Genomic DNA, 144,179 nt, shown 5'->3' with positions numbered 1-144,179 from the left:
CTCCCTTCTGGCAACCTCTCGAACCACTTCAAGCCCAGCTCGCCTAAACTCGACGGGAAGATCAGGCACATAAGAGCGTCATTTCGCCTACGTCCGGCCATGACCTGTTGGAAGTGGCTTACATGCATATACGGATCGGTCTTTCCGTCATAAAGCGTGAACTTTGGCTGGTGGAAGCCCACGGGAAGCGGTGTTGTTTCTATCTCCAGGGAGAAAGGGGTGGCGCTCAGCCTCGTCAAGTTTGTATCTACAAGGAGTGGCTCCGCTAGGCGGGGTGGGGGCATTCCGGCCTCCTCGCTGGCATGAACCCTGTAGGATAGCCGCTGGAACGCCGGCACCCTTTGAGCCTCCCGCCGGCGAGCCTGTTCCTTCAAGACTGCCCGCAAGTCCTCTGAACGAGCGGAATAGGAATATCTCGACGTCGTCACCGGACGTGAGGGCTGGTAAGTGCTATCTTGCGCGCTGGACTTCTCTGAACGGCGGGATGGGATGCACTCTCTGTGGTCTACCACTCCATCTACACCCTTCCCCTTGACATGCCGCTTCAACTCCTCCATCTCCGCTGCCATTCGCCGGATGACAGCGTCTTGGTCCCTCAACTTGTGTTCCAGACGTCGGGCATGTGATTCTCTCCCCCGCCGATGACCGTCTGGACTTCGTGAATGACCATAACTTCTTTCGCGCTTATCCCGCGCGTCTCCTGATTGTCCTCCAGTGAACGTATCCAAGTTCGCCATTGGAAGGATGACAGGATGTCCTTCTCTCCGTCGGGTGAACTCCGGGGTAGCTCCATCGATGGCGGGCAACGGAATCTCGTCTTTGTTCACCATGGACGGCGATCAGATGAGCCTGGAAGACAAGGTTTTATCTGTCAAGCTTCCCACAGACGGCGCCAATTGTACGGGGAGCAAATATTCTGGCAAGCCCGTACTCCTTCCTTCCAAGCTCCGTTTCTGTCCGATCACCTGCGAGCACAATAGCGGTGAGCTACCCGGCGGTGTGTGGCCGGAAAACCCCTCCGACGATCAAGTTAGAACACACACAGGGGATAGATAGAGAGAAGTGAGAGTGTTTAGTGTTTAGTGTATGTCTCACCAAATGTTCATCTGTCCGCGTATGGGGGGCGCAGACGTGTTTATATACCTTCTGCGCCCCAAATCTACTCCCAGTGTCCTCTCAACACGTGGCACTACTATCCCATCTGTCAGCATAAACCTTGCTGAGCACCACCTAACCCAACTGCCTGCCCGTTCTCCTGGGAGCTCGGCAGCCGGGCAGTACCATCTCGGCCATCGTCTGCCATGCTGCGCTTCATGCCCAAGTACTCCAACAGCTAAGCTCAGATGAGGACTAGACTCGGCGGCATCTCAGCAAAGCCGAGCTCGGGACAACTCACGCTTGTCTGCGGTCGACCTTCCTGCCGAGCAAAAAGGTACCTCGGTCCAACCTTGCCTTTCCTAGCGCTGGACCTTTCACCTGACCGGCTTCGTAACCGCGGATCCTTGCAGCTCAGTCAATCCACGCGCTGCCTTAACCAAGCAGCTTCCTTCAAGGCTGGGCCACACAACTTGGCCCAACACCTGTTCGGCCCAAATCTGTGTGGCACAACTCTGTCCGGCCCAAATCTGTCCGGCCCAATTCCACGGCCCAATCCAGATCATAAATCTCCCTCTCATAAGTTATTTGTTTAATTTTTAAATTTTTTTTTTTAAAGATGTATTGAAATTTGAATTGGAGCTTAAACACACTCAATTTTTTTTTTTTTTTTGGGTTTTTTTTTTTTAGATTTGATGTTGTATTTGATGTATTTGATCTGTAAATTTAGTTATACACACTTAAACTTCTGTATTACTGGGTTTTTTTTTTTTTTTGTTTTTTTTGTTTTTGTTTGGATCGGGAAATTTTTGGGATTGGCAAAACCCGATCCCCGTTAGGGGTAGGGGGCGGAGGTGGGGGTGGGGACGGTGATAGGTTTCCCATCGGGGATCGGGGCTAAGAACGAGGGAATTTTCACCATCGGTGATCGGGGACGGAAAGTGTGATCCCTGATCCTGCCCCAACCCATTGCTATTCCTAGGGGTGGACGCGGGTCGGTTGCGGCCACGAAACCTCCAATCCGCCATCCGTCCGCCAGATTGACGAATTGGAGAAAATCAGTCCGCATCCGTCCGCCAATCCGGCAGATGTGGATTGAGCGGATTGGCGATTTGACGAATGGATGCGAATTGGTTTGGCGGTTTAAAATTTTATAAATTTTTAACATAATTCAACTTGTTCACTTCCTCAAAAAAAAAAAAAAAAAAAAAAAAAAGAAGAAAGTATTACAGTCAATGACTTAAAAAAATATTACAATCACTGCATGCCTCATCCAAAGTAAGAAAGTTTGAAACTTTAAAATATCACAATCACAGCATACCTCCTCCACATAAAGTGTTACAATCTGTGATTCTTAAAATATAAAAACAATTCAAATTGCAATCTGTGGTTCTTAAAATATAAAAACAATTCAAACCAGCAAAACCATAAACAGAGCAGTAGTAGAGATTATGTTACATCTATTTCTGTTTTTGAAAACAAAAACCAACCAGCATATATCATGTTTTCTATTTATTATTTTTAGAGATGAATTTAAAAACCAAAAAATATAGATAAATAATATGTTTATTTTTTTCAATTCAAAAAAGATATTCAAGTTGAAATTTTTTTTCAACAAAATATTTAAACTCTTTTTTAATTGAAAACACAAACAGAATATTTAAACAAATTGAAAACACAAAATTTTATAAATTACTAGGGGTGCTCGCGGTTTGACGGTTCGATTGCGGCCAAAGGAATCTCAAATCCACCATCCGTTCGCTAGATTGGCGGATTGGAGAAAATCATTCCGCAACCGTCCGCTCGTCATCACGCATCCGTTCAAAATGCGGCGGATTGGTTCGCTTCGATCGGTTTTGGCGGATCGATATATTCATTGCTCACCCCTAGCCATTCCTATGTGAGAGCGACATAAAAATACAAAATTATCACATGTACATAAATAGGGGGTGTTTGGAAGGGGATTATGCTAAAATAGTTTACTAAAAAATAAAATAAATTAAAATTGTTAATAAAATAAAATATCACATTTAATTTACAATTAGTTTATTTTTGTCTCATAATTATTAAATCAATTATAAAAAAATAATTAATGAACTTTCTAAATCCAACTATTTTAACTAAGTTAAAATAATTAGAAAGTGAAATAGTCAATTTCTCAAATAAGGCCGTACATTGATGAGAAATTTTCATAGACACCCCCTTTAAAAAGAGTGTATTATATGTCATTTTAATTATGTTATTTTTTTTAATTAATATTATTTTAATTATGATTCATAAATTTTGTAATTATGTCTCATTTTATGTTTAATTCGGATACTATTATTTTTTTAATTATTATCAATTTTTTTTAATTTTTAAGATATGAGGAATTGATGAGAGAGAGAGAGAGAGCTGGCGAGGCCTTCAAATTCTCCGAAATTTCAAAGCACAGAAGCAATCAATCTTCAAGTCGCAGGACATGCCCTGGTACACAATCACACAAATATATATATATATATATATATATATATTTTTGGGGGTTTCAATTTACCTGATAACATCTTGGTTCCTGATTGGAATAATCGAATTTGCTATTGTTATGAGGTGCCTAGGGTTTCGATTACAGTCCTGTCGTTACGCTGTAATTTTGAATTTCTTCTGTCCCACAGTCATCGTACACGCATTGTGAACTGATCGCACCATTTAGTTTCTTCGTTATTGAAATTTTGAGGGAGCAAACGAATGGGAAATATTATAGAAATTTTTAACTTCTCCTATAAATAGTACTATTAAATTTTTATGATTGGATCTTCATGTTTCTGTATCATTGTTGCTAAAAGTATCAGTGTGTTTGGTTTGAATTTTTTTAATTAAGTTTTTTGAAAATTGAATTTTTTATTTTTTATGTTTTTTTTTGTTCTTAGCGAATATTTTTAAAATTTTAAATATTTTTTTTATTTTTTTAAATGTACCTTACTTAGATATATCTAAAAAGTAAAAAATTTATGAAAAAATATTTTTAAAAATTAATAAATACTTAAAAATATAAAAAATGTACTGAATTTTCGTTTTTTTTTTTGCATTTTTGGTATTTAGTGAATTTTTAAAAGGATTTTTTCATTTTTTTTTTACTTTTAGATATATTTATGTTAGGTATATCTAAAAATTAAAAACATTGCTCAAAATATTAAAAAAATTCAGTAAAAACAAAAAAATATGAAAAATAAGAAAGTAAAATTTTCTTAAAAGTGTTTTTGAAAAGTGAAGCATAGTGAGTTTTTGGATGTTATCAGGCATTATAATGAACTCATGATGGTCCATTATATGGTTTCATCCACTCTGAATGGTTACATTATGAACTGCTTCATCATCTATTCGTCCTGACCAACTTACGAACAAATTAAACATGTATTGTATTTTGGGCTTAATGTCTTCTTGTTTTAGACTTCGCTTAGAATCATATTAGCTTTTTTGGCAGGTGTGACGATATCTTCTGCTGATAAATAATGCACTAGATTCTTCTGAGAGTTTTTGTGCTATCGTTTGATGGGTGCCCCTAAGCAAAAATGGACACCAGAAGAAGAAGCAGCGCTGAGAGCTGGTGTCGTTAAACATGGGGCAGGAAAGTGACGTACAATACTTAAAGGTCATGTTTGATTCACAAAATTAATAGTGAAGTATTAATAATCCTATTAAATTAGTGTAGTATTCACTATCCAATTAGATTAATATCCATTGGATTAATAATTCCACCCTTACCCATTACTAATAATCCTACAAACTTGTTTGATTAATTATCCATTAGATTAATAATCCTAAACCAAAATATTAAAACAAACATAGGATAATTGGACCCACGGATTAATAATCCTAATCCTATGCTCTAATCTACCCAATCAAACATGCCCAAAGATCCAGAAGTCAGTGGTGTTTTGTACCTACGTTCAAATGTTAATCTCAAGGTATATCTTAAATCATTATTTGTTTGTTTTTACTTTTTACGTGGTTTGTTTTTCTCTAAACAAATGATTTGTATGGTGAGCCGTGATGATAGCCATTTAGTTTTTTTTATGTGCTTTATATTTAGCTGTCTCCACTGTTGTGTATATAGTGTATCAATTTGGTCTTATGTGAATTAGGACAAATGGAGAAACATGAGCGTAATGGCTAATGGATGGGGCTCCAGAGAGAGGGCTAGATTAGCCCTAAAAAGGATGCGACCTGCCCCTAAAGAGGATGAGAATGCTATGGCTGTTTGTACAGTAGTTCAAAGTGATGAAGAAATTGTTGATGCTAAACTCTTGCAGTTTCTAGTGGTTCTCCACAGATTGGTTTTCCAAAAAGATCAATCGTAAGGTCAGGCATTATTCTTATTATTTGAGTTAGCATACTCTTATTTCCATAATTTTTTCTGGAGATAATAATGAACTTGTCACATGCTGACGTTTTTGCTCAAGCAATTCTGTAACAGTTGACAGCTGGGAAAAAAAAAAATTTGGTGGCCAAGAATGGAATTTTGTTGATCTTGATAAAAGAATCAAGTGTTGTTAATACTGAATCCTGAGAATATTTACCATATAAAAAGTAATAACAAGGCGTATCTTTCTTATACTAAATCATAACACAAAAAAGGTAGATATCTAACTGTTGCTATAGTTTTATGCATTAGACCTCTAAATCAAGCCGGTGAAATTATCAACTAAAGTAGAAGAAGAGATAAAAAAAAAAAAAAAAAAAAAATAGCAGCGTGTAAAGAAGAAACTAGGAACCTTTTTTTCACATGTTTGTAGGTAGTTAGGAAAATAATATCGAACATTTTCTTTTGGTTGAGTAGACGACTTGTGTTGTTAGGGCCCTCCCTCTTCTCTAGGAATCTCAACAGTGAACAAGAGTCTCATAAACATGATCCAAAAGAGTAACCGTCAAATCCAAATTCTCCATCCATTAATCCAGTTCCATTCATTAGATCATCCAAGGAGTCATAACCATTATCAACAAAGCCTCCAAGAAAATTAGAACTACCGAGCCCATCATTAAAAGGTTCTGAATTCAAAGAATTCACTTTCAAAGCGGATTGATTAGTAAATACTCCCCCACCTTGTGTTTGTTGTGGATTCCCATGTAGAAAAGGATTGCTCGAGGCACCAGGAAGAGAGTTTCTTGAGCTACCAACTGAAACTCTATTATCTGATAAGGTCCCGGCAGATGTAAAAAATGTTGCATCATCACCAGAATCGAACTCTATAATGTGGGAAGAAGTGCACTTGCTTTGTTGCAATTGGTCAAGTTCCAGTGGTGTCAAAATCCCTTGAAATAAACTGGAATTTTGATTAGCTGCTGAAACAACTGGTTGGAGCTTCCCAAGGTTAGCAATGGAGTTGCCCAAGTTTTGGGTATGACTCGGTTGGATTAGTGAGGAAGGAGAAAGGCTTCGGAGGTTCATACCAGAAGGGCTATTCAATCTACCAAGCATCCCACCTGTTTGATATGATGATAAGGCGGGATTTGAAAGCCTCTCTGATCCATACAATGTTCGTTAATCTCCGAGTCCATCTAGTAAACTCATGCGCATGTAAGAAGAATCTTTTCCCCCTAATGCAGCGACTATTTTGAAAAGATGGTTATAATCAGCTTTTTGGTGAAAAGCTGCTTATAAGCAGTTTTTTTGTGAGAGAGAAAGTGAGTTATAATCTGGGAAGTAAATTGTAACCCACTTCCCAAAATAGACTGGGTTGCCACAGAACTGATCCGTTTCAGGTAAAGCCTGTATTTCTGCAACACACAACTCGAGAGAGTAAGCTCATTGGTACCAATTATGAAAACATACTCTAAATGTTAATTTAAGGACCAAAATATTTTTTGACATTGCAATAAGAGCTTTTATGGTGTATGCTACTCAGCTCAACTAACTCATGCGCCATTAAAAATCAACAACTATTCAGGTTTGTATATGCTTACATGGCTTACAACTTTTGCATGCACTTCAACCTAAATCCCCGTGGCCTGAGATTTGTGTTTCAGGGAGGTCCAATTTGTAGACATTCCATATTTTCTTGTCAGACCAACTTGTTAAACCATTTTTTCTTCTTACTTGAGAAGTATCTTTTCGTATTCCACATTATAATGACATAATTAAAGAAAAAAATATACTTCTTTCATTTATTATTTATTTTTTTGAATTATTTTCGAAATCCTTGCCAAAATGTTCACATTAGCGATTTGCTAATATTCACCAAATTTACCGTCTATTTCCAGATTCCAAATTACTAGTCAGACCAATTAATCCCTAAATTCAAAGTTTCTCAGTAGGAAGACATGATCTATTAAAGGAACACTAAAAGAGAAGGAAAAAGGAAAGTTCTGTTCCTGGAGATGGCTCGCCACATTTTCCCTAGTAATCCCTTCAACATTCATCAAGTCAAGAATCCTTTTAGGAACAGCTCCTGCATTAGAAAGTGGAGATACAGGAATCAGTCATGACAATAGCTGTATATGAAATCCAAAGACAATCATTGCACTGTAAGGACTCACTTTCAATGCCCAATTGATTAACCACTGCAACAAACTTCCCTTGGAGCTCTATGGACCAAACAACCCGAGGCTTCTTCTGGGATGATGCGTCATCGTTGTCATTCTCATTTTCTTCACCTTCCTCTTCCTCATCCTTTCTCTTTCTATTGAGCTTCCCATTCTGATCTGAATTACCAGTAGTTGTGGGCCCTCCCTGTCCACCTTCTCCATTTCCTTGGTGAGCCTTGTCTTGAGTGGATGACTTGTTTTGGTTCTTGGATTCAAACTTCTTCCTCCTGATTACATGTTGCCATATGTTCCTGAGCTCCTCGATTCGAACAGGTTTCACCAAATAGTCACAAGCACCATGGGTAATCCCCTCCATCACAAGTTTGGGATCGTCATTTACCGACAACACTTTGGCATCAAACAAAGTTAAAAATCAATCACAGTATTATTTGTGAATTAATTGCTAAGAAATTTACGATTTCCAATAAAAGATCAAACACAAAGGATATGGTATCTGAAAGATCAGAGAAGGGATTCTTGCTTACTAATGACAGGCAGGTCCATTCAAGGCCAACAAGCTCCAGGAGCTTGAAACCATCCATATCCGGCATATGCACATCACTGATAACCAGATCAAATCCGTTTTTGTTTTCCCTCAACATTTCCAACGCCATTTTTGCCCGATTCGTTGTTGTAACTGTGAAACCCACAAATAATTTTCAGAATAAAGGTTAGTATCAATTGCCTGAGAACAAAACCCACAATCATAATGAAAGAAGATTGACTTGAGGTAGGAATGGCAACGGGCCGGGGCCGGGCCCGGGCCGGGGCCAGGCCGGGGATGACACTCCCCGTCCCCGATTCCCGAAGATAGAAAAATCCCCGTCCCCGATCCCCGACGGGGAACCCCTCACCTCCCCCGCCCCCGTCCCCTAACGGGGATCGGGTTTCCCCGACTCCGAAACATCCTCGGCAGATCTGTTCAACACACAACCAAAAAAAAAAAAAAAAAAAAAATTCTGTAGAATGGAGGGTTCAACACACAACAATCATCAACACACAAAAAAAAATTCTGTAAAATTCATGATCTGTTCTTCAACACACAACAATCATCAACAACAACAGCAAATATATATAACTTAAAAAACAAAATTTGTTCTTCAACAACAGATACATATATATATATATATAGAGAGAGAGAGAGAGAGAGAGAGAGAGAGAGAAAGAGGGCAACCGAGGCTTCATGGTTCATGATCTGTTTAGATCGGCGGCAACGGAGTGCTTTACGGACAGAGGGTTCTTCATTTCTTCAGAGCTGTTCAGATCGGTGGCGGTGGCAACTGTTCTGAGTCTGCGTAAATGAGTGAGTGAGTGAAGGAGATGGAGAAATCTGCGTGAGTGAGTGAGTGAGGGAGAGGGAGAAATCTGCGTAAGTGAAGGAGGGAGAGGGAGAGGGAGAGAGGGAGAAATCTGCGTGAGTGAGGGAGGGAGAGGGAGAGGGAGAGGGATGAGGGAGGGATCTGAGTTAGTGAGGGAGGGAGGGAGGGAGGGAGAAGTGAGAGACGCAGTGAGAGAGTGAGAGAAGTGAAACTGAGAGTGTCAATGAGGTTTGATGTCTATATATACAGAGGGCTAAAATAGTAATTTCAGTTCGGGGATAAACCGGGGACGGGGTCGGGGCCGGGGACGGGTCGGGTATGGGGCTGGGACACTTATCCCCGTCCTCAGCCCGAAACTGATCGGGGATTAATTTTTGAATACCATCCCCGTCCCATTGGGGATATTTTTTGGGGAAAAACTGCTTAAATCGGGGTCGGGTCCCCGTCAGGCCGAGTTCGAATTGCCATCTCTAACTTGAGGTAACCCTAGAAATCCAGAACCAAACACATGGCAATCTAAACAGGAACAGCAAAAAAGCAATGCACTACCCTAACATTTTAATGGGAAAAAAATTTAAAAAAACCAACATCTGATTGAGTTAACACGAGCTGGAAACAGAGATAGAGAGAATGGGTGAATAAAATAAAATCACAAAAAACTTGAGATTATTATTAAAAACACCTATCTTTTACTGTTTCTAAAAATAAATAAATACATAAGCTAGTGAATCAACAGGCTGAACTAGAATTTGAGACCATGCAAGGACAAAAAGTTAGAACACATATCTTAGATGAAGGTTAATCATTGAACACCCATTTCTCACACAATTTATCATAAGCTCAAAACCCACAAATACATACATCCAATATGACCGATTCAATCCAAACTGAAAACATGTATAAATAGAAATAAGTCACAAAACCCTTAAATAGGGGAATATAACAGACATTTGAACTGTGTGAACAAAATCCAATCACAGAATTCTGGAATTAAGACACACAATCAGACCCCAACTTTTCAAAACGTAAAAAATTTCAGAAAAAGTACAAAAATGCAAACACACTGAGTCAAAAGAAATTCGTTGACAAGATATTGTCCCATATAACTCAAATCAACAAAACCATTCCAAAATGATGAAACAGAGAACCAAATTTAAGAACCAATCAATAGAACTTCCATCAAACTTCAACCCCAAAAACAAAAACAAAAACAAATTGGGTCAAAATTTGAACAAAGCTCAATCACAAAAAAGAATCATTTATGATCAATGGAACAAAATCTCACAAGAAAATGAAGAAATAAGCATAAAAGATGAGAATCAAACCGTGGTACTGGCAGTTTCGAAGCAGACCATCCAATAGCATCAAACAAGTTGGGTCATCATCAACGGCAAGAAGACGCATACCCACATGAAATTTATCACTCTCGTCCTTTAAATATCCTCTAATTTCCTCTACAGTCATTTTGAAGAAATAATTTTCAAAACCCAGATGAGAACAGAGTGCAAAGAAACAGATCACAGAAAAAAAGATTGAGATTTGAGCATTGAATTGAAAATTGTGTCGTATTGGAACTTTTCCACCAAACCCAGAAGACAAAGGCGGTGTTTGGGGAAATTTTTTTTTGGGTTTTTTTGATTTTTTCACTAAAAAGACAAAGTTTTTGCAAAATTAAAAAAAATAAATCCAAACAAAATATCACATCCAATCTCATAATAATTTTATTTTTTCTCTCACAAATATTACATTCAATCACCAAAAAATTTAATTATCTTTTTAAATACAAATTTTTTTTTATCTAATAATATTCTACGACTAAAATTTTTTTTATATAAAACCTACTTTCCAAACACTCACAAAGTTGGCAGGAGGATTTGTGAGGGGTATCAATGAGAGAGAGTGGATACAGAGAGAGAAAGAGAGACTGGTTTAGTGAGTAAAGCTGGACATGTTGACAATGATGGTGATGGCCAGAACAGTGTGAATGGCTTTAAATATTCGGCAGTGATAGGTAGCTCGAAACCGAGCGGCTCGAAATGGCTTGAATTCAAAAACGGCCTCATTTTTTAGATGAAGGTGAAGCAGAACCAGAAGCAGGGGAGGGAGGAGGAGGAGGGGAGGAGGATGAAGGAGGAAGGAGGAGGGACTAGAGGGGGAGGAGAAGGAGGAGGGACTGGAGGGGGCCCAACATTTGGGGCTGGAAGCGGGGGCCGGGGGGCGGAGGCGAGGCAGAGCCGGCGATCGCTGGTGCTGCGACGATCGGCGGCAGCGAGGCGACGGCGGTGGCGGTGGCGGTGGCGAGGCGAGCAGCGACGATCCTCTCTCTCTCTTTCTCCTCTATTCTTCCTCCTCTCTTCTTCTTCTCTTCTCTCCCTCTTTCTCCTCTGCTTCTTCTTCCTCTCTTCTCTCCCTCTTTCGAGCCAATTCGAGCCATTGGATTCGAGCTACGGCCCATTTCCGTTAAATATTTTAGTAATAATGGATCTGGGAATTTTTTTTTTGATTTCAATTTAATTTCTTTGATTTCATGGATTTGGCAAATAAATATATACATAAATTAAATAATGGATTTGGGAAATGAATAATGGATCTGGGAAATGATTAAAATCTAATTTTGGCTTTTAATTTTTTTTTAAAGATTATATAACTTCTTTATATTTTTTTAATTTTGTTTTAAAAAATTAAAAAATTAACTTTAAGCCTATTTCTAAAAATATTCTTGCTAGTTTTTACTCCTCTCCCTCTCCCTCTCCCTCTCTATAGAGAGGTCATGCATATTTGGAAGTGGAAGACCTTTTAGATATGATAGTGTGTGTCTAGTGTCCACCATAACTTCAATAAACAACACTTTTTTATTCTTTTTTTCTATAAAAAAAAATCAAGTGAGCAATAATTTTTTAAAAATAATTACAAATCAATGATAAATTTTATAAATATTAATAATTAAATTCTTAAATTTTTTTTATAAATCTGAATTTTTTAAAAAATTTCACTGAATTGTATTCTTTTTTTTATATATCATAATAGGAAACTAAACTAACAAATAATAAAAGCAATCTTGACCTCAAAAGCACTCATCCAAGTTGTTGATCAAAAAGATCAATGATCCAACGGTTCTTAGAGGTGAAGTATATGCTGTGATGGCCCACAAGTTTTCAATCACGTGTTCATTGGGTTTCATGACCCTTACATAAATGAGCCTCTTCTTGGGTCACGATATGCCTTTGCGTTAAAAGGACAACATGGTTGAGAAGGATTTTTCTATAACACATAAGGTAGTTTTCATATATTATACTTAAATAAATTTGAATCATTAGATTTAAAAATAAAATAAATCTAATCATTAATGGATAATAATTAAAATTAAATTAAGAAATTTAGGTAATTTTGTAAAAAGTAAGATAATTTTTAATGATTTTGAAATCAAAAAGTAGTTTTCAACTTACCGCAATAACTAAGTACATACTTACTATTTTTAATAACTATACTTACCATTCAATTATTAATAAAATACACTTAACCTGCTATTCAGGTAACTGGTGAACTTAAAAAAATTAAGTTATAATAAATTTTCAAAACCTCTAAAATAAATATAAAATTTATAAAATAGAATTTAAGAAAAAAATATACAAAATAAATGTGAATTTTATACATGTTATTATAATCCATTACATTTTATGAAATATGATTTCTTTTAATTTATTTATGTATCTACTTAATGGCAATAAATGAAACCTAGTTTCCTTTTCATTTACCACACTTGAAAATAATAAATACAATTAATGAAGAAATATAATTAATAAAATATAGTAAAATTTAAAATTTATTTGAGGATTTCATGAACAAAATTTTATGTTTATTTTTAAAAAATTTCAATATTTGAAGATTTGAAGATAAGATTGTTATTGATTTGGAACTCCTTAGGTAAGAATCTATATCTCTATAGTCTCTATCTCTTTTTTTTTTCTTTTTTTTTTTTTTTACTTTAACTTTCCGTGATATTTTGAATTTATAAATTTTAATGTTTTGTTGGAACAACATTTCACCTAGTTAAAAAAAAAATTATGAAATTTAAGTGGTGAGAAAAAAAAAATCAAGTTTGATGATACAGTAAGTGCACTCTTAAGTTTAGCTTAAATGATTGATTAATCAAGTCTACTAAAATAGTAAGTAGAGTCCTATTGAGTAGTAAGTATTGTTTAAGTAATGAGTCAAGTTTCATAAAGTAGTAAGTATAGTCCAATTGAGTAGTAAGTTTTGCTTAAGTGATGAATCAAGTTTGATAAAGTAGTAAGTAGAGTCTCATTGTGTAGTAAGTGTTATTTAAATAAGTGGTAAGTCAAATCTGATAAAGTAATAAGTAGAGTCTCATTGAGTAGTAAGTGTGATTTAAATGAGTGGTAAATAAGTCTGATAAAATAGTAAGTATGATTTAAATGAGTGGTTTCCAACTTATTACAACAACTGAACACACTTACTACTTGATATGGTTGTATTTACTATTTCACATAACTACACTTACCCTTCAAACATTAATAAAATGCACATAACCTCTAAAATAAATATAAAATTTATAAAATAGAATGTAAAAAAAAAAATGTACAAAATAAATATGAAATTTATAAATTTTATTATAATTTTTTACATTTTATGGAATATGAATTTTTATTTATTTATCTACTTAATGGCAATGCATGGTAATAAATGAAACCTAGTATCTTTTTCATCTACCTCAATAAATGCAATTAACGAGAAATATGATTAACAAAATATAGGAAAATTTCAAATTCATTTGAGGATTCCATAAACAAAATTTGATGTTCATTTCTAAAACTTTTGAAGATTTTAAGCTAGAATGGTTATTGATTTGGTGCTCCTTAGGTAAGTCTCTCTTTTTTTACTTTCAAATGAGTGGTAAGTCAAGTCTAATAAAGTAATGAGTACAGTCTTATTGAGTAGTAAATGTGGTTTAAATGAGTGGCAAGTCAAGTCTGATGAAATAGTAAATACAGTCTCATTGACTAATAAGTGTGGTTTAAATGGCTAATAAGTAAAGTTTGATAAACTAGTAAATAGAGTCTCATTGAGTAGTAAGTGTAGTTTAAATGAGTGTTAAGTCAAGTCTGATAAAATAGTAAGTAGAGTCGTATTGAGTAGTAAATGTTGTTTAAATGACTAATAAGTCAAGTTTGATAAAAGTAGAGTCTCATTTAGTAGTAAGTGTAATTCAAATGAGTGGTAAGTCAAGTTTGATAAAGTAATAAGTACAGTTTTATTGAGTAGTAAATGTAGTTTAAATGAGTTTAATTACCATTAAAAAACACAACACTTACCATTCCTTCTCATTTTACTTAGCCTCCGTTTGGGAAGTGGGTTGACTTTTTGGCTTTTTGGCTATTTTAGCCTGGGCTATTTTAGCCTGGTTTGGGAAGGGCTTTTTGGCTTTTTTGGCTTTTTTTGTGAGAGAGGATTGTAATGATTATGGGTTGGATTTGATGTTTTGTTTTTTGTGGCTAAAATAGCCTATTTTGTTTTTTGTGGCTATTTTAGCCCCAAACCAAGTTCCCAAACAAAGGCTTACAACTCTTTGTGACTCAACTTACCACTTACCATCCATTTTACAACCTAGTAAGTAGAGTCTTATTGTGTAGTAAGTGTGATTCAAATGAGTGGTAAGTCAAGTCTGATAAAGTAGTAAGTACAGTCTTATTGAATAGTAAGTGTGGTTTAAATGAGTTTAATTATCATTAAAAAACACAACACTTACCATTCCGTCTTGTCACGCCCCAAAAAATAATACTCCCTCCGTCCCAAAATAATGGTCCCTTTTGGGGAATTCAACTTTTTTTAGTAGTACAATTATTGCATTTGAAAAAAATTGATTTTCCAAAATTATCCTTTTGATAGTACATTTTTTGAGAATATCAATGCATAATTGAACTTTTTATGTTGTTTATTAATTTAAAAGAAGGGTAAAATAGGAAATTTATATTATTTTTGTACTTGATTTTTGAAGAGGGACTAATATTTTTGGACAATGAAAAATGGAATAAGGGACTAATATTTTGGGACGGAGGAAGTACAAATAATCTATTCCATAAGATTAATGAACATAATAGAAAAGACATACTTTTATTCATCAGAATTTATATTACAAAAGGTGTTACATGCGTTATATGTAACAACTTAAATTTTTAATTATTCTGTAGAATTTATATTAATATTATTTAATCAGAGTTAAAAAAATATATAATTTATTATATATTATTAATAAAAGATTTAGGCCTAAACTTAGGCCTCGTTTGGGAACCCTCCCTTTTAGCCAAAAAGTTACTAAATTAGTTAAAAAGCCAATAATTCATACAAAAAAGTCAAAGATTCTCTTTTCTTTTTATTTTTTGCACATCTTTTCGTAAAAAGCTAAAAAATCATCCCAAACATACTAATTTTTTTTAGCTCATATTTTAGCTAAATAACTAAAAAATTATTAAATTAGTTTGTTTCCAAACGAGGCTTTTAAATTTATCCGTTGGTTGCGAAGATAAGCTCAAATCTTAAGTGTAATAATGGTTGGGATATAGGAAGCTACGTGGGTGTCACGTGTCACTCCAAAACGTGTTGAGCAAGTGTTGCCTGATTAGTATATAAGGAGGTGATTCACTTGGAGAAAGAAAGAAAAGAAAAGAAGAAAGAAAGGAAGGAAGGAAAGAAAGAAAAGAGAGAAGGAAGAAAAAATAATGGAAGTTAAAAAAATTTTTGATAGTAGAAAGAAAGAGTAAGGTATTAAAGTTAAGGTGAGTTATATTATAGCTTGAGTTATCAAAATGTATTTTACGTATGTTTTAACTTACCAAAATTTGTTTTATATAAGTTATGCTTTTAATAAAAGTTATGTCTTATAAAGGTTTCAGTTACGTGATTTATCTTCTAAACCCTATTTGTTTAAAAGGAAACACATGGATATGTTTGTTTATATTTTAAAGAATATTTGACTATAACCTTATAAACAATTATGTTTTGTAAATACCACCACGGGAGTCTCATGCCTTGGGGGACTTAAATAACTATTGGCCTCTGTTTGATCACTTTGTGGTCCTCTGTTTGTTATGGATCCATTGACCTCTGTTCTGTGCGGAGTTAAGTGCTACATTATTGTGGGAGCCACCTCTAGAATCCGTACGAGCCACCTCTTGAATCCGTACCTCTGTTTTGTGCGGATCAAAGTGCTGTGCGGAGCTAAGTGCTATACTATTGTGGGAGCCACCTCTAGAATCTGTACGAGCCACCTCTTGAATCGGTACCTCTATTCTGAATGTCACTTCAGTGACCTCTGTTCTGTTCTGTTCTGTACCATAGTTATGGTTATTTATTTACATAATTTCTGTATTTCAATTCTGCTACTTAAATGATTTGTTTATGTAAATGTTTTGGCCTAACTAATTATCCATGGTTATTTCGTGTCCCTTATACTCTTGGTATAATATTTCTCACTCTGCTACGTGCTTATAGTTGTTTACCAATTTTCAAGAAACAATGCAATTCAGAAATAGCTTTTGGAAGGTCTTAGACACGAGGCTGTAGAATAGACACACATAACACTTTTATGATATTTTTATATGTAAATATCGACCTTTTTGATCAATATATTTTGTAATAAAAATAGAAGCTCCAATGATTATTTTGATACCTTTATTTAAATATTACTTCCGCTCGCGTTATTTGATTTGTTTAAGAATTGGTTGTAGGTAACCTCAGTTACTGGCCATCACGATACTTAACCCTTGGGTACGGGGAGCGGGTCGTGACAAATGGTATCAGAGCAATAGTTTTTTTTAGAAAAAAAAAAAACATCATTGGAGCATAGGACACATGCAAATTTAAGAAATAGGATGGCGGGAAATTAGTACCAAATTATTATATTTTGTTCGTCGATTTAATTATATATATAATAAATTTTTTTTAGTGTGTCTAATTTGTGAAGGATATTAGATATAATTTATATTTGATATAGCAAAAAAAAAAAAGAAGGATAAGAAAAGAATGATGTCGGGCTCAAGCACCCACCAAAATTATAATATAATTAAATACATATAATTTTCAGTTCAATATTCAAAAAAAATTTTGTTTTGATGTTTTTAAAAGTGGGTTCAAATTATAAAGATATTAATTTTAAAACTATTTCCCATCAATGAAAAGTTCATCTCAAAATTTTTTTAATTCTTACATATAATTTTGTCATTGTGTTCTCATTTTTATTTATTTTTATCGTAAACAAAACGTGTGAAAAGTTTTTAAAGTCGCTCATTATTTCTTATTTTGGCTCAAAATAATTTTTGACAACTAGATAGTGCCTTATTTTTGGTAAAGCTTTTTTTTTTTTTTTAAGGTACTATTTTCTATTAGATTAATCATCTAATATATATTTATCACAGTGCGCAATGGATAGCTTACACATATGACAAATTTTGAGGACGAAATTTTAAAAAGAGGAAAGATTGTAACAACCTAAATTTTTAATTATTTTGTAGAATTTATACTAATATTATTTAATTATAATTAAAAAATATATATATAATTTATTATATATTATTAATTAAAGATTTAGGTTTAAATATAATTAAGTAACTATTTAAATTTATCCGTTGGTTGGGAGGATAAGCTCACATCTTAAGTGTAATAATGGTTGAGATATAGGAAGCTACGTGAGTGCCACGTGTCACTCCAAAACGTGTTGAGCAAGTGTTGCCTGATTAGTGTATAAGGAGGTGATTCACCTGGAGAAAGAAAGGAAGGAAAGAAAGAAAAGAGAGAAGGAAGAAAAAATAATGGAAGTTAAAAGGATTTTTGATAGTGGAAATAAAGAGTAAGGTATTAAAATTAATGTGAGTTATATTATAGTTTGAGTCATTAAAATGTATTTTACGTATGTTTTAACTTACTAAAATCTGTTTTATACAAGTTATGTTTTTAATAAAAGTTATATTTTATAAATGTTTCAGTTACGTGGTTTATCTTCTGAACCCTATTTGCTTAAAAGGAAATCTATGGACATATTTATTTATATTTTAAAGAATATTTGACTATGACCTTATAAACAATTATGTTTTGTAAGTACCACCACGGGAGTCTTATGCCTTAGGGGACTTAAATAACCATTGGCCTCTGTTTGACCATTTTGTGGTCCTCTGTTTGTCGTGGATCCATTGACCTCTGTTCTGTGCGGAGCTAAGTGCTACACTATTGTGGGAGCCACCTCTAGAATCCGTACGAGTCACCTTTTGAATCCGTACCTCTGTTCTGTGTGGACCAAAGTGCTGTGCAGAGCTAAGTGCGTTGTGGGAGCCACCTCTAGAATCTGTACGAGCCACCTCTTGAATCCATACCTCTGTTCTGACTGTCACTTCAGTGACCTCTGTTCTATTCTGTACCGTAGTTATGGTTATTTATTTACATAATTTCTGTATTTCAATTCTGCTACTTAAATGATTTGTTTATGTAAATGCTTTGGCTTAACTAATTATTCATGGTTATTTCGTGTCCCTTATACTCTTAGTATAATATTTCTCACTCTGCCACGTGCTTATAGTTGTTTACCAATTTTTAGGAAACAATGCAATTCAGAAATAGCTTTTGGAAGGTCTTAGACGCGGGACTGCAAAATAGACACACATAGCACTTTTATGATATTTTTATATGTAAATATCGGTCTTTTTGGTCAATATATTTTATAATAAAAATAGAAACTCCAATGATTATTTTGGTACCCTTATTTAAATATTACTTCCGCTCGCGTTATTTGATTTGTTTAAGAATTGGCCGTAGGTAACCTCAGTTACTGGCCATCACGATGTTTAATCATTGGGTACGGGGAGCGGGTCATGACATTATATATTCATAAATGTTCATTATGAATCTATAGTATGTAATACAAGTTGATGACAACAAAATAAATGCCCTTCGGGCTTACATCTTTCTAAGATATAACTTGGTTACAACAAAGAGAGTCACAAGCTCTTTACATTTAAAGCCCTAGGCTTGAATAAACAGTTAAACATTAAGATAACAAAAATAGAGCCTTCAGCTCCTAAAACCTCCTAAGTTACGTCCTCGGGGGAGGCATGTCACCAGCACTTGAAAATGGTTTCTCAAGCAGGGTGAGCCAAAGGTCAGTAGAGATATGCTAACACAATATATAAAGTTTAACTAAGATACATGTGTCAGATAAGTGTTCAACATTCATGACCAACTTGCATTCCTTTCATGACCAGCTTATTCTATTCATGACCAGCTTATTCCATTCATAACCATTCAATATTGATATTCACATCACAATCTATTTCCATTCATTCATTTCAGGTTAATCCATTAACCAAATTCATTGTTATCTAATCAACCAAAATGAGACTACAACTCAATGGTTCACAATTTAATACAATCATTACTCCAACACTTCTATTTTGTCGTTTTACGGAATTCTCATCCAAGGGAATCAACACCTATATATATACAAGATTTCGGGACTTTCACCCTGGACACTCCGACCAACTTAGTTTTAAATGAAGTCCATCCTCTATCTCCTCCTAAACAATGAAGTACATCCCCTTTTCTCCTCCTAAACAATTATACATATACAATGTATTACAAGTATCGTCATATACAATGACTAATCACAACACATATTCAATGTCTCAATCATACCGTCATATTCAATGACATAATTTAAATGATAGGTTTCAATTCACCCAATCCTAATGTAATTTCTACAACAATCATAGTTATCCTCCACCAATAGCCCAAAACAGATATTTCTAAACAGATATACAATCTTTATAACAGATAATTTATCAAATTTTTATAAGTGTGTGATTTAGCAAATCCAACTACACTACTCCTTCAGACATCTTTCCAATTTCACATTTCTCATATAAATTTCATTATTTATACAAAATAAATATTTAACACAAATTAGGGCAATATTTTCCCTTTTTAAAATATCAATCCCAAGGCCAAAGTTCATTATTTTAACACTAGAGGACCCTACACACAAGGTCCCATAGTCATTTTATAAACCAACATGGAAAACCCCTCTTTAAATTTTGAATTTTAAACCCTAACTTTACCCAAATCCTTCCAAATTTCACCATTTATACAAAATGACAAATACCTAGGTTAAAAACCATATCAAGGTGTAGAATATCCCTACTTCAAGTGTAAAAGCTCAAAGGAGAAGAATGAGATCTTCAAAAGTACACAAAACCAAGCTTTGTTCGAATGGAATGGAAGCCCGCAAGATGCTCCACCTTTTTCTCAAAGGAAGTAGGGTAGTGGTGCTTGGATCAAAGAGTATTTGTAGAGAGAAAGAGTGTTTTAAAGAGAGCGGGTGCCGAATTAGGGTTTTTTGCAAAAAGATGATCATAAAAATGATATGAATCTTCTTTACTGCGAACTGATATACGCGACCTTCGCTCGAGTGAAGAAGTTGTCGCTTGAGCAACCATACATAACAAGTGACCTCGCTCGAGCGCAAGAAGCGTCGCTTGAGCGCAGAATGCATAGTTTCAGAAGTTTTACAGACGCACATGCTCCCTCGAGCGCAAGAAGCCTCGCTCGAGCGAAGAACTTTACCTTCCCAGAAATTCTACGTCTGGGAAACAAACCTGAGGACTCTCAAAGCTCGCTCGAGTGAAAGAAACCTCGCTCGAGCGATGAAGCAAATTTCACAAGGTTCGCTTGAGCGTAAGAAGCCTCGCTCGAGCGCAAGAAACCTCGCTCGAGCGAAGAAGAAAATTTCACAAGGCTCGCTTAAGCGCAAGAAGCCTCGCTCGAGCGAAGAAGCCAAAATCTAGGCAACAGCAATCTAAACCAACTAACAACTAACCTGTCCCAAACACGCTCTACATATTCCAAAGCTCAAATTCAAAGAGTTAAAGGAGGAAAACAAGATATGGATACATTATTCAACCACGGAACTTGAGTCTGGAACATAACAAGGGTCAGGTCAAACCGGAATCGCTATACGTCTCATTTTACTTGCAACTCTTTGGGAGAGAGAATGAGAGACTTAGCTGTCTCAAGGAGATGACGGTGTTTACGCTCAGCTCGAACATTTTGGGTAGGTGTATTAGTACAAGAAGTTTGGTGAATGGTACCTAATTTGTCCAAATATTCACAGAATTCAGTTTTAAAGTATTTCCCGCCCAAGTCAGACCGCAATAATTTAATAGTAGACCCAAACTGTGTAGTGACCATAGACTGGAGAGTACGGTATATCTGGTAGAAGTCAAACTTATGAGTCATAAGATAAATCCAAGTGTAACGGGTGAAGACATCAACAAATAACACATAGTATGCAGAACCCCCTTTGGTGAGAGTAGGAGAAGGGCCCTAAACATCAATATGAACTAAAGAAAATAGTGTATCAGATATAGAAGTATTTTTACGAAATGGTTGGGGTATATTTATCATAAAATAAATATGATGGGTTTTGAACAGTTTCTGCATATAATGCAAAAGTATTTAATTGATCACATTAAACAGTTTTTGCTTTTGATTAAACAAAATGGGCTGGTGAATGCATGTGTGTATTGTTTTACATTGTGTGACTCAACTTACCACTTACCATCCATTTTACCACCTAGTATTGTACTTACCATTTTTTATTTGCTTTTCCTTAATTAATTTGTTTATGCTTATTGCAGATGGAAGACAACACCGAGCAAAACAAGAATAACATGATATATGAACTAGATGATGATGACGGTAATGATGGTGAGTATAATATTCATAATGAAGATGATATCATCAATTCTAATGAAATTCCAACTGAAAGAGATATTATGCGTCTAGATGAATTAACTGAAAATGATGTGTTTGAAATGACATTTGAATGGTCAACAGTCATATGTATTAGTGTCATGATCAATCATTTTTGGTAGTTACATGTGAATTATATGAGTCTCATTCAGCACTAAGTGGGGTTTAATTGAGTTGCAAATGAGATTTATTTAAATGGTAAGTGGAGGGTCATTAACTAGTAAGTATGGATTAATGAAATGGTAAGCAAAGAGTAATGAAGTAATAAGTGGAGTCTATTTGAATGGTAGTGAGTGAGGTTTATTTGAATGGTAAGTGAAGTGTAAAATAGTGGTAAGTGGAGTCTCATTGATTAGTAAGTATAATTGAATGAAATAGTAAGTCAAGAGTAATGAAGTATTATTTTAATCATTGTTCATAGTCACATGTGAATAGTCATATGTACAAGTGTCATGTTTAATCATTTGAATGGTTAATAGTCATATGTACTAATGTCATGATCAATCATTTTCAGTAGTCACATTTGAATTATATGAGTCTTATTCATCAGTAAGTAGGGTTAAGTCTAGTTGTAAGTGAGATTTATTTAAGTATAAGTGGAGTGTCATTAAGCCCAGTGCCAATCTGTCATTTACATAACTAATTAGAAGGAAAACATGCAATGCAAAATGCAAATAACAACATTGTATAAGGATGTATACCACTTTTTTCACTTGAGTTGGCCGAGTTCTACTTCTTCTTGATATATATGGATCAAGGATATATACCACTTGTTGTCGCATGTATACCACACACATACACTAATGTTCACCTGCATCATTAATTGGAATGTACACCTATATTTAATCAATAATCATCACTATCATACTCATTAACATATTAAACAAAAATAATGTGAGATAATAAAGTGGAGTCTCATTAAGTAGTAAGTGGGGTTTAATTTAGTAATAAGTAGAGTTTCATTGAGTAGTAAGTGAATTATAATGAAATAGTAAGTGGAAGCTCATTGAGTAATAAGTGAAACCAAAATTGAGTAGATAATGGAGTCTACTAAAGTAGTAAGTAGAAGCTCATTAAGTAGTAAGTGAAACCAAAATTAAGTAGTAAGTGAAGTGTAATGAAATAGTAAGTGGAAACTCATTGAATAATAAGTAAAGTCTAGTGAAATAGTAAGTGGAAGTTCGTTGAGTAGTAAGTAGAGTATAGTGAAATAGCAAGTGGAGTATAGGGAAATAGCAAGTGCAAACTTATTGAGTAGTAAGTAAAACCAAAATTGAGTAATAAGTAGAAATTTGAAAAATATGTAAGAAATGACTACATATTTAGTAGTAAGTGAAATTTGATGGAGTAATAAGTGAAATTTGATTGAGTAGCCAAAATGAAAAATATGTATATATATTTTTGGCAGATTTATTTTTTAAGTGAGGTTTATTTGAGTGGTAAATCAAATCTAAAGATGTAGTAAGTGAGGTTTATTTCAGTCATAGACAAGTCTAATGGTAGCAAGTGAGGTTTATTTGAATGGTAAGTGAAGCGTAAAAAAATGACAAATGGAGTCTCATATAATACAAACCAGCAAAATATATGAAAATACATGAAAATACATCAATAAAGGAGACATATGAAAATACATCAATAAAGGAGAGGATAGTGCAAACAACATCAAAATATAACTTCACAATCCCAATTAAATTGACACTGCAAAGCATCCCAATTATATGGTAGCACAAACCTCACAAGTTGGTGAGAAACCAACAAAGAAAATGAAAAACAAACAAACAAACCAAGGCTATACAATACAAACCAGCAAAGCCAACTCAAGTACTCAATCCACCTAGCTAAGCTAGAAAATCACCCACAAAAAAAAAAAAAAAAAGAGCAGCTAGTATCACCCCATAAAAATCCAACACTCGATCACTTCTAGTTGAATGGTTCCTTCAACACAACCAAATGCTCCTCACTAGATCATAGAGCAAGCAAAAGCAACCATAATTCCAGCCCATCTCAACTGCAAACATTAAGGCACTAATAATTCAGAGCAGAGCAAAAGATAATTTGCATAAGACAAACCAAAAAGCAGAGCAAAATCACAAAGGAGAGCAAAAAAAAATTTTGCAAAATTCATCTCCTCCTACTGAATCATTCAAAAATTAATCGTAAGGCACCTTAGTTGAGCACATCCATCCCAATTCACCGCAGCAAATCACAATAGCAGATAGCAAACCAAACTGATAGCAAACAGATAACAAGTGCCATTCTTCAAATCTAAGTGCCAAGTGCCAAGTGCCATTCTTCAAATGCCAAGTACCCCATAGCAATTACTTTGTTGTGGAAGCCATTCAAGTGTCTAATTGGAAAGTCGGTGATTTTAGTTGCATTTCGCATCTAGTGTACTATCCTTTTGCTTTAATGTAAATTGCAAGGCAGCTAAAGTGATTGAGGAAAAAAAAAAATCCCACCTCCAATCACATACCAAAAACCCAAAAAAATACCATACAAAAACACATTGAGGAATAAAAATATATTAATATAAATCCAATCAATATCAATATATTATTAGATCATAAGAACGACTGAAGTCTCCATACAAAAATATATACCTTTCAAACCCTTTATGTAGACTTGTTGCTCTCAGTTGAGGTTGATCTCTTCCTAGCTCAAACCCTCTTCACACGTCACCAAAATCAGATAAATTTGCAACAACTTAACAATAGGATGGAAGAAAAAAAAAATTAATGGATGCTAGAGTTCTTCAGAATGTGTAATATGAATTTACAGAATATGGGTTTGGGTTGGTTTTGGGTGATGCATCATTTTGTTCTTATTGTAGAAACATATTTGAGAGGGAAATGGGGAAATGTGAGGTTTATTAGAAATGCAGAGAAACCCAAAACTCAAAAGCCACAAAATTCATGAAATTTACCATATCAAAGATTTTCTAAAAATCAGAAGAAAAAAAATCAATATATATATATATATATATATTTATATATATGATTTTCTAAGATAACTATTTTAAAAAATAAAAATAAAAACCGTACATATATATATATATATATATATGTTCATTAGAAGTGAAGAGAAACCCAAAAAGATTTTTTTTTTTTAAAAAAAAAATGTTTAGAACTCTGAATCTATATATATATATATATATATATACATGAGAAAATCAAGGGGTAAAAAAACTGACCCAATGAGATTGACTCTGAGATTGGCTTTGAGCTGAACAAAGAGGACGTAAAGCTGGCCTAGATCAGCGGCATTGCCATGAAAGTAGAGAAGGGTGGGCGAGCGCAAGGGTTTTTGAGATAGAAATCAACGATTTTATTCCCAGATTTGCCCTAACCTTGTGGTTGATGAATTTGAGTTCAAAGAGCAGAATAGAACACAGTAGATAAATGGATGGGTCTACTGTAGAGAGAGAAATAGACAGAACACAATAGAGAGACAAAGAGTTGTGTGCTGAGAGCAAGGATCCCCCCTTTACTCCCTATTTGATGGGCGATTGAGTCTACTTTTTGACCCAATTTCGATGATTCGAACTGTTCAATCTTAGAATTTGTCATGTATATTATACCTGTAAAAAATCAAATTGATCGAATATTAGAAGAATTAAAAATCATTTATTAAAAAAATTTAATAAATAGTTTTATTGTTTAATAATTTTTTTAGTTCATGTGGTTTTTGATATCTGATCTACTTGATTTTTTACAGGTGTAATATATATGACAAATTCTAAAATGTGAATGGTTCGGATCATCGACATTGAGTCCAAAAGTAAACCCAATAACCTATCAAATAGGGAGTTAAGGAGGGGAGCTAGGGAGGGATCCTTGCTCGTGTGGTGACTAGCTCAACCAGTTTATTTTTTCTATTTTTTCAATAGTTCAGATTAAAGATTCCATCCAAAGGCTAAAATTCATTTTTATGTATGGTACCAAATACCACTTTTAGGTACTATAGTCGAACCCAGTTGAGAAAGGTAATTTAGCAAGGGTATTATGGTCTACATCCATAATAGGAATTTTTAATAAATCACAAACACACCTACCACGTTTGTTAAAAATACATTTTATATTTTGTTAATTTGATTTAATAATTGATTAATAAAAGAGTTAAGGTATAATTTTCAAATATAAAAGGAAAATTTGCACTTTTAATAAATATATTTATAACTTGTACAAAAACAACTCTATTAATGATTCTAGGTTTTAAATGTCAATGATATGATAGTTGTCCTTTTGTGGGAAGCCATTTATAACCTAACCAAGCCAAACAAAGACTTAAGTCCCATTAAATGGGGTCGGTTACATAAATTCTTCTTCTCTAAGCGGCCCTATCAAAGGCCATTTCGTTAGTCAAATTAAGTAGATTCATATCTTTATTTACAACGCTAATCAACGTTAATTTAGGCCTATCCCGTTCCCTAACACTTCCATCTACCGTTACTGCATCGTATCTTTTCACTACTGTCTCTGTTGGTCTCCGTTGAATATGACACAACCATCTCAATCGACTTTCTCTCAACTTATCTTCTATCGGTGCTACTCCTACTCATTCCTGAATACACTCATTTCTAATTCTGTCTTATCTAGTCTTGCCACACATCCATCTTAATATTCTCATCTCAGTCACACTCATCTTATCTACATGTTTCTTGGTTGCCTAACATTTCATCCTATATAACATCGCTAGTCTAATAGCCGTTTGAGATCTATTTATTAAGATGTAATTTTTAAATATAAGAGGAAAATCTGTACTTTTAATAAATATATTTATAACTTGCCCAAAAATAAATCTGTTAATGATTCTAGGCTTTAAATGTTAATGATATGAAAATTGTGCTTTTGTGGGTAGTCATTTACAGCCTTATTCATTTCTTTGTTTGAGGCCTATTTATTAAGATGTAATTTTTAAATATAAGAGGAAATCTATACTTTTAATAAATATATTTATAACTTGCCCAAAAATAAATCTATTAATGATTCTAGGCTTTAAATGTTAATGATATGAAAATTGTCCTTTTATGGAAGTCATTTACAGCCTCTATCAAACAATTCCTTTCTTTGTTTGAGGCCCATGTCGGAGATATTAACTAGAGGTGGTGAAAAGACAAACTTACCCTTTTATGTGGGACATTCATTTGGATTCGATCTTGTCTTTTTATTTTTGTAAATAAATGAAAATGTATACAAAAATATTGAACTTTTTAATGTATTTTCTTAGTTAAATTCGTAGTGACAAAGCTCCAACTTCTCTTCAGGAGAGAATATTTAACTGTTGAGTTTGATTCTTGTAAATTTACTGTAACATTGACTCATTTTGATGATTAAATAAATAAATATATTTTTTAAACCCTTATTTGTAAATCATTCATGATCTAATTAATAATAATCACATATCTTTATTACATTCGTCTTTTAGAAACAAAAAAAATTAGCCTTCTACTTTTGTAAAAATTATTCTTGTTATGTGATGAAATCATGAGTATGATTGTCAAATTAGTTTTGTGTGTGTGAGAAAGAGAGATCTCTTTCCACAAAAGTTTAAAACTAGACAAATTAAATTATCAATAGTAGTACACGTGACCTAATATTTTCCCCCACTAAAGGAAAAAATTAAGACTCAAATGAATTGGCTTTTCCTATAAGATTCGCAACTTCCTTAGAACTCTTGTTGCTACATTTGGATAAGCATAATTATATTTTTTCGTTTTTTTTTTCTCTTCTTGTGAGGATGAACATAATTATTTGAAGAAGTTTTTTAAGACCTCGTTTGAGAATATGTTATTTTAGTAATTTTTTGACTTTTTATCTAAAATATGAGGTTAAAAAAATTAGTATATTTAGAATGACTTTTTAATTTTTTACGAAAAGATGTGTAAAAAGTAGAAAGAAAATATAATCTTTGAATTTTTGGTATAAGTTGTTGGCTTTTTAATTTTTTTAGTGACTTTTTAACTTTTGGGTTAAACAATGATGTTGCCAAGCGAGGCTTAAGTCATGACGTTGACATGCTTTTGTATGCAATTTTAGTTACCACAATGTAAAATTTGATTTTCCATTATATACTCTATGTGTTAATATATTTTTGTTTTATTTCTTGTAAAATTTCCATTCATATTTCTAGGTTTTAAATTTGGTGTTGACGTGAAAAAAATATCTTTGTAACAATGCCCTTTATATTTATCCCAAATTTGTGAGTAGCTTACTATTTTGCTGGCGTTAAGATCCTCTAGAGTGTATTCTCTAGAGTGATCTCTAGCTTACTATTTGTGAGTAGCTTACTATTTATCCCAAATTTTTCACACAATTTGACTATAAATAAAATTTCTATATTATTTTGTCTTACTGTTATTTTATCTGACTGATTTATTCTTTGATAGCAACTGATTCCTTTTGGGTTATTATGAAAGTCTTCTGCTTGTTTTAAAATAATCTGGTAGTCCCTATTAGCATTTTTATCACTACTCATAAACTGAGATCTTATTAGTTGTTCTAAAATTTTTAATTTCTGTTTTAAATTATCTTGAATTTGGTTGATTTATTATATTTGTTTAGCTATTTGATTTATCTGACTATGAATTTTTTCAATTAATTGCTTAAATTCTAACTTTATTTGCTTTGAGCTGCTAGTATTTATAGCTGAAATTAGAGTTTCTATTTCTAACTTAGTGGGAAATTTTTATAAATTTAAATATATTCGTTTTTGTAGGATAGAACTACAATGATCTTGAATATAATCTAATTTTTTATTTTGATCCTTAATTATACTGCGAGTATTACGAAGATGGTCTATAGATGAAGTAAAGAGATTACTAATTTTATCTACGTCCTTTTTAATATTTTCTGCAAAATTAATCTGATAATCTATAATACTATTTAACTGAGGATTATGTTCACTATGGAACTGATGTGTAAAAGTACCTTCAAAATTACAACGGAATTTATTTTTATCTATATTAAGACGATGGTCATGATTGCTGAGTTCTAAATCTAAATATTCTACTCTTTTCATATACAAAATTAAATCCTACTTTAAAATTATTAAAATCTACTATAATATGAAATTTATAACTAAATTGTCCAAAAATAAAAAATACTCTATTTCTATAAGCAAAATGCATAAACTAACTTAAACTGTCCTAAAACTGAACACTGCTCTGATACCAATTTTGGGTTGGGGTCAGTTAGTGGTTTACTACTATTTTGAAATTGGGCTGAGAATTATCTACTTAATTCTACAGTTATGCTAATAAGTCTTTAAGCTGTTGTATAGCTAACTGTAAAGCTTCTTGTTTCACAGTTATCTGTCTATTTATTTGAGAAATTTTCAAACTAGAATTTTCTAGAGATCTGCCAAAAGTTAACGATAATAGAAATTGATATCTTAATTTTTGATCTTCTAATTCTTGTATAAGCTCAGTACTGGTTCTGATTTTAATCCGAAGTTCTTCTTCTAAAGTCATAAAATTTTGATTTTTAAATTTCTTTTGTGGACAATCTTTTCTTAATATTTCTACTCGGATTGCTCTCCTTGTATTCTAAAATTCTTTTTCTTTGGCAAAACTATTTTTAGGTAATGTTTGTTTTCATTACATGTACTTCCCACCTTAAAGTTAAGCCTCGTTCAATATAGTATATTTTTATTTTCTATTTTTTACATTTCCCTTTCTGCCTATAATTTGCCCTCAAACGCCTAACCACGGCTCACACGGACTCTTCAGCTAAGGTCACTCAATAATAAAATAGAAAATAACAGATACTACGAAGGTGCAAAGCATGTAATATTAATGAGCAAACAAGCATTCCATAGACTTAGTTTTTTCACCAAAAAAAAAAAAAAATTAAAATAGAAGAGTTACTTTTTTGAAATATTTAAGGAAAAAGAGAGACTACTCACACTTCATATTAATATGTAATATACTTACAAAGATTATGTTACTGACTTTGAGTTTCTGAAAGACTTGGAACACTTAGAATTTTTGAGAGGGGTTGGAATTTTTTGTGAAGTAGAGTGAAGGAAAATTTTTCATTGCTTCTTTCGTTGGCATAAATGTCAATTTAAACAATACAAAAGGAAGATAAAAACAAAAACTCAAAACCTAGACTTAATGCCTTACGTCCCAACTTTTCCTAAAAGTCTAAGACCTATTCAAGCCTAGACATAGGCTTTTTCAAAATCTATCTTTAAGTAATAAAGGCAAAGACTATGTGTACAATTATATGCTTATTTTGACAAACTTTCTACGTAGATAAAAACAAGTAGAATGTTTGGATAATGATGCCGGGTATTGCTTTGGGCCCCATCGTACATCATTCAATCCTCCATTTTTGATAAAATTTTGACAATATAATTTATTACAGGACACGCGTAAGAATTCTCATAGCTTTTCTTTAATGAAGCAGGGTAGGGGTCATCTGCTTTATTAAAGTAATGAGTGAAGGAGAAGCCTTATCACTGACAAACACAAATAATTACAGACATAAATATTTACAAGAGCTATTTGTCGTTTTTTGAATACTTTTCTCTGATCGTTGAAGAGAGGCTTTTTCTTCTGCAAATTTTTGTCATTTTCTTCTGAGATGCCAATAATTGATGTTGACACTTGGATGATCAATCTTCATGGTGGATCCTTTGTAGAAAATTTACAAAATTTTAAAGAGTCAAAAATCTACAAAAAACTCTAATATTATATGAGTATAATTATGTGGAGTGCCCCCTTTTTTTTTTTTAACTATACATTCTATCTGAAAGATCGTCAAGATCTGCTACTGAAAGTTTGTTGTAAAAATCATTCCCTATAGCTGGTTCATTCCCCCATTAGTTATCTTGGTCATCTTCTTCTACAAGGATGAGGATCACCTCTAGAGCTGTTTAGATCTGCGAAATTTATCACGGATTTCGTTTTGATAATTTGAAACGTTTATTTTTATTGGGTATTTCGTGTATTTTATTCATAAAAAAAATTAACTTGACATGATAATTATAATTTATTTAATTTATTACGTTTGTCACTAAAAAATATATAATTTATTTTTAAAAACACAATCCTTATTTATTTATTTTAATGATAAATTAACTAAATTACACTTAAATTTTTTTAAAAATAAAAAATATATAAAATATTTAACAAAATAAATGATTTAAATTAGCGAATTGTGCTAAGGTTATGAAGCATTTACAAAGCTGTGGAATCATTGGAGAAGATCCTATGAAGCAATGGTCAAAGAATCAGATAACATGCAAGCTGGATTTAAAGAACGCTGACTTTATCATTGATGACAAACCAATGAAGCATGTTACTCCAGCTATGAAGGAGAGCTTCAAAAGGCACATTGACCAGCTGCTGGAATTGAAGGTTTCTTAGGCGTAACAGGGAGAGGTACTAGTGGTTTTGGTCATTCAGGAATGGCTTCGGAGCCTAAGGATTCGGATTCTGATTCGAATTCCACCCTGAATATCATAGCCATGATGGAAGAAGGAGAAACTGAGTAGCACAAACACCGTCCTCTCATCCAATATCTGAACTGTTTCCTCCTCTCTTCAATATTTATTTACGAAACTGAATATAAAAAAAATCCTTTTTATTATATTTATTTCTGTACGAGATATGCTCTGACATTACAATAATAATTGTCAATTGGCGCTTTCTCAAACACTTCATTGAAAGCCATTTTTAACCCTTCTCAAATAAATTATTGACTTTCTATTAAAAAAAAATATATATTTTAGAACAGAAGAAAAAAATTTACATACGTAACTCCAATATCAAAATCGGAAGAAAAATGATTCTGGGTTCATGAAAATGATCATTATACATTGATCGTCCCTTCCAGATTTTCTTTTGCCTCTATTAGCTCATAAATTTTTTCACAGATGGTGCAAGTAGAAGCCATTGCTGCTTCTCAGAAGCAGCTTCTACAAAAGCCAACTTGCGCTTGGATCAGATGGGTACAAAACCATCTTCTTCTTCTACTAGTTCTCTTGGCACAACCAGTCCTTGGTGGTCAGATTGTCAAGTATTTACCTGGTTTTGATGGTGAACTTCCCTTCAAACTTGAAACAGGGCAAGTCTTTTTTTTTTTTGTTGGGTTTTTTCCCCAATTTTTTTTTTTTCCAGTTATTTGTGGGTACAAATTGGCAATTTGCTTGAGTTGAAATCTGATGATGGGTTTGTTGTTGATTTTGACAGATATATCAGCGTTGATGATTCGGAGTTGTTCTATTATTTCATTGAATCAGAAGGGAACCCTCAAGAAGACCCACTTTTTCTTTGGCTCACTGGTGGACCTGGCTGCACTTCTTTCAGTGGACTCCTTTATGAAGTTGGTATATGTCTATATCTATAGACATAGCTATATATTTATCTTTTATGTTCTTTATTTTTCAGTATCAGAATGAAAAAAATTGCTGCCTTGTTTAATCTTCAATATTTGGGTTGAGTTCACTCTCTTATCTTAGCTGAGATGGTCAGAGACTAAATTATTATTTTTCTGGGGATAATAATAATAATAATAATAATAATAATAATAAAAAAAAATAAAAACTAGGGTTTTACATAAATTTCAAATTAAAACTTGGGTTTTGAATTTTGCGAATTAAAGCCCAGTACTTTTCAAATTACATCAACAATAGAAGTTGGAAACCTTGTGTTGCATTTAATGGCATAACATACTACTATAATAAATTTGGTGCTCTATTTATTGGAAAAAAACCATTTTTTGTTGTAGAATGTTAAACGGACACCTGTGTATGCTAGGGGTTTAGGTTAGTTTGGCTGATTCTGATTGATCAATTTCTATATTTTAAATTTGAAATATGAACATAGTAGGCTGATTACAATTTAAAAATGAAAATTAGAATTGACCATGAATGCTAACAGTAATTGAGCATGAAAGCCAAATGAATTGAAAGATTCATGTTTGGTTTGCCAATATGGGCTCCAATGTTACATCAATATCAGCCATTGTTCGGTAGACCAGTTAAAATTCCTGGGAGTTCCTTGTAAGGCTTGTTGGGAACCTGCTTCAGACTTAATTAATTGCTGGCCTTTTGTTGTTCAAAATGGATGTTTCAGTTTTATTTTTTATTTTTTCAAATTTTTACCATTTTAATTATTTGCTTAGTTTTTTACCCCGTTTCATTCTCTTCTGAAATCAGTCAAAGCATTTCTCTTACACATTACTAAACTTCACTTGCAATCATGGTTGTATTGTATGAATCATACGATTCATGAGAGTGACCAAAAGAGCTGATTCAGCAGTGTCCAGAGCCATCAAAATAATGAAAATTGCAGCTTGCTTAATTTTTTAAATTAATTTTTATGTAAGCTTTTTGAGTGGTCTTGGCATTTTTAGATAGCTTATGCAAACATCCCTCAATATGACATTGTATTGTATAGCATCCTAGCTTGACCCAGCTTGACCTTGTGTAACATATTTGGAAGGCTCTTAACTAATGAACTGATTGTCTGGCGGCATATCTCTGATGATGCAAGTCGCTCCTTGTGTGGTTATCATAGTGAAACAGTGGTTCATGCTTTAAGAGATTGTTCCCTTCCACGAACCATTTGGCAGCGATTGGTGCCAATTAACCTACATGAAAGATTTTTTAGTCTCCCTTTAAAGAGTTGGATTGATGCTAATATGGGTGGGGAGCTGGGTGGTCTGGAAACTAAGGATCATTGGCAATCACTCTTTATGTGTGCTATAGCCTCTGTTTGGTTTTGGTGAAATAAACTGCGCCTCGATCCAGAGTTTGTTCCGCCTTCAAATCCAGTGATGGAAATCTATGGAAACATTGAGGAGGTTGAATTAGCACAACGGTTCTGTATTCAGAAACAGAGAAGGTGTGTTAGAGTGCAATGGCAGCCACCGATGGGCCATTCCATGAAGATAAATACCGAGGTCTTCAGTTGGCAATCCGGGTTGTGTGGACATTGGTGGGTTAATTCGAGACAGTCATGGGCTTTGGATTGGAGGATTCTCCAGAAGAATGGGATGGGCAAGTGCTATAGCTATGGAGCTGTGGGCCATAATGCAAGGCTGTTGTTAGCTTGGGAATGGGGTTTTCGATTGATTGTGTTGGAAACAGACTCTCTTGAGGCGGTGTCGCTGATACAACATCCAACTGAGGGACATGCAGAATACAACTTAGTGGCTCAAATCTGTCAAATTCTGGGGTGGAACTGGATGTGTCATATATTCCATGGGCCTCGTGAGGCAAATCAATGTGCAGTTTTTCTTGCTCATGAGACTCTTAAGGGATCCATGGAGCTTCAGATCTTTATGGAACCACCGATTTGAATTTGGCCGTTATTGGCTCTAGATGCTCCTGACTGGAGATTTCCTAGTTAGCTGTTGCTTTAATTTTTCCATTGCACCCAAAAAAAAAAAAAAAAAAAAAAAGTTTTACATTGCACTCTGAATTTTAGGAAACAAAGATTGGTTGCCAGTCATCCTGGGGTTGCACAAGTTTTTTGATAAATGAAGATATTTTACACTGTTAGGAATGGCTTAGCAGGACAGATCCATCCTAAGTTTGGCAAGGATGGTGCTGATCCTTGCACTAACCCCTTAAATGTCTATATCTTTTTAATCAACATTGGAAATTTTAAAGAACCAAACTAAACCAAATTAAACCTTGTGTCCCACTCAAGTGGGGTTAGCTTAAAGAATGCCCAATTTAGTCCTAGTTGATAGGATCTGGGGATGGGTAGATTGGGTACAGAAACTGTTGGGCATAATTTGGACAACCATTAAAATTAATAATCTTTTATGAATGATAGTATCTGAAGCCGTACAATTTATCCTAACATCCCTTTTTCACATGACGTAGATAAACTTATATGGCCTCATACAAGGTCAGGGCATACAATGTTAAATTGAAAGTGGGTACATGAGTTAGTTAAGCTTTTTTCTAAGTAGTCAAAATTCTCAGTGGTTGGAACCTATGCTAAACCCGCCCCAGATTTGCAATCATGGTTTTCTTGAACCATTTTAAGTTTGGGTTTCACTCTTCACATCAAATTCTTAATTGTATTGTTGTATGTGATCTCTCAATCTTTGAACCTAATCGTTAATACTTGTATGCTCTTGAAACTAATCTGTTGCCACTTTTGATGCTTAAATGCAGTTGGTGGTCCCTAAAGAGATAAAATGACTTCTCTTATAACTTGATGCTTTCATTTTCTTTGTGTAGGTCCAATGGAGTATGACATTGATAACTACACTGGAGGGTTACCAAAATTGAAATATTATCCATATGCAAGGACGAAGGTAAAAAAACCTTACATGCCTTGAATTGTTTTTATTATATGTATATTTTTTTGTTTCTGATTTCTTTTTTGGTAATTGTTATTTAAAATCGTGTTAAATTATGTAGACTGCTAGCATGATATTTCTTGATGCACCTGTTGGCACTGGTTTCTCTTATGCAAGAACCCCTGGAGGTTGGCCTACATCAGATACAAAATCAGCTGAACAGTCGTACCAGTTCCTCAGGAAGGTGAGTTAGAAAAAAAGAAAGAGCAATTTCATTACTATTACAGCAGACAAAACTTACAGAGGGATATAAACAATCAATTTGATCATGCAGACAACACTAGTCGTGAGAGATTGATTATGTATGGAGACGAGGGTTTTAATTTTTAAATATCAGCCGTTGTATCGGCCAATATGTATCGGAATTTTGTACTTCCAATATTGATATTTACCGATATATCAGCGATACTATTTGACTTGGGCTGATATATGATTGTATTTCTAGTACCTACATATCTTGATCGTTGTTGTCAAATCGGGATACGGATTGTGTATTGTTTTTTAATTTTTAATCGCATATCGTATCGTATTGTGTATCGTAAAATGTTTTAATACCTTTAGAAATAGGTAAAAAAATAAGTGTAGTTATAAAAAACAAATATCTTATGATAATAAAATACTAAACAATATATAATTCGGTCAATTGCAAAAGCAAAGTTCCTTAAATTAAATATATACATGCAGCAATACATATTATCTTTATAAGGCATAAATTAATAACGCAAGATTCTTAATACGATACAATAGATATGTCGAAAAGGTAAAAGTAGCTTTTTTTTTTTTTTTTAAAACAGGTTAATGAAAATTTTTGACAATATTAATTTACATAAAAATAATTTGAATTTTTTTTCTTCAAATTTGCTACAGAAATTTAAGTATTTATGTACCATACATATCGCATTATGTATGGCGTATTGTATATAACATCACATATTGCATACGTATCATAAGATGCATTTAATTTAAGATATGTATTGATGATAGTATCGATTTCCTTCTAAAAGGTATCGAATTGTAAGATACGTATCATGAATCGTAAGATATTGATCCTGATACCATTATTTAAAACCATTATGCAGATCTAGATCTGCATTATCTAATATCCTAAAAATCATCATGAACTACTGGGTTCCATTCTATCACAACTGTGTGGCTATGACCACTGCCACGGCCACTTTGGAAATTTTGTCAAAACTTTCTAGCCATGTCATGGAAGATTTGTTTGTTAATTAACTTTATTTTTCTGAACATGATGCAGTGGTTGGTCGAACACCCACAATTTCTCTCCGTTCAACTATTTGTTGGCGGTGATTCTTATGCAGGCCTTACTGTCCCATTGATCACTAAAAAGATAATAGATGGTATTTCAATTTCATGACTACTAATTCTACTTTGTTCAGTAAAAGCAATCTCTCTTCGAATTCTAGCTCACTCTTGGTGTTTGGTTTATGGACTTTCAGGTAACAAAGAAAAAGCCAAGCCATATATGAATATCAAAGTACATGACCTAATTAAAGACGTGGATTGCTTTCAGTTAGTCTTTTTGGCTATTGCAATTTATCATTGCATTATGTTTCTGAGTGATTTAAATCAATGGTCTTTGTAATGGTATCAGGGATACTTGGTTGGATGCCCAGGGACTGATTCAGTTATTGATGGGAACTCAAGAGTAGATTTTGCTCATAGAATGGCACTTATATCGGATGAGATCTATGAGGTAAATCAAAATCTTCCATTGTAATAAGTCACATTATATTTGTTACTTGATATGCATTGTTGGACCGATTTCCTATTAGCTTAAGCTTTTGGGACAATTGGTGACTTGACATGGTATTAGAGCTCTGGTTTTAGAAGATCCTGGGTTAAAGTCGTGTTGCCTCCATTATCTTTGTCATTGTGAACTCTGTTTTGTCTATCTTCGTGGATCTTGTTTGTCAATTTATTTGTCTATCCACGAGCAAGACGGGGTCACATGTGAGGTGGAGTGTTAGCTTGATACGCATTGTTGGGCCTATCGGCTTAATCTTTTGGGATAATTGGTAACTTAGTCTCGTTTGGGAACAGACTTTTTTAGTAACTTTTTGGCTTTTTGACTAAAATGTGATGTAAAAAAAACTAGTATGTTTGGGATGATTTTTTGGCTTTTTACGAAAAGATGTGCAAAAAGTAGAGAAAAAAGGGATAGATTCCCTTTTTGGTATGAGTTGTTGGCTTTTTGGTTTTTTTAGTAACTTTTTAGCTTTTTGGCTAAAAGGGACACTTGCCAAATGAAGCCTTAAGAATGTCCCCCTTTTTTCTTTCTTTCTTTCTTTCTTTCTTTCTTTTTTTTTTTTTTCTGCCCTTTTTTTCTGTTTTTTGTGCTGTGGGTCAGTGAACTGGGGAAGGGGGGAGGGGAAGTGGATCTTCTCTGTTAAAAGGTATAAAGTGAAAATAGGGACTTTTACGTATGGGACACTTTACAAGCACTAATTTGTGGCCATATGAGGCATAATTGTATATAATCTACTATAATGTGAGAAGCTTACTATCTTTGCCTGTATATGTTCAAGCTAGTTCACACATGTTTATGATTTTGTGTTGTTAATCCTTCTTTGCTTATTTTTCCTTTAATATCTGTAAGAATTTATGTATTATTGATTGATGTCTTGATTGATAGATTACAAGATGCATTAATTACAATTCCTATACAATCTATATATAGAAGAAAATGTGGTAGTAGGTGTAGTGGAGGTGATAGTGGGTTAGGTGAAGTGGAGTGTGTAGTGGAGTAGAGGTAGGTGAAGTGGAGTGTGTAGTGGAGTAGGTGAAGGTAATGTGGTAGTAGGTGTAGTGGAGGTGATAGTGGGTTAGGTGAAGTGGAGTGTGTAGTGGAGTAGAGGTAGGTGAAGTGGAGTGTGTAGTGGAGTAGGTGAAGGTAAAGATGGGAAATTCTAACAGCCCCCCGCAAACTCAAGGAGGAGAGAAACTAACCAACTTGAGTTTGGAGAGAGTAACAAAACAAGAAAATACATAAAAATAAAAGAGGATAAGAGACACTGTATGGTCGTGTCAGACCATTGGTGAAGACACTGGATGGTGGTGTCATAACGTTGTAGAGGACACTGTATGGGGGTGTCATAACCATGTAGAGGACACTGTATGGTGGTGTCATAACCATGTAGAGGACACTGTATGGTGGTGTCATAACGGTGTAGAGGACACTCGATGGCGGTGTCAGACCGATGTAGAAGACAGTTTTTGGGGTCATGTCGGACCGTTGTAGAAGACAATGTTGTGACAGTTTACGGAGTCTTGCTGGACCCTTGTAGAAACTAACCGGAATCAATGTCGGGACAGTTTACAGAGTCTTGTCGGACCCATAAAGGAGCTAACCGGAATCAATGTCGGGACAGTTTACAGAGTCTTGTCGGACCCATAAAGGAGCTAACCGGAATCAATGTCGGGACAGTTTACAGAGTCTTGTCGGACACTTGTAAAAACTAACCGGAATCAATGTCGGGACAGTTTACAGAGTCTTGTCGGACTCTTAAAAAGTTGCACCCTCAAAAGGTGTGCCCAATTTTGTCAAAAGGCGTGCCATCAAAAGGCGTGCCCAATTCATCAAAAGGCGTGCCATCAAAAGGCGTGCCATCAAAAGGCGTGTCCACTTTGTCAAAAGATGTGCCATGAAAAGGCGTGCCAGTTTGTCGGGCGGCAAGAGGCGCGCGATACGCGTGGCTGCCTCGGCTATTTAACCAAGACGAAGGCTGAGGCTGAGGCATACCATTCTGAAACCTCTGAAACCAACCCTTCGCTGAAAAAACTCTGCCTCTGCGGAGAGAGAAACTGTGGAACACTTTGTTGCCATTCTGTCACCAACCCTTCCGAACATTACCAGTCTGAAATTGCTATTTCGCTGAAACACTTAGCAACCCAAAAACATGGCCTCTTCTTCCCGTCCAGCTACCCAGAACCTGCTCACGCTCTTTCCAGAACTGAACGAGCCCACAAGAGAAATAACTGGTGCGGTGGCCAGTGAACCTCAACCAAACACCTCTGGTTTTGCTCCATTGAACTTTCCGATGCGGTCGGTGGAGCAAAAAATGGCGGTGCAAACTGATATTGAGGCTAATCAGTATACTCTGAAGTCATGCGTGGAAACCATGACGGCGGTCACAAATTTGTCGAACCGGCTGCAGAGTAGGACAAATGAGGTGCAGCATTTAAATTCCCAGCTGGCTCTGCTCCAACGCATGTATAAGGATGCGCGAGCAGAGATAAGTGTGCTGAAAGCAGAAAATAAGGAGCTGAAGCGGAAGGCCACTGTGATGTTCCGATTTGGAGGTCCGCCGTATGCTGCAGTGGAGGAGTATGGAGGAGTGAACGTGCTCGGCGGCGTAGGAAACACGGAGGCAGCACCGTCAAGGGCCGCCCAGGACGGAGGAAAGAAGAAGAGATCTGCAGCAGAGTAGAGAAGAAAAATCCCACTGTGGGTGTTGGGTGTGTTATGGTGGTTTTTTTTTTTTTTTTTTTTTTTTTTTTTTTTTTTTTTCTCGTGTAAAATTATGATCGGGGTTGATCCTGACATGAATAAAATAAGTGTGTTTGGCAAACTCGAATGGTAGGTGTGGTAAGGCAGAAAAATCAACTGGAATGAATTTTTTTTTTTTTTTTTTTTTTTTTTTTTGTGAAAATAATAATAATAATAATAATAATATTAATATGGAAATCATGGAGTGGGCGGTGGTACAAAAATATTGTGTAGAAAAAGAGGGAGATGGTGGAAAAGAGAGGCCACTCATGTTATTAAAATAAATTAAGGAATTAAAAAAAGTGATATTGGTTTTGTTTTCAAAAAAGATGGATTAAAATAAATATAAAAAAAGAAAAAGAAAGTGGAGACCATGATGAAAGGTGGGAACAAGTGTGCTGGTGCTGTGTTGTAATGGTCAGAAAGAGAGATAAGAAAATAAAATAAAATAAATTTCAAGGTGCTGTGTTGTAATGGCATTGAAATATCCACCATCATAAAGAGTATCAGTGGTGCTGCATATGTTTATGAGCATTATTTGAGGCCTTTCTTTCTTAACCCACAGCAGACTGTTAACGTCTAGTATGTCCCAAGGAAGAAGGACATCTTCAGTAAGCCAGATGACATTCTAACTGCTGCTGAGAAGTACATAGAAGAACATGGCCCGAAAGCATTTGAGAAGCTTGTTAGCAAGGATAGGGAAACCAAGTTCAGGAGTAGCAATTACACGTATTTTGATGAGGACCACAGCTATTGAGCCTTGTTTGGCTGAGGGAAACACCTTTTTTCCGCTGCTGTTAGGAGTATCTTTCCGGTGGAGAAGCTGCTATGGACTATTTGGGGAGAGTGATGTCGAAAGCCGGAGCCTTGGATCTCGCCACCGGCGTCGGCGGAAAGATCGAGAAAGACGATGTTCTCTCCGCTGTCCAGAAGTATGAGCAGTATCACGGCTACTATGATGCCGAGAGAGAATGAGATGTTATGAAGATATGATGAGGAGGTAGGTATGTAGTAGACAATTCTAGCGGACTAGGTTGAGGTCCGGCGGGCGGCCAAGGCGAGGTTGCCGCCCGCCGGTGAAGCGAAAAAATATTAAATTCTTAACCTTGCTCTGATACCATGTAAGAATTTATGTATTATTGATTGATGTCTTGATTGATAGATTACAAGATGCATTAATTACAATTCCTATACAATCTATATATAGAAGAAAATGTGGTAGTAGGTGTAGTGGAGGTGATAGTGGGTTAGGTGAAGTGGAGTGTGTAGTGGAGTAGAGGTAGGTGAAGTGGAGTGTGTAGTGGAGTAGGTGAAGGTAATGTGGTAGTAGGTGTAGTGGAGGTGATAGTGGGTTAGGTGAAGTGGAGTGTGTAGTGGAGTAGAGGTAGGTGAAGTGGAGTGTGTAGTGGAGTAGGTGAAGGTAAAGATGGGAAATTCTAACAATATCTGTTGCCTCGAGTGATGCTTTTGCATGCAAAACAATTGCCATCTTTATCACTGAAAGTCAAATTTTAGCAAATAGAAAGTAATTGTAATGGTTAATATTATTCCTTTTACGAGGTTTGTTGTTATTCTTACCCTTGTGTTAATTGTAATGGTTTATGCTTTTCCAGAATGCGAAAAGAAGTTGCAATGAGAACTATATAAATGTAGATCCAGCAAATACGGCATGCATAACCGCTATGGGTGCTATACAAAAGGTTAGAGGCATTAAAGTACTTCTGACTTCTGGTACATAATGTATGTCCATCAAGTTCTGCAGGCTTAGAAGTTGAGACCTATTTGAATTTGTAGTGTCTGAAAGATCTGTCTGACAAAGATATTTTGAAACCCAAGTGCGATTTATCATCCCAAGATCATCCAGAAGGCCCAGACCGAAGATTTCTAAAAGAAGGTTCTTCAGAGTTCCTACTCTCGCCATCAACGTTTCCAAAACCTTGGTGCACTGTAATCTCTCTCTCTCTTTCTGTGATAACAGCTTGTTTATGAGATGTAAAGAGAGATGGGTGGCTAATTTTAGTTCTGTAACAGACTTTGAAGCTTACACACAATAGCATTTGGGCAAACGATGATGGTGTTCAAGAAGCATTACATGTTCGGAAGGTATGTATTGTAATGCATACAATAATGTCATAATGAATGTAAGCAAAATCTCACTGAACAGTCTCAGATATTGTAATGATGGAAATCAGGGAACTGTACCACGTTGGGAGAGATGCAACAACAGCTTATCATACACCCAAGATGTCTTGAGTGTTATTGCTGTTCATAAAGAACTAAGTAGATCATCCTTGGAAGTACTTGTAGAGAGGTCAGTATATACATGTGGCTTGTACATACCCTTCACTAAATTGATTTTTTTATTACGAGGAACCCCCTGACCCTACCTTCAGTGAGACCTGGGATAAAACCCCGGATATGTGAGACCACCCTGTTAGCCTCACATATTGTGCAACGTAGGGACACGAACCTAAGACCCCTTCGTGGGTTACTGTTGGAATTAGGAAATAGTGATATTATAATTATGATAGTGTTGGAATTAGGAAATCATGATATTGTAATTATGGTAGTGTGTATAAAATCTGTGATTGTGTCAACCACAGGTTTAATATCTTTTTTTATCTTCGTTTCTTATTTTGTTCGTTTCCTATTTTGTAATATTGTTTCATTATAAATACAAGGCTCTACCTCATTCATAGGCAAGCCAAATAATTATTTTTATTCTTTTTGGTATCAGAGCCAAAACACAGAAACCCTAGACCACCCCCTTCTCCCTGTTGGCCCATATTCTTTACTGCCCAGCAGTTTCTTCATCTTCTTTCTTCTTCTTCCAGCAGCCAACAAACCTTCTCTCCCCTCTAGACCACCCGACAACCTAACTCACCACTCCTAGACCACCCAAAACCACTTACCCACTCTCCTATACCCCTCGACAAGACTGTATTACACCTGCCGAGGGTCTTGCTGCTGCCAACCAGGTCTTATCTTGGCCTAGAGTACTTCGACCAGCTCTTCCCCTAGCCTAGATTGGTTCGACACCCTCTTGAGGGTGGTCTGAACCCTTGTTTTTCTCTTTTATAGGGTGTAGTGCTAATGCTTTTAAGCATTTTTCTGGACCTCTATTTTTCTTTTTTTTCTTTGTGGGCTATTTTGTTTATTCGGTAGCATTTAGCCGTTGAGTTTTTTTCGGCTTTTCTGGTTGTTTACTCGGACTGTGTTGCTGTATTGCTATCTATTTCAACCCTCATCATCTCCCCATGGATAACTTATCTTCTACCATTCCTATTGAGGTATCTATTGCGGTCTCCACCAAACATGTGCCTGTTCTAAGTACTGATTTTTCTCTTTCCCATCACACTCCTATTCATCATATTACAAGTGTGGTGTTGAATGGGAAAAATTTTGCTGCTTGGAGCCATTTCCTTAAATTCTATCTTGGGGGAAAGGGAAAGGCCCATTGGCTTTTATGTACTATACACTAGCTGCGACAGACCTTACACGTGCTCAGTGGAATATCGATGACTGCACTATATTGGGATGGATGTTCAATTCCATGGAAGATCGGATTTATCATATGTTCCTTTATTGTGATACAGTTCCGAGTTGTGGCAGGCATTGTCACAGATGTACGCTCATGCTCACAATGATGCATGTATCTTCGAGCTTCACCAAGATATAGCCCGGGCCTCTCAGTCCTCTCTTGGCCTTTTTATAGCTGAATTTTCTGGATATCTTCAGGCTCTTTGGGAGGAACTTGCTCAATATGAGTCTTTGACTAACCTTCCACCAGAAACCGCGCCTCTTGTGTCCAAGAGGCTTGCCCGACAGCACACTTATCAGTTTCTCATGGGTTTAGACTCTGAATTTGAATCTCTTCGAATTCAAATTCTAAACATATCATTCATGCCATCTCTTTATGAAGCTTTTGCCACTATTGACAGTGATGAGCGTCGCCGGCGATTGGTTCAGCCTAGTGTTCCTTCAATACCTCCAGTTTTAGTAGATCAGATGGCTCTTGTTGCAAGTTTTGGTTCTTGGAGTTCCAGCAGTTCTATTACTTGTCATCATTGTGGTGCGCCTGGACATGTCAAAGCTCGTTGCTTCAAACTTCATCCTGAGTTGGGGCAACGCCATTCTCGTCCTCATGGTCCTACTACATGTGGTTTTGGCTCTGCTCGTACTACTGCTTTGATGGAAGTTACTCCTGCTTTTGAGCCTCCTAATGTCCCTAATCTACAGCAGTTATAGACTCAGATTGGTCAGCTTCAGGCCCAACTTGGGTCTCTCACCATTGGTTCTCTTGGTCTATCATCTTCTACTGCCACCCTTGTTACAGGTACTTCTACTGCTTTCCATGTTCGGTTTGCTAGTCCTTTATGGATTTTGGATTCTGGGGCTAATGATCATATGACTGGTGAGTTTTCTTTTCTTTCCTCTCCTGCACTCACCATTGCTGCCTAATCTGTGTGTCTTGCTGATGGTTCTTGCTTTTCTGTCCAACATAAGGGTGTTGTGTCTTTAACCCCTGATATCACTTTATCTTCTGTGTTGCATGTTCCCAAATTTGCTTATAATCTCTTATCTGTTAATCGTCTTGCCAAAACTTTTATTTGCGCCGTCATCTTTTTACCTTCTTTGTGTCTTTTACAGGACCTGAGTTCGAAGAGGATTTTTGGCAGGGAATATGAGCGCGATGGGCTATACTACTTTGGGGATCCACTGGACCAGCCTTCTTTGACTTTCGCTAGTTTTCAGGCTTCTATTTTGCCTACTTTTATATTTTGTGTTTTTTCTGCTCAAACTTTAGAGTTATGGCACGCTCGTATGAGACATGTTAACTTTCAATATTTATGTCAACTTTTCCCGTTATTAAATAAAGCTTGTAAAGATTCTAAATTTCATTGTGTTACTTGTGAGTTGTCTAAACATATCCGTACTAGTTATATATCACATATGACACGTGCCACTAGTGCTTTTGACCTTATTCATTCTGATGTTTAGGATCCCTCTTCGGTTCTTTCTTTTTCGGGTCATTGTTATTATGTGACTTTTATTGATTATCGCACTAGGTGCACTTGGGTCTATTTACTTCGTCACAAGTTTGATGTGTTTCCCATTTTTGTTCAGTTTGTGCAAATGGTTAAGACACAATTTTGTACCATTGTCAGGAACATTCGCTCTGACAATGGTGGGGAATACATCTTCAATGAGTTTCGTTCTCACCTTAATCGAATGGGTAATCTTTAACAACTTACATGTCCTTGGACCCCTGAACAAAATGGTGTGACTAAACGTAAAAATCGTTTTATTATGTCTGCCATGCGTTGTCTTCTTCGTGGTATGAGTGTGCCCAAGTCTTATTGGCACATGGTTGTTCTTACTGTTGTCTATCTCATTAATAGGACTCCTAGTTTTGTGTTACATGGCCTTACTCCATTCCATATTCTTATGCCTAATACTACATTTTTTCCTCTTTTGTCTCGTGTTTTTGGGTGTACATGTTTTATTCAAAACCGGCATCCCACTTGCACTAAGTAGATGACAAGTCTATTTGTTGTGTCTTTTTGGAGTATTCTTCCATGTCTAAAGGGTGTAGATGTTTTAATCCCGTGTCTCGTCACTTTCACTATACTCTGGATGTTACTTTTTGTGAGGATCTTCTTTTTTTTAGTCCTAACCCCCCGTTGCAGGTTTCCCCTTCAAATAAGTGTTTGCCCGGTCCCCATTTTGGATGAGGTTGCAGATAAGGTTGACCTTCCCTCTCATCCTCCACCTTCGCCTCCTTCCCCCCTTCCCTTGCAGGTATACTCTCGCCGCCTTTGTGCTTAGCCCCCTCCTGCCACCTCTTCGGATCTTAGGTTGGGTAATTCTTCTCCTTTGCATACGTCTCCTTTCATTTCTCATCATAATCCTCATCGGGATCGACATCTCCCTAACTGTTGGGGTTATCTGTTAGTACTAATCATCCCATTTCCTAGTATCTCTCATATGACAGGGTTTTCGACTCATATCATTCTTTCCTTGCAAGCTTGAATCCAAGTCTATTCCTCAGTTAGTGCCAAAGGCCATTTAGAATCCGAAATGGGTGGAGGCAATGCAGACTGAAATGGCAACTTTAGAATAGAATCATACTTGGGATCTAGTTCCTTTACCTTCTGGCGAGAGTACCGTGAGTTGTAAATGGGTCTTTGCTATTAAGTACTTACTTGATGGCTCCGTTGACCGTTACAAGACCCGCTTAGTGGCCAAGGGCTTCACTCAAGTTCCTGGCAAGGATTTTGGTGTTACCTTTGCACCAATTGCCAAGCTTACATCTGCTTGTCTTCTTATCTTTCTTATAACATCCCATTCTTAGCCCCTTTATCAATTTGATGTCAAGAATGCCTTTCTGCATGGAGATCTTCTTGAGATGATTTATATGGTACCTCCTCCTAGTGTTTGAGCTGATGGGGAGTATTCGGGGCAAGTATGTCGACTGCGCAAGTCTTTGTATGGCTTGAAGCAGTCTTCACGAGCTCAGTCTGGTCGTTTTAGCTCAGTTATCATCTCCATGGGCTTTTTTCAGTGCCATTTAGACCATACTTGCTTCATCCGTCATAATTCTGCAGGTCAATGTATAGTCTTGTTGGTGTACGTGGATGATATCATTCTCACCAGTGATGACTCTATAAGCATTGATAAAGTAAAATGGGATTTGGGACACACCTTTGATATTAAGGATTTAGGGAATCTCAAGTATTTTCTAGGGATTGAGGTGGCTTGCTCATAGCAGGAGATTTTCTTATCTCAAAGGAAGTACACTCTTGACTTACTTAAGGATACTGGTATGTTGGGGTGTAAACCTGTTTTTACTCCTATGGATGCCAATATCAAGCTCACATCAGGGTCTGGCGAATTATGTTGGGCGTCTCATCTATCTGACCAATACTAGACGTAACTTGACATTTGCGGTTAGTGTGGTTAGCCAATTTATGCATGCACCTCGTACAAAACATTTTGATGCAGTTCATCACATCTTGAGATATTTGAAGACCTCTCTTGGCTTAGGATTGTTCTTCACAGCTGATCCTCAATATGGACTCTCCTGTTTTATTGATATTGACTATGCAAGATTTAGAACGGATAGACATTCTACTTTTGCCGTCTGTATTTTTTATGGTGATCATCTTATATCATGGACAAGTAAGAAGCAAGCAGTTGTTTCTAGGTCTTCTGCAAAAGCTGAGTATAGGGTTATGGCACAAGGCACTTGTAAGATTATATGGCTGCTTTCTATTTTGGCAGAGTTAGGATTTGAGGATACTACTCCTGCTTCTTTGTTTTGTGACAAGTCTGCTATTATGTTGTCTTTTGATTATGTCCTACATGAGCGTACTAAGCATGTAGAGGTTGATATACATTTCATTCGAGAGAATGTTTGGATTGGTTTTGTGAGATCATCCTTTGTCTCTTCTTCTTAGCAGTTAGCAGATATGTTCACCAAGTCTGTAGGCCCAACATTACTCCAATTGTCTATCGGCAAGCTGCATTTATTGAATATCTTCACACCAGCTTGAGCGGGAGTGTTGGAATTAGGAAATAGTGATATTATAATTATGGTAGTGTTGGAATTAGGAAATAGTGATATTGTAATTATGGTAGTGTGTATAAAATCTATGATTGTGTTAATCACAAATTTAATACATTTTTTTTATCTTCGTTTCCTATTTTGTTATTTTCCTATTTTGTAATGTTGTTTCATTATAAATACAAGGTTCTACCTCATTCATAGGTAAGTCAAATAATTTTTTTCATTCTTTTTTTACTTGGGGACTTACCATTTGAGCCATCCCACAGAGATTCACTACATTGTTCTTGTGATAAATATTCATAATTCTGTTGACCAAATATACTATACAATTACATAAAAAATAAAGATATAATTGCAAGAAACAAGAGTATCAAATTTTTTTTTTTTGATAAATAACCACACTTTATTAGAAAAGTATCAAGATGATGCAAAGAATACAAAAATAGAAGTCACAAAGGCTTAACAAATTAACAAATCAAATCCTTCACAAAATCTACAAGGCCAAAACATCAGGATCAACTGAACTTGTCACCCAACTATACAAAATCGTAAGTAGCCGTCGTTCTAACCAAGGAACCGAATGAGACATTTCCTGGAAAACACGCTTATTACGCTCCAACCAAACCAACCATTCAAGACAATGAGAAGCAAGCATCCACGCTTCTGACGCCTTCTCCCAACTCGACCCCCAATCCAACTTTGCAAAACTATCTTAATTGAATTCGGCTGCACCCAAGCTAAGCCCAAAGTCGCAACAAGAAGCATCTAAAGTTGAGAAGTAACCGGATAATGAACCAGTAAATGATCCACTGACTCCGCATCACCACAAAATAAGCAGCACCAATTGACGAATATGTGGCCACGACGAATTAAATTATCCAAAGTCAAGATATGCCCCAACATGGCTGTCCATACAAAAAAGGCTACCTTGGATGGCATATCCGACACCCAAACACATTTCCAAGGGAAAACAACTGCTTCCTCATGAACAAGCACACCATAATACGAAGATATAGAAAACTTTCCCTTAGTCCCAGGACAATCCCACACAAGGTTCTAAAAAGCGGTTGCGGTCGCTGTAACGGTGGCGGTGACGCGGTTGCGGTTGCGGAGTGTAAAGGCCGTAGTGCAAAGGTTGCGGTAACCGGAAGCGTGAATTTTTTTTTATTTTTCGCACAATTTGAAAAAAACTTACCGATACGCATATTTTTTTTTTCCATGATCATATTTATTGGGTTGAAAATAAATATTGATCAATTTTTGTAAATTTTTAAGTATGATCCAATATATTTCATATTTTTGAATCACTATAAACTGAGTTTTTTTCATTTTATTTTAATAATTAATGACTTTATATTTTATAAAAAATTAATCACTAATTATTGTATATAAGATAAATAATGACAAAAGTAAGAAAAAATAAGAGCCTAAATATATATATATATATATATACATATTTTAACCAAGCCAAATAGATAATGACCACATTTATTATTATTATTATTTTTAAACAATATATAGATAGACACACACAAACAAAATGGTTTAGTGATAGCAGCTGAATAGAATAGCATAAGTCTTATAGTTTCAACAAATCAATAACATGTTCTTCATCTTACCTCTTCTTTCTCTCTCTCTATCTCTTGCTTCTCTATTTTCTCTGTTTATCTTCCCTCTTCTCTCTATCCCTCTTCCCCCATTTTCAGCGCTTTTTTGTGTTTTACAGTTTAGAACCGTTACGTAACGATGCGAAACAGGCTGTTACGGCTATTACGGCACCGTTACGACCACTACGGTAGCCGCTACGGCCGACACACCTGTGAATCTCAATCACACTGCAAAAGCGGCCGTAACGGGTGGCGGTAACTGCCAAAACTGTTACATAGCGACGTTACGTAATGGTTGCGACCGCTTTTTAAAACCTTGATCCCACACCAAAGAATCCTGCCCAGCCCCTTCAACTCGCAACTCATATAAAAAACCCAACAGCTCCACCAGTTGATCTTGCTCTCAATCCTGTACATCGCGGCACAAACGCACATTCCAAACAGTTGAGTCCCCTTGCCCAGACCAACTATTTAGCAACTACTAATTATTTAGCAACTAAAAACTAAAAATATTTAGCAACTATTAATATTCTAGACCAACTATGACTTCCAATTCTACTTTAATCATAATATAAAATTTTAATGACTTCTAATTCTACTTCAATATAAAAATAGAAAATTTGGACTTTTGACCACCTAGATTATTTTAGACATAGTGGGTGTTTGGAAATTTGCTATTTTAGTAGGCTATTTTAGTTTTTGACTATTTCAGTAGGCTAAAATTTGTGTGTTTAGGAAGATAGTTGAATTTTTTATAATTGGATGTGATGTTTGTGAGAGAAAAAATGAAATAATTATGAATTTGATGCGACATTTTGTCTTATTGACTATTTTAGCTTATTTTGTCTTTTTGTGAATTTTAACCTAAAAAACCAAAAAATAGCCTTTGTCAAACACTTCCATAATAAAACTCATATATAATGACCCATTTAATAACTTGACCCAAAATAATAAAACCCATGGGCGACTCCTACAACCCATATCCAATAATTATTGGATATTATATCCTTAATTACTAAAACCTACTATAATGCACTTCATGTGAAATTTTAGATTTGTTCTTTTTCTTCTTTCCATGATCTTCATCACTAGACTAGGCATGTAAATTGGCCCACCTGGGTTTTGGCATGAGCCTAGCCAGCTCAGACCTAATTTCCAGAACCCCCGGCCCATGCCCAGGCCAATCAATTACTTGTGAATTTTATAAGAATACCTATAACTTCCAAGTTTGAGGATTTTTTCTGGTCTAATAGTCTAAAATACTCTGCTACTATCAACATAATCAAGCTAAGCTGGCTTTTAGTCAGTATTATTCCTACTTTGCTCACTAATATTTTTCTCTCTTTCAATAGTGGTGATCATGACATCTCTGTTCCTTACATGGGTACCTTAAAATGGATAAAGTCTCTCAATTTGACCCTCGTTGACGATTGGAGGCCTTGGTTTGTTGATAATCAAGTTGCTGGGTGGGTGCTTTATTTTTTTCTCAAAAATTTGCAACATTGTTAAGTTGGTAAGCCATCGACGTTTCTATTCACAGTGCTTGTTAGTGCAGATACACGATGAAGTATTCAGAGGAGCATGGATATCACTTGACTTTTGCAACCATAAAGGCAAGAAATATCTTTTTGTTACTTTCTTTAATATATATATATATATATATATATGCTATGGAACTGAAAATTAAAGACAATTTGCAAAATCTAATATTTATGCTTTGTATATATGTAGGGCGCGGGTCACCCTGCTCCAGAGTACTATCGCAGGGAATGTTATTGTTTATTTGACAGGTGGATTAATTATAATCCTGTTTAGTTAAATACTTGCTAGCTGCTTCCAGTTTGATCTTGTTTTTGTACCACGATGTTGAAAACTTTGAACAACTGATAGTAATAGTTCAGAAGATGTATGTTGTTGTGTTTGTTTTTATAGATAATGTCTATTATACTATTACTCATTTACATCTATGCCAAACTTCCCAAAGCCTTTGATTTATTGTACTTGATGTAATTTTCTTGTTTTTGGAGAAATTTCATGTGTTTTTTTTCTTTTTCTTCTTCTTTCTCTCGTCCCCTTCAAATGCTAGTGGTTGGTTGTCCATCATTTGCTATTTGGTGGGTTAATTTTAAACTCCCGGAACACACACTATGTCAGTGAAAACACACACAATCGTAGATGTGCTTAACTACTATTCAAATCTCTCTCTCTCTCTCTCTCCCCCTTGTAGTCCTATGTCTATGAAGACTTCAACTTCTCAAATTTTACAAGTGAACCCACCATTTGAACAACACAACTTATTGAAGGAATGGTGGAACCAAACAAGAACTTTAGCTGGATCTAGACTGGATATATAATACTGGCCCACTTTTAGATTTTTCTTGCCTTTATTGTATAGTTTAATTATCTAATTTTGATGTCGTTCTTTTTGACAAAAATATATAAAAACAAGCTAAGTAGTGGTACACACAATATTTTCTAAGCCTAATACAATTAATTAGATGATAATTATCCTCTATTTTTAAGGCTAAGTAGTGGGGGGGGATAAATGTTTTTGAAAATACAAATTGCCCAAATTATTTTAAAATTTCACTTAAAAAAAATTCAAATTCAAAATTCAGGAACTATTTTTAAACTTTACAAAACCAAATAGAGTTGCAATTATGGTAATAAAAAAAAAATTGAGAAAATTATAAAAAAAATTCCAAGAGTTTAACCCTAATAACAAATCAAAACCTCAAATTTTAATTTTATCAATTTAAATTATATATTTTTGAAATAGTTTCAATCCTAGCCATCAGTCAAACAAATTATGAATTTTTATTTTATCAATATAAATTTTAATTTTATTTTATCAATTACAGTGTTAAAATTTGATTTTTTTTAAACCAAAATAAATTAAAATCTAAAATTTGTCATGTACCCATACCTAACAATAATAATAAGTAGATGGTTGTCACATCGTCTCTTTATTTTTTTATACATACTGAGGGCTCGTTTGAAAAGTTGACTATTTTAATTTGACTAAATTTTTGCATTGATGCTGATGAAATTGGTATTTTGTGAATTTTGTATTCGATTTGAGCTCACCTGATGTATGATTATTTTTTTTTTTTTTTTTTGGTTAGTCAATGTAACAGAGTTTGATGGATGGTTAGGATTGAAATGAATTTAAAAGTATAGGGCTTAAATTGACAAAATTAAAATTCTAAGGTTTGAATTATTATCAGGTCAAACGCTGATTATTTTATTTTATTTATTTAATTTTTGTAGTTTTCCCAAAAATATCTTATTTGAAGAGACTTCATCTAAAAAGCCACGTGTGTATACAGTGTGATGTTTTGAAAAGTTGGTAAAAAGTTGACTTCTTGACTTTTTAATTTTTTGGTTTTTTTTTGACTTTTTTGGCAAAAAAACTGATTTCTTTGACTAAAAAAAGCTAAAAAGTCAAAAAAATTTAACTTTTTTTAGCTTCTTCCCAAAATGCCCTAGTATCATATATAATATATATTCAAAATATTCCAAGAATTGACACATTATAAAATGTTAGGTTGGTGACATGACTTTCTGGTATGGTTCACTCTCCAAAACCGCCCACCAACCAACTGTACATTTTTGCAGTTAACAACACCTTTCAACCCCAATGTTAGAATTGTGGTTAAGACAATTTCAGTACTGAATAGGTATATGCATTTGTAAAGAGAAGATATCCTATAACTTGATCTGTATAGCCATCAAAGTAGCAACTTTTTTTGAGGGGCAAAACAATAATGTCTTCTTTTTCAAGCAAATGCTTGTGTTTGCATTTGTTGATTTTACTGGCTTTCACTGGAACTGCACTCTCCGGCTGGATTGTGAAGACTTTACCAGGCTTTTCCGGCGATTTACCCTTCAGTCTAGAAACAGGGCAAGTGTGTTTCTTATCTGTTTGAATTCAATATCGAGTAGAAATTATCACATTGGTCCAAAATGCTACGTGTTTGTCTGCGTGACCAATAAACACAACTCCTGTTATTAGACATGAACATAGTCAACATAGTTCCTGAAAAACTGCATAATTACTCTCATTCGTCACGGCATATAATTTCCATATAAAAACTTTGGCAAACTTTACTTTTTTTGTGATTTTCTCCTTATCATTTGAAAATGATCACATAACTCTTATGTCGTTTGTGGACTAAAGTGTATCGTCAAACATTTTATTTAAATTAGTAGCAAGTGTAAAACGGTAACAATAAGAGTGCTATGTGCTTATTTCCAAATGCTAGGGTAAATTGCATACAAGGGGTTAAATTCAATTTCACTTTCGATAAAATGACAAAAATATTTGTAATTTGCACAATGAGATTACTTATATATAAGGATATTTTAGTCTTTTCACTTAAACTTTCAATGAGACTAATACTTTAGTTCACTAATGGGTTAATGGGGGTTTTGTTTTGTAAAAATTAGATATGTAAGTGTTGATGAAATCGAGTTTTTCTACTACTTTGTTGAATCGTCATAGGGTCACTCGGGTGTCGACCCGCTCATACTGTATCTGAATGGAGGACCCGGTTGTTCCGGTTTGAATGGCCTTTTCTACCAATCTGGTATCTCCCTCTCTCCTTATGTTCTGTTTTGTTTTGTTTTGTTTTTGTTTTTGTTTTTTTTTTTTTTTCAATAGGCGAGAAATTTGCACTCTTAGGGTGCATGTATAGGTGTTGAACAAGCACAATTTTCCCAAAAAAGTACATAGAACAGATTGTTAGAAGCATTGCATTTATCGTGGGGGTGTGAGTCCATCTAAGATGAAAGTAATGATGCCAGGAGTGGGTGGCGTTGTGGTTAAGGTTTGGGATTTAAGCCCCAGGTCACAGGTTCAATTCTCTTTCCCCTGGATCAATCTCCTAGGCGAAGCACAGTTGGTTAGGAAGTTGGACCTCAAGTTGTCTAATCAGAATTTGGTGTGAGTTCAATACTCTCCCGCTGTGCGAGTCTTGACTTAAGCGGAGCTTGTCTTGGCAGGTCGGGACAAGTTCCCAGGTTATAGTTTCCTTGCTCAGAACGGCTAATAGGACACCCTGATAATTTCTGCAAGGGGCGTTGTTTTGGACCTACGGGAGGGTAGGGAGGATTTTTCAATAACCAAAAAAAAAAAAATGATGCCAACATTACATTACGTGGTGTGAGATGATTAATTCCTATTTTTACTATTTGTCGGTTCTGAACCCTCACCTCACCGCACCATGTACCAAAATAATTATTTAATTGTTGGCGCATCTTGTGGTGGGAAAAGGGGGGTGAATAGAAAAAATTGAAGACAAGTGATCCCATGTTACTTTTTAAAATAAGGTTTTCTTTTCTATTTAATTGTTTTGCATGAATGTACTTTGTGGTCATAATATTACATTAAGAGTGTATTTGTTTTGAGGGATTATTTTATAACATTGGACTACTACTCCATCCGGATTAATAGTCTATTATTTGGTTCAATTTTTTTGCTTCGGATTAATAGTCCCTTCGGATTATTAGTCCCTCATATGAGAGATTATTGTATCCTAAGAGGATGAGTGAGATTATTTCTATGGGATTGGTATCTTATGGGACTAATGTGTGAAATATTCATTTTACCATCATGCTATTACTTAATAAACAATTGAAAAAGGGTAAAATAGTCTTTTGAACATTTATAAATTATTTTTTTAGTGTTGTTAATTTAAAATTATATATTAAATAAAAAATATAAATTATAAATTTAATTTAATTAAAAATAATAAATTAAAAATTATGGCCTTATAATTTTTTTTAGTGTTGTTAAAAAATTAAATTTATATATTAAATAAAATTATTTTTTTAGTGTTGTTAAAAAATTAAATTTATATATTAAATAAAATTATTCTTTTAGTGTTGTTAATTTAAAATTATATATTAAATAAAAAATATAAATTATAAATTTAATTTAATTGAAAATAATAAATTAAAAATTATGGCCTCATAAATTAAATTTTTTTAGTGTTGTTAAATTATAGATTACAAATTTAAAATTATATATTAAATAAAAATTATAAATTATAAGGGTAAAATAGTCTTTTGAATATTTATCCTTACCTAGTCCGTCTAACTAAACATTGGATTCACTAAAAATAGTCTAATCCAGACATTTAATCCCATGATTAAACAAATATAGGATATAAATCCAGTCCAACTAAATTGGCCGGGAACAATGTATTTCAGGACTAACAGTCCGATGGATTATAATCCCTCCTTATCCAGTCTGTCCAACAAACACACCCTAAGAGAATCTTTTGGTGGATACCCATTTCATTTCACCTTCTTTCTTTTTTTTTATAATTTTTTTATTTTTATTTTCATGCATAGTTGAACTTATATTTGGGATTCTTGCAAAAAAAGAAAAAGAAAAAGAAAAAAAAAGAGCATGATATATGCATGTTTATTTTGTAGGTCCATTAGAATTCAATCTAAGTTACCCTGGCCATGGCATACCAGAACTGATACACTGCCTACACTCATGGACTAAGGTACACATTTGAAATACTGGTTTTGTTTCCAGTTTTTGAACTATGTTTTGGTCCACTAATCATGACATATATGTACATATATATTATTTTTCAGACTGCAAACATAATATTCATAGATGCACCCGTTGGCGCCAGTTTCACCTATGCAACAAATGCCGCTGCTTATGCTAGTTCAGACTCAGCAGAAACAGCTCATCTTCTAACTTTTATGAGAAAGGTGAGTAAGACTTTGAGGATCAAATACAAGTCCATTACTGTAAAAATCAACAAAATCTGTGTAGTTCTATCAGTAATAACTCTAATGAATATGATTAGTAATACATATTCAGGGGTGGAACCGGAATTTTATTGTAGAAATACAATGTTTGTGTATATATATAGTATTTAAATAAGAATGGGTTTTCTTGTTTTCTAAAGGGGAACTTACTGATAAGTCCCATGTACAAAGTTCAAGACCCAGCTAATCCTCAAACAAAACACTTGCACCAATTAGTCCTATACATTTTTAATTGTTCCCAAAAAATCTTATTTTTTTTTAAAAAAAAAATTTACAGACACTGTAACATCTTATTACCGTCGGACTTCTGTCAAACAGTCGCCGGAGACTCGTCGGAATGTTCAACATCACCGGGAAGTCGCCGGAGTTTCGCCGGAAGTTCACCGGAGTGTTAAGAACGTTAATAGAAGTCGCCGGAATGTTCAGAACGTTCACTGGACGTTAAGAACATCACTGGAGACTCACCGGAATGCCTAGAATATTGCCAGGAAAAAAAAGAATAAATGGAGAAATTAGAGCGAAAAAATATAGTAAAATGTGCTAAATATTGATAAACTACAAGGAAAAAAAATAAAACCACAAAAAATAGCAACAATGGGAAAAACATATGCTATTTTTTAATTTTTGTAAAGTTTAAGAAAATAATCTCCAATATTAATCAAACTGAAAAATAATTTTTGAAATTATAAAATGTTATAGTTTCAAAGCAAAAATTTATTAAGCATTTATCCTTATTAATCAAACTGAAAAACATGTTATGAAACTGTAAAATTTTACAGTTCTAAAGAATGTTATGAAACTGTAAAATTTTACAGTTTTATACCATGATTCATTCCAGCACCAAAAAAATTTGAGACTGCAAAATTTTACAGTTTTAAACCATGATTCATTCCAGCACCAAAAAAAATTTGAAACTGCAAAATTTTATAGTTTTCACTGCCTGTAACTAAAACTCAAAAACTACTTGTTCAGAATTTAAAAATTTTCTCCATTAGAACAGAAAAAGAGAAGTGTATAGTAGAGAAAATATAAAAAATAAGAGATCGAAGGAGAGAGGGAATATAAAGATATGATTGTCCTTCGGCAACTATTTTTTGTTTAGATCTAGTCGGATTTGATGTAGATCTACTCAGATCTGATATACTACTCCAAATTTAAGTAGATCTACTCATCTTCTTCATCTTCTTCGACGAAAACATATCTTCTTTACCGTCGGTGAGGTAAGGAGTCGGCGGTCGGTGGTTGCCGGTGAATCCCAATCGATGGTAGTCGTTGGTCGCCGATGACTATATATCAGAAAGAGAAAGAGAAAGAGAAAGAGAAGAAGCAAGATATGGTTACCCATCAACGATCGCTGGAAATCACAAAGAGAAAAAGAAGAAAGGTAGAGAAGAAGAAAGTCAGAGAAGAAGAATAACGTTATTGGATTTTTGGATACAAACAAAAAGTTTTGGGACTAAATAGATTACACGTTTTTCAAATGAGACTTCTTGGTAATTTTCCCTTTTCTAAATAGGAATCCATGAATTTCAATAGAAGAAATTGACACTGATTAAATTGTAGCCATAAAAAAATGCCCAAAAAATTTCCTATTTATTGTTTTTCCACATGCGTTCATCAAAGACTTCTTTCTAGTAAACAAGGATTTTCAGCGAAGCAGAGTCTATGCTTGGTTCCGTCCAGGTACATATATTTCAATGCATGACATTGAATTGTTTGTTGGAAATCAAGTTGAAGATTGGATGCACCAAAAATTCAAGAAATTTCGTGCTAATTAAAAATTATTAATTTGTTTTTGTGGAAGTAACTTAATTGACACGAAACTTAGACTAGGATGAAACGGGTAATCATTTTATGGATGGTGAACTATTTGGTGATTGAATTTAATTGTCAAATGGAGATATTTTTCTAAACCCTCCTGGGGATGGTGCTTTTGGACCCTTCTGGACAATCATGTCTGTTTCGTGAGATGAGATTTTCACGGGCATGACTTGCTAATCACATTATAAAGAAACATGAAAAACATGTGGTTTGTCAATATGTATATTACTTGTGTTATTACTTAGGTCAAGTTTGGCAAGTTGTCAAAAAGTCAAAAAATCAAAAAGTTACTCAAAAAGTTAAAAGTTATCATTATTCACCAAAAGTCAAAAATTACAGCTGCACAACTCTCAATCCTAATTTTTCCCTACACACTAATTTATACAATTTTTTAATACACATTTTTCGATAAAAAGGTAAAAAGTTAACCCAAACATGTGATTTGTCAATATGTATATTAATTTGTCCTTATGTTGTTAAATGGTTGGATCCCCTTTTGGTTGGGTTCGTTTATGGATGTGTGTCTTTGTAAAATAAATTACGTCCCTGTTAGGTACTGTGTGATGGCAACCACATCCATGTTGGTAAAATGGTTGATGTAGTGGTATGTTGATTGGGCGAATGGCATTTAGATATATACTGGAATAAAATAACACACCGTGATGTAATGCTATCGTTATTAACACCGCATCGACCGAAAATTAAACAACGCAACCTGCAACCACATTCATGTTGGTAAAATGTTCGATGTAGTGGTACGTCAATTAGGCGAATGACATTTAGATATATGTTGGAATTTGTGTTTTCATCACGTAATAGTGCACGATTGATTGCAAGAGGTGAGTAGCGTGATAGCCTGTAATGGTCTTTTTAGTTTTTTGTTTGTAAAATTTTGTATGCGTGATGGTGGTTTTTTTGTGAAGTGTTGTTGTGGTACAGTTCGATTAAAGAACGAGTGACGATTGAAACCCGAGACAATATGATCAAGCCCGAATGACTTTGCAAATCTTCGTCACAATCAACCTTGAACTTGTTAAGGAATGGCATTACTAACACCACATCGATCGAAAATTAAACAACATAACTCGTGACAACAGTCAAACAACACCCCCATAATGGCATCGTAACATTAACACATTAAACTCCATACTTCCCAACACACCGACCAACAATGAAACCACAACCTAACAGATTGAACCAATCACAAACAAAATATAAAACTAACTTGTAAATTGCTGCACAATTCGTCAGCAACATAGGCACCGAAGCAACATCGAAAAAAAAAAAAAATCACCTACACCGCTACTACAAAAACAAATAAAGATCACACTTTTTTGGTGTGATATATGTTATTTAATCACTTTTTAAGTTTTATTAAAGTGTGATCTTTAGGAGTGATTAAAAAGAGTCATTTTTAGTCACACCTTTTAAGTGTGATTAATAACATTTAAATCATACCTTTTAAGTATGAATAAAAATATTTAGATCACACATTTTAAGTGTGATTAATAACATTTAGATCACACATTTTAAGTGTGATTAAAAATATTTCGATCACACCTTCTAAGTGTGATTAATAACATTTATATCACACCATTAATAATATTTAGATCACACCTTTTAAGTGTGATTAATAACATTTAGATCATACCTTTTAAGTGTGATGTTAACATTTAGATCACATCTTTGAAATGTGATTAATAATTAATAAAACCTATGATAATATTATTTTTGTACACGCATTTGAAGAATGTAATACACACTATATACTATATTTTGAATCACAACCATATATTGAATGGAATAACGTCATATATTTCATAAATGAAAGTTAAATGTTCAAAAGTACATACAAAAGAATTAATAAAAAAATTTTAACTGTGATTACATATATTAAAAAATGAAAAAACTTGAAAAAGCTAATTTCTTGAATTCTTTGACCATATTTTGCATCGCTCTAAGAAATTTCTGACCTGAAAAACAAAAACAAAAATTAATTTAGAAACCGCTAGAAGTATATGAATAAACTTACTATTTTTGTAGAGACTGTTCTTGTCTTACAAAAGACAAAATCGGACATTTTCTCATTACACTAACTCTTCATCTCCTGCATCAATAGAAAATGAATAACTTTGATTGTTACTAGTATAAAATGTTTGGATTACCATAATAAAGATGACAGTATTTATATACACATCTAGCACTCATTTCCAATTTATTTAGCTTCACTCCAGACCACCATTGGAGCACACCCTCAAGTGAATCTGGAGTTGCTCACTAAAAACCCCACCAATTTAGTAGCTCAGACTTAGAGCACAATAACAAAACATGGTTGCTAGATTCAACTTCACTTTTACAAAAAGGGCAGACATTAACATTACTACCTAGAGCACAATTTTTTTGCAAATAGTCAGCTGTTATCACCCTCCCTTACTATTAAACCATAATAGATTAAGATAAATCAATCACTACAAGAAACAACCTTTGAAATGAATGTCACAAAGCCATTACTTACACATCAATGGCACATCTAAAAAAGCAAACTAGTGACAGAAAATAAACCAAAGAGAGTATTTTATAAACAAGTTAAAAGTTCCAAGTACCCAAAAATAAACAAATGGCTAAACATAACAAACAACAATAGAAATGGCCAGAGAATCAGATTTAGCACTAAAATTGATAGTTTAACCAATACATCTACTACAACAACAAGCTAATTCTCACTCAATACACTTCATATTACCCAGAAATACATACTGAGAAATAAATAAATATATATACTCAATTTTTGATGAAAAAAGAAACTTGAATTCTTGAGGGGTGAAGTGTCCGTTGACTAAAATAGAAACCAAATACGCCCAAGAATTTAGAAATTCAAGTGATCAAAGGAAAGAAAGAACCAAGCTATTACTGAAGGATTCCATCTATAAAACAAGGCTAAATGGTTATGCAAAGAGCACTAGTTGATCTAGATGAGTACTCTGACACCAACTTAAGAAACATGGAAGACTTGTCATCTAATAACCTTGCTGGACTATCAAACTCTGTCACTTGACCTGGAAAACGAAGTTTCATGAGCTTTCTGTTGGTGTGTACAACAGAAACACAACATAGACTAAAATTTCACTGGGAATTAAATGATAAAAAACTGAGAAATTGTTCTAAAACAAATTCCAAAATATTAGACTCAAGTTTTGATGTTCTATAAGAAAGATTACCAGCTAAAACTTGGCATCAATGGATTCCAAATCTAATAAATTCTGGGTATTTCAAATGCATAAATTCATAGAAGTGAAAAGCGAAAAGAAAAATGAAAACAGAACTGTAATGGAATGACCTATAAGTGACTTTGATACTTAGATACTTCAGAGAGAGATGAAAATAAAAATAAAGATCGACTGTACAAACAACCTTGGAGTTGTAGAAACATTATGTTAATAAATTTGATGGGACAAGTCACAAGAGGATCAAGAAGCAACAGCCTTCATTCAACTTCCAGCAATTACCGTGAGCCAAAGAGAGAGAATCATTTTTAGATAATACTTGCCATACCATCATAGTAAAGTTGAGAAATGAGAAGCAAAACTCTCTAATATTTTTACAGTGTAAAATATCAAACCTAAGACGACTTCGAAGACCAACAACTCTCTCAAACCCATATTTACATTCTAAAAGTTAACTCTTAGTCAAGATACATATTCACCTGCATATCCTGAGGATCAAGATTAGATATATACTCTTGTATACCATAATCTCCTTGAGTTTCCATCATTTCAAGAACATCAAAAAAATTTGATGAATCTTGGAAAATTTTATTCAAAGCAAACACATTGTGGTTACTCGGGATTACTAGTCAAAAAGAAGATGCAGAGTCAGGGAATTATTCATCGTAAGATATCTACAAAGTTGTGGGTGTTGACATTGTTCCTACAGATCTACAAGGGCGGCTTCCTCTTCTAGAGCCTTTTACTAATAGTGCTTTGAGATGCCATGAAAATCTGACGTGAATTGTGGTGTTTCCCTGATTCATAATTTGGACTGCAATTTCGATTGTCAAGCATACTTCTATTCCTTCTATGAGAATTCAACTTCTTTTAACATATGTTCAATGCTGATTCTAAATGCTCTTTCACAAATTTAAATTTACCAACTCCAATTGAAAGAAATCCTTTGTTACTTAAATCACTAATTTTGACAACTTCATCAAGAGGTAGGTAGAGATGGCATAGACCCATCTTTGTAATTGCACCTTACCTTCGCAATTCAGGCCAAAATGTTCTTCTCAAATTTTTTCCCACTCAGACTTTATTTTTCAACCCAAAGCCTAGGCAACTCTCAAATGAACTCCATCTCTGCCACAAGCAGGATCAGGTGGAAGCTCACTTTAAACAGTCTCTCTCTCACACAATACACACATAAGCACATGTGCCGGCACACATACAAATATTAATCCTAGCAATATACCAACTTTTATGTCTTGCTTTAAGTTTTCCATCTTGGTTCATATTGTCTATTCTTTAAACATGCCTATAACAAAGATTAACTGGTCTAGTAGACCTAGAATCTTTATTTTGGTTCCTTTTTCCCTTCATTTTGGCATTATCCTTCCAATACTGTAAGCATCCTTGGCTTTGACATTTATACATTATCTTGCAAAAGCTAAATCGTTATTGACAGAAGTATAGTACAGAATTCATAAAATAAAAAAAATAATTTAATTATGTTCCATTTTTTTACTTGTTTATAAAAATAAGCATTCTAACCCTCCGGTAACACTGTTTAACAACCACTGCAGTACGGGAGGTCCCTACCGATTTTTGAAAACTTCAATGTCAAAGTGTCATAGTCAAGAATGTATTTCTCATGGGAATAAATATCCTCAAATGGAAACTATCATTTGCAACTCATGTTCACTTAACTACTTTCACCAAAAAAGATACGGTAATTTTACTGCATGCATGTGTGAAGAATTTATAAGGGTTAATTACACTAATAGTCCCTATAGTTTGGGACTTGTGTCACTTTAGTTCCTAACTTTTCAATTGTGACACATTTGACCCTGAATTTTGAATCTTGTTCCAAATAAGGACAATTGAAAATATTATTAGATTTTTCAAGGATAAAATCGTCAATTTGATAAAATATAAATTAATTTGACAAAAATAAATGTCAAAAAAATATTTTTAATTTTTTAAAATTATTTTTATCCACCAATGATAAAATTATGTAAAATTAATAAAAATTACATGATTAATTTTTTAAAATTAATTTTACATGATCACCATCCAAACACATAATAAAAATTAATTTGATAAAAATAAATAAATAAATGTCTAAAAGATTTATCAATTTTACATAATTTTATTTTTAGTAGGTAGAAATAATTTTTAAAAATTCAAAAATATTAGTTTGACATTTATTTTTGTCAAATTAGTTTATATTTTGTCAAATTGACAATTTTACCCTTGAAAAATCTAATTATATATTCAATTGTCCTTATTTGGAACAAGATTCAAAATTCAGGGTCAAATGTGTTGCAATTGAAAAGTCAGAGACCAAAGTGACACAAGTCCCAAACTATAGGGACTATTTGTGTAATTTGCCCAATTTATAATTAGTTTCAAGTCTTATATACTAAAAGTAGAGAATCAACCAGATATTTCAAAGTAACGGAGTCATTTTCTGTAGATACTCAAGAAGGTCCAACTAAATCTCTGAGGCTTACCATAAAAAACATTGAATTTAAGAAAATATAAGTGCAACTATTATTGAACAATTTGTTTAGTGAACACAACATAAAGTAACGATTATTATTGAATGCTGATGGAGTGCTGACATGAACCCTTTGTACATATACACCAGTCTATAGTTTTCATTAGCACTAACCTCAATAAGATGAAGTTCTCCACCAGACATAAGTTCCCATAGCCTCCCTGGAGTTCCACTAACAATCTTAGGCCTTGCTTTCAGAAGTCTTTCTTGTTTTTCCGTTAACATCCCACCAACAATTGGAACTACCCTAAAATTGGTACCTTTAGCCACTTCATTAAGATGATCGGTAACCTAGAAAAAAAAAAAAAAAAAAAAAAACTTAAAAACAGAATCAACAATTAGTCTGAAAACCATGAGGAAACTAAGTCTATCAAAATAAGCTTAGCAGCATATTCAGATATTTTCATTTTTAACAAGAAGTTCAGTAGTTTGAAATCAGATCACCCATTTTGAAAATTCAATTGACCCATTTGTTGAGTTTCTCAAACAGCCCCCAATGGTCATACGGCAGTAGTAAAACAATACTGCTAGGTAGTTTTTCTACTGTCTGTTTGATGCCAACAACATAACATCATGTCATCAAGCACCATGAAACTCCGAAGCAACCTTCTTTTGCTGTTCATCAAATTTTACCAGTCAAATTCAGCCAGAATTAAAACAGGTGGCCAAGTTTGAGTTCCCAGAACAGCCTTAAAAGAAATGCAACAGCAACAAACACAAATTGCAAAATTATATTATTTTATAGAACCCATGAGCTTCCAACTTTACAAAAAATGGCGACAAAAACCATAACAGAAAATCAAATCATTTAAGCCCTAAACAAAAGGAAACAACCAACGAATTAATGTGTACCTGAAGTGCACGCTCTCTTGTAGGAGTTATAATAAGAGCCCGTAAGAGACGACTTGGAGCAATTTTTCAGCTGCCTCTCCCTTTTCTGCAAACATATTATCAGCTTTTTCTCGCTCTTTGAGCAGACGTTGAAAAATGGGTAAACCAAAAGCAAGTGTTTTCCCAAATCCTGTCTCTGCAGTCCCAATGACATCCTGTCACACGAATTTAATATGATGATTATCATGCCATATGTTGCCGTTTATCAATTTAACACCTTTAGGTTGTGTTTGGACCATGGATTTGAGTAGGGATTTGGAAAATGAAAAGAAAAGGCAATAGAATTGGAGAAAAAAATTAGCTTACATTTCATTCACATTTCCTTTTCCTTTTCCTTTCCAAATACCTTCCCAAAGCAATGATCCAAACAGAGCATTATAGAAATGAAATCAACCTTTCCTTGATGAGCAGCTGCAGGAATACAAGCTTTCTGTATTGGTGTTGGTTCTTTAAACCCAAGACTATATATTGCTTTCATAAGCAGGGGAAGTAGCCTCAGTTCATTCCAAGCGTAATATTCAGCTTCATCAACTGAATCTCCTTCAATATCATCCTTGGTCACTGACTTCTGTCACAATTTAATTTTGTAAAAAAAAAAAACACTCGTTCAAACTGAATCCAAAATACAAACTATCTAACAAATTTAATCACTTTATGAAGTAGTCTAAACTTAACTTTAAGATTGACCCAGAAATTGATAAGTGGCAGACTCATAACAAGTACATTTGTAGTGAACCAGAACCAAAATATTACCAAATCATTTATATATGAAAAAAGAGATCAAAATTTGTCAACCTTAAATGCATTCCCAACCCAAAGATCAATAAATTACCATTAATATGTAGAGAGACAAAAATACACCAAATTATGATTTATCTAGCACAGAAATGGATAAATACTAAAGCATTGACATGTTCAGAACAAAATCTATAAGAAACCTTAACCTCAATCTAATCAAACAAAATTTTATACTGATCCACAAATTTACTAAAAAATAAATAAGCAGAATTACAATTCTGACTCAAATTATTAAAAATTGAAGAGAATTCAAAACACTAACCAGCAGTTGGTTCTTCATTTTCCTCAGAATTCTTTGCATCCTTGTTCTTCTTTTTCTTCTTCTTCTTTTTCTTCTTTCTCTTCACTTTATTATCCTTCTCTTCACTTACAGCTTCAACCTCACCACCACGCTCATCCTCAACTTCACTTTGCTTCCTTTTTTCTCATTTTTATTTTCTGTAGTCCTTTCTTTCTTGTTTTCTCTCTCAGGTTTAGGAATTTCCAAACCATACTCAGATTCATCAATCTCTTCAAGCGATAGAAAACCTACATTCACAACCAAAGAATATATATATATATATATATATCATCATCTCTTAAAATTTCCAACATCAACCCCTGTTTGGTTGCAGAGAAAATGCAGGAAACTAAAAGAACTCAACTTTTTAGAATTCTGAAGCTTGTGCACAAAAACTAACAGAAACCCATAACGAAAAACAGCATGAAAACCCAAAATTTTCGTTTAATTGAAATTGAAAACAAATCGAACCTCCCTCGAGTTTGCTAGAGCCAACGGAGATAGAGAAAGGGTCGTCGTTAACGGAGAGAGAAGAGTTCCATGGAAGCGAATCGAAGCGGTCGAGCTATTCAAAGCCATGTCTGGGTCGCTTTGCCTTGTTTGGTTTCTTCATTGAAGCCATGACCAGAGCTCAGAGCTTACAAACACGGTCGAACGGCGACCCTTTTAGGGCTGTACGAGTGTTTGCAGTGCGCAGTGTTTTGGATACTCGTGAAAGTTAATAACATTACCAAATTTTTTGTTAAACTAGAGTTCCTTAAGGTTCACTAATTTTACATAATTTTGGAATTGCTCAATCAAAACCTTGATTTTTTAGTGAAAATCCCCAAATCAAAACCCTAGTTTGAATCTACAAACCTGGTTGAAGGGTGGAAGTGTTCTTTGCGTGCGTTCGTCTCTTCCGTCTCCTTTCGGCCATCTTCTCTCTCCGTCGTTACTTCTCTTTCTTTGTTCTTTTCTTCTGGTTCAGAGCTCTGTCTCTGTGTATTTTCTTTGTCCATCTTCTCCTTCCCACTCATTATGCCGGTTGGGGTTTGGGATTTGGGGTCTAAAGAAGAGAGAGAGTGTGAGGGTTTTGAAGAGTTTTTGCAAAAGAAAGAGAGGAGGGTTTGGGATTTGGCGTCTGATGCAGAGAGAGGGTAGGGGTTTGAAGAGTTTTTGCAGACACTTGTGAGAGAGAGAGAGAGAGAGAGAGAGAGAGAGAGGAGATGGTACGATGGAGAGAAAGTGAAAGGGGTTTGGGAATTGTATATTTTATATAAAAATTAAATTAAAATATTTTATACAATCACACTTATTTAGGGAATGTGATTAAAAAATAATAATGTATATATAATCACACTTTAATTAGAAGGTATGATTCAAAAATATATAAATAATCACACTTTAATTAAAATGTGTAATTAAAACATATATACATAATCACACTTATTTAAAAAGTGTGATTAAAAAGTAGTAGTGTATATATAATCACACTTTAATTAGAAGGTGTGATTAAAAAATATATAAATAATCACACTTTAATTAGAATGTGTGATTAAAAATATATAAATAATCACACTTTAATTAGAATGTGTGATTATATATATATATATATATAATCACACTTGTTTAAAAAGTAATAGTGTATATATAATCACACTTAATTGAAAAGTGACATAAAAAATAAATATTATCACACTCAATCAAATTAAGTGTGATTAAAATATCAATCTAATTTTTTTTATCACACTTCCAAAAAAAGTGAGATCTTTTTTTTTTTTTTTTTGTCAAAGTGTGATCTTTAACTACTTTTGTAATAGTGTACCTCTTTCGGCAAACCCCACAATCCAGCATCAATACACCCAAATCAACTCGGTAACATCAACAACCCCCCAAATCACTGCACGCAATTCCTCATTCATGTTGATAATGTTATAGGTTCACATCGTATTGTTGTTGTATGTGAATGGTAATGTAGGTTTGGAGTACATTGGGATTTTGGTGGTGCGGCCATTGTTCTGTTTGTGGGTTTCGTATGTGTAGATGTCATTTGGCAAGTTGGTGTAACTTTATGTTGCCAAACAATGATTGTGTTGTGTAACTTTATAGTTTCTGTTGGCCGCATTTTGTCGTTGTGATGCTTGTATTAACATGTGTAATGTACATGTTAAGTGGTCTCTGTTTTTTTACATTGTTATGGATATTATTATTGGGGATATGGTAGTATGTTAGTGATTTGGGTTATTTGAATGTTAACTAATGTCAATATTATAATATCGTAGGATAGGTGCGATTGTTTGTAGTGGGCTTATGGTGGTGGTATAAGTCAGATTGTTATGTAAATGTTAAATCGCTATGTTTGTTTAATATTTGAAAATGTAGTGTCTTGTAACATCACAAACGAGTAATGCCATCCACCCACAAATCACTCCTCTAAATCCCTACAAAAAAATAGAAATGTAAAAACCTACCTCATCCACACATACCCAACATCAAGAAAAAATACAAACAAAATTACACACAAGAGCAAACAAGTAAACTCCCAAACCCCCAAATCAAGGAAATACAACATATCTAAAAAAAAAAAGACTAATTGGTTTAAAAGAAAATTTCTAAAACTAAATGGAATAATTTTTTTTCAAATAGGATTTACGAATAATTTTTCCCAAATGGTGTAATTGGAAAATGTTTGAAGAATTCCAACAATGATTTCCCCATTTTTGAAGTAGAGGGTATGAGAATTAAGTAGCTTATAAGAGTGAATCTAGCACATTGCCTAACATTTTTATTTTGGATAAATTATACTGCCACCCTTAGGTTTTAGCATTTTTTTTTTCACTTTGGATTTGATTCTTTTTTGCCCTCACGTTGCTCCATAATGTTTTATCAGATTTATTTATATCCTTTTCAATTTATTATAACCACCAAAGTTAGTCTAAATTTGAACTGAAAAAATCACAAACCATTTGGACAACTTTTTGAAAAGCTTTGCTAAATTTTGAGTTTAGTTCATTTGGTGCCGGCTAATAAACTTGTTTATTGGTCCAAAAAAAAAATAAAAATCATTTTGCTAAAAAAAGATTTAGGTTATTTGGCAAACTTATTTTCTCCCCCCCCCCCCCCCCCAAAAAAAAAAAAAAATAAAAAAATAAAGAGTCAATTTAGCCACTTAAAAAAATTAATTGAAAAGTCAAATTTTTTTTTTTTTTTTGAATATGTCCAATGAATTAACTTACTTTTAATCATTAAACCAACATTTTAGTGAACTCCCAAAGGAAGCTGCTTCAGCATATCACTAGAGTTGTTATAACAAAAGAAAGAAAACCTGAGCAAAAAACTAATTATATATATGATGCCAGTTCACTTGTGATGAGTCTAAATAATATATAGGCTTAAAATTTTGGTGACTGACTAGTAGTTAAATGTTTCATTTCTTACTCTTTTTTTTTGAAGCTATGTTAGGTTTTATTCTTGGCAACCCCATTTGACAAAACTCCTTTCAGTTGTATTTATTTTCGCACTTTTATTTCAGCGAGGCTATGAGTGTTTAGATGCGAATCCAATCCGAATTGTGCCTTTCAGAGAAGTTTGTGATGCTAATACTTTCAAGATTGCCACTTCGCTGATTATGACGGGGATCGAGTTGCCCGGTCAGCTCGCGGGGGTCGAGGGGGCAGCGCCTCTTGGCGGGTCCGGGACAGCGCCACGGCGGGGTCGAGGGGCAGCGCCCCCGAAGCAAAATGCAAAAATGCATTCCAAGTTGCCTGTCCGCTCGAGCGGACATTACCCTGCTCGAGCGGAGAATCCCTGGTTCTAGAAGTTTTGGTCGCCTGTAAAAGTATTGAGCTGTGTGATTTCGTGCTCGAACAGACCTCTGTTATATCACGCAAATATTTTGCTGAAGCCGCTCAAGCGGGCTGTTGGGAGCTCGAGCAGAGATCGCGGGACAGATTCTATAAATTCGCATGTTGGGTCAGTTTTTAGGATTACTACTCCAGATCTTCTTTTTGGGTTCTAGGGTTTATATCTGGGGATACTTTGTGAGTTTTCTTTGATGTTTTGATTGAGTATTCAACTCATGTTTTAAAGAGTATACATCAAAGGTTTTGTTTGTTCTACAAAAGAGAGAGTTGTTCTTCGGTGGATTCTGAAGAATTCGAGCCTGAAGCTATGGTGGATTCCGGGGTGGCTCATCGTAAAGACAATTCCGAGGTGAAGACGGGTTGGAAAAGGCACATAGAGGTTGGTTCAATTAGGCATGGATTCGCTAGGTAATTGAGAGTATACATGTGTAATTCCTTTAAATCTTCTTAGTGGATTGTTTTGTGGCTGTTGTCCGTGGTTTTTTAATCACAGTTGGAGGTGTCCAATTGTGATTTTTTCCACATTAAAATCGTTGTGTCGATTGATTTGTCTTGATTGTTTGATTGAGATTATTATATACTGCTTAAAATTGATACATAATCACAAATCAACATCTAGGGGATTTCTAGATTTTTCAAGCTATCTTAAGATTTTGGTCCGGTAATTAATTGGTTATGTGAGATAAAAGAATTACTTGTACTTAAGAGTAATATTTTAAAAATCAGATTGGTAAGCGAACCGGAAAAAGAATTAAATGGATAGATTACTAGTTCAACCGTTGGGTTGAACCGGATCAAATCGTGACATTATAATTATTTAATAAATATATTAAAAATTATATTTAAATAAATATAACTATTAAATGTAAAATATATATTTATATACCAAATATATGAGTTTAAATATTTATTTTTATACTGATCTTGTTTGTAAAAATGTTAATTATAGTAATAGATGAAAGAAAATGAATGAAATACAATAAATAAAATATTTATACCATTACTTAACAAGATACATCTTGGTTAAGTGGAACGTAACAATCTCATTCTTGACGTCTTGGGTTCAAACTTTACAAGTTGCTTTCATTCACTGTCGGTTCTGTCTGGTCTAATTTTCAAAACATTGAGCAAAAATAAAATGAATGCATTTAACATTTAATTAAAATGGGTAGAAGTAGAACAGAATATTAGACAATGAAGACATAAAACAAAAGGAATTTATTTGCTGGAAAGGAGTCAAAAAATAAATTTTGCTAGCTCTGATAATGAACTTCATAAAATAAGAGGCTTCAATTAATGAATGAAATATAAACTAATTTTATTAGAGAGTCGTTATTCTCACTCAACTTTGCTTCAAATATACTTACTTCTTTATCTTTTATTATACATATTGGAGTGAGAATATCGGCTCCCTTTTATTATTATATTTTTTTACATTTCTCTACCTATTCCCCTTATTTATTTTTTCTCCATAAATCTCTATCCAAATCTAATAATTAAACATAGTCTAAGAGAAATGAAAATGAATTATATATTTCAATCTATTGAATGATTGAGGAGTTGCTTGGAAATTGGTTGCAACGCACAATTGCATTCAAACTAGTTTCCTTTTTTCAATAAAATAAAATATTATCTTCAAAGTCTCTCATCTTTTGAGGGAGAGAGAGAGAGAGAGAGTGATTGACCATTAGCTAGCCTATGCAGTTGAACATCCGGTGTGTTTTGGATCCAAATCCCTATTTGAAAACATCTGTTATGAAGCATACGAATAAGGCAGTGTTTGGATGTGTAGCTAACAAAATAATTTGTGTTTTGGATGGTGGAGATACAATTCCTTTTACTCGCGCCACATTTTCCTAATAATAATTATATAGTGATATCATATGTGTACGGGAGTCAAATATCCTTCGCTTTCCGTACTCCTTGAACTCAAGCTTCACGTAACGACGTCTGACCTAGAAACAAAGAAACGGTGAGCTGCCTGACAGTGTGTCGCCGAATAGACCCTCCAACGATCAAGTCAGATCACTTGAAGAAGAAGAAGGAGAATATCATTAGAGAGAGAGAGAGTGAGAGCTGTTCAGCTAGCATACCTCCAACGTCCTCCTTCCTCCCTTTTTCTAGGCTAGCCATGCAGCCACAGGGATTGTGCGCGCACTACCTCTGCTGTCCTTCCCTGGACAAGTGGCAGTGCTCGACTCTCCCCACCTTACGCGTGTAAAGGCCAAAACCTCCAAACAGTGCGTACGGAACTGCCAAATGGTATTGACGCGTGTCAGGAGTGGGTTTCCCTTCTGTCACACCATTGGTTCATGTGGCACACCCAACCGAGATATCGTGGTCGACCTGTCCCTTGGAAAGGAACTCAACCGCGATTCTCAAGACCGAGCTGAAGGAGGTCCCTCCGGGCTAACCGGCCGAGAAGCGTACCGGCCCTTTCTCTGGCCCAAAGCCAATTCGAGCTGTCATTGGCTCGATCCACCCGTACCATTGCGGATCCAACTGAACATCTAACCAAGTCTCAGCTGGGCCCGGCATATGCCTCAGCCCACGCTCCGGTCGACAAATCCAGCTCGGCCGCGCAAGGCGGGCCGGGGAACAATTCAGATGAAGAAGATGGTGCGGCTCCCTCGGGGTCCGTCACGATCCGCGCTGCCGTAGCTCGATCGTACTCTCCCCGGCGCAAATCCCCCTCTCAATATGCTATCTTTGCATGCATGCCACGCTGAGGGGGAAAAACAAAATTAGTTTTGAGAAAATAGTTAAATGCTAGGTATTTTAGTTGCAGGACCACAATTATGGTAATATAATATGGGATGGAAAGTTCAATGAATTATATATATATATATATATATAGGGATAGAATTGGTAATGCGGAGCAACTAGGGCATAACAATCATTTCTCAATTTTGTTGGACGAATTATATATATTAGTTGTGAGTATAAAGGTGATGTGTTCGTTATTTTGTATTTAAAATTTTTTGACTTGTTTAATGAATGAAGAAAATTGTTTAGTAGTTTTGGACTGTTTAATAAATGAGAAAAATTGTTTAATTATTATTAAATGTGGCATGAAGAGTATTATTAAAAAGAAAAAAAAAATGTGACAACATTTACACTAAATAAGGTGTGTACAAAGATAAAATAAGTTATATAGTTATTGGCTTAGAGTTCTTTTGTATGATAGAATAAGTTATATAGCTATAATTATTGGATTAATCTAATTTTCCTTTAGGAAAAAAAATGTAAAAGTACATCTTTCTCATTTCTTTTAGACACATTTGGTTCTAATGATTAGGAGATTACAAATTAATGAGACAATAACATTCAGACCACAAAACCTTGGGGGCCGTTTGTTATTCGTGATAGACCTCCAGATTAGACTTTTAGTCCGAACACAAGCACCAAGCTCACGTTTGTTTTCAATATGGAGGTTGAGATAAGGAGTCCATTTGCATTGTGAAAGGCCCCAGAGCAGTAGACTGTGAGTCTGGATGAGAAGATGGTATTCAGAAATAGTCCGTTCGAATTAAGGTGTAACTGGTAGTCTATGCAAACATCCAGCCGATCCGATCCTTTGGCCAAGTGCAATTTTTTTTTTTTTACAATGTGAGGTTTTGTTTTTCTTTTTTCTTTGGTAAGTCAATACCAATGGTTTCTATTTGTTTTTATTATTTTATACAAAAAAAATTAACAATTCTTACACTAACAACTATTATCAAAACAAACACAAATTTATTTAATTCCCTCAATAACACTTCCTTTACTAACAATTTCCTCTATCCTATCTCTAAAAACAAACGTGACATGAATGTTAATTACCAAATTAATGGTGGGTCATTACTTGTACTTGTACTTTTTCTTTTGGATAAATTATACTTTGCACCCTTACACTTTACACAAAATTTCACTTTAGTCCCTACACATCAAATTGTGACACTTAACCTCCTGCACTTTTGGTCAAGTGTCATATTAGCCCTTTTGTTAATAGTGAGGCCTACAGAAGTTATTCTTTAGGAAGCTAAGTATCACAATTTTGATGTGTAGGGATTAAAGTGAGATTTTGTGTAAAGTGCAGGGGTGCAAAGTGTAATTTATCCTCACATGTTTTTCATGTGTCTAACCTCTGTTAACAATGAGGCTAACAGAAGGGCCAAAGTGACACTTGACCAAAAGTACAGGGAGTTAAGTGTCACAATTTGATGTATAGGGACCAAAGTAGGATTTGATATAAAGTGCAAGAGTGCAAAGTGTAATTTGCCCTTTTATTTTTTTAGTCATTGTCCCCGTGTTTGGTGTGCAGTTTGAATGGAAGTTGAACCCTTATAGTATGCAACCTTGAATGTCAATTACCAACTACACAACCACAAAGTAGCTTGGTGATCCTATCTCCCTCCATTTCCGTGCTGAAAGCTTGAACAATTTTCCTATGTTTGGCTGAATGGTGGATTTGAACTCATTTTATGACCAGGTTTTTTCTCCCCTACACCAATTAATTTTTAACATTTTTACCTATTTTTAATATACTTTTTACTTTAATGTTAATATTAAACAATACTTCAATGACACTCTTTAGCATTATTGGTATCAAAAGAGATGAGAAAGATGATAGAATGAGTCATATAGTTAAAATTATTGGATTAATCTAGTTTTTAACCCACCAATTAACAATAAACATATGAAAAAGAACGACAGCGAAATAAAAGTAAAAGGACACTACTAACCAGTCAAAAGGTTTTCAATCCAAGTGCTGCACTATTCTTAGGATAAACAATGATGAATCCATTTGAAAACACTGATGACAAACATATATAATTTTGAAAAGGACAACTCGTGAGAGCAAGCTCATGATAACCAACTATTTGATGATAGGAAGAAGTTCCATCAATCTGGTTTAACTTCTATTATATTTTAAATTAATTTTGACTATATATTTTTTCAATACATTCTGCAACAAATTTTCTATTCTTTTTCTATATTATTTTTTTTTATAAACTCAATGCAAGTAACTCCAAAATATGAAAAATAACATATTTTTAATGTTTAACTAATTAAAACTATTAACTACATTTGTTAAGCCAAAACCACTAAAACTTAAGTAAGTAACTTAGGCCTCGTTTGGGAACCCTCATTTTTAGTCAAAAAGTCAAAAAGTTACTAAATTAGCCAAAAAGCCAACAACCCATACCAAAAAATTAAAGATTCTCTTTTCTCTCTACTTTTTGCACATCTTTTCGTAAAAAGTCAAAAAGTCATCCCAAACATACTAATTTTTTTTAGCTCATATTTTAGCCAAATACCAAAAAATTATTAAATTAGCATGTTCCCAAACGAGGCCTTAATATCTAATTTAATGGAGCTGAAATTTGGTGATTTACTCACCATTTTAGCTAAAAAAATAAAAATAACTAGTTTGATGGAAATGTTCTAATAATTTTGTAATGTAACTTAGGTTTAAGTAGTGGCAAAAACACAATGCTTCAAGAAAAGCGAATAGAAAAAATAAAGTGTGGCTCATATATTTAAAGTATAATAATATCCTTGAACCTTTCAGGCTATTTTCCCCTTAAGATTGCAGTTTTTTTTTCTTTTTTTGTGTAAGTAATTTTTTTTCTTCTACCCCGCTTATTTGAGATTTTCCTAGGATAGTATTGGCCTATATATCACCACTTGACCCAATCTTCATATTATTCAGTGTGTTTGGTTTCAATTTTTTGAGTTCAGTTTTCTAAAAATTAAATTTTTTATTTTTGTATTTTTTTTAGTGAATATTTTTTAAATTTTAAGTAATTTTTTTATTTTTTTAGATGCATCTTACTTAGATGTATCTAAATAGTAAAATATTTGTGAAAAAATATTTTAAAAAATTAATAAATACACAAAAATATAAAAAATGTAATGAATTTTCATTTTTTTTTTGTATTTTTTGGTATTTAGTGTATTTTTTTTTAAAAAAATTTACAAATATTATACTTTTTTAAGTGTATTTATGTTAAGTGTGTTTAAAAATTAAAAATAATACTTAAAATATTAAAAAAATTCATTAAAAATATTAAAATACGAAAAATAAAGAAGTAAAATTTTTTAAAAACTGTTTTTTTGAAAACTAAAACCAAACGAGTTGAGTTTTTTTGAATGATGTCATGACAAGACCCAATCTAGATTTTGGTATGCAACTGTATTTCCATTGTCATTGTTTCTTGTACCAACTTTTCTTGCCATTTGAATAATAAAATCACAAGAAAAACAAAAGATAGTACTTTTGAGTAAGATGTTGATAGCACTACCCCTAGTACACTCACCATTGCATTGCGATGGTATACATGTCCCAACAAAGCAAATTTCTGTTTGGAAATAATGGCAGAGAAGCAATATAACCAAACAATGAAGTATGTTATCAAGTTTACAGAGAAAAATAATTGGGTGAGTTTGCAGTTGCTCCTCTTCCTCCTAGTGCTCTTTTTCTTTCCACGTGTAGTGTCTTCTGGCCAAATTGTCAAGGTCAGTCTTGGGCTAAGGCGAGTAAGGCCTATGCCTAGGGCCCCTAAAATTTGGCCCAAAATAGGGTCTCAAATTTTGAAGATTCATTATACTATCAAATTTTAAATAAAGTCCAATTATTGTTAGAAGTCCTTAAAAACAAAACAACCCACTAAAATAAAAGCCCTCCAAATAAAACAGCCCACTATAAAAGGCCCAAATAAAAACATGTTGCATGCCTATATTAAAAACAAATAAAAAAATTAGTCCAATTGAAAAAACAAAGGGCCTAAATTTACTCAAGCAAACTTGAGTGGCCACTAGCAAATATTTTTTGGGCGTATGTACAAGGGGCCCAAATTTAGAAGCTCGCCTAGGGTCCTTGAATTTTCAGGGCCAGCCCTGGTCAAGACCTTACCAGGCTTTGATGGTGAACTTCCTTTCACTCTTGAAACTGGGTATGTGCCCCTCTTTCTTTCTCTCTCTCTCTCTCTCCCTTGGGAAATCCTTTCATATAAATATAGGATTAATTAGTTCTTAAAACTAGTTTGGTGCAGTTTATTGGAGCTATTTATAAATGTTTTTTTTTTTTGTAAATTAGACTTTTCACCTTCTAATAATTTTCATTCAAATTTTGCTTTGGCGTCTAATCTTCTAATTGTAACTAAGTCAATAGGATTTGACTGTTGTTCTAGTGTAGCTCTTTTGTCACTCACTGAAGTGGGTGAAAATTAATCAAGTCTTGGTGCTAGGTCCAATGCAATACTCACTCCAAAGTGGAGCTAGGTCGGACCTCAGCCCTATGGCCAACACTTGCTCCGAAGCAAGACAATCCTAGGAGTTCGGCCCAATGTACGAGCGTCACTCCAAAGTGGGCCGAGCAACATAGTGGACCTTCCGGATGGACAGAACCGCTCCGAAGTGGGTTGAGCAACGTGCCGGACCTTCCGGATGGACAGAACCGCTCCGAAGTGGGTTGAGCAACGTGCCGGACCTTCCGGATGGACAGAACCACTCCGAAGTGGGTTGAGCAACCTGCTGGACCTCCTGGTTAGACAACCGTTCTAGAGCAGACCAACTTAGAGAAGGCCAATTCACTGAAGATCTTTCTTGGGCTCACAAGAGACAAACAACTCTGCTCCTCTCCCTCTGTATGAACAGAACGTGGAGACATGAAGGTGCAGAGGGACAAGGTGCATATATGACAGACCTGCATCTGAATGGCAGGCGGAGTGGTCGTCCTCCTCCAATGAGAGATGTCCGCTAATGAGACAAACAAAGCAGACCTGCACCCGAGTGTCAGGCGGAGTGGTCGTCCTCCTCCAATAGGAGACGACCATGAATAAGACATATTGGACAGATGGCGGAGAGAGAAGGACTCGAACGACAAACAACCTTCTCCTATAAAAGGTGAACACTATTCACTCTCAAGGGATCCGAAAAAGACACACACTTAACACATATACACCCATTCTCTCTTCTTCTTCTTCCTAAGTCCCTGACTTTACCATCGGAGGGGTTTCCGACCAAACCCCGGTCGGGCAGCCTCACCGTTTGTTATTCTGTGCAGATCTTCAATTCCCAAGGCACGTTGTTCATCCACGAAGTTCAACCCTTCTTCATAGTGCGGAAATCACCCTCGCACAATTGGCGCCGTCTGTGGGAAAGGGCAATCCCCAGCCGAAGCATGGAAACTTTTTGTTGGAGACGTATGGAAGCTGTTCGTGGACGGTTCTTCTAACCAAAAAGGGTCAGGGGCAGGAGTTGTCCTTATTTCTCCTGAAGGATTCATGTGGGAACAAGCCATTCGATTGGGCTGGAAAGCCTCTAACAATGAAGCAGAGTATGAAGCTCTACTAGCCGGCCTACGAAGTGCCGAACACTTCAATGCGGAGGAGCTACTCGTCTTTAGTGACTCTCAATTAGTGGTCAACCAACTCTCTGGAGTTTACGAGGCTCGCGATGAGCGGATGGCCACTTATGCAGCACAGGCCAAAAATTTGATCAGAAAGTTCCAAGCCATCAAAGTCGAGAAGATTGGCCGAGAGGGAAATGGTCATGCTGACGCTTTAGCTTGCTTGGGTTCCTCGGTCGACTCCAGAGACGGCCGCAAAATATGGGTGGAATATGTACCCCAACCAAGTATTCAACTAGTCGAAATGGTCCTTTGCACTGACTTGGGCCCGAGCTGGATGGACCCACTCTTGGCCTTCTTGAAAAATGGCACCCTTCCTGAGGACAAAAAAGAAGCGCACAAGACAAGGCACAGAGCTTCTCGGTTTTGGCTCTCCCCATCTGGCAAGCTTTACAAGAAGTCCTACATGGGCCCTTATCTACTCTGTGTTCATCCAAGTCTGGTGGAAGATGTGCTTTATGAGATCCATGATGGAATATGTGGGAGTCACACTGGTGGTCGGTCCTTGGCACACCGAGCGCTAACACACGGGTATTGGTGGCCGCGCATGCAAAAGGAGGCCCAACAGTACGTCCGCAAGTGCGACAAGTGCCAAAAGTTTGCTCCTCTCATCCACCAGCCAGCCAAAGCTCTAACCCCTCTCACCAGTCCTTGGCCATTCGCTCAGTGGGGCTTAGACATTGTTGGACCATTAGCTAGGGGAACTGGGAATAAAAGGTTCTTCATTGCTGCAACTGACTACTTCACCAAATGGGTGGAGGTGGAGGCCTTGTGCAAGATCAAAGAAGCAGACACTAAGAGGTTTGTTTGGCGCAATGTTGTGACTCGATTTGGCATTCCCAGAGTCCTTCTCTCTGACAACGGTACACAATTTGATGGCAAGATCTTCAGGAGATTTTGCGCTGACTTGAGGATAGAGTTCCGAAACTCCACTCCGGCCTACCCACAGGGCAATGGCCAAGCTGAAGCGTCCAACAAGACGATTATTGACGGGATAAAAAAGCGTCTTGAAAAAGCCAAGGGCAAATGGGTGGAAGAGATACCGAATGTCCTCTGGGCTTACCGAACTACTCCTCGTCGGTCAACCGGTGAGACACCTTACTCTCTCACCTATGGGATGGAAGCAATCATCCCTTTGGAGGTTGGCCTTCCTACCATCCGTTCTGAGATCTTTGAGCCAGCAGACAATGATGAAGCTATTGCCCAAGCTCTGGACATGGCCGAAGAACGTAGGGAAGCTGCCCTCATTCGATTGGCGGCTTACCAGCAGCAACTCACTAAGAGCTTCAACAAGAATGTGCGTCCAAGGCAATTCCTACCAGGTGACCTGGTACTCAGGAAGGTAATGGATCACAAGAAAGTTCCTGGGGAAGGGAAACTCGGTGCAAACTGGGAGGGGCCCTACAAGGTTACCTCAGCACTTGGCAATGGCGCATACTATCTGGCCGACTTATCGGGGAAGGCAATCCCCAGACCATGGAACGTCGCAAACCTAAAGAAGTACTTCCAGTGATATGATTCTTAGGATGAAATACTTACAGTAATGTATTTCTCAGAACATGCCTTGATGTAATCAAAAGTTACGAGTATCAATGAATGAAAATTTGTTTTATAGTTTGTCCTTATTTACTTGCGTTGTACATTTATGCTCGGTGGAGCAAATTGGCCACGGGTCTTAACTCAAGCCAATCCCGGATGCTCAACCCTTTGGTTGGAGCGGGGTACCAAGTGGTATAACTTGGTGGAATTTGTGCCAAGTATCGTTACTTAAAGCACGGTCCAAATTCACAATTCACGCTCGAAGACGGGCAGAATTACACTCTACGAAGGGTTAAATCCCGCCAAAACTTGCCCAAGTCAGGTGGCGGCCGACCAACATGATAAAAAACTTTCACAATTTTTTCTCAACGAAGGCATAAAGCATGGTCTGACCGAACAGACAACCTTCCGAGCCACAGAGCTCATGCTCGGCTGGGGGCATCGACAAACTTTCTCAATTTTTTCTAAGGCACGAAGCCTGATCAGACCGAACAGATAGCCTGCTAGGCCACAGAGCCTCTGCTCGGCCGGGGGCAAACATGACATATAAGCAAAAATTGAAGATAAGCGGTTCAATACTTGCGAAAATAAAAGAACGAGTGCCTTGAAGTGAAACTTCAATTACTAAAAAGAGTTCGGCCTTACAAAAAAAGAGGTCCACCCGACCGAACTCCAAGATAAATAAGAAAGTACAAGTTGCAAATTCAACACTTGGCGAATTTAGAAGGTACTTCAATACAAAAGGGAGCTCGGTTTGTATCATAGCTTATCCAACCGAGCGCTAAAGCAAAACTTGAAGATACTTCATTAACTTCCAAGTTTCATTACAAAAGAACTACTAAGGCAGAAGTGAAAGCAAAACTCGAGGCAACCTAACAACTTACTCCTCGCGTTGCTCCTCGTCGTAGTGTCCATCCTCGCGGTGCTCCTCTTCTGTAGGATTGACAGTCTGTCTAACCAAGGAAGAGCTCGGCAGGAAAGGAGAATGGCCAGAAGGATCAACATCCGTAGCTCCACCTTGGCGAGGCCTTCTCATCCTAACCCTTGCAGCGGTCTTCGAAGGGACTGGGATATCGTCAATATCATAAAGAGGAGAAGCCTCTTCCACTTTAGCAGCACGCAGAGCCCCAGTCCAACCCTTAGTAAAGATCTTGTCCCTCAGCTTCAAAATCTCCTCTGAATAGGTCTTTTCGGCCTCATCATAGCCCCTCTGTTCGGCCTCGTCCACCATCCTTTGATAATTAGCCTTTAAAGACTTCAAAGCAGCATCGGCATCTACGGCCCTCCGCTCGGCCATGAACATCAGTGCTTCGGCCTTCTTCTTTGCATCTTCCATCTCCTTTATATCCTCACCAGCCGCCTTCAAGGACATATCAGCATCAGCCAACATGTTGATCGTCTTAACCTTCTCTTGCTCCTCACGATGCCGCCTTTCATCCATGATGTGCATCCTCTGAATGCACTGCACCAAACCAAAATGTCATATTCTCAACAACCAAATTTAAGTAAATGACAAAGACATAAAAGAAGACTTACTGCGGTTAACATCTGCACCGAACCCTTGATCAACACGTCGCTTGAAATGTTTTGCTCTACCATATCCAAAGGTAACAGCAATGTCTTTGATAAGTCAAAGGCCAAGTCGCTTGAGTAGATTGTGATGTCCGATGTAGTGATTGCTCGGCCGTTATGCTCCAAGGGAGGTACCCATTCTTCATCTGAGCCCTGCTCATTAGAACCCCCAGCAACGTCTTTACCTTTGGATCTCTTCCTCTTTGACGCCCTATCAGCAGGAAGAGCAAGAGTAGCAACGGGAGGAAGAGGAATAACAACATGCTTTTGTCCACCCTTAGACCTCTCAATCGGTGGAGAAGAAACTCGGGTGTCGACCGTCGAAACAGCTAGAAGGTCCTCATCATCAGATCCAAAGACTAAGGCATCAAGATTGAGCTTTTGGCGACGAGCCATTTCGCTTGCTAAGTCTGGCGACAGAGAGTAGCCTCTACTGAGTGATCCACTTGATGAACAAACAACAGCGGAAGAGGAAGCTCCGGTAGTATGGCCAACTCGTTCTTCGGTTTCAATCTCAAGTGAGTCCCTCGCGAAGTTGTTTACTTTGGGTTTCCGTTGGATGACATGTCTGTAAGTTCGCACATAGTTAAGCAAATGTGAAGCCGACCGATCTTCGTACCTTAGTGCAACTTTGATATCCCTCGGATGCTCTTTCTCTGGCCTCCTTTTTAGCTTCTTTGAACCTGCAAAGTACGAACAATAACACTTTAAAAAAAAAATCACAGGCGATAAGCGAATAGATAAAAGGAAGCTACAATAAAGAATGACCTGGGTGGCCGTTCTCTCGTGGAACCCGCTTCGATCGGCCCACCTCCTCGGCCGCAAACTCCCAATTACCTCCGACTTGAAGGAAATCAGAGCAATGCTTGTCATTATCAGGAAGTTCAGTAACGAGTTGGAGGTCCAACGACCAAACTTTGACATAATAGTTTTTACCGCCTTTATTACGACACAAGGAGTAGCAATGAAGGATATCCCAAATACCCAAGTCCAAGTCTAAGAGGTCGTTTAAGACCGAGACACCGTTTATCACTCTAAGTGTGTTCATCGATATTTGCATTGGTGTAAGCTCAAAATAAGAAAAGAATCGACGCAATAAAGGGTTCAACGGAAACCTAACACCCCCCTCTACGATGGAGGCAATTGAGAAGGGCATTGTGGTGCTTGTACACGACCGATCCGCGTCAACCGCCGCCAATGTCAATGTGACATCATTGGGAATGTTATATCTTCGGCGGAACTCATCCATTCCTGCCGGAGTGTCCACTAGGTTCCGAAACTTACCCATTGGAGGTGCGACGTTCCACCAAACAACTACACTAAGGATGACTTGCAAGGTTGGAGGTACAATGGCCGACCGAGCAACCATGTGCTAAACGACTCTCAACGTTACACTTAACCAAAAAGTAATGGTGAAGGTGGAAAGGAAATACATGGGTTCTACGAGTTACAGTGCCAAAATCAAGGGGAACCTGATGGCGAGCCTCTCCGATGAAGCAGTCCCACTGTGGCAACCAAGAGAAAATTATGAGTCGCAAAAAAAAAAAAAAAAAAAAAAAAAAAAGAGATTAAATAAATAAATAAATAAAAGGGAGCAAAAAAAAAAAAAAAAGTAGATAAATAAATCACAGTGGAGGACTTACAAAATAGTGTCCACCGAAAATCAATAAGAAAGGCTTATTAAAATGAGAGAGTTCAAAACTTACAAAATCGGAACCCGGTGAACAAAAGGCAAGACAAACAGGTTGTAAGAGATTGGAAGAGGAGTTGAGGCCGAGAGAGCAGACGAAGGTGGTGGAGTGGAAGCGGAGGAGCTCGTTGCCGTCGGCGATGCAGCGTAGGTATTTTTTTTGGGGAGCTTGGTAGATTTGGATTTGATGGTGTCTCTGTATTGTTCGAAGTTCGATAGGGTTGTGGGGGCGTTTCGGACTTTGAGAATTCGATCGATTTTGCAGATTGGGTATGATGAGGAGGAGGAGGATTGCTTTCGGAGCCAGCTTGATTGGAATATGATCTCTACTATGTTCTTGCTTGTGTCTTCTGGACCCAATTCGGACACTGCATGTCTAACACCCTGATGAAGAAGAGAACACTGGGTTTGTCCCCAGACTCTGATATCTAATTCTCTAGAGTGAGAAAGTGAGAAGACCACATCATTGATGCAAGCTCTCAATTTTCTAAGGAGGAGTTTGGAATTTATAGAAAAAGAGTTAGAGGTCAAGTTATCAGATTATTAAATTTCAAAATTGCTTACAGTTCCAAGAAAAAGAAAAATGTAAGAGCAAAACCAAAGTTAGACTCTTCTTTCCGAAAATAGGTTCTGTTATTCCTGGAGTCAAAAAGTGAGGCAGGAAGGGAATGGAAAGAATGGGTCTGGAAATCCAAATTTCTAGAGGGAGAAAGTGTTAAACAAAGTGGGTTTGCTTGTTTTCATTAACAAATTCTGAAATGGGCTTGCCTTTATGTCATGTTGACAGCTCCCAAACTAGTCAAATGTGGACACGTGATGGCTCGACAGTCGGAGTAAGGACATTAGTCAGGGCCGAGCTTGAGGTCTGGTGGCAAGGCCAAGATCATGGACGACCGAGCTGCGATGCTCACGGACGAGTCGGCCGAAGCATTTTAGGCCGAGCTAAAGGGCACTTGAAATAACGAAGTGTGAAGTTGGCCCAGCTCCGAACTTTCCAGGTGAGCCGTGCAAGGAAGTTGAATGCCCGAAGCCTCACCAGGCAACTCTGTCAAACCAGCGAGCAAACAAGTTCAAGAAGTCTAGTTCCCTAGTATGAAGAAGATAAGCAAACTAAGTCGCAGATGCGCCGACCGATCCAATGACGACGAAGGCAACTGAACAAGAATGAATCGAGCACAAATTGGAGATCACCGAGCAGCGTGAAAGCTGGTGCGAACCAAGCTACGGAGTGACGACAACCGACCGAACTCATTCGTCGATGACAACGAATCAAACTAGCGACCGAGCTGCGAATTTGGTGGGTTGTTCTTCTAAGGCCGACCAACGGCAAACCCATAGCCAAGCAACAATCCAGCCGGGCTAAAGTGTACGGGACTCATAAATTGGCCCAACATTTCGATGTGAACAATGGACCAAGCTTGTACCGCGCACGACCTCGGCTGACCGAACAGGCCATGGCAACTTCGAACTAGAAACGAAAGTTGCACTCTGTGATGATTGAATAACAAAGGCCACGGAAGAAATAATCTGCTGGATATGAAAAGAGATGACCGCCGAACAAAAAGGTGACCGAGGAAGAAAAAGACTCAGTGAAGAAAGTTGATGACCAAGCAGAGGAGATGAAAAATGAGCCGAACAATTGATTAGCCAATTATGTTCAAATAGGATGGAGCATGACCGACCAAGCTCTGAGCATCACTTTTTCATTTCTTAAATGGGACCGAGCAGACAAAATGTATTGTCGTCTATCCTGGTTGGAGACCGAGCAGACAAAGAAAGCTTCACTTTTTCATTGGAGCATGTTAGACAAATAGTGCAAGAGAGTGATCAGTACGTGGCCTGCAAACATTTCCATAAGCAAACTTGCAAAATTTGATTTGGAGTGTCAAGTTTGTAAGGCCCACGTCTATTTCACCAAGTGCAAAACAGTACCAAGTGCCCAGCAAATGGTTTTTGCATGTTATTACCATGCATGGCAATGGTATTGCTTAGACCACTTGTCCAACTTTAGGAATATATGTATATATATATATTTAATAAAAAATAAAAATAAAAAAATAAAAAATAAAAAAAAAATTTCGTGTATATATATATATTTAATAAAAAAAATTAAAAAAATTTCGCGTATATATATATATTTAATAAAAAATAAAAAATAAAAAATAAAAAAAATTTCGTGTATATATATATATATATTTTTTTAAGTTAAGCAGCGACGCTCAGCCGACTGAAGGAGCATCAAGCTAGACAATTACAAGGCTAGTGAAGACACATTTAGTTTAGGGGCACAACCGAGCTACAAAACATTGGGCAGACGTATACGTTAGAATGAACAATAATTTTTAATCCAGCTCATGGAGCTCAAATTAAGTTGTGATCACCCAAACTTCGAAGTTGGTGACAGAATTGGCTTCCGCTTCGCCAAACGTAAGCGCAAGCCAGGGGGCAAATGAAGTGGGTGAAAATTAATCAAGTCTTGGTGCTAGGTCCAATGCAATACTCACTCCAAAGTGGAGCTAGGTCGGACCTCAGCCCTATGGCCAACACTTGCTCCGAAGCAAGACAATCCTAGGAGTTCGGCCCAATGTACGAGCGTCACTCCAAAGTGGGCCGAGCAACATAGTGGACCTTCCGGATGGACAGAACCGCTCCGAAGTGGGTTGAGCAACGTGCCGGACCTTCCGGATGGACAGAACCGCTCCGAAGTGGGTTGAGCAACGTGCCGGACCTTCCGGATGGACAGAACCACTCCGAAGTGGGTTGAGCAACCTGCTGGACCTCCTGGTTGGACAACCGTTCTAGAGCAGACCAACTTAGAGAAGGCCAATTCACTGAAGATCTTTCTTGGGCTCACAAGAGACAAACAACTCTGCTCCTCTCCCTCTGTATGAACAGAACGTGGAGACATGAAGGTGCAGAGGGACAAGGTGCATATATGACAGACCTGCATCTGAATGGCAGGCGGAGTGGTCGTCCTCCTCCAATGAGAGATGTCCGCTAATGAGACAAACAAAGCAGACCTGCACCCGAGTGTCAGGCGGAGTGGTCGTCCTCCTCCAATAGGAGACGACCACGAATAAGACATATTGGACAGATGGCGGAGAGAGAAGGACTCGAACGACAAACAACCTTCTCCTATAAAAGGTGAACACTATTCACTCTCAAGGGATCCGAAAAAGACACACACTTAACACATATACACCCATTCTCTCTTCTTCTTCTTCCTAAGTCCCTGACTTTACCATCGGAGGGGTTTCCGACCAAACCCCGGTCGGGCAGCCTCACCGTTTGTTATTCTGTGCAGATCTTCAATTCCCAAGGCACGCTGTTCATCCACGAAGTTCAACCCTTCTTCATAGTGCGGAAATCACCCTCGCACACTCACTGTTAAAAAAAGAAGCGAAAGTGGCCACGACAATAGTGGCGAAGTTAAGAAATTAAATCAGAGGGGCATTTATTAATTATAATATTAAAAATTTTGACAAAAATATTTCATATAAATTTTTACGATTGACTTCAAGAAAGATAATATATATATATATATATATATATATATTATTTGTAACCAGTATATATCATGAACAATAAATAATAATAATAAAAAGTCATGGATATAAGTTTTAAAATAAGTTATATAATGATAAAGTAATTAGTTGTCGTTTGGCAAACTTGACTTTTTGATTTTTTTAGCCTGAAACTTTTTTGTTTGTTTGGTTTTCTTGTTTGGTTTTTTTAACTTTTTTGCATTGGAATGACAAAATTGCCCTCCACTTGAAATGATTTTTTTTTGACTTTTTGTTTATATATGGGTCAATTTGGTAATTTTGCATCAAAAGTTAAGTATTTTGTCATTTTATGATTTTGTGGCTTTTTTTTTTGTTGTTGTCTTTGTGTGCTTATTTAGTCCAAACTCAAAAACCAAACCAATGTTCAATATAATAGTAATATCACGTCATCATTGACATATGATATCACCAATCAATAGTAAAGAAACACATAGAGGATAAACCTTAAATGTCAAATGTAACTAACAATTCAATAAATTTCATATCTTTATTGAGATTAATTATAATTATATATCAATAATAATAGACATCACCATTGTATTGAAATTTTCATAGATAATAATATGACTTATCGTAATATCTTTATTTTCAATAAAAAAACAACTATTATTATTCTCATAATTTAAAAAATATCATTGATATTTCACTCTAAATAATATTTTATATTTTTTTTATTTAAAATATTTTCTTTATATTTGCAACCAAAAAAAAAAATATATTCAAAACCCAGGGGAGGGGGCACGTGACCCCCTGGCTCCACTGTGGCTCCGCCACTGCACGAGATAGCTATGCCAACACATTTTAAGGGTGTTAAAAAAAAATATGGAAAAATTACACTTTTCAACTTCAACTTTCACTCAATTTTTAAATGGTGGAAAGGCGGAAGAATTACATTAAAATTTGGGTTGAACTCTATAGATTTAATCCTTGCAATTAAAAGGTGATGAAGCAAGGTGAAAGTTAAAAGGTAATAAAAAGCATAATTTTCACATTTTTAGTTTTGAAGCAACTTCAAAAAGTTTATATATAAAAAAAAAAAAAAAATTAAATTGAGAGAAATAATTTTAGCTTCTAATTTTTATTGTTAATTTTTAACTTAGTTATTGAGCTTGAAATGATTTACAAGGAAGGGAGATTTGGGGATTTTCAGGTACATTACAGTTGAAGAATCACAACTGTTTTACTATTTCATAGAGTCGGAAGGGAATCCAAAAGAAGACCCTCTTTTGCTATGGTACGGTGGAGGCCCTGGTTGCTCTGCTTTCAATGGACTTATTTATGAAATTGGTACTCCCTGTTCTTCTTCTTCTTCTTCTTCTTCTTCTTCTTCTTCTTCTTTTTTTTTGGTTTTCCTTCTCTCTCTCTCTTAATCTTCTACGCTGAAATGTTTGTGTTCATGAGGAGAAATGTTTGTGTTCATGAGGGAGGTTGATTGCATTCCCTGTAGCTTCGTTTTCATTTTTTTGGCTTTATTTTTTGTGTTTTCTAAAACAAAACCAAAAAAAAAAAAAAAAAAAAAAAATTCTGAGAAACCCAATAATTTTTTCCTTGTAATTTTATGTATATTCTTAATTATTTTGTTGAAAAGTTCAGTTTTGCAATTACTTTGTCTAAGAATTGTTTTAGTTATTTTTAGTTTTGAAATATTTGTTTGAGCTTTTAATATCCAAAGACTGAAATTTAAAATTTTAAGGTTGTGTTTAGTTGTGTTTTGTAATTATGATTTGAGAGTAAGAGTTGTATTTTGAGTTTGCGGGGTTTGTAATTATGATTTGAGCATAAAAAATTTGTTTGGTAAAGAGTTTTGAAAATAGTTTTGATTTGAGTGGGGAATTATTGATGTGATATTTGATATTTGATACAAAAATTTACAATTCATAACTAAACATACAACTCAAAATTATTTTAAAGCATATAAAAAATTTTAAAAATTTCAGAAAATATTTTTTCCGATTATATAAAAATTAACATATCAATTGCAAAAAAATAAAAATAAAAAAATTCACTATTCTGGTCAACCGGCCGGACGACCGGTTAGGCAAAATTTTCAAAAAAAAAATTCTGAAAAGCGCGGCTGAAACAGAACTCTCTGCAGAATTTTGGAAACGTGATTCCAAAACTCCTACCAAACATCATATTCACATGTGGGTGTGGAATCATGTCTACAAAACACAACCAAACGGAGCCTAAGTATTTTTTTTTTTTTCTTAATCATTTAGTATTGTCTCATTTTAATTTTTCCATTTCTATTAGTCGTTTTTTTAATTTATTTTGAATTCCATTTTAATCCCTCTAGTTTTGCACGTGATTTTTTTTTTTTTGGTTGGGGGGAGGGGAGTTCCAAATCCTAACAGTATATAAGAAGAGATCACATTATAACAAAATTGAAATGTATGAATCAAATTATTTAAATTGGAGATGAAAGTGACACTTCACTTAATATAGTATATCCTAAAAAGTCATAGAATGGCCTCAATTGCAATTTTTGTTTGACAATGTGTAGGTCCACTAGCTTTCAACAAAACAGAGTATGAGGGAGGTACGCCCACATTAGAATATTACCCATACTCATGGACTCAGGTGCTTTCATTCAATACAATGTTTCTCACTCTCCTTTTGCAAAATATTTTTCTAATAATTAAGTTTACACAAATGTTTGCTTACTAGTTTTTTGTTTTTTGTTATTTTTATTCAATGGTTAAAAATGATTAATTTTTCAGACTTCGAGCATACTATTTCTTGATGCGCCAGTGGGCACAGGTTTCTCTTACGCTACAAATTTGAGTGCATATTCTACCTCCGACACGAAATCAGCTGCACAGACATATGCCTTGTTAAGGCAGACCAACAGTTGAGTTGACTAGTAAATTATTGAAATTTAGCTTAAAAACTAAGCAAGCTTGAAGTGTTTAAATTTAATTTCTTTTATTTTTTGAGTTGATATTAAATGAGTTTTAATCGATCTAACTCGAGTAATTTGATTTTTTTTATAAATTTATCACCAAGCTTAAAAAATTAACCAGTTTTAAAATACGTTTAAATTTAACTTATTTACATGACTCACTGATTCTAAAGAGTTTTTAAACTTGAGTCTAAGCTCATCCTTAAGTCTAATCCATAGAAGTCAAGCTCATCCTTGTTTTGTTCTAGGGATAATTATTTTTTATTTTTACAGCTGGAATTTCTCTTGAATTTCAAAGCAAAGTGAAAAAAAATAATGAGCAAACCTTATAAACCATTCTTTGGATTAACACAACTACGTTATATTTGTTTTTAGGTAAATTATACTTTTCTCTTTTATAATTTGATTCTAATTTTATTTTAATCATTATTTTTTCAATTTGAACAGTATTAACTCTAAACATCAAATTAAATAGTAAAAATTTACCCTTTATTTTTTTTAACTGCTTGTGCTTACTATTTATTTGGAATTGCAATGCAGTGGTTGATTGATCACCCAAAATACCTCAAAAATCAGTTGTTCATTGGGGCTGATTCTTATTCAGGCATAACTGCTCCAATAGTAGTTCAACATATATTAGAGGGTAACTAAATTAATTATTAATGCTAATGACAATTAGTAACTAATTCAACTCTCATTAGCTCATGTTTTGATTAATCATTTATTTTTGATATAGGAAATGCTGTTGGGGAGAGGCCACGCTTGAATCTCAAAGTAAGTAACCTAATATTAGTACTCAAGTGACTTTAATAAGCTCGGTTTAGTCGAATAAATTTGTGCATTATAGATTTGTTATGTACATCACTATTCAATGCAATGTTTTAATTTTTGTTTCAATGGGATTTATACTTGACGTCTGCTTCACAATAATTGTCGTATTAATATAATATTCTAATTTGAAATGGTTTTTTAGGGCTATATTCTTGGGTGCCCGCGAACAGATGTAATTATTAATGAAAATTCAAAAATATCATACTCTCACCGGATGAGACTTATATCTGATGAACTTTATGAGGTGATTGTTTGTGCTAACAATATTACGCACTCAAAAAAAAGTATTTTGAAAACTGTCTAGAAAATGAAATTTGTGGATTAGATATTTTGGGTGTGACCTACATCACACTAAAATTTAAATTTACACTACACATTTCATTTCCGAGATACTTTTCTAAATACTTTTTCTGGGTATGTAACTTTTTCATTCCTAATGTTGTATGATTGAAAATTATGGTCTTTCATACAGTAGCATTGCAAGGTTTGATTTGTTTTCTTGTTTTAAAAAAATGTTTTACAGGAGACCAAAATAACTTGTAATGCTAATTATTATGATGTGGATCCAAACCAAGTAGAGTGCTTTGAAAGCCTTCAAAAGATTGCAAACGTGAGAGCCATTGGTGATTTCAATTTTATGACCAAAATTATTTGAAATTCTAGACCTACTAAGGATGAGAATTTTTATTTTTGATTTGTAGTTGATTCATGATATAAAAAAAAATGATATATTGGAACCAAAGTGTACTTGGGCATCCCAGATCAAAATGGAGAAACCGATAGACGATCACTAGAGCAGCAATCGGGAAATTTCATTCTCTCACCTCCCGAAATTCTAGAAATGTGGTGTTACGTAATTTTCTCTTTCCTCTCCCTCTTTGAGGCCATTCGTGGGCTTGAAATGTGCCGAATGATAATATGAATTCATCTACATATGCAAAATTTCAATTATGCGCTCTCCTATATTTGGGCAAATGATGAGAGTGTCCGACAGGCCTTGTATGTTACAGAGGTATGTGATCTTCAAAGAATTTAATATCTAGGGTTATTTACATTAACTTGACTGATTAAATATATACATGATTAAATTTTTGCTTTATTTATTGTAAAATTCATGCATGATTACATTTCATTAACTTTATTAATTCAGAGATGGTGGTTAATTTAATTATCAGGGAACAGTTAAAGATTGGAAGAGATGCAACAAGAACTTGGATTACACACTGAATGTGGAAACTGTACTTGATGTTCATAAGAATCTCAGTTCATATGGTCTCCAAGTTCTTGTATACAAGTTGGTATTTTGAACCTTTAATTTGCATCTATGCTTAACTAATAATTTTCTTCTTCACATTAATTTACTTCTTAGAGTTGAGCTTATAATAGTAGTGTGACACACTTTATTGAACTTTAATACTTATTTTTTTGCAGTGGTGATCATGATTTAACTGTACCAAATATCGGAACTCAAGATTGGGTAAAATTGTTAAATTTAACTATTGTTAGTGACTGGCGGCCATGGCTAGTTGACGACGAAGTTGGAGGGTGAGTATATAAAAACTTCTTTTCAATTTCAATTTCAAATTAAAATTAAAATTAAATTAAATTAAATTTTTAATCATGGGTTAGTCTAGGGAGGTGAGAGGGTAATTTTGGGTGAAAATTGGGCCGAGCTATGAGATGGACTTTATGGCCCAAAGTATGACGGACTGAGTAAAAAGGGCCAAAAAGTTACTCGGGCCCAAGAGAGATAAAGTTACTCCGGCCAAAAGAGATGAAGTTACTTCGGTCCTGGAGCAACTTGAAGTTAGACCGGTTTTGAAGGTATATCAGTCTTGAATTTATACCGGCTTTAGAGGTATACCGGTTTTGGAGTTATACCGGTCGAAGAGTCGTTGGTTCGGTCCAAACACACCATGAGTTAAAACAGGTGAGAACCGAGATAAGGAAAAATAAGGGGAAGGGCCGAACTAAGGATAGTTCGGCTTACTTTGTGGCTCAGCATAGCCAGGTTTATCTCGGTCGAATGGTAGTTCGGCCATGGTGAAAACCATCCCACTTGGTTTAAGCAGTTGGGGGGTGTATAAAAGGATAAGCATTATCCTTTAGGAGTATGAATCCTAAGAGGACTCTGCATGGAGAAATAAAAGTCCTACTAGGATTGTGCCACTCGAAACCTATAAAAGCTCACAAGCATCACCTTGGAGGAGGTAACATAACACAACATACAATTTTGCTGCCTAAATACATTGAGCTTTGTCTATTTGTCAAGTTTTCTGACTTAGGCATCGGAGAGGTTTCCGGCATACACCCGCCGGCCAGCTCACGTTTGTGTTTTCAGGTGACAAAGCGACGTCGTACGGAGGAGCGTGGACTTAGTCAACAGGATTATACGAGGAGAATTATTTCTTCCCCGTACAATTGGCGCCGTCTGTGGGAAGAACGGACAGAACAAAACCTCTTGATTAAAGCTTCTCCCCTTTACATTCAATGGCACACATTGAAGAATTGCCGCAGTTCGCCGTCGACGGACTAACTCCAGAAGGGGGCGCAAGGCGTGAAGGATTACCCTCTGTCCCTCCCATGGCGGACTTGGAGCCCCAACGACATACCTCCAGGAGGGATGCTAGGGGAAGACGGACTCACAGCCCCCGTCAATCCCATTCTCAGAGTCCCAACCGGCAAAGACGGAGGATTGACCCTCAAGCTCTGGAAGATCGAGTGAAAGAGCAAGATGAATTGATAAGGAAGATGGCGGCGGACATGGAGGCCTTGAAACGCCAGATGAAGAAAAAAGAAATGGCGACAGGAGAGGGGCGCAAAAACAAGACGCCCCCTCGCCACTCAGAAAATCGTAGTAGGAATACTACACCCTCACAAGGAGAGAGTAGAAGCCTCAGGACAGGCGATACTCAATCATGGTCTTCCAGAACTCGTCACTCCAGGTCTGAGAGGACGAAGTCTGAAAGACCATACACTGAAGGAAGCACATACTGGCCCTCTCATTCGCATCAGACTAGATCTAGACAGACGGAATTACCTAGATCATCCGACTTACGAACCGTGCTCGAAGAGAAAGCACGATGCAAGGAGGATGCCAGGGCGCGAGATCCGCACAGAGTTTCTGCCTTACGGCGGTTGGCTCCTCGGACGCATGGAAGCGTCGAGGTAGGAATGCCAATACCGCGCCCTGCCTATGAACCAACGGACAAAGCATTGGCAAGACTACAGACTTCGCCGTTTGTTCCAGCAATCGAGAACGCGCCCCTACCATCAGGCTTCCTTCAGCCGAAATTCACTACATATGAAGGGAAGACGGACCCGTACTCACACTTGAGCCACTTTCGCTAGGTCATGGCCGTTTACAGGCGAAACGAGGCCCTAATGTGCATACTCTTCCCATCAAGCCTTAGCGACCTAGGCTTGACTTGGTTCGAGAAACTCCCAGAAGGCAGCATAGCCTCTTGGGCACAATTGGCAGAAGCCTTCGTGACAAGGTTTCAGACAAATACTAAAACTCCGGTGGAGATCGACCAGCTACTTTCCATCGACATGGGTGATAAGGAGACCCTGAGATCCTACAACAGTCGCTACTGGGAGACATTCAATCAGATTGGGGACTGCCCCACCAATCTGGCCATTGCACAATATAAAAGAGGCCTTCCAGTTGGGAACAGACTGAGGGACTCGATCACCATGACGCCACCCCTCACTATGGAAGCCCTGATGGAAAGAGTACATCAGCACATCAGGGTAGAAGAGGATGGCGCGCGAGCCAAAGCAAAATCAAGTGCGACTGCAGTAGCGACTGTAGTACCAGAAAAGAAGACCTCAGCAAAGGTCAATGCTGTAGATCGCCAGAGCAAAAACGGACGTGGCAGACGAGATAACAGAGAAGACCCGGATAAAAGATGGTTGAGAATCCGAACTGCTATAACCACGGTGTTTAAGAAACTGATATATCGGATTCTTAGCGAAATAAGAGATGAGCCTTTCGTCAAGTGGCCAGCCAAACTAGGAGATGCCCAGAAGGACTATGACGAAAGATCGCGGTGCACCTTCCACAAAGAAAAGGGACACCGCACAGAGAATTGCACACCATTGAGACAACACCTGGAAGAGTTGGTGGCAGCAGGCCACTTGGACAAATACATTGAAGGAGGGGCGCAACCAACTCCCTAAGATCGCAACCACCCTAACGGAATGCCAATTGACGCCCCGCCTCAAGGCATTATCAATGTGATACATGGAGTCTTTGAACCTGAGCGTGTATGCGAGCTCAGGGGATCAATCAAGAAGGCGGAGCACTTTAGAGAAGTGTTAAGTGCCCAACCTGCCATCAAGAAGGGAAGGACAGAGGCGACAAACGTCATGACTTTTTCAGATAAGGACTTGGACCGAATATATTATCCCCACAATGATGCTCTGGTCGTCACTCTCCGAGTCAAGGATTTTGACGTCAAGCGGATTCTGATTGACCAGGGTAGTTCGTGCGAGATCATGTACTACGACACGTTCAAACAACTGAAGCTACAAGACAAAGACTTGGCACCTGCCGTATCTCCCTTAATTGGATTCAACTCCATGCCAGAATGGCCCGTTGGCAAGATAATTCTTCCGGTCAGAGCAGGAAGCATAACAAAACAAGTGGAGTTCTGGGTATTAAAGGTCCCCTCCACTTACAACATCATCTTGGGCAGAACGTGGCTGCACGCCATGCGCTCGGTGGCTGCACGCCATGCGTTCGGTGGCGTCATCCTACCACCAGGTAATGCGGTTCCCCAACAACACCGGTACAATTGAAGAAGTATATAGAGATCAGATCATGTCAAAACAATGTTTCGCTACGGTAAATGGCAGCCGCGCTGCCAAAGGATACGTTCATTCGGTAGAGGAACCCGAAAGCAATGAACTATTCGCGGACGTCGGCAAAGAGGCTGATCAAAAGGCGGTGGAGGACTTGGTGGAGGTGAAAATAAATGAGAAGAACCCGGATAAGTTCTTCTTGCTTGGCTCGTCATTGTCCAGCACTGAGAGATTAGAGGTCTTGGAATTCTTGACCTCTAACATCGAAGTGTTTGCCTGGACGCCCTACGACATGCCAGGCATTGATCCAAACTTCATCAGTCACCAACTCAATGTCCACCCATCCGCCAGACCAGTCATTCAACGCACACGCAGATCGGCACTCCACCATGCCGAAATAGTGGCGGAAGAAGTAGGCAACCTGCTGGAGGCAGGAGCAATTAGAGAAGTGCACTACCCAAGATGGATCTCCAACACAGTCGTAGTGCCAAAGAAAAATGACAAATGGCGAGTCTGCGTCGACTACAAAACAGTCAACAAGGAGTGCCCAAAAGACAGCTTTCTTCTACCGCGGATAGATCAACTAGTGGACCTAACGGCGGCACACAACCGACTCAGCTTTCTGGATGCATACAGAGGCTATCACCAAATCGCCATGCATGAACCAGACCAGGAGGTCACATCTTTTACAACTCCAAGAGGGTTATACTGTTACAAGGTCATGCCCTTTGGCCTAAAGAACGCAGGGGCAACATTCCAACGGATGGTCACCAAGATGTTTGAACCTTTGTTAGGCAGATCAATGGAAGCTTACATCGACGACATGGTGGTCAAAAGCAAGGATGAGAATGACCACCTTAAGGACCTGGGTGAGATGTTTGAAATCCTGAAGAAACACAAGTTGCGCCTCAATGCGTCCAAGTGTGCATTCGGAGTAGGATCTGGCAAATTCCTGGGCTTCCTCGTAACCAACCGAGGTATAGAGGCAGACCCCTCTCAAATCAAGGCAATCCAAGATCTGGAGAGACCAAACTCAGTAAAAGAAGTGCAGCATCTCACCGGCATGGCAGCTGCACTCAACCGGTTCATAAGCAGGTCATCAGATAGACTACGACCATTTTTTCATGCCTTAAAAGCCAAGTTTGAATGGGATGAAGAATGCGACCGAGCTCTGGAAAACTTGAAGGAGTATATGTCTTCCCCACTACTGCTTGTTACTCCAGTACCTGGTGAAGAACTCTTCTTATACTTGGCGGTCTCTCAGCACGCAGTGAGCGCAGTGTTGGTTCGTGCAGAAGGAATCCAACACTTGCCCATCTGTTATGTCAGCAAGACACTACTGGGAGCCGAAACAAGGTATTTGCCACTGGAAAAACTGGCATTAGCCTTAATGATGGCCTCCAGGAAATTGGCACACTACTTTCACGCCCACACCATAGTCGTCCTCACAGCTTTCCCACTAAAAGCTTTGTTTGAGAGGGCAAACTTTTCTGGACGAGTTTTGAAATGGGCAGTAGAGTTGGGACAATTCGATATCAAGTTCCAACCCAGAACCGCAATAAAAGCCCAATCTTTGGTAGACTTCGTCGCAGAGTTTACTCCTGGAAGTCATCATATCTGCCCAGTCGACCTAACTGACACAACCGAACTAGGGATGGAAGTTGACGCCGGAATAGCGCAACCCCTAGTAGAAGGTACTCGGTCAAACTCCAAGGCAGACCAGACAAAGGACAACAAGGAAGAAACAAACAAAGGTTCACCAACAGTACAATCAGATGACGAAGGGCAGACAGCAAACATGAAACTTGAAGAAAACACCATCCTTGACCCCACGACATCATCTGACCCCTCAACGTGCTGGAAGTTGTTCGTTGGAGAGATGTGGAAGCTCTTTGTGGATAGAGCATCCAACCGGCATGGTGCAGGGCTTGGCATAGTCCTTATCTCCCCAGACGGCCAGGTTGTGGAGCAAGCAATCAACCTTGGCTTCCCAGCATCAAACAACGAAGCGGAGTATGAAGCGCTTCTCGCAGGACTCAAATCAGCATGCTACATGAAGGCCACCGAACTAATGGTTTACAGCGACTCACAACTGGTGGTAAATCAAATTTCTGGCGACTATGAAGCAAAGGATGATAGGATGGCCAAGTACCAAGAGTTGGTCAGGACAGAGATCAAGAAATTTGAAGTAGTAAGGATAGAGCAAATCAGCAGGGAGGAAAACAGCAGAGCAGACGAACTAGCAGGTTTCGCCTCTATGGCAGATACCTCCATACCCCATCAACTACTGATCGACTACCTACCTAGACCAAGCATAGAAGACCCCGAAGCAGAAGATGTATGTTGCACAGAACTGGGCCCCTCTTGAATGGATCCCATCATCCTATTCTTAAAAGACGGCATCCTACCAGAAGAGAAAAAAGAAGCCAACAGAATAAGAGCGAAATCATAGCGATTTTGGCTTTCCCCATCCTTAGCATTATACAAGAAGTCATTCTCAGGACCCTACCTAAAGTGCGTACATCCCAGCAAAGTAGAAGCTTTTTTTGTACGAGATACATGAAGGGGTGTGCGGAAGCCATCAAGGTGGAAGATCGCTAGCTTACAGGGCCATTTCACAAGGTTACTGGTGGCCATACATGCAGGCAGACTCAGAGAAATATGTAAAGAAGTGTGAGAAATGCCAAAAATTCGCACACCAAATTCATCAACCAGCAAGAGAACTCCTACCATTGACCAGCCCATGGCCTTTCGCAATGTGGGGCTTGGACATAGTAGGACCATTTCCAACTGCACCCGGCAACAGGAAGTTCTTTATCGCAGCAACAGACTACTTTACAAAGTGGGTGGAAGCAGAGGCATTGGCATCCATCAAAGAAAAAGATGTAAAGAGGTTCGTTTGGCAGAATATCATCACTCGATTTGGCATACCAAAAGCCCTAATCTCTGACAATGGCACTCAGTTCGACGGCAGAATCTTCAGAAGCTTTTGTGAAGAATACAAGATAGAGTTCTACAATTCTACACCGGCATATCCTCAAGCAAATGGCCAAGCAGAAGCATCAAACAAAGTCGTCTTGGATGGACTTAAGAAAAGACTGGAGAAGGCAAAAGGCAAGTGGGCAGACGAACTTCCTCATGTTTTATGGGCTTACCGCACCACACCTCGACGATCAACAGGAGAGACACCATTCTCCTTAGCCTATGGAATAGAAGCAGTAATCCCAGTGGAAGTTGGCCTCCCCACAATCCGAAGCGAAAATTTTGATCCAGACCTAAATGAAAAAGCCATAGCATTGGAACTCGACCTTGCGGAAGAAAGAAGAGAAAGAGCATTGGTTCACATTGTTTCATACCAACGAGAGTTAATTAGAAAATACAACAAAAAGGTGCATCCAAGACAATTCAAGATCGGCGATTGGGTACTGCGCAAAGTAATGGGAAACACCTTGGTACCAGGAGATGGCAAGTTAGGGCCAAACTGGGAAGGTCCTTACAAAGTGGTTGGGTTAGCAGGCAAAGGGGCATACCACCTAGAAGACAAGGACGGCAAAGCAATCCCTAGGCCATGGAACACGGTCAACCTCAAGTTGTTTTATTTTTAGCTCTTTCTCTTTCAAACATGTAATTTCTTCTTTTTTCTCAATAAGACAATCAATTCTTTTTTTCAGCATGAGTTGTTCTTTGTATAAGTTAGCTTTAGTGTAGATAGGAATATTGCAAACCTTTTATCCTAAGTTAGCTGGAAAAAACTAACTTAGAAGTTGGCTGGAATAAACCAACACCCTTCCTAAGCCCAGGATAAGGATCCAGGCTGCAGGACGTTTGGTCGGAATAACCAAACATTGATTTAAGTTAGCTGGAAAAAACTAACTTAGAAGTTGGCTGGAATAAACCAACACCCTTCCTAAGCCTAGGATAAGGATCCAGGCTGCAGGACGTTTGGTCGGAATAACCAAACATTGATTTAAGTTAGCTGGAAAAAACTTAGGGGTTGGTTGGATAAAACCAACTCTTTGTACTCTTCAGCCGAAGTATGGGCATGGCTGAAGAGTGGTTGGCTGGATTAAACCAACTCTTTGTACTCTTCAGCCGAAGTATGGGTATGGCTGAAGAATGGTTGGCTGGATTAAACCAATTCTTTGTACTCTTCAGCCGAAGTATGGGTATGGCTGAAGGGTGGTTGGCTGGATTAAACCAACTCTTTGTACTCTTCAGCCGAAGTATGGGTATGGCTGAAGAGTGGTTGGCCGGATTAAAACCAACTCTGAGTACTCCTCAGCCGAAGTAATTATATCGGCTAAGGAGTGGTTGGCTGGTAAGCATAGTTAGTTTAATCATTTAAAACCGGAACGACAGTTGGAACAATAGAAGACATTACAAGTGCAAGCACACATCAAAACCGGAATAAAAGTTCAAACAAAATTTTCATTCATTAAAAAGTAATTACAGGGGGGCATAGCCCGGTTACAAAGACAAAAGGCAGCAAAAAGAGAAAAAGTACAAAGTCAAGAGAAGAGATCTTTGATTTCGGCGTCAAAGGCAGCATCAGCATCAGCATGAAGACCGGTTTCAGGCGGGAGCTCGGTGTCAGTAACAAGGGTGGTTTCGGTCGGAACCATGGCTTCACCTGGTTGATCAATAGCTAAGTCTTCCACCATAGGCTTCGACTGAACTGTCTGATCCACATTAACAACCGGAGCATCGTCAGAAGCAGAATCTTCATCTGAGTCTGAGCCCTCAAGAAACTGCTGCTGCATGACATCCGCATACTCCGCAAGGGATTTCGGTATAAAGTAGGCTGGAGGGTTGAAAACCTCGGTCTGAGGATCATGGCCGAGTTTCTCAACGGCTCCCCTCCAGCCACACTTAAAGAACAACTCCTTGGCAGCCTCACATTGCTTGACGTATACATCCTCAGCCTTTTTGAAACCTTTCTTCTCGGCCTCTTTTGCGCTCTCCTTCGCTTGGGATATTTCAGCGTCTTTCTTCTTTTCAAGTTTTACCAGCTCGCGCAGGTACTTGTCCTTCAGAACAATAGCAGTCTTCTGTTTTTCAGCTTCGGCCGAACTAACCAGTCCGGTCAGTCTGTCGATCTCACATCGTAGCTCGGCCATTTCCTTTCTGGCCTCCTCCAGCTCGGCCGCTTTTGCCTCAGCTTCTGCCGCGGCTTGCCTTGTTACTTTCCTAAGCTCCAGCACTTTCCTATGAGTGATTTGGTTTTTATGAATGGCTTGACAAAGCAAAGATTTCCATTTAGCCGAAGTAGAAGTTGAAAAAGAAAGTAAACAGAAATACGACCGAAGTCACTTACCAGAATCATGGACTTTGTCGAAGACCGAATGGCCTTCAGTTCGGTGTTTAACTGTTTTTGGTGGTGCTCCATGTCTTTGGGCAGACATACACTCTTGGCCAGATTGAAGGCCAACATGTGGTCTTTCTCAGCAACAATCGAGTCTGTATCTCGGATGTCTCGGTCGTTGAAAGTCAGTTTTGGGGCCCAGCTGTCGGTAGTTCGGTCAGAAGGTTCCGGTTGGGGGCTCGGTGGTAAGCTCGGTGGAAGTGCAGGTTCTGCTTCATCAACCAAAATTTGTTCGGTTTCAGCAGTCCGGGCGCGCTTGGTTCGGCGGGAAGAGGACGGTTGTTGAGAAGGGAGGGCTACGACAGCAGGCTGCGATTGGTTGGGTGGCGCTACTTCGGGCTCTGTTCTTTTTTGCCATCTCTTCTTCGGCTGTCAGTGGGATCAGTCTGATCTCGGGCAAGGATGGATCCGGTTCAGGGGCGTCTTCAAGAAGGAAGTCAGTTACCCTGGCTTTCCGGCGACCACTATATCGGTAGGTCGGCTCGAATTTCAGCAACTTGGCCCAACTACGTTCAGGATATCGTAGTGCGGCTCGTAAAGTTGCAAGGTTTGGATAGCTGTATAAGGAATGAAGGTGGGCAAAATCTGCGAGAAAAGACAATTGTTAGTCCGGCTGAAACATTAAAAAACCGAAGTAAAAAATGCAAGGAAGGAAACCGAAGTTAAATTACCAGGCTCTCATTTTTTCCAATTTATAGGTCGGCCAGGAATTTAGGCTTGAAAATCCTCAAAGTTCCCAGAGACCCAGAAAAAATCGTCGTCATTGAGGTCTTTGTCCGGTGTATATTTAATTATCTTTTCTCGGCGGCGGCGTATCCTAAGGTAATAGACCCACCCATCCTCTTTTGAGCCGATGGAGTATTGATGGAAAATTTTGGCCAAGCCAAGATTTAGTCCGGCTTGGCGGTTTAGTTTGGCTATGCCCATGATGATGCGGTAGGAGTTGGTGGACAGTTGGGTAGGGCATAATCTGGTCTGCCTAAGAAATTCACAGATCAACGGTTGAACCGGAAACCGTAGTCCGGTTTCTATGATGGATAGAATGGTGAAGGGGACGAAGCCTTCATTGTCCCAGGGAATGATGTCTTTTTCGGCCAGGACCAGATGGACGTCGTCAGGTATTTGGTAGTTTTTCCTGAATTCGGCTAGGCCGCCCGGAGTATTTACTAAGTATCTATACTTCCCCATCTATCGTATAATTTAAGAATAAGTTATTTCGGTGCAAATATTGTGCTCAGTAGCTCGGTTGAGCGCATGCAGGAGTGCCTGGGCAACCTAAGTCTGCAAAGAAAACACAGAGGTTAAGCGCAGATCATTGGACCGTGCTACAAATTAAAAGCGAGGTAAAAAAGTCCTACTTCGGCTTTATGGACGGGTTCTATCTCGGTTCAGCAAAATGCTTGGTAGCTCGGTTTGAGCAGGGTTTTTATTAGCCAAACCTTGGCAAGTATCTCGGCGTATTGGCTTTGGAAACAATTTTGTTAGACCGGTTTATCGTCTAGGGGCAGCTTTCTGAGTTCAGTCTAAAAAACTGAGAAAGCTGGCTCAGCCCCAAAGGCCTAAAAACGGTTGAACTAGGAGTTTTGTTATCTCTCTCGGTTGAGCCTCTAGGGGCAGCTTTCAGAGTTTGGTTTAGAAACTGGAAAGCTAGATTAGCCCCAAAGGCTTAGCTCGGTTGAAGACCGAGGCTCCTTATTTATTAAAGTCAAACTTCGTTCGGTGGGCTTATCTCGGCTAGAGTTATTCAGGAGTTGATAACCTACCGAAGCTACTGGTTTCTGGAGTTCTAGTTCGGTTATTATCTAAAGTGATCTACCTATATGGGACAAACAGTATCCTAGTTCGGTTGCTACTTGATTTTGGATCCAAGACCAGTTTTCTACAGAATAGTTCGTACAAGCATGAGTTTTTACTAATTTTTCATAAGAGTACAAGAAGCAAAGCAGAAAATGAAGAACATGTTTTTCGAAGATGCAGTAAACAAAATGCCTAGAACATGTTCGAAAGCAAAAACAAGGAAGGAAAATAGATTTACTTACCAGATTGGAGAGAAGGGGACTAGAGATGGAGACAGTAGCTGCAAATGAAGAACACAAACGCAGGTTGAAAAGGCAGAGGCACGAAGAGAGAAGAATGTGAAAAGTACGAGTGAATGATTCAAGAATAGAAAGGTTGTTTTGTGAAAAAGGAGAGAGAAAAAGCGGCAAAAAGGGACGGGACTGTTCAAAAATTTCGTGGTACGAGGGCGGCGTGATAACAGCTCACAGCCTATCAGAGCCTGCCATGTGTCATTGGAAAGTGAAGCGTTACAGTCAGTGATTGAAGAGACGTTTTGACCGAACAAGTAGAGCCGAAGTGAAATAAGCTCGGCTGGAGAGGCTAAAACGATTTTTTAGTTCGGCTGGAAAGGCTTGAAAACGTTTAGCTCGGCTGGTCACTTGGTAATCCCAATCATGCTGTGCAGATGGAATTAAGGGGCAATTGAGAGGGTAATTTTGGGTGAAAATTGGGCCGAGCTATGAGATGGACTTTATGGCCCAAAGTATGACGGACTGAGTAAAAAGGGCCAAAAAGTTACTCGGGCCCAAGAGAGATAAAGTTACTCCGGCCAAAAGAGATGAAGTTACTTCGGTCCTGGAGCAACTTGAAGTTAGACCGGTTTTGAAGGTATATCGGTCTTGAATTTATACCGGCTTTAGAGGTATACCGGTTTTGGAGTTATACCGGTCGAAGAGTCGTTGGTTCGGTCCAAACACACCATGAGTTAAAACAGGTGAGAACCGAGATAAGGAAAAATAAGGGGAAGGGCCGAACTAAGGATAGTTCGGCTTACTTTGTGGCTCAGCATAGCCAGGTTTATCTCGGTCGAATGATAGTTCGGCCATGGTGAAAACCATCCCACTTGGTTTAAGCAGTGGGGGGGGGTGTAAAAGGATAAGCATTATCCTTTAGGAGTATGAATCCTAGGAGGACTCTACATGGAGAAATAAAAGTCCTACTAGGATTGTGCCACTCGAAACCTATAAAAGCTCACAAGCATCACCTTGGAGGAGGTAACATAACACAACATACAATTTTGCTGCCTAAATACATTGAGCTTTGTCTATTTGTCAAGTTTTCTGACTTAGGCATCGGAGAGGTTTCCGGCACACACTCGCCGGCTAGCTCACGTTTGTGTTTTCAGGTGACAAAGCGACGTCGTACGGAGGAGCGTGGACTTAGTCAACAGGATTATACGAGGAGAATTATTTCTTCCCCGTACAGGAGGTATGTTTAATTATGCTAAAATGATAGGATTTATTGTATTTTTACCAAATTTCAAGAGAAATCAGTTTTATTATTATTATTATTTTTGTTATTCCACTATCTCCTCTTCTTCTTTTTAAGTCAATTGATAGAAAATAATTTGCAAATATCGAGAGGCAGACATTTATCATTTCACTATGTAAAAAAGTTTTACCTCTTTATATGCTTAAAAAAATTAAAAAACTAAAAAAACCAACTTTTGACAAAGAGATCAATCACAGCCATCTGTCTAATGAAATTTCTTGGTTTCAATTTTATTTAGCTACACAATCAAGTATTCAAAAATTGGGTATCGTTTGACATATGCAACTGTATTGGTAAGTCACAAATTTAATTTTTTCTTTTTTGACTTTATGAAGCACTCAAGGAAAAATTGAAGGAAAGTGTATGTTTGGTTATATTTTCATTTTCTTCATTTTTATTTTTTGTGTTTTAAGAAACAAAATAATAAAAAGTTTGAAACACACATCATTTTTCATTTCTACATGAAAACAATTTTTAAAAAAAATCAAAAACAATTCTTTAATATTTTCTTAAAAATTGAAGAAAGTTTGCCGAACAAGTTTATATGTGTTTTCCAAAAATAAAGACAAAAAACAGAATACAAAAATACAACCAAGCAGATCCTTAGGTATGTTTGGTTGTGTTTTTTTATTTTTCATGTTTACATAAAAGTTAAAAAATAAAAGTTCTAAAACAGCCATCAATTTTTTTTTTTTTAATTTCTGTGCACAAACAATTTTCAAAAATACAAAATTAATTTTTTTATGTTTCATGAAAAGTGTGTTATTTAAAAAATTAAAAATTTTAAAATTAAATTTTGAAAATTATTGTAGGGAGCAGGGCACTCACCTCAAGAGTACAAGCGTAGGGAATGTTATGAGATGTACCAAAGGTGGATCCATTACTATCCTCTCTAGTAGTTTCTTTAAGCCAATATTTTTGTGAGATGTTCCAGAACTTATTACAATACCATCCTCTCTTAGTGGACTTTTGTGAATCTAATTGTATTCAAATTTTCTTCCTTCCAATGGTTCATTATCATAATTAACTTGTAGCATTTGTGCACTAGCTTTTTCAATGGGGCTTATTGTTGTTAAAACAACAATGTTATTAGAAAAAAAATATTTAACAAATTACCTAGAAAATTATATCAGTGAAGCTCAACTTTTAGTTTATTTTCTGGGTATAAATTCTGTTATAATTTTACTTTATTGCACCTCATGCCAAATTTAGCACAAACTTCAGCCGTGGGTAAATTTTAAAAAAGTCTTTTTTATCTACACCTCTAATAGCTAGATCCATGTATAACATTTCAATTTGGCATCTTGTGAGAAAAATATGAAAAATAACATTTATACTATTAGAACAACATTGATAAAATATATCATTTTATCATTTTTCGTTGCTAAATCTAACAATAATTATTCAACCATTAACGATATTCTAATTGGTCACATTTTCACATGAATTTATTTTAGGGCATCCAATGAATTACTGCCACGTCATCTTTACCTTCAACAACTCATGATACACATTAGACAATTAAAAATAAAAATGTTAATAGTATTGGATAATTTTCACTGTATTACGAATAAATTATATTTATGTACTTAACAACAAACAGAAGAAATAAAGAAAATGAGGGAGATTGTTTGATTACAGAAATCAAACCAGAATATAAAATAAATAAATAAAAACAGATTTTTTATTTTGTTACAAAAACAAAATCAAAATCCGAAACAGAAAAAATAATAAAACAGAAAGCAAATTAACTACTAACCTTATGTATTTATTAAACAAAATTATAATAAAGTCCAGTGTTTAACACTGTGTCCTTAAGACAGATTCGTCCTCTTCATAGTGCTTTCAGATTATGGACGTCTATCTCTCAGAAAAAATGATCAACTACGAATAATTGCAGCACTACAAATTATTCGCACAACGAATACACTTTGTATATACACTCTTTCTCACAGGAAAATTAAATGCAAAAAGTAATTACAGAGAGAAGAACAAATTTTTTGAATGACAAAAATCAATAGAAGGTCTGTCTATTTATAGGAAAAAATGTGGCTGTTTGGTTTGAATTAAACATGTGCAAACCTGTTTGAATAGGTATTAAACTTGTTCAGTTTGAATGAACATGTAAGGAATCTGTTGGGTTTAAATTTCAAACAGATATGAATATGTTTGGTTTAAATTCAAAAAGATATTCATCTGTTTGGGTGGAGAAAAAACCGAAGCCAATTTTGAAAATAATATTCGAAATTCAAATTCCAAAAAATTAGAATTTAATTTTAGAAAAATAAAATTCAAATGTTTTTGGCCCAAAAAATAATTAGTATTGGGCCGGACAAGCCCAACCCAACCGGATGGATGTGCGGCGGCAGTGTGCGTGTGCGTTTATTTTTTGATCCAATGGGTCCAGCCTACTTTGCCCATAACCTCACCCTTCCACAAAATTTGGGTACCCCTTGGGCCCTCCCCAAGTTACAAACCCAAACTTTATAAATGCACAAAAGTTTGCCCACCAAACCAATGTGGGACAAGCCTTAAACCAAACTTTAAGGAATTTTCACCAAAAACTCCATTTCTATAGAGCTCACTTTGGCTTCAATTTCCCATTCACTCGATAATGGTTTTGAGCAACCAAATATACTACGTGAATCACAACGCGACATAGAACGCGTTACCACTTAGACCTGCCAACTTTGACGCATATGTCCCACCTAAAAAATAGACCAAAGTTGAGGAAAAATCTGTTTTTTTCAAAACTTCCAAAACCCATTTTTAACAATCCCACACATAAATGGAATTTGATGACAACGGAAAGGCAACAATATGTAGAATTTGTCGAAAGAGTATAAATCGAAAATATCTTGCATCGGGATAGGTAGCTTTCGGCCTTGAATCTTCCCTAGTAATAACCTATCGGACTTACTATCTAACAAATGGACGCGATGCCTTGAATTGTTATTTTGTGTAAGCCAAGACAATAAATTTTACACAAAATATCTTCTGACACATCGTGGTTCTCATGGTTGTGTTCATTTTGGCCTTGAACGCTCCTGGTTGTTCATGAGTGCTTCTAGAGAATTTAACCTCTTCATTCTCATAGAACCGGCCCCAGTTCGACACTCATATAGGTGATTCTTATTGTGAGTATCTTCTATATACTCGTCTTGATTTTTATGCCTAAATCAAGATATGAGTAATCATTAAAAGCAAAGCTTATCGTTAAACCCCTGCATACAACACATGTTGCAGATATTACTCTCACCATAGGAATGGGTAGGGAATTTTAATCCCTTGGTGATTTCTAGCGAGCCACAAATAACTTAATTGTCCCTTTGAACTTAGTTCTTGGGATCTCCAGTCATTTAAGTAGGGTTACCATTATGATGACTCTTATGTAATGGGCTTTAATCTCATTTCCTTTGATGAACTATACACTTACTTTTTAGTCAAACCTTTTGTTAACGGATCCACAATATTCTCTTTAGATTTTATATAATCTATTGAGATTATTCCATTTGAGAGCAATTGCCTTGCGGTATTATGTCGACGACGAATATGTCATGACTTACCATTATACATATGATTATGTGCCCTGCCTATTGCAGATTGACTATCACAATGAATGCAAATAGCTGGCACAGGTTTTGGCCACATTAGAATGTTTTCTAAGAAGTGACGAAGCCATTTTGCTTCTTCTCCTGCTTTGTTTAAAACAATGAACTCAGATTCTATTGTAAATCATGCGATGCGTGTTTGTTTTGTGGATTTCCAAGAAACAATAGTGCCTCCCAGAGTAAAAACATATCCACTAGTGGATTTTGAATCTTTGGTATCCAATATCCAATTGGCATCACAATAACCTTTGAGTACTGTTAGATATCGAGTAAAGTTTAAACCATGATCATGGGTAAATCTTAGATATCTACGAACCCGAATGATTGCTTTCCAATGGTCTTCTTCGGAGTTACTTGTGTTCTTACTCAATTTACTGACAGCATAAGCTATATCAGGACGAGTACAATTCATTAGGTATATTAGGCTTCCAATGATTTAGAAGTATTTTAACTGAGATACCGCATCACCTTTATTTTCGATAAATAAAGACTAATGTCTACAGGTGTTCTAGCTACATTTATATCATCCTTGATAAATTTATCAAGAATTTTCTCAATATAATGTGATTGAGATAATGCATATCCGTCAATGTTTTAGTAATTTTCATTCCTAATATTACATTTGCGACTCCCATGTCTTTCATATCAAATCTTCTATTCAGCATTTGCTTAGTTGATTTGATCATATTTTGACTGCTTCCAATGATAAGCATGTCATCCACATAAAGATAAATAATGACATAACCTTTGTCAGTGTTTTTAACATAGACGCACTTGTCACATTTGTTTATCTTAAACCCATTAGTAAGCATAGCATGATCAATTTTTTCATACCATTACTTAGGTGCTTGTTTTAATCCATAAAGAGATTTTACAAGCCAACAAACTTTATTTTCTTGCCCTGGCACTACAACCCCTTCGGGTTGCTCCATATAGATCTCTTTATTTAGATCATCATTTAAGAAAGCTGTCTTAACATTCATTTGATGTGTCTCTAAATTATACAACACTGCTATGGCAGTAAGTATGCGGTTGGATGTTATTCTTGTCACAGCAGAATATGTGTCAAAATAGTCCAGACCTTCCTATTGTCTGTAACCTTTTACTACAAGTTTTGCTTTATACTTGTCTATTGAACCATCTGCTTTCATTTTTCTCTTGAATATCCACTTATATCTAAGAGGTTTATAACCAGGTTAAAGATCCACCAATTCCCAAGTATGATTTTGCATAATGGATTCAATTTCATTATTAACAGCCTTTTTCCACAAAGATACTCTAGGACCTATCATTGCTTCTTTAAAGCCTTGAGGTTCATTTTCTAACAGGTATGTCAGAAAATCTCGACCAAAGGATTTTGATGTTCTTGCTCTCTTATTTCGTCCTGGTTCATCATTAGTTAAATCTTGCTGATTGAGACTATTACTAGTCTCTTGACTTTGTGTACAATCATAAGTTCTTTTATGTGAACTTAATTCCTGCCCTCTCTTGTAAGGAAAATCATGTTCAAAAAACACAACATTCCTTATAGCGATCCCGGGTTTACCCTTGTTGTACAGTGATCCGGACAGGTGTCCGTGGATGTTGGTAGTTGTTTATTATCCTGTTTACATCCTTTTTACTTCGTAATTGAGTTCTAGGATGTGTTGGGCAGGTTTGTTACAGGTTGGTTGAGTTTAGAAACCAAAACTAGTTGCCCAGATTTTGGCCTGTACGCTCGAACGGGGGTTTTGGCGCTCGAGCGGATATTACACCCATTCAGTATTTTTCCTGTGCAGCGTTGTACGCTCGAGCGTGGGTTTGGCCGCTCGAGCGGGGTTGTCTGAGTGCCGCTCGAGCGTAGAGTTGGAAGCTCGAGCGGAGGCCTGGTTCTGTATAAGTGCTGGGAGAGTGCATCCGGCGCTCGAGCGGAAGTTTGGACGCTCGAGCGTGAGTCTGTGAGTGACGCTCGAGCGGGGTGTTTTACGCTCGAGCGGGAGACTGGGTTTAAGTCCCGAAATTGTGACTTTTCAAATCACTTTTTACTTTCTCTTCTCTCTCTTACTTTTCCAAAATCACCATTATTGAGCCTCTCACTCTAGACTCTACCTTCTTTCTAGGTTTTAATCTAGTAGGAGTGATTTGCTCACCTTTGGCATTTACAAAAAAGTTGTTGATCGTCGAGGGCTACATTTTAATCTGAAAATCTCGGGTTTTGGAGCACGTTGGGTTTTGTCGTCTTCTCCTTTGGGACTCCGAATTTGAGGTAGGGATATCCTACTCCTCTCTATGGATTTTGTCTTTAAATTTTAGTATTTTGAGATGTTGGGGTTGGTTTGGTAATTTTGTGAAAGTTTGGGGCTTTTGTGTAATTTTACAAAAGTTGGGGTTTTATTCATAATAAACCTAGATTCATGTTTGGCATAGAGAAATGGAATAAATGTAGAATCATTGATGAAAATGGGACCTAAGGGTTGAAATGTTAATTATGGTAAACAACCTAATTACATTGTTTGATTAATTGAGTTAATTAATCGTGAGAAAGGGAGTATTGAAATGGAAATGTTGAGATTGGGAATGTATGGGGTTAAAGGGTGTAGTTGAATTATTCATCACTCACCGAATTGAAATGTTGATAATTATCCATTTGTGCATTTATTTTCTGTTTAGAAATATCTGCTTTGGGCTATCGGTGGAGGATAGTCGTGATTGTTGTAGACAATGCATGATGATTAGGCAAACGGAAACTAATCAATGGAACGTGTCATGGAATTTGACGGTTGATAGAATACATTAACTGTATGTATTGAGTGTTTGTATATAGAACCATTGTGTTTGTATACGTTGTGTGTAGAGGAGGAGATGGGGGATGTACTCCACGGTTTAGGGGAAGATAGGGGATGTACCTCTAAACCGGATAGTGTTGGGAGAAGATAGGGGATGAACTCCGTAGATACAGCTCATATGCTTGTCTAAAGAAGTGAAGATAGAGCTTATATGCTTATCTTTGTGATGTGTGGATATAGCTCATACGCTTATCTGTGGATATTGTGGTTATACATATCTGTTGTAGAATGTGGATATAGCTTATTTGCTTATCTGAGAATGTGGATATTGTTGTTATACATATCTGTTGAGAATGTGGTTAGTGCTTATATATGCCTATTCGTTGAAAAAGGGAAAAAGAAAGGAAACTTGGACTCATAAGTCGTATGACATAAATATGTGATTTATGTGATTGTATCAGTGTTGGCCATCTATCAATTGCTAATATTTTAGTCATTGTTCATGGTTGGTTTAGTGTATTTCTACTGGGCTGTGGCTCACCCTATATGAGAATATCATTTTCAGGTGCATGAAGCATGCCACCTCCAAGGACATAGCTTGGGAGGCTAGAGGCGGACATACTTTTGTCGGTTTACTTTTGATGTATTACATGTAAATTCAAGCCAAGGGCTTAATATGTATGAGTTAGTACTCCTTTTTGTGTAACCAAGTGTTAACTTAGAAAGCTGTAAGCCCGTAGGGCATTTTGTTTTTGTTGTTAACATGTAATACTTATGTAATAAGACTCTGAAGAAATGGAAGAATATGGTTATTTCATATGTTAATGAATCTCTTAATTGATGGGTTTAATGTTATTATTTTGAGGGCGTTACATTCCTTGACTCTATAATAGTGTTCACATTTATATTAAGTATTTCTGATTTATAAGTCAAAAACCGATATGCACTACTATTCTGAGTATAACCGATAAACACACAGTCCACAGTTTTTGGTCCTATCTTAGTCTTTTTAGGAACAGGAACTTCTACCTTCACCAAACACCCGTACAATTTTAAGTATTTGTAGGAAGGTGGTCGTCCTTTCCATAATTCATAAGGAGTGCTGTTAGTTTTCTTGTGGGTATTGTGTTAAGAACATAATTAGCAGACAATATTGCTTCCCCCCACAAGTTCTGCGGTATGCCTGAACTTAGTAACATGGCATTCATCAGTTCTTTAAAGGTTTTATTCTTTCTTTTAGCAATTCCAATTTGCTGTGGAGAATATGGTGCTGTAGTTTGGTGAATAATGCCATGTTGTACACAAAATTCATTTAATGTTGCATCATATTCACCATCCCTATCACTTCTAACCATTTTAATGATTTTACCAAGTTGATTTTCAACTTTAATTTTGTAGTGTTTAAACATTTATAAGGCTTCATCTTTAGTTCTAAGTAAGTATACATAACAATATATTGTGCAATTATCGATAAATGTTATGAAATACTTCTTATTTCCTTTAGTTTGAACAAATTTAAGATCACACACATCAGTATGAATTAATTCTAGAAGTTCGGTTTTTCTTTCAACCGATTTAAATGGAGCCTTAATTAGTTTCGCTTCTACACAAATCTCACATTTGTTATTAGGATCAATTTCAAACTTTGGTATATAATCCAAACCAATTAATCTACACACAACATCAAAATTTACATGTCCCAATCTACCATGCCATAAATTTGACTCAAGAATATAAGCAAAAGACGTGTTATTCTTATTAATAACAAGTTTTGGTACAACCGTCATTACATTCAACTTGAAGAAACCATCACTTATGTATCCTTTACCAACATACATATCACTCTTTGTTAATACAAATTTATCAGACTCAAATACAAGCCTAAAATCATTTTTACTTAACAAAGAACCAGAAACTAAATTCTTTTGGATGTCTAGTACATGCAATACGTTGTTGAGGGTTAGTTCCTTCCTCGATGTCATCTTCAAGACTACTTTCCCTTGTCCAACCACAGCAAAAGTAGATGAATTTCCCATGAATAGTTGCTCACCATTTGCAGCCTCATTATAAGTAGTGAACATCTTATTGCTTGCGCAAATGTGTCGAGTTGCCCTAGTGTCAACCTAGTATTCTTTGGGATTTCCAATCAAATTAGCCTCATACACCATAGCAGAGAGATCGATGTCATTTACCTCGTCAGAAATGTAATCAAGTTCTGTTACATTGGCTTGATTGATAGTCTTCTTGCTTGTACTTTCGCGATCCTTCTTAGGGTGGCGGTAATTAGAGGCTCGATGTCCGATCTTGCCATAGTTATAGCATTTACCTTTGAAATTTTTATTGCCATTGTTGTCGCCTTGTTTAGGACCATCTCCAGCAAACTTCTTCTTTTTGTTATGTAGTTTGGGCACATGTTCAACCACATTAGCCTTAGACTCAATGAGATTTTTACCATTCCTCTTTTCAACCTTATGGTTATTTTCGTAAATTCTTAGTCTTACAATCAATTCATCCACGGTCATCTCCTTGCGTTTATGTTTTAAATAATTTTTGAAATCTTTTCAAGCCAGTGGTAACTTTTGCATTAAAGCAGCGATTTGGAAAGATTCGCTAAGAGACATACCTTCAGAGTGAATATCATGCAAAATTAATTGTAGACTTTGAACTTGAGAAATTACCGTTTAGGAGTCTACCATAACGAAGCCCAGAAATTTACCGATAACAAATTTTTTTGTGCCGGCATCCTCTGTCTAGTATTTTTTCTCCAAAGAATCCCACAATTCTTTTCTTGTTTTCAAAGGGTTGTAAACATTATACAACATGTTGTCAAGGCCATTAAGGATGTACTTTCTGCATAAAAAATCAAAATGTTTCCAAGTGTCTATAGCAACAACAACTTGCCGATCACTTTCATTCTCTCTAAGTACTGGAGCCTCTTCATGGAAAAACCGGGCAAAATTCATAGTTGTAAGATAAAACAGGTGCAAACCTGTTTGAACAGGTATTAAACCTGTTCAGTTTGAATGAACAGGTAAGGAACCTGTTGGGTTTAAATTTCAAACAGATATGAATCTGTTTGGTTTAAACCCAAACAGATATTCATCTGTTCGGGTGGGGAAAAAATCGGAGCCAATTTTGAATTTAATTTTCAAAATTCAAGTTTAAAATTCAAATAGATATTCAACTATTCGAGTGGGGAAAAAACCAAAGCCAATTTTGAAATTCAAATTCCAAAAAATTAGGATTTAATTTTAGAAAAATAAAATTCAAATGTTTTTGGCCCAAAAAATAATTAGTATTGGGCTAGACAAACTCAACCCAATCTCACACCATGCACCCGCGCTAGATAGACGGCGTCGACAGTGCGTGTTTATTTTTGGGTCCAATGGATTTAGCCTACTTTGTCCATAACCTCACCCTTCCACAAAACTTGGGTACCCCTTGGGGCCCTTCCCAAGTTACAAACCCAAGCTTTATAAACTTACAAAAGTTTGCCCACCAAACCAATGCGGGATAAGCCTTAAACCAAACCTTAAGGAATTTCTACCAAAAACTCCATTTCCATAAAGCTCACTTTGGCTTCAATTTCCTATTCACTCGATAATGATTTTGAGTAACCAAATATACTACGTAAATCACAATACAGTATAGAATGCGTTATCACTTAGACTTGTCAACTTTGGCTCATGGGTCCCATCTAAAAAATAGACTAAAATTAAGGAAAAATCTATTTTTTTTCCAAAATTTCCAAAACTCATTTCTAACAAATAAAGTATTAATTTGGCTAACAAATAGTGGTCACAAGAAACACAAAAATTAAAGAAGAAAAAAATAAGGATGAAATACTTGACAACATGAATGACATTTTTTATGCTATTATACAATAAATAAATAAATAAATAAATAAATTAAAAAATATATATATATATATATATATAACATACCGCCCACGAGTTACATGTTTGTTGGCTTATCGAAAGCTTGTAGACTTAAACAATCATTATATCTACTTGCTTTAATTTGTTGGGAAAATTATAAATAAGTGGGAAAATTTTAAAATAATTATATTATGGGAGAGATTTTTTTTTGATACAAGTTTGGCATACAAAAAAGATTTGCGCCAAACATAGAAAAAATAAAACAAAAAAATAAAAAATAACTTACACCATACAAAAGACTAGACCAGACCCATCATAAAAAATAAAATTACTGTTTCGTTGTCTAACTGAAACATAATTTTTCATAATTTATTTTGGGTAAACTGGACCAATAATGACTTTCCACCTAGCCTATCATTTAGGCATTATTCCAAGTCCACCTACCTTAATTTTGGGTGAATTATAGCAAAATAATCAGTAATTGAGTCAGAAATTCAATGTCAAGAGATGCATAGTCACAACACCGATTTTTTTTTTTTTTTGCTTTCCCCATAATAAGCGACAACGAGATATTACCAAACAATCACCACTACCAAACACCTTCACGATCTATCTCTCATTGCAACACATAGCAATGGTGCAATAATCTCACTTCTACATTAATAAATCATTCTGGATATGAAGTGATCACCAAACTCGTGAAACAGCTACCAATTCTAGTTAGTTAAAAATGTGTGAACTCGTGGATCATGATATTGCTGTCCCGGGATTCCAATAATTGAATATGCATCAGCAATAAATACAAAATTGAAAAACATTGATTATCTCGCCCGGATTTTATAGCACCACTGTATTTTTATCATAATCACATTTTAATTTATTCACTTTCAATTATAACAGTTAACCTTCTACACTTTAAGTAAAGTTGCAGTGTCATCTTTCTGTCAATCTACCAAACTCGTTTATGAGCTAAACGTGACTCTTTTTTCTTTTTTTTTTTTGAAAAACATCCATGTATTTTTATCAAAATATCATTTTAGTCATTGCACTTTCACTAAAATCTCACTTTAGTCCATTTCACTTTTAATTTTAGTCAATCTCATTAGTGATAGATGGACAGAATAGTAAGATTGTAACTTGACTTAAAGTGTGAAAAAATTATTGTCACAATTAAAAGTGAAGAAGTCAAAATAAAATTATGGTGAAAATATAGGGAAGCTAAGTGTAATTAACTCATAAAGGTGTCCAAATTCAATTTGCTTGGTCGGTTGGCCCAGGCATGGAGTGAAAATGAGATATCAGTAGATATAATGGAGGAAAGTGATTGCCCTCAGTCCTTGCAATTTTGGGAGCTTTCATTTGTGGTGCTGACTGGAAAAGATTGAAAGCTGTGATCAAGTTCAGGAAATAGATGGGTAAGATCATGTGGTTGTGTGTACTTGTGTTAATGGGTCTGTGCAACACTGTTGTGTCAAAGTCACTCATCAAGTCTCTACCTGGCTTTCCTGGTATGCTTCCCTTCAAACTTGAAACTGGGTGAGCTCTCTCTCTCTCTCTCTCTCTCTTTCTCCATACATATAGATGGGACAAAATTACAATTTGCATACTTGTAATTTACATCGAGTCTTGCTTTGTCCCTTAACTTTTTAATTGTCCCAATCAACTATCTAAATTTCAAGTCACCTTATAATTAGAACCAGTCGTATAACGTGATTTGAAAATTTAGACAAAGGAATCAAAGGGAGATTTTGATTATGAAAAAAAAAGTGCAAGGGTGCTAAGTGTAGTTAATATTATCACATTATTGTTTTTCATTAGTTTTCGAAACAATAACGTCATAAAAATGGGTCTGATTACAACATGACTCGAAGTGTGAGGTGGAAATTGAGACAATTTCAAAGTCAATGGGCAAAATCAAATTAGATATAAAATATAAGGGTGCATAATGAAATTTAAGCTATATGGATATGTATATAGTTGTTTGCATCAAGAAGCACTTTGTTTTGTTTTTCATTTGAAGATTTATTTTTATTTTTATTTTATTTTTGTGATTGGATATGAAGATACATTGGTGTAGGAGAATCAGAAGATGTGTAGCTATTTTACTACTTCATTGAGTCAAAGAGGAATCCAAGTGTTGACCCATTAGTGCTTTGGTTTACTGGAGGTCCTGGTTGTTCGGCTCTTTCTGGCCTCGTATATGAAATAGGTACATATTGTTAGAATGTGTCCCACATCGCTTGGAATTATCCCATCTGTGCTGGTTATAAGGCTCTAGTTTCTCTCTCCTTAATACCTGAATTTTAAAGAAAAGTGTGAGCTAAACTTTTCAACTTGGTATCAAAGCTTTGTTGGGTATGTGATTGGCGTGCTGTTTGTCTGACTATTCTATGTTGTGGTCCAGGAGGTGCGTTGGAATGGGTCCCATATCGCTTAGAATTGCCCCATTTGTGCTGATTATAAAGCTCTAGTTTCTCTCTCCTTAATACTTGGGTTTTAAGGAGAAATGTGAACCGAGTTTTTCAACTCATATAATCACGACTATTCGAATTTTTGTAACACCCTCAAAATATTATATAAATCATCCATTCATAAGAATTATAAACATAATAGAAATGCTACATTTTCATTCATCAGAGTCTGTATTACAAAAGATATTACATGCGTTACACTTTCACAAATATTCTCCTTGAAACTATAGCATGTAACTCTAATTGATAACAACAAAACAAATGCCTACGGGCTTACATCTTTCCAAGTTATCACATGGTTACAACAAAAGAAGAGTCTAGTCTCTATACAAGTAAAGCCCTCGGCTTAAAAATAAAACATCCAACACAAAATGAAATAGCAAAAATGGAGCCTTCAACCCCTAAACCTCTTAAGCTATGCCCTTGGAGGCGGCATGTCACTGGTACCTAAAAATGGTGTCCCAAGTAGGGTGAGCCAAAACCCAGTAGAGATATGCTACACAATATATGAAAATTAACTAAGGCATAAGTATCAGATAAATGTAAGATATTCCTCAACCGACACATATTATTTCCATGACCATTCAATTTATATAACCATATCTCAATTCATTTCCAATCATCCATTTTGGGTAAACCTATTTACCAAATTCATAATCATCAAAACAACCAAAATGAGATTTCAACTCAGTGGTTCACAATTCAATGCATTCATCAATCCAAGACTTCTATTTCTTGCCATTTTACGGAACTACGTCCAAGGGAACCGGCACTCATAAATAAATAAGATTTCGGGACTTTCACCTTGGACACTTCGGCCAATTTAATTCTCAATGGAGTCCATCTCCTATCTCCTCCCAAACAATAGAGTACATCCCCTATCTCCTCTCATTCAAAGATACATATACAATGTATTTAAACACGTTGTCATATACAATGACTCATCAATTCACATATTCAATGATTTACTCAAACCGTCATATTCAATGACATAATACAATTGATTAGTTTCAATTTTCCTAATCCTTATGCATTTTCTACAACAATCATAGCTATCATCCACCGATAGTCCAAAATAGATATTTCTAAACAAATAAATAAATCTATCAACAGATAATTTATCAAATTTTCCATAAGTGAGTGATTTACCAATCCAACTACACCATTTAATCACATTTTTCCCGAATTTCATAATTCCCAAACCAATTTCATATCTCTACATTGATTTCACTATTTATACAAAATAGTTTATTTAATCCAAACTAGGGCATTTTTCCCCTTTTCCCGATTATTACACCCAAGGCTAGATTTTACCCATTACGCACAAATAACCCCATTTTCAAGACCTCACATATACACACGGAGTCCAAAATAGAAAACCCCTCTTTCATAAACCAAAATCCAACCCTAACCTCACACAACTCCCCAACTCCACCATTTATGCAAAAATGACAAATGTCTAGGTCAAAACTCATATTAAAGAGTAGATTATCCCTACCTCAAATGGAGAAGCTCAAAGAGGAAGAAGGAGAAACTTGAAGATGCTCAAAACTTGAACTTTTTCGGATCAAAAGGACGCCCACGCGATACTCTACCCTTTTTACAAGGGAAGTAGGGTAGAAGGACTCTAGATCAAGGAGTATTTGTAGAGAGAGAGACAGTTTTAGAGAGAGAGGCAGCTGATCTAGGGTTTTGAATGAGAAAGAGATCAAAAAGTGATAAAATCACGCTGCTGCGAACTGATATATGCGAGACTCGCTTGAGCGAAGGAGTTGTCGCTTGAGTGACCAGACACAACCAGTGACCTCGCTCAAGTGCAAGAAAAGTCGCTTGAGCGTAAAATGCCAAGCTTCAGGTCTGCCACCAACACAGACGCACGCTTGAGCGCAAAAATTCTCGCTCGAGCGAAGAAACAATTTCACAAGGCTCACTCGAGCGCAAGGAGCCTCGCTCGAGTGACACACTTTCACCTTCCCAGAAAAGGTGCGTCTGGGAAAAGACCTGAGGACTCTTAATCCTCGCTCAAGCAAAGAAGCACATATCCAAGTCTCGCTGGAGCGCAAAAAGCCTCACTCAAGCGAAGAAGCCAAAACCTGGGCAGCAATCATTTGTACCAATTTTTTTCTGATTATTTATTTTGTTATATATGTATATATGTGTGTGTATATGTTTATATCAATATATAAAAAATTGACTACAAACGCATTTTTCAGACATCTATAATTTATGTTAATTTAGAAGATGCATTATGTCAAATTTATCATTTAATGATTTAAATTATGTAACATAGATTATCATTAACAATAATTTTTTTTTATTTTATTTTGCATTAAAAGTAAAATATTAGGATTCTCGATCCAATTTTAATATCCGATCCACGGAACCCTTCCAACAATCCCACCTAGGATCCCAATTTTAACAACTTTGCATATAATCGTTACATATGAGTGTACGTAATCGTTGCTTTGATGTATTGCTCCATTTGTTTCGGTAAAAAACATTTCTGCATTTCTAGTATTTGGTACTACAAAAAATGAAAGTCAATACAAAACAATTTCTATGATCAATAGAAAACAAGATTCGTTGAGGTGAAAAATGTTTTTCACTTTAAAAATGTGAAAAATATTTTCTAAATTAAAGTCTCGTCAATGCTATCACATTATTATCACAGCTACCACCCCTACCACCGCCACTTTCCCCATCACTACATGTTCCTCCACCTAACGACCACAACTAAGACCACCACTGATATATTAGTTTCGAGGTTGCAGCGAACCATAAAAAAAATATTTTCTGATTTTTTTTTTCCCTAATAAAAATGCTACGTGACAATGTGACTTTTCTATGCAGAACTTAATATATATATATTTTTCATCAATGCGTAGGTCCATTAGCTTTTGACTCCGGAAATTCCAATGGGCACATTCCAACATTTGCATTGAACCCATACTCATGGACAAAGGTATAAAGCTGGATAAATTACAGTTTGCACACAAAAGCATCAAGGTTTTAGACTTCTTTTTTTATTTTTATTTTTCCTTGAACTATTGAATTTTTGTCAATGTGGTCCAGTTGACAGTCGTCATCAAATTCTTTGACATAAAATGTCATGTGACACTTGAAAGGTCAAATGAAAGAAAAAAAAAAAAAATTGTAACACTTGAAAGGCCAAAGTAGGAAAGTGTAATGCTTAAGGATTCAAAGTAGAAGTGTTGACACCATGTGGCATTTTTTGTTAGAAAACTAGGCAACAGTTACTAAGAACATCTCCAATAGACTAACTAAATGGACATCTTTAATCACTTTAGCTAGTCTCCTCTCAATTTTGTTTCTCTAGCCATTATGCTGATTATTTTGCCTCTCGTCTTCTTCTTAGAACATCTCGATCAGGAGAGACATTTAGAGTAGGAAAGTTTAATGTAATGTTCAAGGAGTCAAAGTGAAAAAAACTGTTGATACCATGTGACATTTTTCGTTAGAAAACCAGACAGCAGTTACTAATAGCATCTCGAATAAACTGACTAAATGAATATCTTCAGTCAATTTAGCTAGTCTCCTCATTTTCACTTCTCCAACAACCTAACCATCATGCTAGCTATTTTGCCTCTCCTTCTCTTAGAACATCTCAATCAAGAGAGACATTTTAAGCATTTTGGCCAGTCTCATCACATAGTAGAGCTCAAATAAGATAGGCAACCCAGTAAACATTTTGCCTCATTCTTGACAAACCAATTTCAGGAGTAAAGAATGTTGTTAGAGTTCACACTAGACAAAGTGGTTTGGTAAAATCACAAAATGTACCTTTTTTATATACGTTTGTTAATCTACTGGCGTTGGAGTTGCTATTAGCTAACTACATCTGGAGAGCCATTCCATACTAGTTAGAAATGCTCTAGCTAGACCACATTAACAAAAACCCAATGGTTGAGAAACCAAAGTAAACATTGAGTAGTAGACACTACTTTAAAGGTAAATATATATATCACTTTGCACTTTTATACTTTACATTCAATTCTATTTTACCCCCGACCTTTTAATTATATCAATCAACTCTTAAATTTTAAGTCAATTGCAATTGGGCCTATTTGTATAAGACCATTTCAAAAACTCATCGAGAACAACAAGGTGATAGTAATAAGTACATTTAGTACCCTACACCTTTATCAAAATCCCTTATTTGCCCTTAGCAGCTCTAATACTTTTACTAAAATACTACTTTAGTACTTCCATTATGCTCGATTGTTACTTGACTCAAAGTCTAAGAGATTACAGGGACAAATAAAAATCAGAAGGCAAAGTAAAATTAAGTGACTATTCAAAAACAAAAACAAAAAAAAAAATGTAAAATTAAGTGAAGAGTGTACAGTAAAATTTGCCTATACTTTAAACAGTGTAAGATGTACTTTACCCTGTGAAAATTCATCCTATTATTGTAGTGCTTTGATTATAAATTAACATTAATGTGAAAGCTACAAATTCATGCAAATGACACTGTTCAGGTTGCTAACATAATATTTTTAGATGCCCCTGTTGGCACTGGATTCTCCTATGCAAGAAGCAGGGAGGGTTACAACACCAGTGATATCTTATTTGCAACCCATACTTGTGATTTTCTAAGAAAGGTAAGAATAAGTTTTTGAAAGAACGGAATATGAGGCACATGATTTTTGTTCTTGAATTTCTACATCTTCTATTCTATTACACTTCCAGTCATAATTATGTATGGAGATTTTCAAATGATCTTACAATTAAAAGAGAGAGAGAGAGATTTGAGAACAAAAAAAATCAAAGACAACATAAGTCAAAACATATAGAATCAAACAAAAAACACATAGGTGGACATGATTTTACATGATTTCTTGACCAGACCCTTTATCATAAAATCCTGTTCATCATTATATATATAATTTTTATTTTTATTTTTATTTTTTATGTGCATGGTTCTATGTTCAATTTTGGTATTTCTAGATCTTCAATGTTTTGAACGTAGAATTTTTGAAGAATGGGACACAAATGTGAGATAATTTGTATTCCATAATGTGTTCTGTGTCCACTTTTGATGTACTCTTGGTTTATATTTCTTGTTTGGATGGAAAAAGGTTAATTGCACTATTATTGCATTCTTATAGTTAAAACTAACTAAAATCTTCATTTCATTTGTTTTATTTTATGTTATTGTGACACAGTGGCTGATTGATCATCTCAAGTTTCTTGATAATCCATTGTACATTGGTGGTGATTCCTACTCTGGTCTGGTTTGGTTGTTCCCATCATTATTCAGGAAATTTTATCTGGTATCACAAAAACCTTTTTTCTTATTATTATTACTGACTTTGCTTTTATCTCTTAAATAATCTTCCTTATTTTTATTTTATCCTTAACTTATTAATTTCATCTATTAAGTCTCTATTTCTAATTTCAGCTGATGTGGTCTAATTAGAGACAGTTGTCCAAATCAATAATTGTTAAATCCTAATTTGATGGGCAGAAATGTCATTTCAAAATTTGAACAACTTAAACAATATAATCAAGCTATGTGTTTGGCTATAGAGTGTAAATTGTTTAATATAGTGTAAGTCCAAAGAAAGGAGTTTGGTTGTGTGATTTATGTTGTTAAAATTGTAAAATTATATTTTGGCCCAGTAGGTTAGGTTTCTATGATTATTGGTTTGGTTGAACTATTTTCAATTAAATTATTTGAAATGAAATCAGAATTTTATAGATGAAATTAGTAGTTTATAAATAGAATAGAAAAAATGGTAAAACTTTTCTGACTTTGCAGTGACTACCTTTGTTTCTTGTAGGTAATGAACTTGGGCATCAACCGACAATGAACCAAGTACATGATCTATTTTTAAAACTTTAATCGATTGTTCAGCTTATTCCAATTGTTTAGTTGTGTTTTTTGTTTTTTGTTTTCCTTCTTCATGAAACTTTTTTGGAATTTTTTTTAAAACAATTCATTTTTAGGAAATAGAACATCAAAAAGTTATTTTTAAATTTTTTTTCACTCAAAAATGAAAATGATGGATACTTTTCAAACTTTTCATTATTTTGTCTTCAAAAAATAAAAAAATGAAAACAAATAACAAAAACACAACCAAACAGATAAGAATTTTCAGTTCATAATTTTATTTATTTATTTATTATTATTCATTTTTGTTTTCTTTGAATGGGAGTGATCATTAGGGATATTTGTTGGGCAATCCAGTGACAGATGTCCATGATGACCAAAATTCAGCTATCCCATATGCTCATCGTGCATCACTCATTTCAGATGAAATCTATGAGGTACAATTCCATTGTTCCCATTGTTCCCAAGAAAGTCCATACACCTCCAGTAAATGCTATATCATATTAAATAGCAGACCTGCAGATGGCTACAGACAGCTTTAGTGTTGAAACTCATGTCGGCGAGGCGTCCATTGGAAGTGTTTATCGGGCTCAGTTAGATGACGAAAAGGTACTCTCTTGAGCTTAATGCTTACAGTTTCTTAATCTTGGTGAATAGTATATTTATTTATGACAGATAATTATGTTCCTGCAACATGGCAAATTTGAAGTAGGGAAGAGTGTTTAGTTGTAGGGATCATCATTCATTAAGAAACATCTATCTCAAACATGCACATGCTTTGCTTGTACTACTTGAATTGTTAATTTTGAAGACCAAGAGGAGAAAAAAAGAAAAATAAATTCACCAGAGTGGCTTCCATAATACTATACAATGCCCCTTCCCTTATTTCTTTATTGTCCACAATTCCCGATGGGCGTCTGAACAAAAACAGTTTGAATGAACCATTTTTTTGGGTTTCTTTGACCTTTCCTCATTTTTCACCCAGTGGTCAAATCATTTGTTTAATGATTTCACCTTTTATGTCTTTTGATGATATTACAGGTTCTTGCTGTGAAGAAAATAGTTTCAGACGTATCCCGGTTGCGGCATCCAAATATAACAGAGCTTGTTGGTTCTTGTTCAGAGCATGGACAGCACCTGCTGGTATATGAGTTCCATAAAAATGGTTCTCTTTATGACTTCCACCATCTCTCAGATGAATTTAGCAAGCCATTGACCTGGAACACACGTGTCAAGATTGCTTTAGGGACTGCACGTGCACAGATTGGAGAGCAGTTGACATCTCCCACATCGAAATATTAGAACATACTTTCGCTCCATTTAATGAGCCACCAAAGAGGCTAATGTCAACGGAGCCCATCACTCAAGTGAGGGTATTAAAGTGGTTGGAAGTTGGACTAGTCCAGCAGGCTGTCCCTGATGGGGTTATTTGCTGGCCCGCCCATCCTAAGTTAGGAGTTGGGCTTTGAAGAATTGCTGGAAGCAGGTTACAGGTTACAGGTGGAAGAATTGCTGGAAGCAGGTTACAGGTTCACCTCCCACTCTTGTCGGTGGATGGATTACGGGCCGGCCGGTGCTCCTTAGGTCCATATCTGCTGGTCCATTCTGAATATGACAACCACTCTTTTGTGTTTTTTTTTTTTTTTTTTTTTTAACACTTGGGCCCCAACATCCGATTTACATTTTCCTTAGGCCAATAATATCTGGTGGCCTGTCTCTCTCAATAAGAGCCATTTTTTTCTTAATTTAACTTTTTACATTTTTTTTATGGCCCAACTCCCTAAATGTATTATTACTTTTACTAATTATGAAAAAAATGTAAAAATTTACAAATCTTCAGTTTCAAAAACTATTACATTTGAAATTTCGCATTTTTTCAAACACAAACTATAAAATTTTACAGTTTTAGAAAACTAAGAAATTTTATCTGATGGACCATTCTCAATATGACAACCACTCTTTTGTGTTTTTTTTTTTTTTTTAACACTTGGGCCCCAACATCCGATTTACATTTTCCTTGGGCCAATAATATCTGGTGGCCTGTCTCTCTCAATAAGAGCCATTTTCTTTTTAATTTAACTTTTTACATTTTTTTTATGGCCCAACTCCCTAAATGTATTATTACTATTCCTAATTATGAAAAAAATGTAAAATTTTACAAATTTTCAGTTTCAAAAACTATTACATTTGAAATTTCGCATTTTTTCAAACACAAACTATAAAATTTTACAGTTTTAGAAAACTAAGAAATTTTATCTGCTGGACCATTCTCAATATGACAACCACTATTTTGTGTGTTTTTTTTTTTTTTTTTTTTTTTTTAACACTTGGGCCCCAACATCCGATTTACATTTTCCTTGGGCCAATAATATCTGGTGGCCTGTCTCTCTCAATAAGAGCCATTTTTTTTTTAATTTAACTTTTTACATTTTTTTATGGCCCAACTCCCTAAATGCATTATTACTTTTCCTAATTATGAAAAAAATGTAAAATTTTCCAAATTTTCAGTTTCAAAAACTATTACATTTGAAATTTCGCATTTTTTCAAACACAAACTATAAAATTTTACAGTTTTAGAAAACTAAGAAATTTTATCTGCTGGACCATTCTCAATATGAAAACCACTCATTTGTGTTTTTTTTTTTTTTTTTTTTTAACACTTGGGCCCCAACATCCGATTTACATTTTCCTTGGGCCAATAATATCTGGTGGCCTGTCTCTCTTAATAAGAGCCATTTTTTTTTTAATTTAACTTTTTACATTTTTTTTATGGCCCAACTCCCTAAATGCATTATTACTTTTCCTAATTATGAAAAAAATGTAAAATTTTACAAATTTTCAGTTTCAAAAACTATTACATTTGAAATTTCGCATTTTTTCAAACACAAACTATAAAATTTTACAGTTTTAGAAAACTAAGAAATTTTATCTGCTGGACCATTCTCAATATGACAACCACTCTTTTGTGTTTTTTTTTTTTTTTTTTTTTTAACACTTGGGCCCCAACATCCGATTTACATTTTCCTTGGGCCAATAATATCTGGTGGCCTGTCTCTCTTAATAAGAGCCATTTTTTTTTTAATTTAACTTTTTACATTTTTTTTATGGCCCAACTCCCTAAATGCATTATTACTTTTCCTAATTATGAAAAAAATGTAAAATTTTACAAATTTTCAGTTTCAAAAACTATTACATTTGAAATTTCGCATTTTTTCAAACACAAACTATAAAATTTTACAGTTTTAGAAAACTAAGAAATTTTATCTGCTGGACCATTCTCAATATGACAACCACTCTTTTGTGTTTTTTTTTTTTTTTTTTTTTTAACACTTGGGCCCCAACATCCGATTTACATTTTCCTTGGGCCAATAATATCTGGTGGTCTGTCTCTATCAATAAGAGCCATTTTTTTTTTAATTTAACTTTTTACATTTTTTTTATGGCCCAACTCCCTAAATGCATTATTACTTTTCCTAATTATGAAAAAAATGTAAAATTTTACAAATTTTTAGTTTCAAAAACTATTACATTTGAAATTTCGCATTTTTTCAAACACAAACTATAAAATTTTATCTGCTGGACCATTCTCAATATGACAACCACTCTTTTGTGTTTTTTTTTTTTTTTTTTTTTTAACACTTGGGCCCCAACATCCGATTTAAATTTTCCTTGGGCCAACAATATCTGGTGGCCTGTCTCTCTCAATAAGAGCCATTTTTTCTTAATTTAACTTTTTACATTTTTTTTATGGTCCAACTCCCTAAATGCATTATTACTTTTCCTAATTATGAAAAAAATGTAAAATTTTACAAATTTTCAGTTTCAAAAACTATTACACTTGAAATTTCGCATTTTTTCAAACACAAACTATAAAATTTTATCTGCTGGACCATTCTCAATATGACAACCACTCTTTTGCGTTTTTTTTTTTTTTTTTTTTTTTTTTTTTTTAACACTTGTGCCCCAACATCCGATTTACATTTTCCTTGGGCCAATAATATCTGGTGGCCTGTCTCTCTCAATAAGAGCCATTTTTTTTTTAAATTTAACTTTTTACATTTTTTTTATGGCCCAACTCCCTAAATGCATTATTACTTTTCCTAATTACGAAAAAAATGTAAAATTTTACAAATTTTCAGTTTCAAAAACTATTACAATTGAAATTTCGCATTTTTTCAAACACAAACTATAAAATTTTACAGTTTTAGAAAACTAAGAAATTTTATCTGCTGGACCATTCTCAATATGACAACCACACTTTTGTGTTTTTTTTTTTTTTTTTTTAACACTTGGGCCCCAACATCCGATTTACATTTTCCTTGGGCCAATAATATCTGGTGGCCTGTCTCTCTCAATAAGAGCCATTTTTTTCTTAATTTAACTTTTTACATTTTTTTTATGGCCTAACTCCCTAAATGCGTTATTACTTTTCCTAATTATGAAAAAAATGTAAAATTTTACAAATATTCAGCTTCAAAAACTATTACATTTGAAATTTCGCATTTTTTCAAACACAAACAATAAAATTTACAATTTTAGAAAACTAAGAAATTTTATCTGCTGGACCATTCTCAATATGACAACCACTCTTTTGTGCTTTTTTTTTTTTTTTTCTAACACTTGGGCCCCAACATCTGATTTACATTTTCCTTGGGCCAATAATATCTGGTGGCCTTTCTCTCTCAATAAGAGCCATTTTCTTTTTAATTTAACTTTTTACATTTTTTTTATGGCCCAACTCCCTAAATGTATTATTACTTTTCATAATTATGAAAAAATGTAAAATTTTACAAATTTTCAGTTTCAAAAACTATTACATTTGAAATTTCGCATTTTTTCAAACACAAACTATAAAATTTAACAGTTTTAGAAAACTAAGAAATTTTATCTGCTGGACCATTCTCAATATGACAACCACTCTTTTGTGTTTTTTTTTTTTTTTTTTTTTTTTTTTTTTTAACACTTGGGCCCCAACATCCGATTTACATTTTCCTTGGGCCAATAATATCTGGTGGCGTGTCTCTCTCAATAAGAGCCATTTTTTTTAATTTAACTTTTTACATTTTTTTTTACGGCCCAACTCCCTAAATGCATTATTACTTTTCCTAATTATGAAAAAAATGTAAAATTTTCCAAATTTTCAGTTTCAAAAACTATTACATTTGAAATTTCGCATTTTTTCAAACACAAACTATAAAATTTTACAGTTTTAGAAAACTAAGAAATTTTATTTGCTGGACCATTCTCAATATGACAACCACTCTTTTGTGTTTTTTTTTTTTTTTTTTTTTTTTTAACACTTGGGCCCCAACATCCGATTTACATTTTCCTTGGGCCAATAATATCTGGTGGCCTGTCTCTCTTAATAAGAGCCGTTTTTTTTTTAATTTGACTTTTTACATTTTTTTTATGGGCCAACTCCCTAAATGCATTATTACTTTTCCTAATTATGAAAAAAATGTAAAATTTGATAAATTTTTAGTTTCAAAAACTATTACATTTGAAATTTCGCATTTTTTGAAACACAAACTATAAAATTTTACAGTTTTAGAAAACTAAGAAATTTTATCTGCTGGACCATTCTCAATATGACAACCACTCTTTTGTGTTTTTTTTTTTTTTTTTTTTTTTTTTTTTAACACTTGGGCCCCAACATTCGATTTACATTTTCCTTGGGCCAATAATATCTGGTGGTCTGTCTCTATCAATAAGAGCCATTTTTTTTTAATTTAACTTTTTACATTTTTGTTATGGCCCAACTCCCTAAATGCATTATTACTTTTCCTAATTATGAAAAAAAATGTAAAATTTTACAAATTTTCAGATTCAAAAACTATTACATTTGAAATTTCGTATTTTTTCAAACACAAACTATAAAATTTTATCTGCTGCACCATTCTCAATATGACAACCACTCTTTTGTGTTTTTTTTTTTTTTTTTTTTTTTTAACACTTGGGCCCCAACATCCGATTTACATTTTCCTTGGGCGAATAATATCTGGTGGCCTGTCTCTCTCAATAAGAGCCATTTTTTCTTAATTTAACTTTTTACATTTTTTTTATGGACCAACTCCCTAAATGCATTATTACTTTTCCTAATTATGAAAAAAATGTAAAATTTTACAAATTTTCAGTTTCAAAAACTATTACATTTGAAATTTCGCATTTTTTCAAACACAAACTATAAAATTTTATTTGCTGGACCATTCTCAATATGACAACCACTCTTTGGTGTTTTTTTTTTTTTTTTTTTTAACACTTGCGCCTCAACATCCGATTTACATTTTCCTTGGGCCAATAATATCTGGTGGCCTGTCTCTTTCAATAAGAGCCATTTCTTTTTAATTTAACTTTTTACATTTTTTTTATGGCCCAACAACCTAAATGCATTATTACTTTTCCTAATTATGAAAAAAATGTAAAATTTTACAAATTTTCAGTTTCAAAAACTATTACATTTGAAATTTCGCATTTTTTCAAACACAAACTATAAAATTTTATCTGCTGGACCATTCTCAATATGACAACCACTCTTTTGTGTTTTTTTTTTTTTTTTTAACACTTGGGCCCCAACATCCGATTTACATTTTCCTTGGGCCAATAATATCTGGTGGCCTGTCTCTCTCAATAAGAGCCATTTTTTCGTAATTTAACTTTTTACATTTTTTTTATGGCCCAACTCCCTAAATGCATTATTACTTTTCCTAATTATGAAAAAAATGTAAAATTTTACAAATTTTCAGTTTCAAAAACTATTACATTTGAAATTTCGCATTTTTTCAAACACAAACTGTAAAATTTTATCGGCTGGACCATTCTCAATATGACAACCACTCTTTTGTGTTTTTTTTTTTTTTTTTTTTTTTTAACACTTGCGCCCCAACATCCGATTTACATTTTCCTTGGGCCAATAATATCTGGTGGCCTGTCTCTCTCAATAAGAGCCATTTTTTTTTTAATTTAACTTTTTACATTTTTTTTATGGCCCAACTCCCTAAATGCAATATTACTTTTCCTAATTATGAAAAAAATGTAAAATTTTACAAATTTTCAGTGTCAAAAACTATTCCATTTGAAATTTCGCATTTTTTCAAACACAAACTATAAAATTTTACAGTTTTAGAAAACTAAGAAATTTTATTTGCTGGACCATTCTCAATATGACAACCACCCTTTTGTGTTTTTTTTTTTTTTTTAACACTTGGCCCCCAACATCCGATTTACATTTTCCTTGGGCCAATAATATCTGGTGGCCTGTCTCTCTTAATAAGAGCCGTTTTTTTTTTAATTTAACTTTTGACATTTTTTTTATGGCTCAACTCCCTAAATGCATTATTACTTTTCCTAATTATGAAAAAAATGTAAAATTTTACAAATTTTCAGTTTCAAAAACTATTACATTTGAAATTTCGCATTTTTTGAAACACAAACTATAAAATTTTACAGTTTTAAAAAACAAAAAAATTTTATCTGCTGGACCATTCTCAATATGACAACCACTCTTTTGTGTGTTTTTTTTTTTTTTTTTTTTTTTTTTAACACTTGGGCCCCAACATCCGATTAACATTTTCCTTGGGCCAATAATATCTGGTGGTCTGTCTCTATCAATAAGAGCCATTTTTTTTTAATTTAACTTTTTACATTTTTTTTATGGCCCAACTCCCTAAATGCATTATTACTTTTCCTAATTATGAAAAAAATGTAAAATTTTACAAATTTTCAGATTCAAAAACTATTACATTTGAAATTTCGCATTTTTTCAAACACAAACTATAAAATTTTATCTGCTGGACCATTCTCAATATGACAACCACTCTTTTGTGTTTTTTTTTTTTTTTTTTTTTTTTTTAACACTTGGGCCCCAACATCCGATTTACATTTTCCTTGGGCCAATAATATCTGGTGGCCTGTCTCTCTCAATAAGAGCCATTTTTTTCTTAATTTAACTTTTTACATTTTTTTTATGGCCCAACTCCCTAAATGCATTATTACTTTTCCTAATTATGAAAAAAATGTAAAATTTTACAAATTTTCAGTTTCAAAAACTATTACATTTGAAATTTCGCATTTTTTCAAACACAAACTATAAAATTTTATCTGCTGGACCATTCTCAATATAACAACCACTCTTTTGTGTTTTTTTTTTTTTTTTTTTTTTAACACTTGGGCCCCAACATCCGATTTACATTTTCCTTGGGCCAATAATATCTGGTGGCCTGTCTCTCTCAATAAGAGCCATTTTTTCGTAATTTAACTTTTTACATTTTTTTTATGGCCCAACTCCCTAAATGCATTATTACTTTTCCTAATTATGAAAAAAATGTAAAATTTTACAAAATTTTAGTTTCAAAAACTATTACAATTGAAATTTCGCATTTTTTCAAACACAAACTATAAAATTTTATCTGCTGGACCATTCTCAATCTGACAACCACTCTTTGGTGTTTTTTTTTTTTTTTTTTTTTAACACTTGCGCCCCAACATCCGATTTACATTTTCCTTGGGCCAATAATATCTGGTGGCCTGTCTCTTTCAATAAGAGCCATTTTTTTTTAATTTAACTTTTTACATTTTTTTTATGGCCCAACTCCCTAAATGCATTATTACTTTTCCTAATTATGAAAAAAATGTAAAATTTTACAAATTTTCAGTTTCAAAAACTATTACATTTGAAATTTCGCATTTTTTCAAACAAAACTATAAAATTTTATCTGCTGGACCATTCTCAATATGACAACCACTCTTTTGTGTTTTTTTTTTTTTTTTAACACTTGGGCCCCAACATCCGATTTACATTTTCCTTGGGCCAATAATATCTGGTGGCCTGTCTCTCTCAATAAGAGCCATTTTTTCGTAATTTAACTTTTTACATTTTTTTTATGGCCCAACTCCCAAAATGCATTATTACTTTTCCTAATTATGAAAAAAATGTAAAATTTTACAAATTTTCAGTTTCAAAAACTATTACATTTGAAATTTCGCATTTTTTCAAACACAAAACTATAAAATTTTATCGGCCGGACCATTCTCAATATGACAACCACTCTTTTGTGTTTTTTTTTTTTTTTTTTTTTTAACACTTGGGCCCCAACATCCGATTTACATTTTCGTTGGGCCAATAATATCTGGTGGCCTGTCTCTCTCAATAAGAGCCATTTTTTCTTAATTTAACTTTTTACATTTTTTTTATGGCCCAACTCCCTAAATGTATTATTACTTTTCCTAATTATGAAAAAAATGTAAAATTTTACAAATTTTCAGTTTCAAAAACTATTACATTTGAAATTTCGCATTTTTTCAAACACAAACTATAAAATTTTATCTGCTGGACCATTCTCAATATGACAACCACTCTTTTGTGTTTTTTTTTTTTTTTTTTTTTTTTAAAACTTGGGCCCCAACATCCGATTTACGTTTTCCTTGGGCCAATAATATCTGGGGGTCTGTCTCTATCAATAAGAGCCATTTTTTTTTAATTTAACTTTTTACATTTTTTTTATGGCCCAACTCCCTAAATGCATTATTACTTTTCCTAATTATGAACAAAATGTAAAATTTTACAAATTTTCAGTTTCAAAAACTATTACATTTGAAATTTCGCATTTTTTCAAACACAAACTATAAAATTTTATCTGCTGTACCATTCTCAATATGACAACCACTCTTTTGTGTTTTTTTTTTCTTTTTTTTTTTTCACACTTGGGCCCCAACATCCGATTTACATTTTCCTTGGGCCAATAATATCTGGTGGCCTGTCTCTCTCAATAAGAGCCATTTTTTCTTAATTTAACTTTTTACATTTTTTTATGGCCCAACTCCCTAAATGCATTATTACTTTTCCTAATTATGAAAAAAATGTAAAATTTTACAAATTTTCAGTTTCAAAAACTATTACATTTGAAATTTCGCATTTTTTCAAACACACACTATAAAATTTAATCTGCTGGACCATTCTCAATATGACAACCACTCTTTTGTGTTTTTTTTTTTTTTTTTTTTTTTAACACTTGGGCCCCAACATCCGATTTACATTTTCCTTGGGCCAATAATATCTGGTGGCCTGTCTCTCTCAATAAGAGCCATTTTTTCGTAATTTAACTTTTTACATTTTTTTTATGGCCCAACTCCCTAAATGCATTATTACTTTTCCTAATTATGAAAAAAATGTAAAATTTTTCAAATTTTCAGTTTCAAAAACTATTACAATTGAAATTTCGCATTTTTTCAAACACAAACTATAAAATTTTATCTGCTGGACCATTCTCAATATGACAACCACTCTTTGGTGTTTTTTTTTTTTTTTTTTTTAACACTTGCGCCCCAACATCTGATTTACATTTTCCTTGGGCCAATAATATCTGGTGGCCTGTCTCTTTCAATAAGAGCCATTTTTTTTAATTTAACTTTTTACATTTTTTTTATGGCCCAACTCCCTAAATGCATTATTACTTTTCCTAATTATGAAAAAAATGTAAAGTTTTACAAATTTTTAGTTTCAAAAACTATTACATTTGAAATTTCGCATTTTTTCAAACACAAACTATAAAATTTTATTTGCTGGACCATTCTCAATATGACAACCACTCTTTTGTGTTTTTTTTTTTTTTTTTAACACTTGGGCCCCAACATCCGATTTACATTTTCCTTGGGCCAATAATATCTGGTGGCCTGTCTCTCTCAATAAGAGCCATTTTTTCGTAATTTAACTTTTTACATTTTTTTTATGGCCCAACTCCCTAAATGCATTATTACTTTTCCTAATTATGAAAAAAATGTAAAATTTTACAAATTTTCAGTTTCAAAAACTATTACATTTGAAATTTCGCATTTTTTCAAACACAAACTATAAACTTTTATCGGCTGGACCATTCTCAATATGACAACCACTCTTTTGTGTTTTTTTTTTTTTTTTTTTTAACACTTGCGCCCCAACATCCGATTTACATTGTCCTTGGGCCAATAATATCTGGTGGCCTGTCTCTCTCAATAAGAGCCATTTTTTTTTTTTAAATTTAACTTTTTACATTTTTTTATGGCCCAACTCCCTAAATGCATTATTACTTTTCCTAATTACAGAAAAAATGTAAAATTTTACAAATTTTCAGTTTCAAAAACTATTACAATTGAAATTTCGCATTTTTTCAAACACAAACTATAAAATTTTATAGTTTTAGAAAACTAAGAAATTTTATCTGCTGGACCATTCTCAATATGACAACCACTATTTTGTGTTTTTTTTTTTATTTTTTTTTTAACACTTGGGCCCCAACATCCGATTTACATTTGCCTTGGGCCAATAATATCTGGTGGCCAGTCTCTCTCAATAAGAGCCATTTTTTTCTTAATTTAACTTTTTACATTTTTTTTATGGCCCAACTCCCTAAATGCATTATTACTTTTCCTAATTATGAAAAAAATGTAAAATTTTACAAATCTTCAGTTTCAAAAACTATTACATTTGAAATTTCGCATTTTTTCAAACACAAACTATAAAATTTTACAGTTTTAGCAAACTAAGAAATTTTATCTGCTGGACCATTGTCAATATGACAACCACTCTTTTGTGTTTTTTTTTTTTTTTTTTTTTTAACACTTGGGCCCCAACATCCGATTTACATTTTCCTTGGGCCAATAATATCTGGTGGCCTGTCTCTCTCAATAAGAGCCATTTTCTTTTTAATTTAACATTTTACATTTTTTTTTATGGCCCAACTCCCTAAATGTATTATTACTTTTCCTAATTATGAAAAAAATTTAAAATTTTACAAATTTTCAGTTTCAAAAACTATTACATTTGTAATTTCGCATTTTTTCAAACACAAACTATAAAATTTTATCGGCTGGACCATTCTCAATATGACAACCACTCTTTTGTGTGTTTTTTTTTTTTTTTTTTTTTTTTTTTTTTTTTTTTTTAACACTTGCGCCCCAACATCCGATTTACATTTTCCTTGGGCCAATAATATCTGGTGGCCTGTCTCTCTCAATAAGAGCCATTTTTTTTTTTAAATTTAACTTTTTACATGTTTTTTATGGCCCAACTCCCTAAATGCATTATTACTTTTCCTAATTACGGAAAAAATGTAAAATTTTACAAATTTTCAGTTTCAAAAACTATTACAATTGAAATTTCGCATTTTTTCAAACAGAAACTATAAAATTTTATAGTTTTAGAAAACTAAGAAATTTTATCTGCTGGACCATTCTCAATAACTATATGATCAAATCGCATATTGTTTATGCTATTTCACAAAAGAAAAACTTATTATTTATTTTTTTTGGTTATCGATCATATAGTTGTTGATATCCGATTAATATGATTTTTGGTATGCATGAATTACTCAACAAACCCTACAATATGAACGGTTTAGATCATAAAAATAAGACCATAATACACCTCAAATGGAGACACCACAGTCACTGCTGTGCTTTGAGCACAACAGTGACCCCTTTCCCAAATTTAATTGTAAGGATGGACTTTATCATGATCGAACTACTGTAAAAGTTGAAAACCTTCAATATGCTTTTAATGCAATTGTTTTAAAACTTAAAAATATACGTTTGTAGCCAATCAAATGAAAAATGACATAATTTTACAAGCCTTCAATAGACAATAAAAAAAAGAACAATAATACTTACAATAAAAAGGAACAATAAAAAAAAAGGACAATAATATTTCCAATAAAAAAAGACTAAAATATTGTTCATAGAAAAATGGTTTTCTATGTTGCCACGACGCCTTTGTGTACGACATTGGTTGTGTTGTATAATTTTGTTTTGATGTATCAGTGATATTTTTAAATCATGAGAATAATCATAAGTGCTTTGATTGGAAATAGAAGGACCATAAGAAGACATATTATTCTAGGACTTTTCCGTAACTTGAACTTGTGCCACCAAGGACACTAATGGCAAAGCTTATAGTTAAGCATCTGATAGTTAAGCATGGGTAAATACAAAATAAGGTCATTGAAAGATATAACAAAGCAACTTCCTCTTACACTAACGGTAATGATAATGGACAGTCATATAAGTTAGATATGAGAACCATATGGGTAACTTTTTCCCATACAACTGGAAATACTTTGCATAGCATTATTATGCCTGGACTTTGAGTAGTCTGACATATTACCATGATTCAGAGGCATTACTGACATAATATATAGAAGAATGAGATAAAATATGAGATGAAAAGTTCACAGACATGCAGATAAGATCAAAAATATCATCCTACTGAATTCCAATAAACGAAAGAGGCAAAGAAAATACCAACGTTAAAGCAGATATGCCATCTAATGGCACCACGAAAGTTGTCCAAATAAGCCTAATGTCGCCTGTCCACAAGAGAATAATAAAATCATGAGTAGAAATACTGATATAGCGTATAATAGAGGATTGATATCTCTCACAAGAATCAAAGCAACTAGTCATGAACATAATATAACTCACCCAAAACTGGACCACCAGTACCCCTCATAGACATAGTTACATATAAGAACATATATGTTGAAAACCCAGAGTATAAATGGAAAATACTTTATGTGTCCAAATATCTGTAGAAACAAAAATCTGATAAAATATGACAACAATTAGAAGCATTACTTGATGGTGCTGATATTGATGCTACCAAATTCAATCCAAAGAATACATTATAATTTAAATTATTAAAATGAAATAAAAGGAGTATTATATAATTTTAACATCTCCACAAATTTAATGATTGTGCAACCTGTCACTGTACCTTAATGTCCAATAGAAAATTCTAAATTTAGCGAAACTTGAAAATAAAATTTAACATATCCAAAAAAGCAATTATACCAATTATTATTTGTTTATGAGTAATGCTACAATGACAATTTATTTCTACCATCATATCTTAAATTGAGGGTAACGCGAAAGCGAGAGAGAGAGAGAGAGAGAGAGAGAGAGAGAGAGAGAGATTGTTAGGGTCTGTGTGAGCGAGTATGAGAGGAAAGAAGAAGAGAGGAGAGGAGGGTTACCTGGAACTCTTTCCACATTGGAGGTGTTGGGGATGCGAGAGAGAGAGAGACGACTGGGAGCGAGAGAGAGTAACAGTAACGACTGGGAGAAGATGGATGGTTTTTTTTTTTTCCTTTTTTTCCCTTTTTGATCTAAGAACTGAAAGGATAGGGAAGAGGGTGTAGGGAAGAGTGGGAAAAGAGGGAGGACAAAAATAGAACATTTTGCGATGGAGGAATAAAAGGAGTCGCAAAAAAATTAAAACAATTGCAAAAAGAAAAAAAAAAGACGGGTAACAAATTGTCGTATATAATACTATTTTTTGCAACGGTCTTAGATTTTCCGTCGTAAAAAAATTAAATTGACGATGGCTTCGTTTGCCGTGGCAAAAACATGATTTTGCAACTATTTTCACACCATCGCAAAAGGTTCCGTGTCCAATACTCCCTTTTCTAGTAGTGTATGTCCCAATAGGTCGTACTTGTCACGAGCAAGCTGCCAGTGACATCCCTAGAGTGGTTTACACACTGTTTCGTATTTTTGCCCTCTCTTAACGCCTTTTTTCAACTAAGTTTAAAATGTTTTGAACTCTAATCCCCAACCTATGTGTCCTAATTACATGTTGTCTATCCCCACAGGTCGTATTTATCACAAGCAAGCTTCCTGTGACATCCCTAGAGTGGTTCACACGCTGTTTCGCCTTTTTGCCCATTGGACGCTCTCTTTCGACAAAGTTTACGGCATTTTTTCCTCTAACTTCCAACCTACGTGTTCTAATTACATGTATTTTGTTCCCACAGGTCGTATTTGTCACAATCAATCTTCTCATGACATCCCTAGAGTGGTTTAGGGGCTGTTTCATATTTTCACCTCGGAACGCCCCTTTCGACAAAGTTTAAGGAGTATTTTACTAACTTTCAACCTACATGTCCTAATTACACGTCGTCTGTCTCCATAGGCGTATTTTATTGTATAAGCCAACCTTAAGGAAGTAAAAATATGAAATTGTATTACAAAAAAATGGATGATTATTATTGAAATTATATTTGTCATCTATTATTTTAAAACAAATGTGATTCGAACATATAGCTACTGATGTCCAATCATCTTGATTTTTGCATGAATATTCTACTCAACAAGTCTAAAGTATTGTCTCTAAATAATGAAAAGAAATTTAAATAAGCATAAAATATCACCATTGTTAACAAAAATAGACAAAATAGAACATATTCAAAAGAGAAAACAAAAAAAGAATATACTTCTCGAGAACCTTATAAATTCCAGCAATTATAGGGGGAACAACATGTACAGCGTTGGGTGAAGCATTTTATAGAATACAAAGTATACATATTACATATAGACAGGCACATAACCCCCCCCCCCCAAAAAAAAAAAAAAAATTTGATTATACCCAAATAAACAAAATATGCTGAATCAAATTCTCAAATAGTGGATTTAGAGAGGAAATGAAAGAGAAAATGAGCCAAACCACAAACCATTATATTTGCTTTGAGAGAAGTGTGTACAAAGTGTCTACGTGTAGAGGTCGTAAGACAAAGGTCTGAGTTGCGAACGCAGTGAACACTACAATTAAGAACGAGAACAAAAATAGAAAAACCCACTATGAAATTTGGGACCTTACGTAGCATAATTGAGAAGAAAAAAAAAATTGAAACTCATTATCAAGTAACAACGAAGATTATAAATTAATCGAAAAAATGTATAGGCACTCTATAAAGAAACCATTGAGACTCAATATAGAAAACATATTGTAACTTAATAAAGAAACCATTGACACTATAAAGAGACAACTCATTTAGGTGCATTAACACTAGCCACCGAATTCAACGACCCTCAAAACCCTATAATATTTTTCACAAACCCCAATTAGTATATCAAAACCACAAAAATAAAATAACAAATATAAATAATTCATTTAGCAATTGATTGTTGGTTCATAAAAAGCCAGAGAATTTAGTAAAAGGACTTGATCATACATTCAACAATGAAAAATAATCAACAATTAAATACACACCTAGTAATATCTATCATGTACAAATTAATATGTGCCTTCTCAACAAACTTGGAGAAAGTGAGTACAATATGTGACAGAGAAAAGGTTCCATCTAGGAGGTCAATAACCCATTCCAACTATTTCTAGCCTTAAAAAAAATATTGGATCAAACTCATCAAGATGAAGAATAATTAAAAAGTAATATGAATGACAGTTGAAAGAAAAAATAAGTTATTTAAAAAAAAATTATGCAAGGTTCCATGAGAATCAACAAAGTTGCATTTTTGTAATATCCGTGACAAGAAACTTCATGTCTTTTACCGAAGAAAAAAACTACTTGAGCAAAGGGCATAATTCATACAAATATAGATAACACTAAAACTATTAAGCATAACAAACATTTTGTTCCCGGAGATGATTTCATTTTTATTGAGTTCTTGATATATTTGTTTGCCGATCCCATTTGATGGGACTTAAGACTTGGTTTGGTTTGGTTTGGTTTGGTTTGGTCTTGATATATTTATTTCATTTTCTAGACTTGTTCGGTAAATCAATTTTCTATTCAAGAATGAGCTACTAACTAGCTGCCATGGGTAGACTACATATAAAAAAGAAGTTATTTGCAAAAAAGTATGAATAATTATGAGAATCAACAAAGTTGCATATAGAAACTTGGCTCAACAAGACCAGAATCCCATATACTAAACTCATATATACCTGCCACATTGCAAGACAAATTGTCAATTTAATTCTTCAACATATCCAATCAACCAAGAGTTACAATCCACAATGATAGTTATACCTGCCACACTACAAGAGAAATTGTGAATTTAATTCTTCAGCATGTCCAACCAACGAAGAGTTACAATCCACAATGACAATTACTTTAGTGAGGATCAAAACCCAAGCAAGGGCCCTTGATATTTGATAATATTTCCAAGTTAATATGAACAATATAGAAAAACCTAGCTGAAATCCAAAAATTATAGAAGCCAAAAGCTTACTAATTCAACAAGAACAATAAATTGGTAGAACGTGGAATTAAGATACACGGGCAACAGATTAAAAGATCTCAATTCAAGTAATGTTGAACAACACAATAATCTTACTTTTTCTACACATAGAATATATCATTCACTTTCCACACATTCCATTTGTTAAATTCAACAACGGTCATGAACTAAACTAAATTTTAACCAAATCACCGTAACATGCAAAATCTACAAATATTAAAACCATATATTTTTCAAAAAATACATTAAACCCATTATCACCAAATAGAGAAGAATATAGCCAATTAAACCTATTAAGGAAGAATTGACAATGTCCTTCCAAACACAAACAATTACCCACCCCTTTCCTATATTTATTTTTGTTCATTCATTTCGTCATTTTTTTCCTTTTTTCTTCTTGTGTTCATCAATATCAATTCCCCTTTTCTTCCCTTTGTGCTTGTACAAACAGAGTTGGGTTAACAAACCAACTATGCAATGCAAGTGTGCATGTGTTTGTTTTCAATTATTAAAGCACACCACATATTCTATAATTGACTTGGAAAATGAAACTATGACTACAAGGAGCAGAAATAGAATTGATTTAGAAGTGTGAAAGAGATGGAGAAATTGATCAATTATGAAAAAAACATAACGTTTTTGTTGCCAATTCAAACTATGACTACAAGGAGCAGAAATAGAATTGAATTAGTCGCTAGCCACCACGACTTAGCGACTAAACGACTATTTGTTGCCAAAAAACCTTAACGGCGACAAAAAATTGGTCGCCTAACATGCATTTTCTTGTAGTGGACACTTCAAGATCCATCAAAACATCATGAATTGATATTAGATAACTCTTGACACAATGGATTTGGCATAACATTCGACCGAACCCCAAGCAAGATAACTCATTTTCTTTATGTGAGTTGGTTCATTTTAAGCCAAATTTATTAGTCTTTACCATCCTTTAATCCATTAAGTCCAAGGTGATTGTTACATCCATTAGGGATTACGTGCACTAGGTGAGAAATATGTCAAACGGGAGGTGATTCTCAACGTGAAAGAGACACTACACCGTTGGCAATGAACCTCCGTAGAGATTAAGCCATTAAGCGTAAATCGCTAGTTCACATTTTGAATAACTGTCAACCAATTGAAACAACTTTCAAATAAAAGAGATGAACCAAGAAAGAAGGAAGGTTGCAGAAATGATTATGCAAGGTTGATTTAATACACAAGTGAGACTCTTTACATGAAATTAAGTAAGAAAGAGCTATCAACTCAAATGACTCAGTATCTAAGGCCTAAACAACCAAAGTCATGAAGACTTACAACACAACAATCATAATATTCAAAGCATAAACTATTTAAATAAATTAAAATAGCCCCTAAAGTGTAAAAAACAGTAGCTAAAACTATGTTAAAAAGGCACAAAAGATAGGCAAAAATAAAAAGATACAAAGCTACTAAGCAAAGCTAAGGAGGGGTGGCTAACCCCTCCACTTTTGGGACTTCTAAACCACATTTTAGCCTCTGAAAATAGTCCCAAAACGGCCCCAAAATAATGGCTAAAATCAGAGAAATAAGTGGGAAACACGAGGATATAAGTTTGGAATAAGATTCAAGGAATGGTGGTTACCCCCTCCACCTTTGGTAGCACTTAAATCACAAGTTTCAGCCCACAAAACAATCCCAAAACAGTGTACAAAACATGGAAAAGAGAAAAAAAGAGTAAAAGAGAAATAGGGAAGAAGATGCAAAAATTATACCTCTTGAAAAAGAGGATGCTTGTAGTTAAACAAACTTGATTCTAAACACCCTCAAGTTTCTGAAATTTAGGTTAAAATCTTAACAAAAAGCTCCAAGAACAAGCTCTAATTGTGTATGTATTGTGTATGTATAACTAAAAGGTGATATGAGGTCAAGGAAGCCTTTGGAAGGAAGATGGATGTTCTATCAATGCCTAAGCCTCCTGGAAGGTTTTCTCTCCTTAAAATTTGAAGTGGGAGGTCCTATTTATAGAATTTGAGCCAAAATGGTCAAAAATATCTTCAAACAAAGATGTTTGTTCAATTCTCGTCAGTTGTCTATTTGGCACCATTGAGACCCGGCCGGGCCCCAAAACCCGCGGCCAGGCCTAAAAGCAACCCAGGAAAAGTCTTCATTGAGGCCCGGCTGTGCCTCAATAAGGCACGACCGGTTCTAAATGGACCCTGCTAGGTCTAAAAGATTGCACTTCAGGCCCGACTTCAAACGGGCATATCTCTCTCATCCGGACTCAGTTTTAGGTGATTCTTGAGTCTAAATTGAAGCCCCGAAAGTCTACTTTCCAATGGTGTGGCCTCACATGTAAATTCGAAGCGTGCAAAGAGATATGTCTATTTTAGTAAAGGTTGCTCATTTCTATCTTAATCGAATTGATGCCTAACCTCTCCGAACTAGTTTTCTTCCCTCCCCTCCTATTTTCTTCAACTCCAAACCTATAAATAAAATGTTTTATAGATTTTTTTTCAAAGAGTTCACCTCCCTTTCATGTATCTCCACTTTGTCCTTACTTGGTTTACTGAAAAGTGATGTGTTTTAAACGAAATGCGGGCCTTGGAACATCGTAGAAGTATTTGGAAAAATATTTTGAAAGGAGGGTTTTAAGGTCTAAAATAATTTGGCCAAAATGGGGTGCAAGGATTAGGATTAGAGCTTGAATCCAAATTTCTTCGCTGAAGATCCGAACGATTGCACAGCATGACTTTCATCATCGGGTGTTCGGAATAAAGTGCCCAAGTCTTAAGGGCGGTCAAAAATGGGGTGTCTACACTATTCTAGATAAAAAAGACGATATGACCCTTATGTTCATGTCATAGGCACCTTTTTTCTTTGAAACACTAATCAAAAACTCTACAATTTTGTTTTTCCCCAAAATCAGAACCCTAACATTGAACTCTTTCTTCTTCGATCAAAACTTTACGATTGGCAAGTACTGTTCATTCCGGCTACAAAAATCACCAAGAACTGTTCATTCCGGCAACATTGATTGCCAAGAACAATCCATTCCGGCAACTGAGATCGCCAATAACTGTTCATTACGGTAACTATGATCATCACTCCAATCGATATCCACAATGGTGAACAAAAGTAAGTTGTTTTCTTCAATTTCATACTATTTTCTGAAATTAAATCCACTAGTTCATATTCTTTCATTAAAATCACTAAATTTGAATATTTACATTTCAATGTTTGAGGTTTAATGTTTATTGATTCGACATTTAGCCTTTGAAATTTACATATTAGAATTTTTTTCTTTATGAATGCTTTGTTTTTCATGTCATATTGGTATAAGTAAATGAAAATATTTACATTCCAATTGTAAATATTTATGAATGCTCTGTTTTTCAGCTTTAGTGTTTAGGAACTCAACATTTAGGAATGTTTATATGCTTTGTTTCTCATTGTGAATGTTTGAATTTTGTTTTCCATATTATAATGATTATGTTGAGTCACATTATTAACATTCCATTGTTGATATTCGCGTTTGAAGTATGAATCTTCTCATTATGAATGTTTAGAGTTCGTTATCCATGTTACATTGATTATGTTGAGTCACAATATCGATATTCTATCGTTGACATTTGTGTTTCAAGTATGAATCTTCACATTGTAAATGATTGGAGTCTATTTTCATTGCCACATCGATTATGTTAAGACATATTGTTGAGATTACAATAGACTCAAAACACTATTGTTAGTATTTGGAATTTGTTTTAACATTTCATTGATTATGTTGAGTGAATTGCCACATTGCTAACATTTGTGTTTGAAGTATGAATCTTCTCATTGTGAATGTTTGGAGTTTGTTTTCCACATTGCATTGATTATGTTGAGTCACATTGTCAAGATTTTGTTTTGACATTCATGTTTGAACTATAAACCTTTCCATTGTGAATGTTTGGAGTCTAATTTTCATTTTACATTACAAATGTTCAATCATATAGTTGATATTCCAATATTTACATTTTTCATTCAAAATAATTTGCTAATTGTTTTTTAGTAGGAATTTTCTTATTGTCAGTATTTGGAGTCTATTTTTTCAGGTCACATTGATTATGTTGAGTGAATAGTCACATTGTCAAGATTCTATTGTTGGCATTTGTGTTTGAAGTATGAATCTTCTCATTGTGAATGTTTAGAGTTTATTATCCATGTTACATTGATTATGTTAAGTCACATTATTGATATTCCGTCAATGACATTTGTGTTTCAAGTATGATTCTTCACATTGTAAATGATTGGAGTCTATTTTTATTGCTACATCGATTATGTTGAGCCATATTGTTGAGATTATAATAGATTCAAAACACCATTGTTAGTATTTGGAATTTGTTTTAACATTTCATTGATTATGTTGAGTGAATTGTCACATTGCTAACATTTGTGTTTGAAGTATGAATCTTCTCATTGTGAATGTTTGGAGTTTGTTTTTCATGTTGCATTGATTATGTTGAGTCACATTGTCAAGGTTTTGTTTTGACATTCATGTTTGAACTATAAACCTTTCCATTGTGAATGTTTGGAGTCTAATATTCATCTTACATTGAAAATGTTCAATCATATAGTTGATATTCCAATATTTACATTTTTCATTCAAAATAATGTGCTAATTGTTTTATAGTAGGAATTTTCTCATTGTTAGTATTTGGAGTCTATTTTTTCACGTCACATTGATTATGTTGAGTGAATGGTCACATTGTCAAGATTCTATTGTTAACATTCGTGTTTGAAGTATGAATCTTCTAATTGAAAATATTTAGAGTTTGTTATCCATGTTACATTGATTATGTTGAGTCACATTATCGATATTCCATCGTTGACATTTGTGTTTCAAGTATGAATCTTTACATTGTAAATGATTAGAGTCTATTTTCATTGCTACATCGATTATGTTGAGCCATATTGCTGAGATTACAATAGACTTAAAATACTATTGTTAGTATTTGAAATTTGTTTTAACATTTCATTGATTATGTTAAGTGAATTGTCACATTGTTAGCATTTGTGTTTGATGTATGAATCTTCTCATTATGAATGTTTGGAGTTTGTTTTCCATGTTACATTGATTATGCTAAGTCACATTGTGAAGGTTTTGTTTTGACATTCATGTTTCTATTGTGAATATTTGGAGTCTAATTTTCATCTTACATTGAAAATGTTCAATCATATAGTTGATATTCCAATATTCACATTTTTCATTCAAATAATGTCCTAATTGTTTTTGAGTAGGAATTTTCTCATTATTAGAATTTGGAGTCTATTTTTCACGTCATATCGATTATGTTGGATGAATGGTCACATTGTCATGATTCCATTGTTGACATTTGTGTTTGAAGTATGAATCTTCTCATTGTGAATGTTTAGAGTTTGTTATCCATGTTACATTGATTATGTTGAGTCACATTACCAATATTCCATCGTTGACATTTGTGTTTCAAGTACGAATCTTCACATTGTAAATGATTGGAGTCTAGTTTCATTGTTACATCAATTATGTTGAGCCATATTGTTAAGATTCCAATAGACTCAGAACACCATTGTTAGTGTTTAAAATTTGTTTTGACATTTCAT

General features: G+C 35.2%; 5 protein-coding genes, 1 long non-coding RNA gene and 3 pseudogenes across 13 annotated transcripts; 5 read left to right on the top strand and 4 right to left on the bottom strand.

Annotated features, from left to right (window-relative positions):
• The first annotated feature begins 4,438 nt into the window (after window positions 1-4,438).
• Window positions 4,439-5,629, top strand: LOC114269319 (telomere repeat-binding factor 1-like; annotated as a pseudogene).
• Window positions 5,606-10,815, bottom strand: LOC114269318 (two-component response regulator ARR12-like; annotated as a pseudogene). The gene is made up of 6 exons (XR_014345686.1): window positions 10,301-10,815; window positions 8,142-8,293; window positions 7,609-8,004; window positions 7,450-7,520; window positions 6,792-6,855; window positions 5,606-6,681 (listed from the first exon to the last, which is right to left on the bottom strand). The product of XR_014345686.1 is annotated as a two-component response regulator ARR12-like (transcript).
• A 12,639-nt stretch (window positions 10,816-23,454) lies between these two features.
• On the bottom strand, window positions 23,455-25,365 carry LOC114277654 (uncharacterized). The gene is made up of 3 exons (XR_003634684.2): window positions 24,979-25,365; window positions 24,389-24,454; window positions 23,455-23,796 (listed from the first exon to the last, which is right to left on the bottom strand). It is a non-coding gene; the product is annotated as an uncharacterized LOC114277654 (long non-coding RNA).
• A 5,928-nt stretch (window positions 25,366-31,293) lies between these two features.
• Window positions 31,294-50,795, top strand: LOC114277669 (serine carboxypeptidase-like 18). Of its 7 annotated transcripts, XM_082897698.1 has the most exons (14): window positions 31,294-31,858; window positions 31,984-32,120; window positions 34,992-35,068; window positions 35,175-35,297; window positions 36,372-36,474; window positions 36,574-36,611; window positions 36,729-36,830; window positions 41,237-41,323; window positions 41,418-41,570; window positions 41,655-41,726; window positions 41,816-41,934; window positions 50,153-50,266; window positions 50,356-50,413; window positions 50,532-50,795. In XM_082897698.1, exons 1-14 carry the CDS (start codon window positions 31,668-31,670, stop codon window positions 50,613-50,615), a joined length of 1,458 nt encoding a protein of 485 aa, XP_082753824.1. In that variant the 5' UTR covers window positions 31,294-31,667; the 3' UTR covers window positions 50,616-50,795. The 7 variants fall into 7 exon arrangements, with proteins under 7 accessions (XP_082753824.1, XP_082753822.1, XP_082753823.1 ...); XM_082897696.1 differs by lacking the exons at window positions 50,153-50,266; window positions 50,356-50,413; window positions 50,532-50,795 and adding exons at window positions 43,565-43,959; window positions 44,274-44,519 and having other exon boundaries at window positions 31,297-31,858; XM_082897697.1 differs by lacking the exons at window positions 50,153-50,266; window positions 50,356-50,413; window positions 50,532-50,795 and adding exons at window positions 43,565-44,037; window positions 44,274-44,519 and having other exon boundaries at window positions 31,297-31,858.
• A 1,633-nt stretch (window positions 50,796-52,428) lies between these two features.
• LOC114277666 (serine carboxypeptidase-like 16) lies at window positions 52,429-55,713 on the top strand. The gene is made up of 4 exons (XM_028219591.2): window positions 52,429-52,708; window positions 53,305-53,389; window positions 55,242-55,318; window positions 55,413-55,713. The coding sequence occupies exons 1-4, from the start codon at window positions 52,568-52,570 to the stop codon at window positions 55,704-55,706; spliced, it is 597 nt and encodes a 198-aa protein (XP_028075392.2). The 5' UTR covers window positions 52,429-52,567; the 3' UTR covers window positions 55,707-55,713.
• A 3,497-nt stretch (window positions 55,714-59,210) lies between these two features.
• LOC114257460 (DEAD-box ATP-dependent RNA helicase 13) lies at window positions 59,211-66,043 on the bottom strand. The gene is given in 7 exon segments (XM_082897693.1): window positions 59,211-59,389; window positions 59,478-59,523; window positions 63,303-63,479; window positions 64,041-64,102; window positions 64,105-64,234; window positions 64,474-64,647; window positions 65,140-66,043. Coding segments are annotated over 6 exon segments (597 nt in total). The 5' UTR covers window positions 65,179-66,043; the 3' UTR covers window positions 59,211-59,389; window positions 59,478-59,508.
• Window positions 66,044-75,281: 9,238 nt separating this feature from the next.
• Window positions 75,282-104,025, top strand: LOC114305318 (serine carboxypeptidase-like 18). Its single transcript, XM_082897267.1, is given in 17 exon segments — window positions 75,282-75,503; window positions 75,894-75,940; window positions 86,915-87,051; window positions 88,268-88,344; window positions 88,485-88,614; window positions 88,940-88,968; window positions 89,207-89,309; window positions 89,403-89,440; window positions 89,640-89,741; window positions 90,021-90,107; window positions 90,199-90,250; window positions 90,253-90,350; window positions 90,441-90,509; window positions 90,673-90,791; window positions 90,929-91,042; window positions 103,808-103,824; window positions 103,827-104,025. Coding segments are annotated over 17 exon segments (1,428 nt in total). The 5' UTR covers window positions 75,282-75,359; the 3' UTR covers window positions 103,892-104,025.
• On the bottom strand, window positions 79,650-82,070 carry LOC145804788 (uncharacterized). The gene is made up of 3 exons (XM_082899917.1): window positions 81,277-82,070; window positions 80,473-81,191; window positions 79,650-80,398 (listed from the first exon to the last, which is right to left on the bottom strand). The coding sequence occupies exons 1-3, from the start codon at window positions 81,875-81,877 to the stop codon at window positions 79,817-79,819; spliced, it is 1,902 nt and encodes a 633-aa protein (XP_082756043.1). The 5' UTR covers window positions 81,878-82,070; the 3' UTR covers window positions 79,650-79,816.
• Window positions 104,026-114,660: 10,635 nt separating the features above from the next.
• Window positions 114,661-122,876, top strand: LOC114277646 (serine carboxypeptidase-like 18; annotated as a pseudogene).
• Window positions 122,877-144,179: the final 21,303 nt, after the last annotated feature.

The sequence above is a fragment of the Camellia sinensis genome, chromosome 12 (assembly GCF_055761805.1).
Source record: "Camellia sinensis isolate YWXY chromosome 12, ASM5576180v1, whole genome shotgun sequence".
Lineage (NCBI taxonomy): Eukaryota > Viridiplantae > Streptophyta > Magnoliopsida > Ericales > Theaceae > Camellia > Camellia sinensis.
The sequence above is the reverse complement of the archived record's forward strand: the minus strand, read 5'-3'. Positions and strand labels throughout refer to the sequence as shown.

Coding starts and splice junctions, on each gene's coding strand:
- LOC114277666 (XM_028219591.2), top strand. CDS start 52,568: ATGTCTTCTTTTTCAAGCAAATGCTTGTGTTTGCATTTGTTGATTTTA. Junction 52,709..53,304: donor TCAGTCTAGAAACAGGGCAA/GTGTGTTTCTTA, acceptor GAATCGTCATAG/GGTCACTCGGGTGTCGACCC. Junction 53,390..55,241: donor TGGCCTTTTCTACCAATCTG/GTATCTCCCTCT, acceptor TTTATTTTGTAG/GTCCATTAGAATTCAATCTA.
- LOC114277669 (XM_082897694.1), top strand. CDS start 31,668: ATGGTGCAAGTAGAAGCCATTGCTGCTTCTCAGAAGCAGCTTCTACAA. Junction 32,121..34,991: donor TGGACTCCTTTATGAAGTTG/GTATATGTCTAT, acceptor TTCTTTGTGTAG/GTCCAATGGAGTATGACATT. Junction 41,935..43,219: donor TTGGAAGTACTTGTAGAGAG/GTCAGTATATAC, acceptor ATTGTGATACAG/TTCCGAGTTGTGGCAGGCAT.
- LOC145804788 (XM_082899917.1), bottom strand. CDS start 81,877: ATGGTTGCTCGGTCGGCCATTGTACCTCCAACCTTGCAAGTCATCCTT. Junction 81,192..81,276: donor ACGAGAGAACGGCCACCCAG/GTCATTCTTTAT, acceptor CGTACTTTGCAG/GTTCAAAGAAGCTAAAAAGG. Junction 80,399..80,472: donor CGGTGCAGATGTTAACCGCA/GTAAGTCTTCTT, acceptor GGTTTGGTGCAG/TGCATTCAGAGGATGCACAT.